This window comes from Atractosteus spatula, assembly GCF_055471065.1.
Source record: "Atractosteus spatula isolate fAtrSpa1 chromosome 24 unlocalized genomic scaffold, fAtrSpa1.hap1 SUPER_24_unloc_1, whole genome shotgun sequence".
Taxonomy (NCBI): domain Eukaryota; kingdom Metazoa; phylum Chordata; class Actinopteri; order Semionotiformes; family Lepisosteidae; genus Atractosteus; species Atractosteus spatula.
In genome coordinates, this window is record NW_028296641.1 from 571,422 (window position 1) to 693,317 (window position 121,896).

General features: G+C 60.3%; 12 protein-coding genes, 1 long non-coding RNA gene and 7 other non-coding genes across 29 annotated transcripts in view; 13 read left to right on the forward strand and 7 right to left on the reverse strand.

Moving 5' to 3' along the window:
• LOC148810732 (potassium channel subfamily K member 4-like) overlaps positions 1–2,716 on the reverse strand; it is a 10,433-nt gene extending 7,717 nt beyond the window's left edge. For both annotated transcript variants that reach the window (XM_088909046.1, XM_088909045.1), the window contains exon 1: positions 2,621–2,716. The gene's annotated coding sequence lies outside the window, so the exon portion shown is untranslated. The remainder of the gene's footprint in view (positions 1–2,620) is intronic.
• Positions 2,717–7,797: 5,081 nt separating this feature from the next.
• LOC148810733 (uncharacterized) lies at positions 7,798–24,076 on the reverse strand. Of its 4 annotated transcripts, none has more exons than XM_088909059.1 (15): positions 23,903–24,076; positions 21,630–21,825; positions 21,060–21,247; positions 20,492–20,607; positions 19,491–19,570; positions 18,843–19,152; positions 18,207–18,388; positions 17,995–18,120; positions 17,423–17,551; positions 15,836–15,958; positions 15,335–15,470; positions 11,724–14,005; positions 10,878–11,093; positions 9,269–10,367; positions 7,798–8,374 (listed from the first exon to the last, which is right to left on the reverse strand). In XM_088909059.1, exons 2-15 carry the CDS (start codon positions 21,789–21,791, stop codon positions 8,247–8,249), a joined length of 5,277 nt encoding a protein of 1,758 aa, XP_088765185.1. In that variant the 5' UTR covers positions 21,792–21,825; positions 23,903–24,076; the 3' UTR covers positions 7,798–8,246. The 4 variants fall into 4 exon arrangements, with proteins under 4 accessions (XP_088765185.1, XP_088765187.1, XP_088765188.1 ...); XM_088909061.1 differs by having other exon boundaries at positions 18,843–19,077; positions 23,903–24,075; XM_088909062.1 differs by lacking the exons at positions 20,492–20,607; positions 21,060–21,247 and having other exon boundaries at positions 19,491–19,598.
• A 6,542-nt stretch (positions 24,077–30,618) lies between these two features.
• LOC148810734 (protein RD3) lies at positions 30,619–32,911 on the forward strand. The gene is made up of 2 exons (XM_088909055.1): positions 30,619–30,914; positions 32,533–32,911. The coding sequence occupies exons 1-2, from the start codon at positions 30,619–30,621 to the stop codon at positions 32,855–32,857; spliced, it is 621 nt and encodes a 206-aa protein (XP_088765181.1). The 3' UTR covers positions 32,858–32,911.
• Positions 32,912–33,964: 1,053 nt separating this feature from the next.
• Positions 33,965–42,801, reverse strand: stx5a (syntaxin 5A). 2 transcript variants are annotated; one of them, XM_088908984.1, is made up of 11 exons: positions 42,697–42,801; positions 41,339–41,552; positions 40,682–40,752; positions 40,438–40,493; positions 40,275–40,345; positions 39,204–39,320; positions 38,250–38,306; positions 37,692–37,773; positions 36,931–37,031; positions 36,718–36,839; positions 33,965–36,078 (listed from the first exon to the last, which is right to left on the reverse strand). In XM_088908984.1, exons 2-11 carry the CDS (start codon positions 41,531–41,533, stop codon positions 35,919–35,921), a joined length of 1,032 nt encoding a protein of 343 aa, XP_088765110.1. In that variant the 5' UTR covers positions 41,534–41,552; positions 42,697–42,801; the 3' UTR covers positions 33,965–35,918. The 2 variants fall into 2 exon arrangements, with proteins under 2 accessions (XP_088765110.1, XP_088765111.1); XM_088908985.1 differs by having other exon boundaries at positions 42,662–42,728.
• Positions 42,802–44,507: 1,706 nt separating this feature from the next.
• LOC148810736 (vascular endothelial growth factor A-like) lies at positions 44,508–54,726 on the reverse strand. Its single transcript, XM_088908986.1, has 7 exons — positions 53,771–54,726; positions 50,537–50,561; positions 49,854–50,050; positions 49,512–49,585; positions 48,518–48,550; positions 47,523–47,645; positions 44,508–46,434 (listed from the first exon to the last, which is right to left on the reverse strand). Exons 1-7 carry the CDS (start codon positions 53,843–53,845, stop codon positions 46,413–46,415), a joined length of 549 nt encoding a protein of 182 aa, XP_088765112.1. The 5' UTR covers positions 53,846–54,726; the 3' UTR covers positions 44,508–46,412.
• A 1,120-nt stretch (positions 54,727–55,846) lies between these two features.
• Positions 55,847–63,428, reverse strand: dnajc4 (DnaJ heat shock protein family (Hsp40) member C4). The gene is made up of 7 exons (XM_088908987.1): positions 63,148–63,428; positions 61,610–61,743; positions 61,355–61,445; positions 58,248–58,432; positions 57,619–57,786; positions 56,104–56,190; positions 55,847–56,021 (listed from the first exon to the last, which is right to left on the reverse strand). Exons 2-7 carry the CDS (start codon positions 61,699–61,701, stop codon positions 55,871–55,873), a joined length of 774 nt encoding a protein of 257 aa, XP_088765113.1. The 5' UTR covers positions 61,702–61,743; positions 63,148–63,428; the 3' UTR covers positions 55,847–55,870.
• Positions 63,429–65,298: 1,870 nt separating this feature from the next.
• Positions 65,299–69,226, forward strand: nudt22 (nudix (nucleoside diphosphate linked moiety X)-type motif 22). 3 transcript variants are annotated; one of them, XM_088908989.1, is made up of 8 exons: positions 65,299–65,419; positions 66,288–66,455; positions 66,545–66,707; positions 67,417–67,822; positions 68,164–68,271; positions 68,478–68,575; positions 68,859–68,952; positions 69,045–69,226. In XM_088908989.1, exons 3-8 carry the CDS (start codon positions 66,622–66,624, stop codon positions 69,183–69,185), a joined length of 933 nt encoding a protein of 310 aa, XP_088765115.1. In that variant the 5' UTR covers positions 65,299–65,419; positions 66,288–66,455; positions 66,545–66,621; the 3' UTR covers positions 69,186–69,226. The 3 variants fall into 3 exon arrangements, with proteins under 3 accessions (XP_088765115.1, XP_088765114.1, XP_088765116.1); XM_088908988.1 differs by having other exon boundaries at positions 65,355–65,419; positions 66,283–66,455; XM_088908990.1 differs by lacking the exon at positions 66,288–66,455 and having other exon boundaries at positions 65,376–65,419.
• Positions 69,227–72,312: 3,086 nt separating this feature from the next.
• LOC148810739 (uncharacterized) lies at positions 72,313–76,266 on the forward strand. Of its 2 annotated transcripts, none has more exons than XM_088908991.1 (11): positions 72,313–72,341; positions 72,933–72,960; positions 73,580–73,623; positions 73,812–73,860; positions 74,068–74,112; positions 74,309–74,360; positions 74,634–74,661; positions 75,108–75,171; positions 75,367–75,409; positions 75,588–75,632; positions 75,923–76,266. In XM_088908991.1, exons 6-11 carry the CDS (start codon positions 74,330–74,332, stop codon positions 76,045–76,047), a joined length of 336 nt encoding a protein of 111 aa, XP_088765117.1. In that variant the 5' UTR covers positions 72,313–72,341; positions 72,933–72,960; positions 73,580–73,623; positions 73,812–73,860; positions 74,068–74,112; positions 74,309–74,329; the 3' UTR covers positions 76,048–76,266. The 2 variants fall into 2 exon arrangements, with proteins under 2 accessions (XP_088765117.1, XP_088765118.1); XM_088908992.1 differs by having other exon boundaries at positions 72,334–72,417.
• LOC148810740 (small nucleolar RNA SNORD26) lies at positions 73,154–73,225 on the forward strand. The gene has a single exon (XR_016086608.1). It is a non-coding gene; the product is annotated as a small nucleolar RNA SNORD26 (small nucleolar RNA).
• Positions 74,165–74,229, forward strand: LOC148810741 (small nucleolar RNA SNORD29). Its single transcript, XR_016086609.1, has one exon. It is a non-coding gene; the product is annotated as a small nucleolar RNA SNORD29 (small nucleolar RNA).
• On the forward strand, positions 74,465–74,536 carry LOC148810742 (small nucleolar RNA SNORD30). Its single transcript, XR_016086607.1, has one exon. It is a non-coding gene; the product is annotated as a small nucleolar RNA SNORD30 (small nucleolar RNA).
• LOC148810743 (small nucleolar RNA SNORD31) lies at positions 75,220–75,288 on the forward strand. Its single transcript, XR_016086611.1, has one exon. It is a non-coding gene; the product is annotated as a small nucleolar RNA SNORD31 (small nucleolar RNA).
• LOC148810744 (small nucleolar RNA SNORD31) lies at positions 75,455–75,523 on the forward strand. Its single transcript, XR_016086612.1, has one exon. It is a non-coding gene; the product is annotated as a small nucleolar RNA SNORD31 (small nucleolar RNA).
• On the forward strand, positions 75,693–75,820 carry LOC148810745 (small nucleolar RNA SNORD22). Its single transcript, XR_016086606.1, has one exon. It is a non-coding gene; the product is annotated as a small nucleolar RNA SNORD22 (small nucleolar RNA).
• Positions 76,267–77,299: 1,033 nt separating the features above from the next.
• LOC148810746 (uncharacterized) lies at positions 77,300–78,525 on the reverse strand. The gene is made up of 3 exons (XR_016086602.1): positions 78,416–78,525; positions 77,865–77,903; positions 77,300–77,436 (listed from the first exon to the last, which is right to left on the reverse strand). It is a non-coding gene; the product is annotated as an uncharacterized LOC148810746 (long non-coding RNA).
• On the reverse strand, positions 78,030–78,163 carry LOC148810747 (small nucleolar RNA SNORA57). Its single transcript, XR_016086610.1, has one exon. It is a non-coding gene; the product is annotated as a small nucleolar RNA SNORA57 (small nucleolar RNA).
• Positions 78,526–79,656: 1,131 nt separating the features above from the next.
• On the forward strand, positions 79,657–83,448 carry ints5 (integrator complex subunit 5). Its single transcript, XM_088908996.1, has 2 exons — positions 79,657–79,829; positions 80,511–83,448. The coding sequence occupies exons 1-2, from the start codon at positions 79,756–79,758 to the stop codon at positions 83,335–83,337; spliced, it is 2,901 nt and encodes a 966-aa protein (XP_088765122.1). The 5' UTR covers positions 79,657–79,755; the 3' UTR covers positions 83,338–83,448.
• A 684-nt stretch (positions 83,449–84,132) lies between these two features.
• Positions 84,133–97,109, forward strand: ganabb (glucosidase II alpha subunit b). Of its 2 annotated transcripts, XM_088908994.1 has the most exons (25): positions 84,133–84,272; positions 85,042–85,152; positions 85,323–85,431; positions 85,580–85,707; positions 86,474–86,653; positions 87,204–87,269; positions 88,386–88,458; positions 88,799–88,904; positions 88,983–89,079; positions 89,185–89,365; positions 89,672–89,825; positions 90,409–90,644; positions 90,938–91,064; positions 91,377–91,456; positions 91,674–91,814; positions 92,220–92,316; positions 92,410–92,511; positions 93,019–93,262; positions 94,213–94,277; positions 94,374–94,450; positions 94,607–94,681; positions 94,776–94,889; positions 95,056–95,168; positions 95,265–95,365; positions 95,766–97,109. In XM_088908994.1, the coding sequence occupies exons 1-25, from the start codon at positions 84,253–84,255 to the stop codon at positions 95,873–95,875; spliced, it is 2,907 nt and encodes a 968-aa protein (XP_088765120.1). In that variant the 5' UTR covers positions 84,133–84,252; the 3' UTR covers positions 95,876–97,109. The 2 variants fall into 2 exon arrangements, with proteins under 2 accessions (XP_088765120.1, XP_088765121.1); XM_088908995.1 differs by lacking the exon at positions 87,204–87,269.
• A 1,103-nt stretch (positions 97,110–98,212) lies between these two features.
• On the forward strand, positions 98,213–101,812 carry rom1b (retinal outer segment membrane protein 1b). Its single transcript, XM_088908997.1, has 3 exons — positions 98,213–98,928; positions 100,726–100,972; positions 101,492–101,812. The coding sequence occupies exons 1-3, from the start codon at positions 98,348–98,350 to the stop codon at positions 101,735–101,737; spliced, it is 1,074 nt and encodes a 357-aa protein (XP_088765123.1). The 5' UTR covers positions 98,213–98,347; the 3' UTR covers positions 101,738–101,812.
• Positions 101,813–103,935: 2,123 nt separating this feature from the next.
• ccdc88b (coiled-coil and HOOK domain protein 88B) lies at positions 103,936–120,857 on the forward strand. Its single transcript, XM_088909017.1, has 30 exons — positions 103,936–104,115; positions 105,371–105,510; positions 105,947–106,055; positions 108,638–108,707; positions 108,790–108,848; positions 109,195–109,278; positions 109,828–109,968; positions 110,329–110,480; positions 110,585–110,666; positions 110,745–110,903; positions 110,985–111,131; positions 111,506–111,650; positions 111,734–111,894; positions 112,006–112,107; positions 112,222–112,536; positions 112,617–112,796; positions 112,890–113,230; positions 113,311–113,437; positions 113,733–113,851; positions 114,474–115,044; positions 115,255–115,416; positions 115,507–115,784; positions 117,728–117,871; positions 118,235–118,421; positions 118,757–118,902; positions 119,219–119,323; positions 119,411–119,565; positions 119,961–120,230; positions 120,492–120,560; positions 120,654–120,857. Exons 1-30 carry the CDS (start codon positions 104,056–104,058, stop codon positions 120,707–120,709), a joined length of 4,836 nt encoding a protein of 1,611 aa, XP_088765143.1. The 5' UTR covers positions 103,936–104,055; the 3' UTR covers positions 120,710–120,857.
• The last annotated feature ends 1,039 nt before the right edge of the window (positions 120,858–121,896 follow it).

A 121,896-nucleotide genomic window follows, 5' to 3' on the forward strand; every position in this document is an offset into this window, starting at 1 on the left:
GATTACACTCAATGGGACAAACACCCCACAGAAACTCTGCACATGGACATCTGTAGAAACATCCTCTGTGTGCAGAGAAAAACACCTAACAACGGGTGCAGGGCCGAATTAGGCCAGTACCCACTATTGATAAACATACAGAAAAGAGTATTAAAGTATTGGCTACACCTAAAAAACAGCGACCAAAATTCCTACCATCACAAAGCCCTGCTGAGCCAAGAGCTGAGCCCAAAACAGAGCCCCCTGAGCCAGCTGGTCCTGAGGCTCACTGACCTGAGCCACACCGACACCAGCCAGCCTCAGGACAGCACTGCTAGAGCACCACAACCCAGACTCCACCACATCACAGCACAATACACACAACTCACAACCAGCCTCAGGACAGCACTGCTAGTGCATCACAACTCAGACTCCACCACATCACAGCACAGATCAGACAGCAATATCTCACACACTGGGACACACACACACAAACACAACATAAACTGGAATGCAACAGAACCCTAAACAGACAATACACACTAGCTGAATATTTAACCAAGATAAGAAACAGCAAAAAGAAACAGACCCTGATGAAGTACAGGCTCAGTGACCACAGCCTGGCCATATAAACTGGACACAGGCAGACCTGGCTGCCCAGAGAGGACAGGCTCAGTGACCACAGCCTGGACACAGACACTGGACACAGGCAGACCTGGCTGTCCAGAGAGGACAGGCTCAGTGACCACAGCCTGGACACAGACACTGGTCACAGGCAGACCTGGCTGTCCAGAGAGGACAGGCTCAGAGACCACAGACACTGGACACAGACACTGGACACAGGCAGACCTGTCTGTCCAGAGAGGACAGGCTGTGCTCCCACTGCCAGCGGGGAGAAACAGAGACAGAGGTGCACTTTCTGATGTACTGTGAGGAATACTCCGGGACTAGACAAACATTCTTTCCTAAAATAACAAACGTACTCCCAGAATTCCCACACCTGTCAGAACCAGAACAGCTCCTAATCCTACTGGGAGAGGGAGGAGGGAACTCAGCTGAACTGGCAGCACAGTATGTGATCTCCTGTCCCAGCCTGAGGAACAGCAACTGCCCCTCTCAGTAAATAATAGTCTCATGTGTTGTCTGTAAATATTTACCTCTGTGTTCTTACTGTAAATTTCTCTAAACATCTTGTTAATTGTTATCGCCTTGGCAACACTTTAATTCACTGTCATGCCAATAAAGCTCTTTGAACTGAGAATTGAGAGAGAGAGGGAGAGAGATACTGGGAGAGAGGGAGAGAGATACTGGGAGAGAGGGACAGAGAGACTGGGAGAGAGAGAGATAGTGGGAGAGAGAGAGATACTGGGAGCGAGAGAGATATGGGGAGAGAGGGAGAGATACTGGGAGAGAGGGACAGAGAGACTGGGAGAGAGGGACAGAGATACTGGGAGAGAGGGAGAGATACTGGGAGAGAGGGACAGAGGGACTGGGAGAGAGAGATACTTGGAGAGATACTGGGAGAGAGGGAGGGAGATACTGGGAGAGAAGGAGAGATACTGGGAGAGAGAGAGAGAGATACTGGGAGAGAGAGAGAGTAACTGGGAGAGAGGCAGAGTGATACTGGGAGATACTGTATCTCAGCTCCAGATACAGAAACAGCCAGCATCCTGTATACATCTGTGTGAGTGGAAGAACTGCTGGTTCTTTTTACTCCACAAAATCACCATTATTTGAAGAGTTTTTGAAATGTCTCCAGTTCTCTCATGACTGCTGTGTTCTCAGGGCTGAGAAATGGTCTTCCTTCCAAAACCGAATTCCCCTAATTCCACACACACGTTGTGTGAAGATTGCAACTTCATCTACTGCGTTTTTCTCTGGAAATTTACAGCACAATGAGATTGGACACCACTTACACACCTACTGCACGGTGATATGGCACTGTCAGACTGTGGGACAGTAACACTGTCAGACTGGGGGACAGCAACACTGTCAGACTGTGGGACAGTAACACTGTCAGACTGGGGGACAGCAACACTGTCAGACTGGGGGACAGTAACACTGTCAGACTGGGAGACAGCAACACTGTCAGACTGGGGGAGAGCAACACTGTCAGACTGTGGGACAGTAACACTGTCAGACTGTGGGACAGTAACACTGTCAGACTGGAGATACAGCTGTAAAGACACACTGTCAGACTGGAGATACAGCTGTAAAGACACACTGTCAGACTGGAGATACAGCTGTAAAGACACACTGTCAGACGGGAGATACAGCTGTAAAGACACACTGTCAGACTGGAGATACAGCTGTAAAGACACACTGTCAGACTGGAGACACCGCTGTAAAGACACACTGTCAGACTGGAGATACAGCTGTAAAGACACACTGTCAGACTGGAGATACCGCTGTAAAGACACACTGTCAGACTGGAGAAACCGCTGTAAAGACACACTGTCAGACTGGAGATACAGCTGTAAAGACACACTGTCAGACTGGAGATACAGCTGTAAAGACACACTGTCAGACTGGAGATACCGCTGTAAAGACACACTGTCAGACTGGAGATACAGCTGTAAAGACACACTGTCAGACTGGAGATACCGCTGTCAGACCCGCCAGCGGAAAGCCCTGCTCTTACCTCGGAGCTGTGGGCTGCTCTGCTGTCCCGCGCGGTCGGGGAGGCAGTAGGAGGATCGGCGTCTGTCTCTCAGCTCTCCTCTCTGCTGCCGGGTGTCTGGGAGCGCAGAGCGACACTGAGCCTGTGCTTTATCACGAGCCGTCTCTATCTCCCGGCCAGGGAGCAGGGAGCAGGGAGGAGGGAGGAGGGAGGGGCAGGTCTCCACTGCAGACAGGCAGGCCTGGGCAGCACTGAGAGACTCTCCCCTCTCTCCTCTCCCTCCTGCCTCTTCCCTGCCCCTGCTGGACGATCCCCAAGCCTCTCCAGATTTATTCCCTCTTTTCCATAGGAAACAGAGTCTTCTCCATCTGTGAGTGTGAGTGTGTGTGTGTGCACACTGGGGCACTGCAGTCTGGTCTGTGTGTGTCTGAGTGTGAGTGTGTGTGCACACTGGGGCACTGCAGTCTGGTCTGTGTGTGTCTGAGTGTGAGTGTGTGTGCACACTGGGGCACTGCAGTCTGGTCTGTGTGTGTCTGAGTGTGAGTGTGTGTGCACACTGGGGCACTGCAGTCTGGTCTGTGTGTGTCTGAGTGTGAGTGTGTGTGCACACTGGGGCACTGCAGTCCAGTCTGTGTGTGTCTGAGTGTGTGTGTGTGTGTGCACACTGGGGCACTGCAGTCCGGTCTGTGTGTGTCTGAGTGTGTGTGTGTGTGTGTGTGTGTGTGTGTGTGTGTGTGTGTGTGTGTGTGTGTGTGTGCGCGCGCACTGGGGCACTGCAGTCCGGTCTGTGTGTGAGTGTGAGAGTGTGAGTGAGTGTATCTGTGTGAGTGTGTGAGAGTGTGAGTGTGAGTGTGTGAGAGTGAGTGTGAGTTAATGTGTTAATGTGTGTGAGTGAGTGTGTGTGCACACTGGGGCGCTGCAGTCCGGTTTGTGTGTGTGTGAGTGAGTGTGTGAGAGTGTGTGTGCACACTCACTGGTCTGTGGGCCACAGTCTCCCAGCCTGTCCAGCTGTCCTGTTGCTCTTCCAGGGACGATGGCCCCAGCAGTGCTCTTTCCTGGCTCGGTCTCCTGCTGTGGCTCCCAGGGGTGTCAGGTTGAAAGCAGTGACCCCTCCGGAATGCCCATAAAGCACAGCGCTGACAGACGCCCCCCCCCCTGCCCCCCGGCACTGCGCCAGGCCCGTCCTGAACCGGGAGAGACCATCCGTCTGCCCGATGTTAAAGAGACACACCGTTTACTCTGCTAAGGTCGGGCCTGCTGTCCTCCCCTGTCTCCTCCTTCATGAACAAAGTGCCTATAAACTGTCTGAACAGACTGAGCCCCTGGTCCTCCCGGGCAGACTGGGACAACACAGAGACAACGTCACCCCAGGACACCGAACTGACCACATCAACACACCATCCTCATCCTCAGATCTGTAGAGTAACTGTAGACACTCAGCCCAGCTCCTCTGTATCTTCACATCAGCACTCCCTCCTCATCCTCAGACCTGTAGAGTAACTGTAGAGACACTCAGCCCAGCTCCTCTGTATCTTCACATTAACACTCCCTCCTCATCCTCAGATCTGTAGAGTAACTGTAGAGACACTCACTCCAGCTCCTCTGTATCTTCACATCAACACACCATTTGTTCTTGTGTGTCCGGACTGTGAGTAACTCTTGTATTGTATTGTATGTATTGTACTATTATTATATAATTCGTTACACTGTGGCTGTGTTGTGTGTGTTAAGCTGCTGTTGCACTGCAATTTCCCTCATGGGATCAATAAAGTATCTATCTATCATCCTCATCCTCAGATCTGTAGAGTAACTGTAGAGACACTCAGTCCAGCTCCTCTGTATCTTCACATCAACACACCATCCTCATCCTCAGACCTGTAGAGTAACTGTAGAGACACTCAGTCCAGCTCCTCTGTATCTTCACATCAACACTCCCTCCTCATCCTCAGATCTGTAGAGTAACTGTAGAGACACTCACTCCAGATACTGAATTTCTTCAGTACTCTGACAGATGTGATTAAATTATTTCTGCGGTCCAGTTTAATCAGATAGATAAATACATCTGGGCCCGTTTGAAATGAAACTGTGATATACCGTGGTAAAGGCAGGCCCTCCACCGAGAGCCCTGACGGTTCACAAATTAAAAGCCCTGTCCCGCGGCTGGGCTGTCCGGACAGGCGGGGAGCAGTAATGGACTGATGGCTCTCTCGCTGCTGCGCTGGGCTGTTTAAGCTGGGCTGGCTGCCAGCGCTGCCACAGCATGAAAAACGTTCAGCTCTCACAAATATTAAGAAGCGTGCCGTCGGCCCCGGGCCCCGGGCCCCGGTCCAGGAGGCTCTGATTCGCGAACCGACCCGCCGGTCAGTCAGCTGGCCAGCGACACGGGGCTGATGGGCCGCTGAGCGGAGCGCAACAGCAATGACCTTCCCCCGCTCGCCAGGGGCAGGGGAGGTGGTTCCACGGCTCCACCACCATGACATCGCCGGGGGCAGGCCTGGGGCTCTCCCGCCATCAGCGCCCCCTGCTGGACAAACTGCGCCTGCACTTCACCGAGACCGGTTTTACAAAGGCGGGGCAGCAGGGGTGTCCCGGCACAGGACAGACAAAATCGCTTCGTCTCCTCCCTCCCCCGCCAGCTCGGACCCGTGCCCTTGAGCCCCACGCCACCCCTCCAAACAAAACCGGCGAAGGTCCAAGCCGGTGGCGCCGAGAGGGCCCGTCTAGAACCTCCACAGCTGCTGTGAAAACACACGAGACGCCTCTCGCTGCTGTCGCTGTTTATGCCCATGGAGGAAGACACACAAGTGGCACCTGTCATGACACCTGCGGGTTCTGGTACGCGTGACAGGACGTGGCCTGGGAAGAGAAGAGCTCGACACCTGAGACACCAGGGCGCCTCTCCAGGCTGTTTCTGAGGGCAGGGACACGACAGCTGTGCGGACCTGATCTTCCATGACCTCGTTTCATCCTTTTTCATAAAACAGCACCGTGTCACGAACGCCTGGTGAAGTCCCATGTGCTCTCGTGTGAATTGTAAATATGACTGTTGTAGCAATAATAATTGAAAGCCGTCTTGTCTTACTGCTCCAGCAAAGCGTATCTGAACCCTCAAAAAAACCCCAGCCTGAGACCCAGACACACCCTGCGGCTCGGTCTCCCAGAGACACGCAGCACCACCCGACCGGACCCCAGAGCCGGGCCGCAGAACCTTGAACAGCATCTTCCTTTTACAGCAGCAAGTTGTAAGCTGATTCTACGTAGTGTTAAAATAGCTAGGTAAGGCTCCTAATAATAATAATAATAATAACAATAATAACAACAATAATAACACCCCCCCCCGGGTCGGCGCAGGCTCCAGGCTTACTTGTCTGCTTGCTCTCCACGCTGGTTCTGCTGTGACCCAGGTCACGCTGGCCAGACGGGTCAGACCGGACCGTACTGAGGGTTCAGCCGCTGAGACGGACTCCGCTCGTCTGGTCTGGACTGGGAGACTGAGCACCCTCTCAGAAGAGCCGGGGAGAGGAGGGAGGGAGACGGGGAGGGTGCAGTGGGGAGCCCAAGTTATAATCCACCTTCCATTCCCTTTACTTACTTATTTATTTACTTTATTGTGTCTTTTATTCTAAGTGCTTTTCAGTCTAAGCTCATGTTAAACCCCGAAAGTGGTGGCCGGATCACATTCTTGATGACGCGAGGATTCTGGCCGGGGAAATTGATTTTGAATCGAGTGAAGGAGGCTTACTGTGTCTGTTACTGAGGGGCGACAGGCCTGCAGACCCCAGACTGGACACACGCTGACCAGCCTGTCTGGACTGCACACACACACACACACTTACTGTGTCTGTTACTGAGGGGCAACAGGCCTGCAGACCCCAGACTGGACACACGCTGACCAGCCTGTCTGGATTGCACACACACACACACACATACACACACTTACTGTGTCTGTTACTGAGGGGCGACAGGCCTGCAGACCCCAGACTGGACACACGCTGACCAGCCTGTCTGGACTGCACACACACACACACACACACTTACTGTGTCTGTTACTGAGGGGCGACAGGCCTGCAGACCCCAGACTGGACACACGCTGACCGGCCTGTCTGGACTGCACACACACACACACACTGACGGGCCTGTCTGGACTGCACACACACACACTGACTGACTGACTGACGCCTGCTCCCCAGAGCTACAGGAGCGACAGGAGTCCATAACGCCAGCTCCAACCACTACCATCGCACTAGGGGTCCGTCCCCACGTCTCCCCCAAACAGCACACTGGAGACGAAGTGCGTCCCCACACCCCCAAGCAGACAGCATTAAGAGCAGGGCTGGGCAGGGCAGGGAGACAGCCAGACTTCGGTTTCACCCTAATCTAATTCCAACACTTCAGGAGGCTTTTAAAGAAGCTTTAGAGAGAGTGAAAGACGGTCAGAAAGAGGAGGAGACGGAGAGAGTGGGCTGAGAGTGAGCAGGGGGGTTCCTTCCTGCTTGAGGAGTGTTTCAGGTTAATGACATTAGTGCAGAGTGTGAGCGTGCCAGCCTCCGACTCCCACCCCCAGACACGGAGTCAGTCAGACTCCCAGTGCGCAGCACTTCGGTCCACTGCAGGTTGTCCAGGCTTGTCCAGCTCTGACTACCCTTAACTGCTCTTTAGACTGTTTCCCGGCCCCCCCAGCGCAGTGCTGCGCACTATACCCTGCTGTACCACAGTAAGCCCCTGTGAAGGGTGCAGCCGGCGCCCCCGCAGTGTCACCCCTGCAGCCCCGTCAACCCCCTCATCGCCGCGCTCCGGCGCAGGAGGGGTGGGGGGAGCGCTGAGCTGTCGCACTCTCCTCCTGCTGGATCCCTGCTGGGGGCGGGGGAGGGACAGAGTCCTATACTGCCGACTCTCTCCTGGATCAGCACCTCGGCATCGATCGGGACGGCGAGGGGAGTATATGAGCGAGAAACGCCGAGTGGCGTTTTGTGTTCGGGGGGAGAGGCGCGACAGACGTGACTCTTCCAGGAGACACGCTCGGCTGGCGTCCAGGCGCAGGGCTCCAGGTCCCAGGAGCAGCAGGCGGGATCGCTGACCTGGGGCTGCGGGAAGCCCATTCTGATGTCGCACCCCCCCCACAGACATACACGGACACCCGCAGACACAACCACCCCCACACCCTCCCACACACACAGATAAAGCAGCCAGCAGGCGGGTTCAGGCTCAGTGTTTTATTTACAGCAGTCTTTATTGCAACTGGACTGGCCGGCGATGAGCCCTGCACACAGAGAGAAAACCGTCCGCAGTTTCCCTCCCTGCTGCCTGGAGCGCCAGAGCACCAGGGCGCCCCCCGCGGGCCCACGTTAAAAACAGCGTCTACCTCCGTCTCGCAGGCGTACAAAGACAGAATGATAAATAAAGGGCAGCGCTCCACCCACCATCACCCCACCCTGTGAAAACACCTCAACGCTAAAAACGAGACGAGCCGACCCCTGTAGTGAGGGGCCCAGAGGAGGCCCAGGGGCATCGGCAAGGGGCCCGGAGCAGGCTGGGTGAGCCCGGGCTGCTGCTCGGCCCGAGACAGTCCCGGACTCCGCTGGGAGATGAAGACGAGGACCGAGCCAGCCGCCAGTCGGAGACGGAGACACACACCCCCCCTGACCTGTCAGTCAGTGGCGTCCTGCGGGCTCTCTCCTGCCTCCTCTCTCAGCGACGGGGGCAGCGCTGTGCTTCCCAGCAGGCCTCTCCTCAGGACGTAGGGGCAGGCCGGGCCGCTGGGGATGTCTGCGAAACCTGGGGGGGAGGGGGACAGGACAGACGGGGTCAGGGGGGTCGGACAGGCCGGGACGACAGGCCTACCCCAGATCCATCAAGCCGGGTCAGGATGCAGACTGTCGGTAACACACGTCTCAGACGCCTCGCCCAGTGGGGACGGGGGTAGTACTGATCGGGACGGCCTCTTCCAGAACGTGCCGATTAAAACAAGCGCAGGGTGACCAGGTATCACCCACGAATCGGGCAAGCGGACGTCCGACTTGAGCAGGAGTCCTGCTCGCAGAAATAAGTTCTCGTACTTGTGTCTCAGCCCGTCTGGTGCACAATAACTCTCCTGACACTGCCTGAGGCCACAGGACACCTCTCTTCACACACTCGGCTCAATCGAGTCAATCAATTCAGCAGTAGTGTACAGGATAAGCGAGACGGAGACAGGAGAAGTAATGATGTACTCTCTCTCCCTTTTCCCGATACTCTGACAGAAGAGGGAGAGAGAGAAAGAGAGAGAGAGATTTCTCCTCCTGAAACACTGACAGAGGAGAGAGAGAGAGAGAGAGAGAGATTTCTCCTCCTGACACACTGACAGAGGAGAGAGAGAGAGAGATTTCTCCTCCTGACACACTGACAGAGGAGAGAGAGAGAGAGAGATTTCTCCTCCTGACACACTGACAGAGAGAGAGAGATTTCTCCTCCTGACACACTGACAGAGAGAGAGAGATTTCTCCTCCTGACACACTGACAGAGAGAGAGAGATTTCTCCTCCTGACACACTGACAGAGGAGAGAGAGAGAGATTTCTCCTCCTGACACACTGACAGAGGAGAGAGAGAGAGATTTCTCCTCCTGACACACTGACAGAGGAGAGAGAGAAGGACAGCCGGGCAGGAGCGCAGGAGCACCGCGGGCGACTCACCCTTCATGACGACCTCCGGCAGGCCGTACGGCTCGTACTCCGTGTCGTCGAAGGCCACGGACATGCGAGCGCGGTTCCGCCGGATCCGCTCAGCGATCTGCGCCGGGTCGGCGGGGAGGGGGAAGGCCTGCGAGAAGAGCCGGCTGTCCCCGCCAACCCCCCCCGCTGCCTCGGTCTGCGTCCCTGTGCCGCACACCTCCCGCCCCAGGGGGGCGCTGCTGTCACCCCCAGGCTCGGTCTGGCTGCCCACCTCTCTCAGCTCTTTCCCGGGGAGGGAGCTGGAGCCCGGAGCCCGGCCCTCGCTCTCCGCCTCGGTCTGTGTCCCTGCTGTGCGGACCGACCCGGGACCGGGAGCAGACACGGCGCCGCCCGGTTCTGTCCGGGCCTGGGCCGCTGCCAAGTCTCTCTGAAGCGCCCCTGGAGCCCGAGCCCCACGTCCCGCGATTCCGACCTCCCCCCCATAGGGGGCGCCGTCCTCTGGGACCCGCCCCTCGTGCCCACTCCCCGTCCCGGCGCAGGGTGGCCTTCGCTCATGTCTGCACGCCGGCCCCGGCTCCTCCTCCTCTCCCGCCCCCCTGCCTGCAGCGCCGTCGTCCCGCCAGCTGGGGGCACTGGCGTGCCCGAGTGTCTCTGGTGCTGCTACACACATCCCCGCCCCCCGGGCGGCGCTCGCTCCTGCAGCTCCGGGCCCTTCGTCCTCGCCAGCGGCGTCGCGGTCTTGCAAGTCTTCTCCGGCCGCCGCAGCGCCGGTCTCCTGGGCGCACGTGGCGCTGCCGTCGGCTAGTTCTGCCTGCGCGGATTTGGTCTGATTGGCTGAGGCTCTGAAATCGGCTGCTGCGGTCTGGCTGGGCATCACCTGCTGAGAGCTGAAGGCTTCCTCCCGACTGTGCAGTCCGGCCCGCGGGTCCCTGTCCGCGATGCCGGCCGCGGCCGTCGGCTCGTCGCGGCCGGAGCCCTCGGCCCCTGCACGCCTGCAGCGGGCTGCTGTGGCCTCCTGCGCTCGGTTATCAGAAGGCGCTGCCTGACGATCTGTGGTCGGCCCAGCTCTGAAGTGCATTGCTCTGGCCTCCTGGGCTCCAGCGGCCGCCGCCAGCTGAACCTGCGCCGAGGGAATAAACACTTCACGGTCAAGCCTCACAGCTCAGCCCCAGCGACAGCTCTGGCTTCCGGACACCAGCCAGCCGTGACGAACGCTGCTGTCGAGGACGCCGAAGAGACCGAGGGAAGAAGGACACTCGTGAGGGATGAGGTTCCTCAGACCACCCGAGGGATTTTAACCCTTCAGGACTGAACAGTGAAACGCGGACCAGGGGGCGCAAGTGGAAACTGGCACCGACGGCAGGAGACACGTATTTACACAAAGGGCTGTGGGAGCGTGGAACAAGGGCGACACCCCGACTTCTGTCAAGGAACAGCCGGAGATTGGCCCCCTCCTGGGTCCAAGTCCCAGACGTTTCCTTTGCTCTGTGACGTGAACTGGCGGTTCTACGGGTAGCTGTGGTTTGAAAAGCGCTCAGCACACGCCGACTCAGCCCAGCCCTGGCGCCGCTCCTCTTGAAACGAGGAGAAAACTGACACAGACCCCCCACCCCACCGCCGCCTCTCTCACCTGCACGCTGACCGGCCCGCTCCACGAACGCAGAGAGCCGCGGCTCCTGCAGGGGAGGAGGATCGTGTCCTCGCGGACCACCAGCAGCGAGTCCCGGCCCGGCAGCACTCGGGCCTGCCCGCCGGCGCCGCCCCGGCTCCGCCACAGGTCCAGCTCCTCGCCCAGAGCGCGGTTCTCCTCCCGCAGGCCGGACACCAGTGCCTGCAGCTCCTCTAACTGGGGGGGGGGGGGCAGAGACGTTCAGAAAGAAAGGTTGTTACCCCCCCAACAAAGAAATGGAACAGTCCAGTTTTCCCACAACGCATCTAGTCCGGCGAGAGCCCTATCCGAGCCCGCCCGCCCACTGAGCTCTGGCCCGGTCTGGCAAGAGCCCGGTCCGAGCCCGCACGCCCACTGAGCTCTGGCCCGGCCCAGCCCAGGGAGAGCCCGGTCCGAACCCGCCCGCCCACTGAGCTCCGGCCCGGTCCGGCGAGAGCCCGGTCCGAGCCCGCTCGCCCACTGAGCTCCGGCCCGGCCCAGCCCAGGGAGAGCCCGGTCCGAACCCGCCCGCCCACTGAGCTCCGGCCCGGTCCGGCCAGAGCCCTATCCGAGCCCGCCCGCCCACTGAGCTCTGGCCCAGCCCAGCCCAGGGAGAGCCCGGTCCGAACCCGCCCGCCCACTGAGCTCCGGCCCGGTCCGGCGAGAGCCCGGTCCGGGCCCGCTCGCCCACTGAGCTCCGGTCCGGCCCAGCCCAGGGAGAGCCCGGTCCGAACCCGCCCGCCCACTGAGCTCCGGTCCGGCCCAACAGGCCCTTACCCACACCTCGCACAAGAGCCCGCAGGGCACGGGGGGGACCCTGAAACTCACCTGCTGCTGCAGGCTGGAGATGGGTGCTGGGGGGAGCCCTGCGGGGTCCTCTGTCCCCGAGCCCCCTCCTCGGTCCGCGGCTCCTGCCAGCTCCTCGGCCGGCTTCTGGGTGGCGCTGCCCTTCTCTGGGTCGCCAGCTGCACCGTTATCTGGGGGCGCCGAAGGCTCGTTCTTCGCATCCTGCAGTAGGCACAGCGGCGTCTGCGGGTCCTGGAGCGATTCGGACGAGCCCTGGGGGGCGCTGTGCCCCGCCCCGCCCTGAGTGTCCTGATTTCCTCCGCTGGCTGGCGCCCCCTTCCTGCCCGGAGGAGGAACCGCAGCCCGGTCAGACGCCGGCTCCTCCTCCTCCCGCGGGAGCCGGGCCAGCCTGCGCTCGGCGGCCTGCAGTGCCTCCGTGAGCCGCTGGGTGGCGCCGTCCCCCGCTGCTTCCAGCCTCCGCCTCAGCTCCTCGTTCTCCCTCCGAGCCGCTTGGAGCTGCTCCGCTAGGCCCGGTGGGTCTGGGGCGGGCCCCGGCTCTGGCCCCTCTCCTCCCGGACCCCTCCGAGAAGCTGCGGACTCTGCCAGCGTGCCCGTCTCTGCCCCGCCCTCCTCGCCGGGCGCAGCTGCGGCCCGTGGCGGCTCAAAGAGCTCGTCCTCGCCGCCTGTCTCGGAGAGCTGGCTCTGGGGCGCCTGCAGCCCCCCGGCAATCGCCCCTCCGCTCTGCTCCGGTCCCCCACCTCCGCTCACTAGCTCCCCCTGCGGGCTCGTCTTCAGTTGTTCGCCTAGCCCCTGGGGGGCGCTGTCACGGCTCGTATCCCCCGGTTCCCTCTCAGCTCTGCTGCCTGAGGGGCCTGGCTCCCCCTGCAGGTTGGGAGAAGGTACTGCACTCCGCTCGCCCGTCTCCGTTCGGGGGGGGCCCCCCTGGGGGGCGGCGCCCCCTCCGGCGGGAGGCGTGAGGGCGGCCGCGGCCCGTTCGGGGGCCTGCCCCCCCTCGGCCCGCGCCCTCAGCCCCTCGTTCTCGGCGCGCAGCTCCTGCAGGTCGGCCAGCAGGCCCTGGATGTGCAGGCTCTGGCTCTCGAAGGCCAGGGTGAGCTGGCGCGTCTGCGCGCCGACGTGGGCCTGCAGGGCCCCCAGCTGGGCCCGGGCGTCCCTGGCCTCGCCCTCCTGCCGCGCCCGCTCGCGGCTCAGGCCCTGGCACAGCGCTCGCAGGCGCTCCACCTCCAGCACCAGCAGGACGTGCTCGTCCTCGCCCCCCTGCGGCTCGTGCCCCCCCTGCAGCGCCGTGCTGTTGCTGTTGTTCGCGTTCCCGGGCCGAGGGGCGCCCTCCTGCGCCCCGATCCTCTCCTGCGGGCCCCCCCGGCCAGCCCCGGCTCTCTCCCCCTCGTGCCTCAGCTGGCTGGCCTCAGCTTCCAGGAAGGCCAGTGCCTCTCTTAACTGGGCGCCATCCTCCCTCTGCTCCTCCAGCGCCCCCTGCAGGCGGGCGGCCTCCTCCCTCTGCTCCTCCAGCGCCCCCTGCAGGCGGGAGGCCTCCTCCCTCTGCTCCTCCAGCGCCCCCTGCAGGCGGGAGGCCTCCTCCCTCTGCTCCTCCAGCGCCCCCTGCAGGCGGGAGGCCTCCTCCCTCTGCTCCTCCAGCGCCCCCTGCAGGCGGGAGGCCTCCTCCCCCTGCTCCTCCAGCGCCCCCTGCAGGCGGGAGGCCTCCTCCCTCTGCTCCTCCAGCGCCCCCTGCAGGCGGGAGGCCTCCTCCCGCAGCTCGGCCGCCTGCCTCCGCAGCGCCTCGGCCTCGGCGGCGTGCTTCTTGGCGGCCTGCCTCAGCTTGGCGCGGGCCTCGGCCTCGGCCCTCCGCTGGGCCTCCAGGTCCTCCAGCCTCAGCTCCAGCTCCCTGCGCGCCTCCCGCAGCTCGTCCTGCAGGAGCTCGTGGTCCAGCTGCAGGCGGGCGGCCTTGCCCCCCTCCTCCTCTTCCTCCGCCGCCGGCGCTGCTGGCGTCCCCTCCGCCGGCCCCGAGTCGCGGCCCTCCACCGGCGCTGCTGGCGGCCCCGAGTCGCGGCCCTCCGCCGGCGCTGCTGGCGGCCCCGAGTCGCGGCCCTCCGCCGGCGCTGCTGGCGGCCCCGAGTCGCGGCCCTCGGCGGGCTCCCTGCGGGGGGAGCTCCCCGCGCCGACCCGCTGTCCTGCTGGCCCGTCTCCGCGCCGGCCGGGCGCTGTCCTCTGGCTGGGGGCAGCGCGGCGGCGCGCGGCCAGCGCCCCCAAGCTCTCGCCGGCTGGGGTGACCCTCACCGGGACGTCCGGCGCCGGGACAGCCTGCTGGGCTGGAGGACAGGAAGGACTGAGACACCGAAGCAGGCACCACTCTGCCACAGGCTACACACTGTCCCCATTCCCAATGTCCCCCCTGTCCCACAACCTCCTGTCCCACATCCAGCCCCTGTCCCACTGTCATACACCCCCGTCCCACTGTCCCACACCCAGCCCCTGTCCCACTGTCTCACACCCCTGTCCCACTGATCCACGCACCAACACAAGGGTTCAAATGATTAGCAAACACTGGTCAGTTTGTCTGAACTCTAGAACGCGGCGAGACTGTACGGGAGACTGGGGAGACTGGGGAGACTGGCCCGTACGCCGAGGCTGGGGGTGGGGAGGAACGTGCTGCTACATGGCTGGCAATCCGAGAGACAGCCGGAGTAAAAATAGCACACAGCACAAGGACGGGAGCTTCCGAGGAGCTGTGGAGGAGGCAGACCCTTCCCGCGCGAGACGCCTGCTCTGCACAGTCAATAATTCAGGAGAGGCAGGAGCGCCTCGGGCCGCTCGGGAATGACTCACGGCTGGTTAGGGGCGCGGAAGAGGCCGTCAGCCCGGAGGGGGGGGGAGGCGGCGGCGGCTCACGACAGGAAGGGTCACACGGCGCGGGGCAGCCATGGACTGGAGGTGCCAGGCCTTCAGGCCCCGAGGTCGGATCCAGGGACCGATCGATCAGTCGATCGACACTCACGGGCCCGTCGGACTCAGGGGCTGGCAGAGGGCAGATCGACAGGGGGCCTCGGGGGGGGGGGGGGGCGATTTTGCCCACACCTCCCAGCTCCAGCGCAGCGAGGGGGGAGGGGGGAGGGTCTGCTGGCAAAACGCCTCGAGGACGAGACGAGCTGCAGGGTTTCCCTCAGGATGGAGAAGCCTGTCTGTTGAGTCTGTTCATGTTCCCCTCGTGGCCTCCGGGTGGCAGCAGACGCACCCCGGCGAGGCCGCGGCGCTCACGTGGCGACCCCAGACACGACGGGATGAGTCACGGGCGCAGAGAGAGCAGCGAGCACGAGCTCCCGCAGGATCCTGGGCCCTGGGAGCACAGAGGAAACAAGCCGCTTCTGCACATCCAGCCCTCAGGTGAGGCAGCCTCCCAGAAACCCTTCCTTCCCCACCGGAAGTGAAGGGGCCAGGTCCTCGGACCTCTGGGCTCCCGGGCTCGGAGGGGCCAGATCCTCGGACCTCTGGGCTCCCGGGCTCGGAGGGGCCAGATCCTCGGACCTCTGGGCTCCCGGCTCGGAGGGGCCAGATCCTCGGACCTCTGGGCTCCCAAGCAGGAAACGGCCCCCCCCTGCTAGCCCCCCCCCCCTCCCCGTGCTCCTCCCAGCGCCGCTCACCTTGCAGCTCGGCCAGGAGCTTCGTCACGGCGGCCAGCTCCTGCGCCAGCGCCCGCGCCTGCTCCTCCAGCACCCGCGCCTTCCTCCGGCTCTGCTCCAGGCCGGCCCCCGCGGCGTCCTTCTCCCGCAGCGCCTCCTGCAGGGCGGGGAGAGGGACACGCGCCGCTCTTGAGACACGCAGCAGGCCGCACGCCCCTCCCACCCCCCCGCCAGCGCCCCGACACGCTTCTCCACTCCTGGAGGAGGTGGCAAAGCCGCACAAGAACTCCTGCTCAGCTGCAGAGGCCCGCAGGCGCCCCGCCACGCAGGTCTCGCGTGTAGCTATACAGGAAGTGGATGTGAGTGCAGGTGTGGCGGGTGATGGCGTTTATATCGAGGTATATCTCGAGCACCGGGGGGTCAGCGCGCAGCGTTACTCTTCATCACTGCAGCGGCGAGCCCCCCCTCCTCACCGGGCCCGTCCCGTGACCCGACACGGGGGACAAGGGGAGACGGCCCTACCTCCAGCCGGGCCTGCAGCTCCCTCTCGTGCCGCTGGCTGGCCTGCAGCTCCCTGTCGGCCCACTGCGCCTTCCCCTGCGCCGCGGCCAGCTCCTTCTCCACGCACTGCTTCTGCAGAGCCACCTGCCAGGACACCGGGGGAGCGGTCAGTGCCCATCAGGAGCGGTCAGCACCACAGCGCCTCCTGCACGGCCGCTGAGAGAGTCACTACCGGGGCAGCCAGTCCACTGGGCCGGGGTTCACGTCTAGAGCTGTCTGTCCACTGGGCTGGGGGGTCACTTCTAGAGCTGTCTGTCCACTGGGCCGGGGGTCACGTCTAGAGCTGTCTGTCCACTGGGCCGGGGGTCACGTCAACAGCTGTCTGTCCACTGGGCTGGGGGGTCACTTCTAGAGCTGTTTGTCCACTGGGCCGGGGGTCACGTCAACAGCTGTCTGTCCACTGGGCTGGGGGGTCACTTCTAGAGCTGTCTGTCCACTGGGCCGGGGGTCACGTCTAGAGCTGTCTGTCCACTGGGCCGGGGGTCACGTCAACAGCTGTCTGTCCACTGGGCTGGGGGGTCACTTCTAGAGCTGTCTGTCCACTGGGCCGGGGGTCACGTCGTCAACAGCTGTCTGTCCACTGGGCCGGGGATATTCTGAATTGCAGAGCAGGGTCTCTAGACCTCCAGGGAAGGGGGTGCACCCCAGTGTCCCTGCCCGTCTCCCCATTCCTTCCTCCCCCTGCCTCATCCCGGCCCCCCCCCCCTCAGGGGTGCTCCAGAGACCGAGAGTGAGAGAGCAAACTCACACCACCCAGGCAGAGCGCGCACTGGGAAGCAACAGAGATAAACATCCCAGCAAGGTCAAAGTCTCTCCCTCTCGGGTTACAGGCGCAGGGGAGTCGCACCGCGATCGGGCCTGGACTCCCAGGGCACAGGCAGGGAGAGGAGGAGGAGGAGGAGGAGGAGGTGCTAGACGAGGCTCACAGGAGGCAGGAGAGAAAACGGGACACAGCCCGCCAGCGCAGAGGGAGGAATGGAAACATTTACGCTCCCTGGCTCTGCCCGGCTGTAAACAAGCCCCCCCCCCTCCCCTCCCTCGCCGAAGAGCCCGTTCAGCCACTCCTCCGGGGACTAGACTCAAAATGACACTGAGCCGTTATCGAACAGCCGAGCCCTCCCCAGGCGGCACGCGGCTCGGACCCGCGCAGCGCAGGCAGGAGTGGGAGTGGGAGCGGACCGTCCTGCGCAGACCCCTCTCTCGCGCGCGTGAGCCGCTGGAAACGAAGTGGGACAGTGACTCAGCCCGACGGCACAGGTTTCCGAGAAAGACGGCGAGGCGAGGCTGGGGAGATTCTCCACGCGGAGCAGGGGGGGGGGGGCGGAGTGTGCGTTCCAGCGCCAAACCGGACGGTTCGGTTTTCCCGCCCTTGGGAGCATATGTGCGATTCCTTTCCGGGCAGGCGGGGGGGGGGGGGGAACGCTAGCGAGAGGCCGAGGCCACCCGAGTGACTCAGAGTGTCGCTCCCTACGAGTCGCAGCACCCGGAGGAGGGACGGCGCTGCAGACAGGGGGCGCCGCAGGGCGGGACCCGGCGGGAGGCTCTCACCTTGTCGGCCTGCGCCTGCAGGGTGTGGTGCTGGGCTCGGGCCTGCTGCAGCTCCTGCCCCAGCTTGCTGCTCTCCTGCTGCCACTGGCTCTCCAGGCTGCGGCACAGACGCTGCTGCTCCGCCAGCTCCTGCAGCACAGAGCACAGGGCCGTCAGACAGCACAGAGCACAGAGCACAGGGCACAGGGCACAGGGCACAGGGGCGTCAGACAGCACAGAGCACAGAGCACAGGGCACAGGGGCGTCAGACAGCACAGAGCACAGAGCACAGGGCCGTCAGACAGCACAGAGCACAGAGCACACAGCACAGGGGCGTCAGACAGCACAGAGCACAGGGCACAGGGCACAGGGGCGTCAGGCAGCACAGGGCACAGGGCACAGGGCACAGCACACAGCACACAGCACACAGCACACAGCACACAGCACACAGCCGTCAGACAGCACAGGGCACAGAGCACAGAGCACAGGGCCGTCACACAGCACACAGCACGGGGGGGTGTGAGACAGCACACAGCACCCAGGGGTGTGAGAGCTCAGGGAGCGTCAGGCGGGCAGGCGGATGACTCCCAGACCTTCTGGTGCTCTCTCTCCAGCTCCCTGCGGCGCTGCTCGGCACTCCTCCGGGCGCTCTCGGCGTTCTGCCTCTGGCAGCTCAGCTCCTCCGCCAGCTGCCTCAGCCGCTGCTCTGCCTCCTGGCACTGCGGAGACCAGCAGGGGGCGCTACCACCTCGCTCTCCGACAGATCGACTCGGACACACTCGGACACACCGACGCGCGCACCGACCTTGCTGCGCCCCTGCTCTGCGCGGGCGGCGGAGCGGCTCAGCTCCTCCCTGCACCGGGCCAGGCTCTGCTCCCGGGCCTGCAGCTGGGACTCCGCCTCCCGGGCCCGGCCCGACTCGGCCCGCAGGTCCCGCTCCAGGGACTGGACCCAGGACTCCAGCTCCAGCACGGTGGTCTGCAGCACTGCGGGGACGACACGGGGGGCACAGTCACTCTCCAGGGGCACTACAGCCTACACTACAACACGACAGCCGGGCCGTGCACAGGGAGATCTCCGGGCTCGTCACCTGGAAGGCACAGAGAGGGCAGGAGCAGGGAGACGGGGTGGGGAGAGCGGGCAGCAGGGGAGGGCCGGGGTGCTGCTGCCTGCCGCTTCTCCAGGTTTGCATAACTCATTTGAATCTGTTCCTGCAGCCGGAGACGAGCTCTCAGCTCTCCCCAGTTCACCGACACCTGTACAGTCTGATCATCCCCTGCTCCACACCGACACCTGGGGATCTAGCCTACTGACCTACTGACACGTTCAGCGTAATAAATGCTTACAACGGTTTTAAACTGTGGATTTGGATTTTTGGGATAAACTGACCCCTGATGGGCTGAAGCAGTTAGGAGGAGGAGGTACGGATGAAGACCGTACCTTCATTCTCTTTCCGAAGGTCCTCCTCCGCCCCAGAATGCACCGCGCTGTCGCTGTCAGCGATGTCATCAGTGCGCCGGCGGGAGGGGGCGGGCTTCTCGGCCTGCGGTCTCCGGGGGGCGGGCGGGCTCCTCTCCCGTTCCCAGGGAAACACGGAGGAAGGGGAGGAGCAGGCCGCAGGTCGCCGGGGAGACGCCTCCGACGGGCGGCCCAGGCGGCGGGTGGGCGTGGCGTCCTGTTGCCAGGGAAACGGTGAGGAGTCCCCACCCTTGGCGGGTCTGGGGCTCCAGTCCTGACCGCCGAGCTGGGGCTGGGAGACCCAGCGATTTAAGAATTACCCCCAACATCAGCTCAACGTCAGAGAAGCTTACAATCATACAACACGCTGGCAAGACCTCATTTACGGTCACGTGCGCCGGTCAGGCCAGCGGGCTGCTGCACAACATTACAGGTCTGGAAACAGGTCTTGGACAGAGAAACCTGAACCCTGAACGCCGAACCCGGAGCCGGGCCCAGAGGCCTGTGCGTCCCCAAGAGCGAGGCGGGGGACCGGGGGCCGCAGCTCGGCCCTGGACTCCTGCACCCCCCAGAGACGGCCCCGGGTCACACGGCTACCGAGCGAGGAAACTCTGCCAGACTCTCACACACCTTGACGTGTCGGGCTTGGGGCTCAGGCTCGGCTCGGGCTCTCTCCGCGGGACTCCGCTCCTTCCCCTCCCCACGCGAGTCTGCGGGATCAGGACACAGGGTCAGACACTGAGGGAGAGGAGACACAGGAGGGCAGGGGGAGAGAGAGGGAGAGGAGAGACAGGAGAGCAGGGGGAGAGAGATGGAGAGGAGAGACAGGAGGGCAGGGGGAGAGAGAGGGAGAGGAGAGACAGGAGGGCAGGGGGAGAGAGAGGGAGAGGAGAGACAGGAGGGCAGGGGGAGAGAGAGGGAGAGGAGAGACAGGAGGGCTGGGGGAGAGAGAGGGAGAGGAGACAGGAGGGCAGGGGGAGAGAGAGGGAGAGGAGACACAGGAGGGCAGGGGGAGAGAGAGGGAGAGGAGACACAGGAGGGCAGGGGAAGAGAGAGGGAGAGGAGAGACAGGAGGAGGAGGAGGAGAGAGGGAGAGGAGAGACAGGAGGAGGAGAGGGAGAGGGAGAGGGGAGACAGGAGGAGGAGGAGGAGAGACAGGAGGACGAGAGAGAGGGAGAGGAGAGACAGGAGGAGGAGAGGGAGAGGGAGAGGGAGAGAAGAGACAGGAGGAGGAGGAGGAGAGAGGGAGAGGAGAGACAGGAGCAGGAGGAGGAGAGACGGGAGGAGGAGAGGAAGAGGGAGAGGAGAGACAGGAGGAGGAGGAGAGAGAGGAAGAGAATTAGAAGTCAGCAGAGACAGGGGGAGCCGGCGTGAAGCGAGATGGGAGTGAGGAGCAGAGGCAGGACGCAGGACAGCCGAGAGGAGCTCAGCAAGGTCAGGCCCCCACTGGACACCCCAGTGCAGTGCGACCCCCAGCCCTGACCCCACTGGACACCCCAGTGCAGTGTGACCCCCAGCCCCGACCCCGCTGGACACCGCAGGGCAGAGCCCGGGTTCAGACAGAGGACAGCGCCCGCCCCGAGGGAGCAGCGCGGTGAACCGATGAGAGCGGACACAGGAGCCAGACGTACCCCCGTGATCCCGGGACGGGGAGGAGAACCCCGAGAGGTTCCAGCTGTGAGCGGGGAAGAGCAGCGAGTCTCCGGAGTGCTGGGAATTCTGCAGCTTCTCCAGTTCCGCCTGGAGTCTGGGAGGGAAGAGAGGGCGTGAGGAGCAGCAGGGCTGACCGGCAGCTGTCCGCGAGAACGCAGACGGGGATGACCGTCACAGCGCCGCCTCACCTGTGTCTGCCCCAGTCTCTCTATCTGCCCCCATCTCGCTCTCTCTGCCCCCGCCCCCTCCTTCTGTCTCCCCCCATCTCTCTCACCCCCCTCTGCCCCAGTCTCTCTCTCTCTCTCTCTCTCTCTCTCCCCATCTGCCCCTCTGCCCCCGTCTCTCTCTCCATCTGCCCCTCTCTCTCTCTCTCCCCATCTGCCCCTCTGCCCCCGTCTCTCTCTCCATCTGCCTCTCTCTCTCTCTCTCTCTCTCTCTTTCTCTCTCTCTCCCCCCCCCCCATCTGCCCCTCTGCCCCCGTCTCTCTCTCCATCTGCCCCTGTCTCTCTCTCTATCTGCCCCCTGCCCCCTGCCCCAGGTACGCACCTCTTGACCTCCTGCTGCAGACTCTCCCCCTGTTTCCTGGCGGCTGCCAGCTGCCCCTCCAGCGCACACACCTGGGTGCTCTTCACCTGCAGCTCCTGCTCTCGCGCCCGCTCCCGCGCCTCCCCGGCCTCCGCCAGCGCCTTCAGCTCGCGGCGCAGCGCGGCGGCCTCCGAGCGCTCCTCCTCACCCTGGTGGGGCGAGACGCGGGCGGGAGAGGGGCCGTCAGGGGCCGGGAACAGCCCTCCCGCACTGCCACGCCCCTGTCCCCTGCACCCCCCCACACCCCTCTTTCACCCACAGTGTGTGCAGGATGACCTCTGCCCCCTGCGCCCCTCCTTCAGCCTCTGCTCGTGCAGGATGACCTCTGCCCCCTGCGCCCCTCCTTCAGCCTCTGCTCGTGCAGGATGACCTCTGCCCCCTGCGCCCCTCCTTCAGCCTCTGCTCGTGCAGGATGACCTCTGCCCCCTGCGCCCCTCCTCCAGCCTCTGCTCGTGCAGGATGACCTCTGCCCCCTGCGCCCCTCCTTCAGCCTCTGCTCGTGCAGGATGACCTCTGCCCCCTGCGCCTCACCTTCAGCCTCTGTTTCTGCAGCGCGGCCTCGGCTGCCTCCAGCTGCAGCTGCCTCTGCTGCCTCTCGTGCTGCAGCTTCTCCAGCTGGGCCTCCAGCTCGCGGATCTTCTGCTGGGCCCGGCCCGGCAGGCCCGCCGTCCAGTCCTCCAGGGTCCAGCTCATCTCGGACACGGGCGCAGGGCATCACCGGTCGGGTCTGGGGGTCAGAATGTCATATGCTGTTATCGGACAGACCCACCCCACACCCCCACTGCCCCCTTGTCTTTCCCCCCCTGCCCATCTGCCCCAGGTACACACCGCGTACAGGTACCGGAGCCCAGCCCGCCCCACACTCCCACTGCGCAGCAGTCTGACCCACTCCAGGCTTGACCAAACTCAGGAGGCCTTCATACAATCGTACTGATCAAACCGGTTCTTAACTGACTCCCCAAACTGGTCCATGCAAATAGTCTCTCAAAACAAGGTGAGAAAAATGCATCTGCTGTGGTATGTGCAAGTCCCGCGGACAGGTGGTAAAACCTGGAGCAGATCAGACTGCTGCGCACTGGGAGTCTGACTGACAGCACTGTCACACCTGGAGCGGATCAGACTGCAGCGCACTGGGAGTCTGACTGACAGCACTGTCACACCTGGAGCGGATCAGACTGCTGCGCACTGGGAGTGTGTCTGACAGCACTGTCACACCTGGAGCGGATCAGACTGCTGTGCACTGGGAGTCTGACAGCACTGTCACACCTGGAGCGGATCAGACTGCTGCGCACTGGGAGTCTGACAGCACTGTCACACCTGGAGCGGATCAGACTGCTGCGCACTGGGAGTCTGACTGACAGCACTGTCACACCTGGAGTGGATCAGGCTGCTGCGCACTGGGAGTCTGACTGACAGCACTGTCACACCTGGAGCAGATCAGACTGCTGCGCACTGGGGGTCTGACAGCACTGTCACACCTGGAGCGGATCAGACTGCTGTGGGAGTGTGTAGTGGGTCAGAGAGAGTCTGGGCCCAGAGCCCCCAGTCTCTGTGGACACGGCAGCAGCGGAGTTCGCCATCGTGCCCATGGCAACCGCAAGCTCGCTGCCACGGTGACTGCAGAGCCGCAGCAGTGTGGACTCCCACAAGGCAACGGGCCCGTCAGACATCACTTCCTGCCAGCGGGCGCGCAGTCACTGTGTACACCACACAACCGCACAGAGAGCAGGCCACAGGCCAGAGCCGGTGTCCAGCGGGGTCAGGGCTGGGGCTCACACTGCACCGGGGTGTCCAGTGGGGTCGGGGCTGGGGCTCACACTGCACCGGGGTGTCCAGTGGGGTCGGGGCTGGGGGTCACACTGCACTGGGGTGTCCAGTGGGGTCGGGGCTGGGGGCTCACACTGCACCGGGGTGTCCAGTGGGGTCAGTGCTGGGGCTCACACTGCACCGGGGTGTCCAGTGGGGTCCGTGCTGGGGCTCACACTGCACCGGGGTGTCCAGTGGGGTCGGGGCTGGGGGTCACACTGCACTGGGGTGTCCAGTGGGGTCGGGGCTGGGGGCTCACACTGCACCGGGGTGTCCAGTGGGGTCGGGGCTGGGGGCTCACACTGCACCGGGGTGTCCAGTGGGGTCAGTGCTGGGGCTCACACTGCACCGGGGTGTCCAGTGGGGTCAGGGCTGGGGGTCGCACTGCACCGGGGTGTCCAGTGGGGTCAGTGCTGGGGGTCGCACTGCACCGGGGTGTCCAGTGGGGTCAGTGCTGGGGGTCGCACTGCACCGGGGTGTCCAGTGGGGTCAGTGCTGGGGGTCACACTGCACTGGGGTGTCCAGTGGGGTCAGTGCTGGGGCTCACACTGCACCGGGGTGTCCAGTGGGGTCGGGGCTGGGGGTCACACTGCACCGGGGTGTCCAGTGGGGTCGGGGCTGGGGGTCACACTGCACCGGGGGTGTCCAGTGGGGTCAGGGCTGGGGGTCGCACTGCACTGGGGTGTCCAGTGGGGTCAGGGCTGATGTTTTCAATGGGGTCAGTGTGGGGGTCAGTGCCGTGGGGTCATTGTGGGGTCAGTGCCGTGGGCTGGACACAGTCCCCCACCAGCAGCAGTGAAGACCCCCAGAGCGAGTTACAGCCACAGCCCCCCTGCGCCCCAGCCTGGGGCTCCCGTGTCGGTCACTCGGGCTCCGGGTCTGCGAGCCGGACCCACTACCACCCCCTCCCCCCACCGGCGTGACCGGTTCACCCGAGACGCCGCGGGCAGCGCGGGAGCGGCGCCACGCCGCAGTTCCCACAAACTTTCTGAACTCACCGCCTCCACGCCGCGCTGCTCCGCTCGTCCGGCGGGGCGCCTGTGTTTCTGTCGCGGCTCGGGGTCCGGTCCGGTCTGGTCCGGCTCGGCTCGGCTCGGCTCGGTTCTGCGGCTCCTGTGAGGCGACGCGGCGCTCGCGACTCCACTCCGCCGGCTGTCCCCACCTGGGCTCGCGCCGCCCGCCGCCCCGCCTTTCTCCTGCGCGAGGCCACGCCGGGGCCTGACGTCACGCCGCGTCCCTCCGCGGAGCCCCGCCCGCGCCGAGAGCGAGAGCGAGGGGGAGGAGCGCCGCCTGGCGGCCGCGCCGGGGAAGGACTCGCCAGGAAATCCGTCCGCTGACTGCAGCTGAACCGCTCCCGGCAAGATCCGGAGTACATCCGGCCAGCCAGCCTCACAGGAGCACAGAGACACAGACACACACTCACACACAGATACACATGCTCACACACACACTCACAGACACACACACTCACACACAGACACACACGCTCACACACACACACGCACACACACACAGAAGACACACTCTCACACACACCACACCACACTCACTCACTCACACACACACACACCACACCACACTCACTCACTCACACACACACTCACAGACACACACACACACACACCACACCACACTCACTCACTCACTCACTCACTCACACACACTCACAGACACACACACACACACCACACTCACTCACACACACACACTCACAGACACACACACCACACCACACTCACTCACTCACACACACACACACCACACCACACTCACTCACTCACTCACACACACACACTCACAGACACACACACACAGAAGACACACTCTCACACACACCACACCACACTCACTCACTCACTCACACACACACACACCACACCACACTCACTCACTCACTCACACACACACACACACTCACAGACACACACACACACACCACACTCACTCACACACACACACACTCACAGACACACACACACACCACACCACACTCACACACACACACTCACAGACACACACACACACCACACTCACTCACACACACACACTCACAGACACACACACACACCACACCACACTCACTCACTCACACACACACACTCACAGACACACACACACACCACACTCACTCACTCACTCACTCACTCACACACACTCACAGACAGACACTCACACACACTCACACACAGACACACACTCACTCACTCCAGGGGCAGTGTTCCCAGAAGCCAATTAACCCAGCAGCATGTCTTCAGCCTGTGGGAGGAAACTGCAGCACCCGCAGGAACCCCACACCCACACAGGGACAGCACGCAGACTCCACACAGACAGAGCCCCAGGTCTGGGACTGACCCCAGAGCTGCCTCAGCACAATACAGACGCCAGCTCTGCTGATACAGTGGTGTCGACCCCCCAGGGGCCCACGCTGGACAGGGGGTGTCCGGGACCCCAGTGTTACAGGGCACCCCCTCTCCCTGTCCCTGGTGAGGTTGAGCTCTAGACCCCCAGCCCCTCGCTGACCCCTGCTCCCACACAACCTCCCGTTCCCCGTTCACCTGGGGTCAGAGGTCAGAGACGGCGCTGTGAGCTGCCCGTGTCACCTGGCTCTCACTGCTGTCCGCTGCTGTCGTGGGCGCAGGCCGGCTGTAATCGGATCCGGGATTAGGGAATCTTTCTGGGGTTGAATATAGATCCCTAATCCCGCTGAGTGCAGGGAAATCTCTCGGACTGAGCTGGGGGGGCCGATGGGGAAGAGGGGTGGGGTAGTGAGTGAGGGCGCGGGGTCGAGGGGTGTGTCACTCTGACCTGTGGCCCCCAGTGATGAGTCTTACAGCTGCACCCCACCGCTGTCAGGAGTCTCCCCCTGATCAGATCAGCAAGGGTAAGGCGCTCACTCATTCACTCATTCACTTATTCACTCATTCATGCTTCCATTCAGTAAGGAGTGCATGAGTCTGTGTTATGTCACCCCAGATACGAGCACAGACTCACACACACTAACTCATTCACACACACTCACAACCTCACACACACTCACAGCCTCACACACACACTCACAGCCTCACACTCACTCACAGACTCACACTCACTCACAGCCTCACACACACACTAACCCACTCACACACATTCACAGCCTCACACACACACTAATTCACTCACACACACTCACAGCCTCACACTCACTCACAGCCTCACACACACACTAACCCACTCACACACATTCACAGCCTCACACACACTAACTCACTCACACACACTCACAGCCTCACACTCACTCACAGGCTCACACACACATTCTCAGACTCTCACACACACCCTCACAGACTCACACTCACTCACAGCCTCACACACACTAACCCACTCACACACATTCACAGCCTCACAGACTCACACACAAACTAACTCACTCACACACACTCACACTCACACTCACACTCACACTCACTCACAGACACACACACACTCTCAGACTCTCACGCTCACTCACACACTCACAGACTCACACTCACTCACAGACACACTCTCACACACACTCTCACACTCACTCACAGACTCACACTCACAGACACACACTCACTCACACTCACTCTCACACTCACAGACTCACACTCACTCACTCTCACACTCACAGACTCACACTCACTCACTCACTCACTCACACTCACTCTCACACTCACAGATTCACACTCACTCACTCTCACACTCACAGACTCACACTCACTCACACACTCACACTCACTCTCACACTCACAGATTCACACTCACTCACTCTCACACTCACAGACTCACACTCACTCACACACTCACACTCACTCTCACACTCACAGATTCACACTCACTCACTCTCACACTCACAGACTCACACTCACTCTCACACTTACAGACTCACACACACTCTCAGACTCTCACACACGTTGGCCAGCCTGTGCCAGTGGAAGTGCTGACAGGAGAGAAGTTGGTGCCTCAGTATTAATACCCGATTACAGTCCCGGGACTCTCTCACACCGACAGCCGCAGCCGGACCGCACACAGCTCCGCAGCCGGACCGCACACAGCTCCACGACCGGACCGCACACAGCTCCGCAGCCGGACCGCACACAGCTCCACGACCGGACCGCACACAGCTCCACGACCGGACCGCACACAGCTCCGCAGCCGGACCGCACACAGCTCCGCAGCCGGACCGCACGCCAGCCTCCTGCCTCGGCACTGCCACACAACTGCTCACCGCCACACTGTGGGCACAGCCAGGCTGCGAGGTAAGACACTGTACCTCGCCGGGGAAACCACAGTAAAACACAGTACAGCCCAGGGAGATCAGGGTAAAAGCACAGTACAGCACAGTAAAGCCCAGTGAGATCAGGGTAAAAGCACAGTACAGCGCAGTAGAGCCCAGTGAGATCAGGGTAAAAGCACAGTACAGCGCAGTAGAGCCCAGTGAGATCAGGGTAAAAGCGCAGTACAGCGCAGTAGAGCCCAGTGAGATCAGGGTAAAAGCATAGTACAGCGCAGTAGAGCCCAGTGAGATTGGGGTAAAAGCCACTGGAAGAGCAGTCCAACAGTATGACGCAGGGAGGGTCCCGGGGCGTCTGTGCGTGTGGGAGTCACGGCGCAGGGCGTGTGTGCAGCAGGTGTCCAGATGGAGCTGTGTCGCAGTGCTAAGCCATATTATTTTAGATAAAGCTGTATATAATCTGAGCCCCAGGATCATACCCATACACTCTCATCAGAAAGAGTGTGTGCGTGGGGCAGAGAGCACAGTGCCCACAGGTGCTCGTGTAGCAGGTTGACACACAGGGGATCTGTGTATATTCACAGCGGATGAGCAGTAAGACCATGCGCAGAGGTACTGTACGTACTGTGTATATATATACAGGGGTGTAGCGTGCAGCCATCAGGGTGATGGGGGTTTCCAGTCTAGGTGTAGGTGTGCAATGTATACTGTGCAGATATAGATATCTTTCAAGACTACATCTTCCTGTCTCTCCCTGCTTGATCAGTCTGTCAGTTCCAGAGCAGCCCCTCTCCTCCTCTCTCTCGGTTCTAGATCGGTCCTTCTCCTTGTCTCTCTCAGTTCCAGATCAGTCCCTCTCCTGTCTCTCAGTACCGGGTCAGTCCCGGGTCTCCTCGTCTCACTTAGTACTGGCTGTCCTCCTCTCTCTCAGTGCCGGGTCGGTGCTGGCTCTGCTCCTCTCTCTCAGTGTCTGGTCTGTGCTGGCTCTGCTCCTCTCTCTCAGTGTCTGGTCAGTCCCGGCTCTCCTCCTCTCTCTCAGTGTCTGGTCGGTGCTGGCTCTGCTCCTCTCTCTCAGTGTCTGGTCAGTCCCGGCTCTGCTCCTCTCTCTCAGTGCCGGGTCAGGGGTGGCCCTGCTCCTCTCTCTCAGTGTCTGGTCAGTGCTGGCTCTGCTCCTCTCTCTCAGTGCCGGGTCAGGGGTGGCCCTGCTCCTCTCTCTCAGTGTCTGGTCAGTGCTGGCTCTGCTCCTCTCTCTCAGTGTCTGGTCGGTGCTGGCTCTGCTCCTCTCTCTCAGTGTCTGGTCGGTGCTGGCTCTGCTCCTCTCTCTCAGTGTCTGGTCGGTGCTGGCTCTGCTCCTCTCTCTCAGTGTCTGGTCAGTCCTGGCCCTGCTCCTCTCTCTCAGTGCCGGGTCAGGGGTGGCCCTGCTCCTCTCTCTCAGTGTCTGGTCGGTGCTGGCTCTGCTCCTCTCTCTCAGTGTTGGGTCAGTCCCGGCTCTGCTCCTCTCTCTCAGTGCCTGGTCGGTGCTGGCTCTGCTCCTCTCTCTCAGTGTTGGGTCAGTCCCGGCTCTGCTCCTCTCTCTCAGTGCCGGGTCAGGGGTGGCCCTGCTCCTCTCTCTCAGTGTCTGGTCGGTGCTGGCTCTGCTCCTCTCTCTCAGTGTCTGGTCAGTCCTGGCTCTGCTCCTCTCTCTCAGTGTCTGGTCGGTGCTGGCTCTGCTCCTCTCTCTCAGTGTCTGGTCGGTGCTGGCTCTGCTCCTCTCTCTCAGTGTCTGGTCGGTGCTGGCTCTGCTCCTCTCTCTCAGTGTTGGGTCAGTCCCGGCTCTGCTCCTCTCTCTCAGTGCCGGGTCAGTCCCGGCTCTCCTCCTCTCTCTCAGTGTCTGGTCGGTGCTGGCCCTGCTCCTCTCTCTCAGTGTCTGGTCGGTGCTGGCTCTGCTCCTCTCTCTCAGTGTCTGGTCGGTGCTGGCTCTGCTCCTCTCTCTCAGTGTCTGGTCGGTGCTGGCTCTGCTCCTCTCTCTCAGTGTCTGGTCAGTCCTGGCTCTGCTCCTCTCTCTCAGTGTCTGGTCGGTGCTGGCTCTGCTCCTCTCTCTCAGTGTCTGGTCAGTGCTGGCTCTGCTCCTCTCTCTCAGTGTCTGGTCGGTGCTGGCTCTGCTCCTCTCTCTCAGTGTCTGGTCGGTGCTGGCTCTGCTCCTCTCTCTCAGTGTTGGGTCAGTCCCGGCTCTGCTCCTCTCTCTCAGTGCCGGGTCAGGGGTGGCCCTGCTCCTCTCTCTCAGTGTCTGGTCAGTGCTGGCTCTGCTCCTCTCTCTCAGTGTCTGGTCGGTGCTGGCTCTGCTCCTCTCTCTCAGTGTCTGGTCGGTGCTGGCTCTGCTCCTCTCTCTCAGTGTCTGGTCAGTGCTGGCTCTGCTCCTCTCTCTCAGTGTCTGGTCGGTGCTGGCTCTGCTCCTCTCTCTCAGTGTCTGGTCAGTGCTGGCTCTGCTCCTCTCTCTCAGTGTCTGGTCAGTCCTGGCTCTGCTCCTCTCTCTCAGTGTTGGGTCAGTCCCGGCTCTGCTCCTCTCTCTCAGTGCCGGGTCAGGGGTGGCCCTGCTCCTCTCTCTCAGTGTCTGGTCGGTGCTGGCTCTGCTCCTCTCTCTCAGTGTCTGGTCGGTGCTGGCTCTGCTCCTCTCTCTCAGTGTCTGGTCAGTGCTGGCTCTGCTCCTCTCTCTCAGTGTCTGGTTAGTCCTGGCTCTGCTCCTCTCTCTCAGTGTCTGGTCGGTGCTGGCTCTGCTCCTCTCTCTCAGTGTTGGGTCAGTCCCGGCTCTGCTCCTCTCTCTCAGTGTCTGGTCAGTCCTGGCTCTGCTCCTCTCTCTCAGTGTCTGGTCGGTGCTGGCTCTGCTCCTCTCTCTCAGTGTCTGGTCAGTCCTGGCTCTGCTCCTCTCTCTCAGTGTCTGGTCAGTCCTGGCTCTGCTCCTCTCTCTCAGTGTCTGGTCGGTGCTGGCTCTGCTCCTCTCTCTCAGTGTCTGGTCGGTGCTGGCTCTGCTCCTCTCTCTCAGTGTTGGGTCAGTCCCGGCTCTGCTCCTCTCTCTCAGTGCCGGGTCAGGGGTGGCCCTGCTCCTCTCTCTCAGTGTCTGGTCGGTGCTGGCTCTGCTCCTCTCTCTCAGTGTCTGGTCGGTGCTGGCTCTGCTCCTCTCTCTCAGTGTCTGGTCAGTCCTGGCTCTGCTCCTCTCTCTCAGTGTCTGGTCAGTGCTGGCTCTGCTCCTCTCTCTCAGTGTCTGGTCGGTGCTGGCTCTGCTCCTCTCTCTCAGTGTCTGGTCAGTCCTGGCTCTGCTCCTCTCTCTCAGTGCCGGGTCAGGGGTGGCCCTGCTCCTCTCTCTCAGTGTCTGGTCGGTGCTGGCTCTGCTCCTCTCTCTCAGTGTCTGGTCGGTGCTGGCTCTGCTCCTCTCTCTCAGTGTCTGGTCGGTGCTGGCTCTGCTCCTCTCTCTCAGTACTGGCTCTCCTCCTCTCTCTCCCCCAGATGTTTCCCTGGACGATCTTCTCCTCCCTGTCGGCGCAGCAGCTGCCCAGCCCGCGCTCGCCGGAGGACCTGGTGACAGAGACCCTGATGCTGGAGCTGGGCTCCCTGCTCAAGCGCTGCGAGCGGCTGCACCAGGAGAGGGCGCTGGAGGGCCGGCGGCGGCGCTCCAGTGTGGATTACTCCTGGCTGGCCACGCCGCCGAGGCTGGGCTTCCAGCTGACGCCCGGGGAGCTGCTGGAGCTGCAGGAGCTGTGCGGCAAGATCCCCCCCTCGCAGTGCGGGCCCGTCATACTGCGGTGAGTGGCGCACCGCGGAGCGGCGGGATGCTCTGGAACACCTGCAGTACCGCTGTTCTCACGTTGTCATCAGCTCACCAGCACTGTTAGAACACTGCACACCGCGGTGACGAGCAGCAATGACACGCTGTAGCGCTGCAGTGATAAGCAGTAATAACACTACGGCAATGTGATAATAAACAGTAATGACACTCTGTAGCGCTGCAGTAATAAGCAGTAATGACACTCTGTAGCGCTGCAGTAATAAGCAGTAATAACACTCTGTAGCGCTGCAGTAATAAGCAGTAATGACACTACGGCAATGTGATAATAAACAGTAATGACACTCTGTAGCACTGCAGTAATAAGCAGTAATGACACTCTGTAGCACTGCAGTAATAAGCAGTAATGACACTACGGCAATGTGATAATAAACAGTAACGACACTCTGTAGCACTGCAGTAATAAGCAGTAATAACACTCTGTAGCACTGCAGTAATAAGCAGTAATAACACTACGGCAATGTGATAATAAACAGTAATGACACTCTGTAGCACTGCAGTAATAAGCAGTAATAACACTACGGCAATGTGATAATAAACAGTAATGACACTCTGTAGCGCTGCAGTGATAAGCAGTAATAACACTCTGTAGCACTGCAGTAATAAGCAGTAATAACACTACGGCAATGTGATAATAAACAGTAATGACACTCTGTAGCGCTGCAGTGATAAGCAGTAATAACACTCTGTAGCACTGCAGTAATAAGCAGTAATAACACTACGGCAATGTGATAATAAACAGTAATGACACTCTGTAGCACTGCAGTAATAAGCAGTAATAATACTACGGCAATGTGATAATAAACAGTAATGACACTCTGTAGCGCTGCAGTGATAAGCAGTAATAACACTCTGTAGCACTGCAGTAATAAGCAGTAATAACACTACGGCAATGTGATAATAAACAGTAATGACACTCTGTAGCACTGCAGTAATAAGCAGTAATAACACTACGGCAATGTGATAATAAACAGTAATGACACTCTGTAGCGCTGCAGTGATAAGCAGTAATAACACTCTGTAGCACTGCAGTAATAAGCAGTAATAACACTACGGCAATGTGATAATAAACAGTAATGACACTCTGTAGCGCTGCAGTGATAAGCAGTAATAACACTCTGTAGCACTGCAGTAATAAGCAGTAATAACACTACGGCAATGTGATAATAAACAGTAATGACACTCTGTAGCACTGCAGTAATAAGCAGTAATAATACTACGGCAATGTGATAATAAACAGTAATGACACTCTGTAGCGCTGCAGTGATAAGCAGTAATAACACTCTGTAGCACTGCAGTAATAAGCAGTAATAATACTACGGCAATGTGATAATAAACAGTAATGACACTCTGTAGCGCTGCAGTGATAAGCAGTAATAACACTCTGTAGCACTGCAGTAATAAGCAGTAATAACACTACGACAATGTGATAATAAACAGTAATGACACTCTGTAGCACTGCAGTAATAAGCAGTAATAACACTACGGCAATGTGATAATAAACAGTAATGACACTCTGTAGCACTGCAGTAATACGCAGTAATGACACTTCCCGGTCCTCTGCCCACCTTGCCCAGGGTCCGGAAGCTGGTCACGGAGTTTGAGCCGGACGTGCACGAGGTGTCCCGGATCTTTCGCTCGGTGCTGCGGGACTCCCTGGAGGAGGAGGAGGAGAGGGAGGAGCGCCGCCTGCAGAGCCGCTGGGAGAAGCGGCGGAGCAAGAGCCTGTCGCTGGTCTCCTTCAAGTCCCGCCTGCGCGTCAACCCCTTCCGGGGCGCGGGCTCCGTGCTGCCCGAGGACGAGCTGTGGCGCGGCGAGGAGGAGGCGGGACTGGGCCTGGCGCGCAGGGTGCGGAGCATGCCCGAGATCACGCCCATCGAGGAGAGGGCAGCGCAGTCCTGAAGGCACTGGCGACGCTCTCGCTGGGGGTCGGGGGTTAGGGGTCAGAGGTCGGGGGGTTGGGGGGCGGGACCTCCTCTCCAGCTGGCTGCACGGTCCGCGTGCAGCAGGGAGGGGAAGTCCCGCCCCTGCAGGTGTCTCAGGTGTTTTCCAATTAGCAGCTGACGGGGCCCGGAAAGCAGCCGCTCTGACTTTTCATTCCGGCGGTCTGTCGAGTCGCCATGAACGGTCCTGCGCGTGCTGCAGCCCCTTCTTCCCCAGCGTGAGCCCCTGGGTTAACTGCTCAACGGGTTAATCGACGGTCGCTCCAGACACCAGCGATGGAAACGATCGCAGGAGGCTGTAGAGGACCCCCCCCACACCCCAGACACAGTAACACAAGACTGTGAGCAGGCTGGCAGGTGGCTTCTATGGAAGAGCTCGTTAAGGGCTGATTGACCCCCCGTCCCCGAGACCGAGCCTGCACTGACTCCCCTCAGGGCTGGGGATCGAGGGCACCCCCTGCTCCTCTCTGCGCAAGGGGTGGGAATTTTACAGATGTAAATAACGAGATGCTGTTGAAAATAAAGGAAATAGTTGAAATAAATGTATTTACTGAGCTCCGAGTCCTTTGTCCTGCCTCATGCTCCCAGCAGCTGGATCTTAGCGTCTGCTCCTGTAAGCAGGCCGCTGGCCCAGCAGGACTCCTCCACTGGTCACTGGGCTGGAGCCACTCGCCCCGCTGACCCCAGACAGCCACAGGGGGGAGCTGTGGTTCAGCAAACCCATACTGGGCTACCGACCCAACCGAGACTGAGCTCGGCAATCTCTGAATACAAACCCTACTGGACACTGTGACCCAGACTGGACCGGCATTCTCCGGACTGTAGGGGTACAGTGTGACCCAGACTGGACCGGCGATCTCTGGACTGTAGGGCTACAGTGTGACCCAGACTGGACCAGTGATCTCTGGACTGTAGGGCTACAGTGTGACCCAGACTGGACAGTGATCTCTGGACTGTAGGGCTACAGTGTGACCCAGGTAAGCCAATCGCAGTCCTGACTGCTGTCCGGTGACTGATCTGCCCCTCCCTCCCTTCAATCACTGAAGAGTCAGAAAAGAACCACAAGAACTGTCTTCAGGGTTTTAATCAGGTCTTTCTATGTACAACACAAAATCTTTGTTTAAGCTGTTAATAGAAAAAAAGTCACAGTTAATTGAGAAAGATAGGTCTTAGATTTCAAAAGCAAAGGTTTAGATTTCTAAATGCACTTTTACTTAAAAATTGCATTACACTATGAATTGCACTATTGTCGAAAGAACCATCTTCACCTTCTTAAATATAATTCAGAGATCAGGGAAAAAAGAGTCTGGACTGGACTGGCTGGACTGGGAGCTGGATTAGTTCTTCACTGGGATTATAATCAGACTCCACTGACACTGACAGAGCAGTCTGACACACTGCAGGCTGGACTGGACTGACTGGACTGGGAGGCTGGGTTATCATATTCACAGTAAAGCCACTCCAGTCAAGTCTCAACGAGAGTCTGAATAAAAATCAGCCAACGTCCGTATGTCTGGGACAGTCCAGAGATGCATCAAATATTGTCAAAGGAAAAAAAGAAAATTTCCAGGCCTGCTCCCAGGAAGGGTGGCTGGGCCATTCCCATGGTTAACAAGCCATTCCTGAATTGCAATCCCACCCTACACATTCCCATTGTATTCCCTGATCGCTGAATTGCACTCAGAACTTGCTTATTTGACCTCTGGCTCCGGCTTGTACATCGGCACCGGACCTGCAGGGGTGACCCCAGACCCGACGCCCAGCGGACCGACCGGCGCCCGTCAGCACAGGGGTTGGAGGTCAGGTGGAACTCCTGTGGGGCAGGTCGGCTGTCCAGACCGCAGGGGGCAGCAGGACGCAGGCAGGCTCACTGGACTCCAGCACGGTCACCCCTGGGCTGCTGGCCCGCCCTGGAGCGGATCAGAACCTGCCTCCTCTCTCTCTGTGTGTGTGTGTGTGTGTGTGTGTGTGTGTGGGGAGACAGGAAGTCTTCCTTCATGACACCACTTCCCCAGGTACAAGAGCAGGGGGATTGTGGGAGACTGTGTGTGTGTGGGGGGGGGGCTCCCCAAGATAGTCCTGGACACCCACACACCTGCTGGGGTTCAGTATCGTTCCGCTGCCCACAGGCAAGGGCAGGTCTCTGACAAGGAATGTGGGGCTCTCTCAGCTGGGAAAAAACAGTGTGAACTCCTACAGACCCAAGCGAGCTGCACCCAGTCCCCACATTCACCCTTCAACCCCGTGATCAGGGCGGTGAGGGGTTCGACTGCGTGACTGAGAGCTGGGGTGATTGTGTGGAGACTCAGAGACTGCGCCCCCCCCCCCCCCCCTCGCAGGACCAGGACTGGGGCCCACTGAATTAAAGCACTGCCCCACCCCTCCCACCTCCTGCCCGCTCCTCCGGAAACACATTAAAACACCGACGAAAGAGCTACAGGAAATAAATACAAACGTCTCCCGGGAGGAGAGAGGGCTGTGGAGTCACGGCGGAGCCTCCCTCCCCAGCGATCTCTCCAGCTCCCCTCAGACCCTCGCTGACGAGTCTCGCCCCCAGGCCACGTAACCACCCCTCCACTTCTGAATTGGTCCTTTATTGACTAATTGAATCTCACAGATTAGACCCTGCAGGACAGGCAGGGCAGCGATGAGCTGAGGTCGCGCCCGTCCCTGGCCAGCCTGTCGAGATTTCCCACTGTCATGCCAGGCTGACCTCTGACCCCTGACCCCTGGCACTGCGCGGGGGGGGTACTCGGGAGTCGACACTTTCTATTTCAGGGAGAACTGCGCTTCGGCCGTGAGTCAGTAAAAACAGGAACGGGTGCCCGGAAAGTCCCGGAGCCCTGCGCCCCTCATACTCCTCTTCGGGGTCAGGCGGCGGAGAGGAAGAGGGGGGGGGGTCACGTGGCAGGATGTCGTGACGGGTCCCCCGCTATCGCGATGCTCGAGTCCCCACGGGATCCAGGTCAGGACCGCGCCGGCGCGACGCCCCCCTCTCTCGCCCGCCTCCCCCGCCGCCCTCAGGCCAGGAAGACGACGAAGACGACGAAGAAGATGATGAGGATGAGGAAGATCTTCACCATCAGCCAGCGGTTGGAGGTGACGGACTGGAAGTACTTGAGGATCTCGCCGTGCGCCGCCTCCACGTTCAGCTGCGTGTCCTCCACGTTGGCGTCGATCCTGAGAGACGGGGACGCAGGGAGAGAGGGGTGAGTCCCGCCGCCTCCCTCTCCCCTCCCGTCCCTCTCCTCCCCCCGTCCCTCTCCCCTCTCGTCCCTCTCCCCTCTCTCTCTCCCCCCTCTCCCTCTCCCGTTCCTCTCCCTCTCCCGTCCCTCTCCCCCCTCTCCCCTCCCGTCCCGTCCCTCTCCCCTCTCTCTCTCCCCCCTCTCCCCTCCCGTCCCTCTCCCCTCTCTCTCTCCCGTCCCTCTCCCCTCTCTCTCTCCCCCCTCTCCCCTCCCGTCCCTCTCCCCTCTCTCTCTCCCGTCCCTCTCCCCTCTCTCTCTCCCCCCTCTCCCCTCCCGTCCCTCTCCCCTCTCTCTCTCCCGTCCCTCTCCCCTCTCTCTCTCCCCCCTCTCCCCTCCCGTCCCTCTCCCCTCTCTCTCTCCCGTCCCTCTCCCCTCTCGTCCCTCTCCCCTCTCTCTCTCCCGTCCCTCTCCCCTCTCCCCTCTCTCTCTCCCCTCTCCCCCCTCCCGTCCCGTCCCTCCCCCCTCTCTCTCCTCCCCCCGTCCCTCTCCCCTCTCCCCTCCCGTCCCGTCCCTCCCCCCTCTCTCTCCTCCCCCCGTCCCTCTCCCCTCTCCCCCTGTCCCTCTCCCCTCTCACCTCTGGATGGTCTCCTCCTGCTCCTTCACCATGTGAGCCAGCTGCTGGAAGATGGAGCCCAGCTCCACGATGGTGGACTCGATGTTCTGCATGGTGTCGGCCCGGCTCTGAATGTACGAGTCCTGGGGAGAGCAGACGGAGCGCTCACGGGTCCGGCCCTCACACAGGCCCGGCTGGAGCAGCCTTCCTCCCCCTGCCCCTCCTCCCCCTCACCTGCTCGTCGAGGAGCTGCAGCTGCTGGCTGGCCCTGGCGTCCATGTCGATGGAGACGTCTGCCGAGCGCGGAGAGTCGTCCCGCAGGAGGACCGAACTGCCTGGAGAGACGGAGAGAGATAAGACTTGTCCAGTGAAAGCATGGAGGCGTTGTGCTGACTGTCTGGGACAAGGGAGAGTCGGACACATGCAGCGAGAGACAAGCAGAGAGAGGAGGGAGAGAGAGAAACAGGGGCAGAGAGAGAGGAGACAGTGAGACAGGCAGAGAGGAGGCAGTGACAGGAGACGGCGAGGCAGAGAGAGAGAGGAGGCAGAGACAGGAGACAGCGAGAGAGAGAGGAGGCAGTGAGACAGAGAGAGCAGGCAGTGCCAGGAGACGGGCAGAGACAGGAGACGGGGACGCGCGAGAGAGAGGAGGCAGTGACGGGAGACGGGCAGTGACGGGAGACGGTGAGGCAGAGAGACAGAGAGAGCAGGCAGTGACAGGAGACGGGCAGAGACAGAGAGAGAGAGGAGGCAGTGACGGGAGACTGGCAGTGACAGGAGACGGGCAGAGACAGAGAGAGAGAGGAGGCAGTGACGGGAGACGGGCAGTGACGGGAGACGGTGAGGCAGAGAGACAGAGAGAGCAGGCAGTGACAGGAGACGGGCAGAGACAGAGAGAGAGAGGAGGCAGTGACGGGAGACGGCGAGGCAGAGAGAGAGGAGGCAGTGAAGGGAGACGGGCAGTGACAGGAGAGTGACAGGGCCGTGGCTCTCACCGAAGTTGTTGGCGTGCAGCGGGGAGGAGGAGACAGGCGCCTGAGAGAAGTGCTCACGGCGGCTGCGCTGCTGCTTCAGGTTCTGCGTCAACAAGCAGACAGGAAGTCAGACCCTCTCGCACCGGCGGCCTGGGACACCGCTGTCCTGACTCCTGCAAGATCCCCGGACTGGTGCCCTGGAGAAGCCCCACTCCGGGACGGAACAGTCCGTCTCCCTACAGCTGCCCCATAACCCCCCTGGGGGGCAGCAGCCAGAGCTGATCACCGAGTCCTCCAGACTCTCACACATCCCCAGTCCTGGGCTTCACCAGTGACACCAACCACACCTGTACCAGGTGTGCAAGCACGTGCTGTCGCTCATCTGCGCAACCCCGCCCACTCGAGAACGGATGTGATGTCACAGACTCCTCCCACCTCCCCCTCGCTGAGCTGACAGCACAGCAGCTCCAAGCCCACTGTCCAGCACGGTGCGGAAACAGGGGTTGCTTTCCCAGTACAGCCCCCTGAAAGCTTCGCTGTGGACTCGGACCCGAGCCCTCTCTCCAGGACAACACTCACCTCTGTTCTCACCTCCAGGACCGACTTGAAGTCGTTGGACATCGTGGCCAGCTTGGACTGCAGGAGAGAGAGCGAGAGAAGAGTGAGCATCGGTCCCGAGCCGCGCTCTCCCGCCGTGTCCCAGCATCCTCGCCCGCTGGGGTTCAGGGCGTCCCGTTTCTAACCTGCGTTTCACCGGGGGGCTCACGAGCGCCCCCACGCGCCCAGCGGACTGGGCTGAAGGGAATCACCCCCTTCTCCTCGCGGAGTTTTACAACTCCTCAGATTTGACTTCCATTGGTCTGTACGAGGCCGCTTCAGATCCAGTGGAGGCACAAAACGTTGACATAAAGCTTTTCTGTCATCGCCTCATTCTGACTCCTGAATATCCGCCGACAGGCGGTGTGTTTTGTACGCTGAGAGACGCGAGTACTAAGTACTCAGTATTCAACAGTGCAAAGCTCTCATGTACTGCCAAGTTTACCTTACTTAACCGATTTTGACCATTTTGGAACAAACCTGGTCATGTGAATCCCGTGAATAGAGGCGTTACCTTCCTGCTACTGTCGTTTTTGTGCTGGGACAGACGAGATGAAACGGATTTAGCGGCGCAAGACTCTGATTAAGCAATCTGTTGCCAAGTTTTCCTCAGCCGAAGGAACTCAGCGTGAAGGAACATGCTGCGTCACCGCTTGTGCGCAGGGACAGACCAGACGACACTCAGTGGCCCTTTAAAATAATTCCCTGCAGACGTGCACTGAGCCACTGGAGAGGAGGCAGTAACAGCAGATGGCATTCAGACCCGGAGACGTGGGACCAGCGAGTGACGTCACACGAGGGAGCCCCTCGAACCCTCGCCCGCGCAGACCCGCAGGCAGGGCGGGGAGCGCAGCGCGGCGGGTGGGACACGGCCTCTCTCTCTGCCCGTGGGGCTGCGTCTCGCGGCGGACCTGTGGGACGGGGGGCCGGACTGACCTGCAGCGACACCACGATGGTGTTGGAATGTGTCTGGATGTGCCGGCCGGACTGCCCGCCCCGCGACCGGACCAGGTCCTGCAGCTGGGCAATCTGCTTGTTCAGGCTGTTGATGTCCTGCACAAGGAAACAGAGACCATGACAGTCAGCTCCGAGCCCATTCCAGACACCGCAGCCCCCGACCCAGTCAGCTCCGAGCCCATTCCAGACACCGCAGCCCCCGACCCAGTCAGCTCCGAGCCCATTCCAGATACGGTATCCCCCGACCCAGTCAGCTCCGAGCCCATTCCAGATACCGTATCCCCTGACCCAGTCAGCTCCGAGCCCATTCCAGACACCACAGCCCCCGACCCAGTCAGCTCCGAGTCCATTTTAGATACGGTATCCCCCGACCCAGTCAGCTCCGAGCCCATTCCAGATATGGTATCCCCCGACCCAGTCAGCTCCGAGCCCATTCCAGACACCGCAGCCCCCGACCCAGTCAGCTCCGAGCCCATTCCAGACACCGCAGCCCCCGACCCAGTCAGCTCCGAGTCCATTTTAGATACCGTATCCCCCGACCCAGTCAGCTCCGAGCCCATTCCAGATACCGTATCCCCCGACCCAGTCAGCTCCAAGCCCATTCCAGACACCGTATCCCCCGACCCAGTCAGCTCCGAGCCCATTCCAGACACCGTATCCCCCGACCCAGTCAGCTCTGAGCCCATTCCAGATACCGTATCCTCTGACCCAGTCAGCTCCGAGCCCATTCCAGACACCGCACCCCCCGACCAAGTCAGCTCCGAGCCCATTCCAGATACGGTATCCCCCGACCCAGTCAGCTCTGAGCCCATTCCTGACACCGCAGCCCCCGACCCAGTCAACTCCGAGCCCATTCCAGATACCGTATCCCCTGACCCAGTCAGCTCCGAGCCCATTCCAGATACGGTATCCCCCGACCCAGTCAGCTCCGAGCCCATTCCAGATACCGTATTCCCTGACCCAGTCAGCTCCGAGCCCATTCCAGATACCGTATCCCCTGACCCAGTCAGCTCCGAGCTCAGTAAGTAATACATCTGCTCAGCCACTTGCCTGCTTGATGATGTAGGTGAGCTCCTCGATCTCCACGGCCTTGTCATCGAACAGCGACTTCCTCTTGGCAACTGCAAAACCCCAGAGACGCGTCACATGACCGGCACACACCACCGCCCACGCAAGCTCACCCACCACAGCACAGCGGGGAAAGTGTGCTTACGTATCGTCAGTTTCTCCAGTTTGGCAAAAGTGTTACTCAAGTCCTTCCCAATCCTCCTGTGGGCAAGAGACAAAGAACAGGGAGCAGAGGTCAGAGGTCAGCGTTCAGCCCTGTGTGTCCAGCCTGTCACTGACGCCTGGGTTTACAGTGACTGGATGGCTGAGATCCGCGTGACAAGGTGGAGACGTGTGAAACGCGGCGGTCAGGGCCTTGCGGGCAGCGTGCCGGAGAGCAGGGGACTCACTTGGCCATGATGGTGAAGTCGCTGCGTTGCTTGACCGCGCTGAGAGCCGGCTTGTGGACTTGGACTCCATTCTGGCAGAGCAGAGACACAGAATGAGCCGCCGCCTCCGCCTCCGCCTCCGCCTCCTCCTCTCCCTCACCCCACTGATCAACCCTCTATACCTCTCCTATTGCCCTCTCTCCCTCCTCCATCCTCCTCCTCAACCCTCACATCTTCACCCCTTCCTCTCCCCCCTCCTCCTCCTCCTCCTCCTCCTCTCCCTCACCCCACTGATCAACCCTCTATACCTCTCCTATTGCCCTCTCTCCCTCCTCCATCCTCAACCCTCACATCTTCACCCCTTCCTCTCCCCCCTCCTCCTCCTCCTCCTCTCCCTCACCCCACTGATCAACCCTCTATACCTCTCTTATTGCCCTCTCTCCCTCCTCCATCCTCCTCCTCAACCCTCACATCTTCACCCCTTCCTCTCCCCCCTCCTCCTCCTCCTCCTCCTCCTCCTCCTCCTCCTCCTCTCCCTCACCCCACTGATCAACCCTCTATACCTCTCCTATTGCCCTCTCTCCCTCCTCCATCCTCCTCCTCAACCCTCACATCTTCACCCCTTCCTCTCCCTCTTCCTCCTCCTCCTCCCTCCCGCCTCCTGCCTCTCTCCAGTACCTGTCTTCCCTGCAGCGACTTGCAGGCGGAGAGGAACTCCTGGGTGCGGTCCCGGCCGGACATGGCGTCGTCGGTGGCGACGGGGTGGGGAGGGGGCCCGGCAGGGGGGGGGCAGTCCTGCGCTTGCGTCTGGGAGGGTCCGAGATACACGCCCTGCTCTGTGCTTCTAGAACCGTGACGACGTCTCGTATACATTGAGGCTCCGAAGCATCACCTGCCGGACAGGAGGACAACTGGGGGTCAGTGGCCTGGACAGGACTGGACAGGACAGGCCCCACACCGCGCACCGGACAGCGGGACCGGTCCCCTCTGCGCTGGGAGGAGGCTGTCGCTAGCAGCCGCTACCTCAGCCCTGCTGCAGCAACGCAGGAACAGTCCCCAACAAGACTGAAGGACACCTGGACAGACAAGCCCTCCCACTATAACTAGAACACTGTCCTACTGGACCGGGACCAGAGCCCCCAGTGTAACAGGACTGTCCTACTGGACTGGAGCCCCAGTGTAACAGGACTGTCCTACTGGACTGTATGAACCAGTTGCTGAACAGCTGTTTCACTTAGGCTTTGAAATAAATAAAATAAGCATTTTTAAACAAAAAGGTTTAAGAGAATAAAATGTACAAAGAATCACAATTGATCTTTCTGCGTTATCAGCTCGATAAGCGTGAAGATTTAGATTTCACGAGCTGAGGGGTTGTGATCTTGTATCAGGATCGACTCCAAAATTTTCGGTTTCTGTTGAAATGAGAGGATCGACTCAGTCAGCACAACCAGCGCACCGCCTCTTCCCACGGCGGATTGGCCCACCAACACGCTCATCACCGCCCCCTGAGGACATCTCTCTACGCTATTGGTTCAGCGAACGGGCCACTACGCCCTCGCAATCACGCCGGGACCCCTATTGGCTGCTCCCGCTGCCACTCCCCGCTGACCAGCTGTAACCTCAGCGAGCGGCGGTTGGCAGCGACTCGCGTCAATCAAACTACCCGGGGGCCCTCATTGGCTGCCTGAGACGTCAACAACAACTTCAGATGTCTCCGACAGCAGCTTCAAGCGGTCTTTAAGGCTACTATTAAAATAAAACCCCACACCACACACTCCAGTCTGCACTAAAACAGGTCGCGCATTATAACCGAGAAAACACCAGCCCCCCCGAACCGCCGACAGCGACAGACAGGGCAACTGCGGGTCACTTTCAGACTGTTAAAAGCCCCATCTACCCTTCCCGGATAAATAACTCGACATTTTAAAAACACGAAAGAACGGGTGTCGGGGAAACCCGACCTCCCCCGGCACCCGTGCCCCCAGCTGGGGAGGTGCGCACCGGCGGTTCGCCACAGGCCTCCTCTCTCTCCTCACCGGTATGTCCGCGTCTCTCTCCGGTTCCGCCGCCGCGCCGCTCCGTCTCCCTCCGCCGCTGCGTTTCAATCCGGGTCACTCCCCGGCCGCCGACGTCACAGCGCCACGTCTACCAGCGAGCGTGCCCCTCCTCCCGGCCTGACGTCATCGCGCCGGGGGGCGCGGCCAGGACAGGTGCGGCGTCGTGGCGTCACGGTTCCTGTTTCAATGTTAGAGCAGTTTCAGACCATTCACTTTCGTGGATTGAGTGTGGAGACTGGTTTGGTAACCTTGATGCTCGCAATAAAAACGGACTGAGCGAGAAGGTGCAGGTAGCCAGCACAATGACGGGTGCACAACAGCTACAGCTGTCGGACATCACGCTCGATCACACAGTATGATCCCTGACTGTCATGATCACCCGTCGCACGGTGATCCGAGCTCTTCCATCTCCTTCCAAGACTCAAGAGCAGTAGGACTGAGTCGTCGTTCATTCCCCCAGCTCCTGACCTGCTCAGTGTGGACAGCTGGCTGGATGTGTGCTCTGTTTATATACAGTATCCGTGTTTGTTTTCTCTCTCACCACGCAGGTGCCCTTGTTTGTTAAGGAGCTCGTGTTGTTGAATTTGTTGTGGCCTTTCCCTGCCCGCGGAGCCCCTGGACGAGAAAGTGGAGTGCAGTAAGAGGAAGGCGAAGGGTCGGTCCAGTCCAGTTTGTCATTTGTGCAATGAGATGGTGTCAGTAAGCGCTGATGTGCAGAGTGACACTGGCTGGGGAGACAGGACCCCCAGACTCACCGGTGAAGGCACACACACACAAACACACAGACACACAACCAACGTGTAGTTTCTCGAAAGGTGTGAACAGACCTGCTCCGAAAGAATCCACCAGATGGCGCTGTCGGACTGCATTAGAAGAGGCTGCTCAGAGGATCAGGGAGGTCAGACAAGAGCCACCCGGTCTCTCCCTGTCCCTTCATCTGTCTCTCTCCCTGTTCCTTTATCGCACAGTACATGACTCACAGTACATGACACACACCACACCCGTTGTGCAGATCGCCCCTGCAGACTCTGGAGTCCCCTCTGTCCCTGTGGCCAGGCGCCTTGGACAGTGCAGTGCTGGCGGCGAGCAGCAGGGGGCAGTGCAGCCAGAACCGCGCCTGCAGTTACGGACTCTCAGCTTCCTCATCACGTCCGGGCTTTGTGGCAGCTTGTGGACGAGGGGCGTGTCCCCACGAGGAGTGAGTGTCTCCTGACCCGGGACAGGTGTGTCCTCAGGAGGGCTTATTGCCCTGTAGCAGGAGCAGGAGGGGAGCACATGACCCTTGACCTTTCAGCTCCCTGCTCCAAGTTCATGTTAAATTAAAACACAACACGACCGCCGGACCCCCGTGTCTGAAAACCGCAGGGGAGGGAGTGAAAGGAACCTGGCCCTGACCTCTGCCCTGTCTCCCCCTGCTGCTGCGGATCAGACTGTAACTCCCAGCTGCCTCTCCCCTCGTCAGGACTCTCTGCTCCCAGGACAGCGAGTCTGTAAATATTATTGTCTCCCAGCGGCAATCAGGCTCCCCCCACCGTCCAGCCCCCCCAACGCACTGTTTTTCTTTCATTAGTGCAGGAAGTGCTGAGGTTTCTGATTATGACAAACACACAGCTGTCTGCTGCAGGGCTCAGGTGACAGACCAGGAGGACAGCCGGTCCGGTGGTTCAGGTCCAGTCTTGTTAGATATTTTAACATTTAAAAAATTAATCAATATGCAAATAGAATAAATTAATCCAGAAACAAGCCAAAATATACAGGATAAACATGAAAGACCACTCGGAAACGCATCATTTAAAAAATAAGATTTCCTTTAATAGCTTATATGTGACATGTATTGTTAACATTGTTGTAGTACTATCTTTAGCAGAATATATATATATACTTTCATCAATATTGAGAGCTTTACTATACACACAGCACAGAGAGACGTGGGAACTCACAGCTGGACAGGAGGCACAGCAACAGGCAGATACAGGCTGGGGCAAGTCTGAACTGTCACCCCAGGGGTCTGGAGTCAGGAGTCTGACCGCTAACATGGCAAAAACCAGCAGTCTGATCCACTCCAGGTGGGCAGGGGCTATCCCCAGCACCTGAGCTGTATCCTAGTTTGGGGGCACCCTGGGAGACAGGTGAAGCAGTCCGTGATTCCCAGGAATGGCACGTGATTTAGGCCCAATTAAGCTGTGTGTGTGTGTGTGTGTGTGTGTGTGTGTGTGTGTGTGCCTGTGCCTCCCAGCACAGGGAATCAGAGCTGCTCTGGAGAAATCCCACTTCTCATCCCAAACTTTCCCTTCGGCCTGCTTGGCATCGTCACAGTTGCACAACAATTTTCGGTAAATAAAGAGCTAATTCCGCTCTGTTCATGAAATCACTCTGGGGAGCACCGGCGCCCCCAGCATTGGGAAACAATAACAAATAAGAAGAAAAATGTAGACAATTCTAATAGTATTAAGATACACATATTGCACTCAGTCCTAGTGTGACAGAACAGTTTCTGCTCTTCCTCTGTCCCCGAGATCAAGGTGACTCTGACACTGGACCGGTGATCTCCGGACTGTAGGGGTACAGTGTGACCCAGACTGGACTGTAGGGGTACAGGGTGACCCAGACTGGACCAGTGATCTCTGGACTGTAGGGGTACAGTGTGACCCAGACTGGACTGTAGGGCTACAGTGTGACCCAGACTGGACTGTAGGGGTACAGGGTGACCCAGACTGGACCAGTGATCTCTGGACTGTAGGGGTACAGTGTGACCCAGACTGGACTGTAGGGCTACAGTGTGACCCAGACTGGACCAGTGATCTCCGGACTGTAGGGGTACAGTATGACCCAGACTGGACCAGCGATCTCTGGACAGTAGGGGTACAGGGTGACCCAGATTGGACCGGTGATCTCTGGACTGTAGGGGTACAGTGTGACCCAGACTGGACTGTCGGGGTACAGTGTGACCCAGACTGATGGATAAAACACGATAAGCCCAACATAGATTAAAATAAAACAAATAAGAAATAAATATGTCCATATTTTATTTTCACATAAATAAACGTTTCAGTGCATATTTCATGATAATAAGGACTTCTCTGCCTTCTTTACTGAGTCTATATACATGTGCTGGCATCACGCGAGCTGTACTTCTGCAGTCCGCAGGTCCGAGCCGGGCAGAGCCTGGGCACTGTCGAGCCCGTCTCCGAGACTCGAGGGTCACCAGAAGGCACGTTAAGAAAGCAGCATGCCGAGCGCTGCCTGAGCTGTCCCCCACTCGTTTCGGGGGCACCGCTGCCTGTGTGGGGGGACTGGACAGCCCCGCCCTCAGCCCAGGTGCGCAGGCACGACGCTGGGCGGCTACAGTCTCCTTGAGGGGCAGATAAAGGCCAAACAGAGACACTGCAGTACAAAGACACTGATGATGATGGACACATTTATAGATAGATATACATACATATATATTCATTTCCTTAGGAAAAAAAGAAGCTTATTTTTTGTTTGTTCTGTTCATTGACATCTTTTAAATGTGTCTTTCCGGTCCTTAGCTGGTCTGAAGTGCACAAGTGTGTGTTGTGTGTGTAGTGTGGTGTGTGTGTCCCCTCTCTGGCTGTAGAAGCAGGGGGGCTTGTTTCTCTGTGTGTACTGTAGTGTAGCAGGAGGCAGCGAAGGGCTCCAGGAGAGCAGATGGAGAGGAGGGCTGTCGCCGGGCATCACCGCCTCCGGGGCTCACATCTGGAACACAGACAGCACGTGGACGTCAGGACGGCGCAGGCACGAGGAGCGACACGCATTCTCACAGGGAGGCCGAGTCCCCGCAGAGCGACAGAGCGACAGGCAGCAGGGAGAAGAAGTCCTGCCCCTGTTCAGCAGGAGCGCGGGGGTCTGGAGGGGTCAGGGCTGGAGGGGTCTGCGGGGGTCGGGAAGGGTCTGGAGGGGTCTGGAGGGCTCAGGGCTGGAACGGGCCTGGAGGGGTCTGTGGGGGTCTGGAGGGGACTGCAGGGTCTGAGGAGATCTGGAGGGGTCAGGGCCGGAGGGGTCTGGCGGGGTCTGGCGGGGTCAGGGCTGGAAGGGTCTGGAGGGGTCTGGAGGGGTCTGGAGGGGTCTGTGGGGGTCTGTGGGGGTCTGTGGGGGTCTGCAGGGTCTGAGGAGGTCTGGAGGGGTCAGGGCCGGAGGGGTCTGGCGGGGTCTGGAGGAGGTCTGGCGGGGTCTGGCGGGGTCAGGGCTGGAAGGGTCTGGAGGGGTCTGGAGGGGTCTGGAGGGGTCTGGAGGGGTCTGTGGGGGTCTGTGGGGGTCTGTGGGGGTCTGCAGGGTCTGAGGAGGTCTGGAGGGGTCAGGGCCGGAGGGGTCTGGCGGGGTCTGGAGGAGGTCTGGCGGGGTCTGGCGGGGTCAGGGCTGGAAGGGTCTGGAGGGGTCTGGAGGGGTCTGGAGGGGTCTGTGGGGGTCTGTGGGGGTCTGTGGGGGTCTGCAGGGTCTGATGAGATCTGGAGGGGTCAGGGCCGGAGGGGTCTGGCGGGGTCTGGCGGGGTCAGGGCTGGAAGGGTCTGGAGGGGTCTGGAGGGGTCTGGAGGGGTCTGGAGGGGTCTGTGGGGGTCTGTGGGGGTCTGTGGGGGTCTGCAGGGTCTGAGGAGGTCTGGAGGGGTCAGGGCCGGAGGGGTCTGGCGGGGTCTGGCGGGGTCAGGGCTGGAAGGGTCTGGAGGGGACTCCGGGGCTGGAGCGAATGGGCGCAGTCTGAGCCCCGAGAATGAGAATGCGAAGGCGACCCACACAGGCTGACCGCGCTGCTGCGGTTCCCCTCTGTCACAGCAGGCGGAGCCACTCACCTGCAGGTGTGTCGGTTCAGGGTCCTGCCCTTCAGCTGGCAGCTCCGGGCCGTGGCGCTGCAGCGGCACTCACAGGTGCCCGGGTCCAGTGCCCTGCGGCGGCCCACGCAGGGCTGGCACTGCCTGCAGGGCAGAGAGGTCACTGCTTCACACAGAGTGACAGACTCCCGTCTAGCAACTGCAGCCTTCAGGGGAACTGATCAGACTCCCAGTGCGCAGCAGTCTGATCCGCTCCAGGATTTACAGTGCTGGTACTCAGACTGAGGCTGTCTGAGCAGACAGGACTGGAGTGTTAAATTTCATTTCATTTGTTAGAATAACATTTTCTATTCATAGGTCCTCTTTGTGCAAGAGCTAGTACAAGCTGAGCACTGGGAGCCTGGTGGCCTGTCCTGGTGCCTGCCTTCAACATTCTTAACAGATACTTTTCTGAATTACAGCACTAAGATCAGCCCCTGTTTGGCAGGGGTAAGGGGTTACAGAGCTTTCAGGCTATCAGAGATGAAGGATCTGGACCTCTGATTCAACCACAGATGGTACTGTAAATTCCCAGCCTGCTTTGCTCCTTGATAAGATGTTTCCACTCAATTCCAGAGCAGCAGGACTCTGGGAAGCTGTCCTGGAAATTTGGGAGAGCCTGATGGGTCACACCGGACTGATGTACAACCAGGCCTCACTGCCGGAGAGAAGAGGAATTTAAGCTGCTGCTGTCTGTTGGAAAAAACAACCAGGACTCCAACTGATACCATTTCCTAGGTGCCACAGCTCCGGTGAACCTTTAAAAGGCACCATGCAGGGAGGAGGGCGCCCAGAGAGCGACAGACAGGCCTGTCACAGGGCCCAGGAGAGAACAGAGCTCACTTCACCTGTCCATCCTCATCCTCTGATCTGTAGAACAGCTACAGAGAAGCTGTAGAGTCTACAGACTGCTTCTATGCTCTATGAGCAGTGTAAGTGACAAGACTGTAAGACGATAGTGTGGATCAGACACGTACCTCAGTGGGACTAAATGCACGTCTTTTTTCAGTCTGTAATGGAAACAGAGAAGAAGACACAGCATGAGCAGCTGTTTGACAATGAACTGTATTTCTGCTGACAGCTCAGTGACTGCTGCACCACCAGGAGGACAACAAGCACAGCTCATGTGGACAGCATGGCAAGCTCAGAGGTGACCCAGACTGGACTGTTGGGGTACAGTGTGATCCAGACTGAACAGTGATCTCCGGACTGTAGGGGTACAGTGTGACCCAGACTGGACTATAGGGGTACAGTGTGACCCAGACTGGACTATAGGGGTACAGTGTGACCCAGATTGGACTGTAGGGGTACAGGGTGACCCAGACTGGACAGTGATCTCTGGACTACAGAGTGAATGCCTGCTCTTCAGCCCCTGACTGTACAAACTTTACAGCTAACATATGGCACCTTCTCTGCAATAACTGCCTTTTTGGAAAAGCAAATAAAGCCTGTAGGTGAGGTTTTGTGTTCATTTACACAGAAACAATATGTGCTGAGACAGTTTATAATTATACAGTGTTATATGAAATTCCATAACTTTCATAAAGGGTTACATAAAGGCCTACATGCACACGGTCTATATTTGTGCAGATTCTGTTTTTAAAAAAATGAAACAAAACCCCTTTTTGAAGGAATTGTGAATATTATTAGGACACCCTCTGCGTTTCATCTGTGGGCTCTCTGGCTTTTTAAAATAAAATGAAAATGAACTGTTCACGCTCAGCGGATCATCTCATTCAATTCTGTATCTGCTGAGGCTACAGTGTGTGCGCACAGTGACTGAGCCAGTCTGTGTGTGAGATTCACAGTGTGAGTCTGTGTGACTGTCTAGGAGTATGAGTGTGTAAGCAGCTGTGAGTCAGTGTGAGTGTGAGTGTAGGAGTGTGTCAGTGTGGATCAGAGTGTGTGTGTGTAGGAGTGTGTCACTGTGAGTGTGTACGCAGGCCCCTATGCCTGAGGCCTTCAGCTCACCTGCACTCACACTGGCTGTGCTCTGTGAAAGGCATCTGGACCAGCTCGTGTTTCATGTATGTGGTCTTCATCAGCTGGGAAAGAGAGGAAATGTACGAATTAAAACAACAGCAATCAGCTGACAGAACACAGTTCCACTGCTGTGGTACCCCTCCCCATTGCTGAACCCCGCCCCTCAGTTCCATAACCCCGCCTCTGATAGCATGGCCCCTCCCCCTGTCCTCTGCTGATGCCCCGTCATATCTGACCACGCCCACAGCACGTGACTCCACCCCCTTCTTTCGGACCTGTGCTTGTCCCAGCTCTCCCGGTGCCCCGCAGGGGCCCCCTCCGGCCCCTCACCTCCACTCGCAGCGTGTGGCTCTGCAGGGGCACGCACTCCGTGGCCTCGTCCGCACAGCAGCCCCCACAGCGCCGCAGCGGCACGCAGGACGGCAGGAACAGGTGCTCCACCTCCTGGGGGAACTCAGCCGACACGTCCACCAGGGTCTCCCGGGGCTGGCAGAGCGTCCGGTTGTACACGTCCAGCCACTTCAGCACTGGGGGGAGGCAGAGCAGTGAGGGGGACCAGCGCTCTGGCCAGACAGCCGGACTGCGCTTGTACTGCAGCCTCTCTGGGCTCTACTGCACTGTACTGTGTTTTTACCCTGATCTCACTGGGCTTTACTGTGCTGTACTGTGCTGTGCTTTTACCCTGATCTCACTGGGCTCGACTGCTCTGTACTGTGCTTTACCCTGATCTCACTGGGCTCTACTGCTCTGTACTGTGCTTTTACCCTGATCTCACTGGGCTCTACTGCACTGTACTGTGCTTTTACCCTGATCTCACTGGGTTCTGCTGTACTGTGCTTTTACCCCAATCTCGCTGGGCTTTACTGCGCTGTACTGTGCTTTTACCTTGATCTTGCTGGGCTGTACTGCGCTGTACTGTGCTTTTACCCTGATCTTGCTGGACTGTACTGCGCTGTACTGTCCGACATGCATGCGAGACACACAGGTGCAGACAGAGGAGCAGTGGGGCTTACCTTCTCTGTTCTGCCCGGCTGCCAGCTGGAAGAAAAAGACAAAGAGGTGAGACAGAAGTCACACAGCCGCTCGCCCTCCTCTGAGCCCCCAGCTGTGACTGGAGTGCTGTGTGTGTAACACACCCGGCCTGGCAATAAGACACAGAAGTCTGTCCCACTCCAGGTTTGGAGCAGTGGTTCTGTGGTTCAGGATCTGCGCCTGTGGCTGGAAGGTTGCTGGTTCAAATCCCGCAGCTGGCAGAGGAATCCTACTCCATTGGGCCCCTGAGCAAGGCCCTTAACCCCAGCTGTTCCGGGGGTGCTGTACAATGGCTGACCCTGCGCTCTGACCCCCAGCTTCTCTCCCTGTCCGTGTGTCTCATGGAGAGCGAGCTGGGGTCTGTGAAAAGACACATTCCTAATGTGAGAAGTTGTATCTGTCCAATAAAGAGATCTTATCTCTTATCTTATCTTATTCGCCCCAGTCAGCTAACTGACCAGAAGCGCCTCGGCTCAAAGCCCTCCAGCCCTCACACACAGTCGTCTCGTGTTTGAAGTGCGCTGGCTGGGTTTTCTCCTGACTGCAGCCCTGTGTAGCGCTGAAGGGCAGGACGCTGGAGATACCCCCCCGCCACGCGCCCAGCGCAGCCTCTGCCACACCGCCACTCCCCCGCCCCCCAGGAGAGGCCCCTGCGCTCGGCCCAGCTCGTGGCCGCAGCCCCTGCCAGGGAATTCGGACTTTGGCCCGTGCCTCTGCCTCCTCTTCCCAGCCTGTCCGGCGCGGTGTGTGTGTGTGTGTGTGTGTGAGTGTGTGAGTGCACAAGCATGGCCTCCGCAGTGCCCTCTCTGGAACAGTTTATTAAAGCGAATCATGCTGTTAAAAGAGTGTCCCTCGATAGTGAGATCTGGGTAAAAGCGCAGTACAGCGCAGTAGAGCCCAGTGAGATCAGGGTAAAAGCGCAGTACAGCACAGTAGAGCCCAGTGAGATCAGGGTAAAAGCACAGTACAGCGCAGTAGAGCCCAGTGAGATCAGGGTAAAAGCGCAGTACAGCACAGTAGAGCCCAGTGAGATCAGGTCCTTTACTGTCAGACACGCAGTACAGGTCCATCACAGCCCAGCGTCCTTCACCGTCAGACACAGAGCCTGCTGCCCTCAGGGCCAGTGCGCACTGCAGCAGGACTCTGGGCTCCGGTGTGTGTGTGTGTGTGTCTCGGAGCGTCAGCAGGTCTGAGGAAAGCAGGTCAAGGATCTGTTGTTTTCCTGTGAAACAAGTCTGCTTTTCCACTTCCGCCCCCCTCGAGCACCAAGTCCACCCATGCGGAGGCAGAGGAGCCCAGAGCCCTGCCATCTGCCCAGGTGCCTGCTTCTGTGCTTTTCATTTCTTTTTCTTTTCATTTTCGCGCTGTACCCTGCTCTTACCCTGATCTCAGCCAGAGCTTCTGGAAAGGCAGGCTGCAGGGACAATGCTGTGAACTGGTGGCCAGTGGATGAGCTGTTACTGCCCCAGCCTCGTGCTGCCCTGTCTGGGAGAGGGTGTGATGGGAGTCCTCAATCAGAGAGGAAGAGGGTGTCGCAGTCGGACAGCTGGCTGGGGGGACTCTGGGCTCTGTGCAGTCACCCGTCGCCTGCGTGCTGTCTCAGTGTGGTCTCTGACAGCAGAGCGGCAGCTCGTCACGAGCCACAGGGATCCAGTTCAGGCAGAGCCGACGACTTCACACTGACTGACACACAGCAAGAAACTTAACATCACCAGCACCTGCTGTGCACTGGGAGTCTGACTGACAGCACTGTCACACCTGGAGCGGATCAGACTGCTGCGCACTGGGAGTCTGACAGCACTGTCACACCTGGAGCGGATCAGACTGCTGCGCACTGGGAGTCTGACTGACAGCACTGTCACACCTGGAGTGGATCAGACTGCTGCACACTGGGAGTCTGACTGACAGCACTGTCACACCTGGAGTGGATCAGACTGCTGCGCACTGGGAGTCTGACTGACAGCACTGTCACACCTGGAGCGGATCAGACTGCTGCACACTGGGAGTCTGACTGACAGCACTGTCACACCTGGAGCGGATCAGACTGTTGCGCACTGGGAGTCTGACAGCACTGTCACACCTGGAGCGGATCAGACTGCTGCGCACTGGGAGTCTGACAGCACTGTCACACCTGGAGCGGATCAGACTGCTGCGCACTGGGAGTCTGACTGACAGCACTGTCACACCTGGAGCGGATCAGACTGCTGCGCACTGGGAGTCTGACTGACAGCACTGTCACACCTGGAGCGGATCAGACTGCTGCGCACTGGGAGTCTGACAGCACTGTCACACCTGGAGCGGATCAGACTGCTGCGCACTGGGAGTCTGACAGCACTGTCACACCTGGAGCGGATCAGACTGCTGCGCACTGGGAGTCTGACTGACAGCACTGTCACACCTGGAGCGGATCAGACTGCTGCACACTGGGAGTCTGACTGACAGCACTGTCACACCTGGAGCGGATCAGACTGCTGCGCACTGGGAGTCTGACTGACAGCACTGTCACACCTGGAGCGGATCAGACTGCTGCACACTGGGAGTCTGACAGCACTGTCACACCTGGAGCGGATCAGACTGCTGCGCACTGGGAGTCTGACTGACAGCACTGTCACACCTGGAGCGGATCAGACTGCTGCGCACTGGGAGTCTGACTGACAGCACTGTCACACCTGGAGCGGATCAGACTGCTGCGCACTGGGAGTCTGACTGACAGCACTGTCACACCTGGAGCGGATCAGACTGCTGCGCACTGGGAGTCTGACAGCACTGTCACACCTGGAGCGGATCAGACTGCTGCGCACTGGGAGTCTGTCCTGCCTCCTCTCATCAGCAGGATATCTGATGTTCCATGTTGGTGGTTTGCACTGCCACTGCAGTCTCATTACTCCACAGCAGGCTGCTCCGGGAGGTGCAGAAGCGCTATTAATACGCCACTGTCCTGCCCGCTGGCGCAGTGGGCACCTCTTCTCCTTGAGCATGGCCTTGAAGGAGACCCCCAGCCAGCCTCTCACCCGCTCAGAAGCCACGTCCCCCCACCCTGCCAGAGCCAGGGTAAACAGGGCGGGCTCCGCTGGCAGACAGCCTTGAGGCCGGCCCTGCCCGCCTGCGCTCCGTGTCAATGCCCGCTCGGCCGGGCGGGGAGGAGGCGGGGGAGAAGGAGAACCGCTCGGCTCGGTTCGGCCCGGCCCGGCCCGGCTCGGCTCCCACACACTCACCTTCGCGACGGTCGCCAGGGCTCGCAGCGCCAGCAGCACGCGCAGCATTCCGACGAGCGCCCCTCGCGCCGCCATGGCGGGGGGTCTCGCGCGCGGGGAGACAGGTGTCTCGCGCCTCCCTCCCTCCCTCCGCTCCGTCAGTGAGTGAGGGTCTCGCGGGGCAGCTGCCGGCTCTTACTCCCTGTCACTGCCCCTCCCGCCGAGACGCTGCAGGCCGCTCCGAGCCCGGGCCCGGCATCCCGCATCCTGGAAACCGGGGCCGGCGGTCGGGTCGCTGGGCACGGACACCAGCGGGGGGGTTCGCCTCGGGCTTCCGCCGGCTGCTGCTCAGGACGCAAAACCAACCGCTCCCCCGGATCTCTGGATCAGAAACCGCCCTCCGTCGGCACCGAGATGACGAGGACAGAGCGGGCTGGGAGCAGTGGCCGGAGCGGGGGTGTCCGTCCCCAGACCCCACAAGGGCGGGCGAGCTGGATGGAGCCCCGCGGGGCACAGTTATCTCTGCCTCTCCCCGCGGTGTTTAACGTTTAATCCCCGGACAGAGCCTGAGCCCCGATCTGAAACAGAAACTCTCGCCGGTCCCCGCCGTCCACAAAGGCGTCAAAGCCCCCGGAGCCGGGCTGGACAGAGGATGTCCTGCGGCGCGTCCAGCGGCTTCACCGAGACGCGTCTCCCGCCGCGGAGGCGGACGGATTCGCCCCCTGCGCCGGCACGCGACCCGGCCGTTACGATTTGAACTTTTCGAATGTCCTCTTTTTCCTCGCGGCGGTCGCCCCGGAGAGCCTCGCGCACAGGTGTATAAATGCCGGTCGGCGGCGGTTGCTCAGTCAGTCCGCCAGCCGGTCACCGTCACAGCCTCCCCTCGCCTTCTGCCTCCCTGCTCTCCTCTGCCTTGTCCCCTAATTCCCCGGCCTGGGCGGGGGGGCGTGCGGACTGGTTAAATACCACGTCCGTGTGAGGCGAATCTCTCTCGCTTTCTCTCTCTCTCTCCTTCTCTCCGGCTCCGACACAGTCCCCACCCACTACCTTAAAGAGGTAGGCGCTCTCTCCGCCGGCTCTCCCCGGCCCGCGGTACCGGTGGGCGCCGAGCCGAGACAAGCACCGTGGCCAAGGGCTGTGCCCCGCCCGGCCGGGACTCGAACCCTCAACCCCCCACCCCTCCCTGCGGCGAGTCCGGAGCCCCGGACTCTGGTCCTCACAGCTGCTCCTGCAAGAGGGAAGCGATCCCGCTGTACGGGGGCGCTGTAGACGGTCTCCGATCAAACGCATCGATTAGGTGATCAGCCCCTCGTCTTATTAACTACAGGGCTACGGGGTTTCTGGCTGGGATTGTCTAACTTTACAGCCGCCCTCACAGCGCTCTTTCCTCGCCCTGGGGACCTGCTATTGGGAAATAAACGTGGCCTTTCATCAGATTAATCCTCATTGTCCTGTGGCGACGGAACTCCCGTCCGAACCGGACCTGCGCCGTGGGTCAGGAGTGTGCCCTGGACGGACACGAGCAGGGGCTGGGAAAAACTCGAGCTTGGCGTTGGGACTGCTGCTCTCGATGATAACGGGAGAAGAATTTTATTTTTGTATTGTTCTGTTTACTCTGTGTCAGAGCTTCCCAGCTGCCGCCCCCCCATTCCCGGCTGCCCGTGAGGATTAAAACAAATATTGACAGAGAAACTGGACAGCTGTCGGAATAAGGCAGCGCAATCGCAATCGCGTTAGTCCTTTTTTTACTCCGGTTCGGAAGACACAACCGCCACCCCAGTGACACCAGTAACAGCAGTAACACGATAGCCAGCTGGTCCAGTGGTTCAGGTCTGGTCCTGTCAGACCGAGAGGACAGCTGGTCCGGTGGTTCAGGTCCGGTCTCATCAGACCAGGAGGACAGCTGGTCCGGTGGTTCAGGTCCGGTCTTGTTAGACCAGGAGGACAGCTGGTCCGGTGGTTCAGGTCCGGTCTTGTTAGACCAGGAGGACAGCTGGTCCGGTGGTTCAGGTCTGGTCTTGTTAGACCAGGAGGACAGCTGGTCCGGTGGTTCAGGTCCGGTCTTGTCAGACCGGGAGGACACATATGGAGGCTGACTGTTTCAGAAACCATTTAATCGAATTATTTTACAGAGCGAGAGTCGCCCTCCCTCGTGCTCGCCGTCTCCCCCCGCTGGCTGCCCTCCGCCCCCCGGCTGCGCAGGCGGTACTTCTCCACGAACTCCGCGTGCCTCTGCCGCAGGATCTCCGTCTGCTTCTGGAAGCCGTTGGCCCTGCGGGACACGCAGCCTCGTTAGCTCGGCGTGCGGACGAGGGAGGGGCGGTCAGCAGCAGCCGGCGTGGCCAGTGGCTCACCTGGCTCTGCCCTTCGACTCGTTGTAGATCTCGGTGATGACGCGGTCCTTCTCGTCCATGAAGCTGTTGTGCAGCTCCTCCAGCTTCCTGCGCCGACAGACAGACAGACGGACAGAGAGACAGGCGGGCGGACGGGAGGGAGGGTCAGTCAGCACAGACAGACCTCAGCTCTGTCTCCCTCAAAGTCAAAGTCAAACAGCTTTATTGACATGACCGGTCACTACAACATCTACAGACATTTCTAATAGAAATCCATCACAGGACATCCACTGTACATACAACATACAACACCTGGAGCATTACTGGGAGACAGGCTCACTGTTCCTCAGGCTGGGACAGGAGGTCACACACTGGGCTACCAGTTTAACTGAGTTCCCTCCTCCCTCTCCCAGTAGGATTGGGACCTGTTGTGATTCTGGCAGGTGTGGGAACTCTGGGATTAGCTGTGTAGATTTGGGGAAGAATGTTTCTCTTATCCCAGAGTATCTGTCACAGTGCAGTAGGAAGTGCATCTCTGTCTCTATGTCTCCCTGCTGGCAGTGAGAGCACAGCCTGTCCTCTCTGGACAGACAGGTCTGCCTGTGTCCAGTGTCTGTGTCCAGGCTGTGGTCACTGAGCCTGTCCTCTCTGGGCAGCCAGGTCTGCCTGTGTCCAGTGTCTGTGGTCACTGAGTCTGTCCTCTCTGGTCAGCCAGGTGTGTCTCAAGCCTGAAGAAGGCTTCACAGCCGAAACGTTGTGTTTTCAGCCTGGAATAAACCTGTTACGTGTTCCTTTGCAGCCTACGCATGCTGACGCCACTCCCCACCTGAGCTACTTTAAAACATTTATCATCTCGTCAGAAAAGGTCTCTCCAGCGCTGACTGGATCATGGACAGCTGATATTTCGCACAGGCTGGCTCTAGTACTCACTGTCCCTGGCAGAATGCTGTCAATCCTCTCCTGATTGAGGGTCTCGTTAGGAAGCAGCGTCTCGTTAAGATGTGTCCTGGGATTATTACAGGTATAACGGTCAGTAAGGAGCAGATCTCGCCCCTGCTGGTGCTGTGCTCTGTGACGCTGCTGTCGTGATCTGTGTGCTGTGTGTCCTGGGACAGGGGGGCTCAGGCACTGGGCACCGGACATGGGGGGGATTAAGGGGATAATCCCTTTTAACCCCTACCCCCTCCTCGGAGCACATACACAACACACACACACTCAAACATGCTCACACATACAGACACACACACACACTCAAACATGCTCGCACATATAGACACACACACACACTCAAACACGCTCGCACATACAGACACACACACACTCAAACATGCTCGCACATACAGACACACACACACTCAAACACGCTCGCACATACAGACACACATTCGAACACATTGACACTTACATCACTCAAAACCCGGTTCAGGAGACAGGACCAGTGGTAATACCAGAGTCCCAGACCCGGTTCAGGAGTCGGGACCAGTGGTAATACCAGAGTCCCAGACCCGGTTCAGGAGTCGGGACCAGTGGTAATACCTGAACCCGAAGTAGTGGGTGGTCAGACTGCCCATCATCACCAGCACACAGTACAGCACCAGGCGCCGGTTCCGTCTCCTCTTGCGGTCCGACTGCTCGGCGGAGAAATTCTGAGGTCCAGCGTAGCGGAACTGCTCCCAGTACCGCACGTGCTCGGAGCGGTCCGGTCTGTCCGGGGAGGAAGGGGAACCAGTGAGTCCTTCCCATCCCTATCCCTCTCCCCCCCCTCTGACTCACCTGGAGGTGTGTGTGTACTGTGGTGTCCCAGAGACCTGTCTCTCTCTCTGACTCACCTGGAGGTGTGTGTGTACTGCTGTGTCCCAGAGACCTGTCTCTCTCTCTGACTCACCTGGAGGTGTGTGTGTACTGCTGTGTCCCAGAGACCTGTCTCTCTCTCTGACTCACCTGGAGGTGTGTGTGTACTGCTGTGTCCCAGAGACCTGTCTCTCTCTCTGACTCACCTGGAGGTGTGTGTGTACTGCTGTGTCCCAGAGACCTGTCTCTGTCTCTGACTCACCTGGAGGTGTGTGTGTACTGCTGTGTCCCAGAGACCTGTCTCTCTCTCTGACTCACCTGGAGGTGTGTGTGTACTGCTGTGTCCCAGAGACCTGTCTCTCTCTCTGACTCACCTGGAGGTGTGTGTGTACTGCTGTGTCCCTGAGAAGGCCTGTCTCTCTCTCAGCCTGTCTCTGTCCCTCAGGCTGCTGTCGTACTCTCGGCGGGTGCTCTCCTGCCTCAGGACCTTGTAGGCTTTGCTCAGGGCCACAAACTGAGTGTGTAGCCCCGGGTTCGAGGGGTCGCTGTCTGGGTGCAGCTGTCAAAGTGCGCCACAGGGGGGCAGTAGAGAGAACAACTCTTAGTTATTACTCCACTGCAGGACCCGAGTGTTCAACTGAAGGAATTCAGTCTCCACTGGTCCAGACGATGGTGATGAAACTCTCAAACAAGGCCAGGAGAGGAGGGGAGTCAAGCTGGTCTCAGGTCGGCCTCCACCGGACCATCTTTGCCAGCAGCTGTGTGAGCCTGGCCAGCACCTGGAGGGGAGACTCCTGGCAAAGACTGAGGCTGCTGCTGGAGGAGGTGTGGGTGGGGCCAGTAGGGGGCGCTCACCCTGCGGTCTGTGTCCTAATGCTCCACTAAACTGTAAAAAAGGCACCATTCTGTAGTGGTGCTGTCACACGACAGGCCAGCGTGGCCCCCTGCCCCTCTGTCCCGCCATGAGGGCCTGATCTCTGCCCCTGCGTCTGGGGGAGCCTCTGGGAACAGTGAGCCCCTATCCCGACACAACGACTCCTTCTTCCGGAGAGCGATTGCACAACTCGGCACGGCCCGGCTCACAGCTGCTCGTGAGCGCCATGGCGCCCTGCACCACACGGCTCCCCCTGCTGGCCAAACCGGAACCTCGGCCAGCGCACCTGGTCACCACTGAGCAGCTCCAGACACAGGCAGCCGGGAGAGGAGACACAGCAGGGCGTCACTGTGCAGAGTGAGCTACAGCTCCTCAAGGAAAATCTATGAGAAGCTCCATTCGGCTCCACAGCATTGGAGGACAGCTGGTCCGGCGGTTCAGCTCCGGTCCAATTAGACCAGGAGGACAGCTGGTCCAGTGGTTCAGCTCCGGTCCAATTAGACCAGGAGGACAGCTGGTCCAGTGGTTCAGGTCTGGTCCTGTTAGACCAGGAGGACAGCTGGCCCGGTGGGTCAGGTCTGGTCGAACCTGAGATGTTAGCTTGTGGTCCTACCGCTGGAGACTCTGCTGGAGATCACTGAACCCCAGGGATTCCTCTGATAAGAGCGTCTGCTACAGCACTGATCCTTATTTAAACAAACGCACAGTGAGTCTGAAAGCATGTTTTACAAGCCCTGTGCATTCAGACCCTTGGCTCCCTCTCAACAATCACGCAGGGAAAATTTCCCTGACCTGTTCCCGCATAACCAGTCAGGAAACGTACGATAATTTATAACAGCTCACAATCTTCACAAGTGAAAAGTTAACGACCACTTCTAAACAGCTGGCATACTCTCAGAAAGTGCATTAATCTTTAATCGTAAACAGCTGACTCATTGTAGAGACACTTAAATAACATGAAAAACTGGAGTTCAAGGCAGTGAGCAGTGACAGAGACTGTGGCCCAGGCAAGTCTCCAGGCTGGTTCTCACTGTGGTTCCTGCCTGCGCAGGTGAGACAGAGGGGCTGTGGTTCCTGCGAAGGTGAGACAGAGGGGCTGTGGTTCTGCGCAGGTGAGACAGAGGGGTTGTGATTCTGCGCAGGTGAGACAGAGGGGTTGTGACTCTGCGCAGGTGAGACAGAGGGGCTTTGGTTCCTGCGAAGGTGAGACAGAGGGGCTGTGGTTCTGCGCAGGTGAGACAGAGGGGCTGTGATTCTGTGCAGGTTAGACACAGGGGCTGTGATTCTGCGCAGGTGAGACAGAGGGGTTGTGATTCTGCGCAGGTGAGACAGAGGGGTTGTGATTCTGTGCAGGTGAGACAGAGGGGTTGTGATTCTGCGCAGGTGAGACAGAGGGGTTGTGACTCTGTGCAGGTGAGACAGAGGGGTTGTGATTCTGTGCAGGTTAGACAGAGGGGTTGTGATTCCGCGCAGGTGAGACAGAGGGGCTGTGGTTCCTGCCTGCGCAGATAGGGGTTGTGACTCTGTGCAGGTGAGACAGAGGGGTTGTGATTCTGCGCAGGTGAGACAGAGGGGTTGTGACTCTGTGCAGGTTAGACAGAGGGGTTGTGATTCCGCGCAGGTGAGACAGAGGGGCTGTGGTTCCTGCCTGCGCAGATGAGACAGAGGGGTTGTGATTCTGTGCAGGTTAGACAGAGGGGTTGTGATTCTGCGCAGGTGAGACAGAGGGGTTGTGATTCCTGCCTGCGCAGGTGAGACAGAGGGGCTGTGATTCTGCGCAGGTGAGACAGAGGGGTTGTGATTCTGTGCAGGTTAGACAGAGGGGTTGTGATTCTGCGCAGGTGAGACAGAGGGGCTGTGATTCCTGCCTGTGCAGGTGAGACAGAGGGGCTGTGATTCCACACAGGTGAGACAGAGGGGTCGGTACCGCCCTTGGACCGGCCTGGCACCACGCAGCTCTGCAGTTTCCTCCTTTAAGACATCAGACGCAGAAGCGACTCTTACCTCAGTGGTGTGCAATCAAGTTGTATAACAACTGACTTCAGAGTTCATTAAATTTTCTTTGTTTTCTTTGGAGACACGTGGGCTGGCTCACTATTGTGTCTCTCTCAGTTCAACACCACCCCCATGTGGTCACAGGAGATACAGCAGCTGGGACACATCAGCGTGTCTTGTTGACTTCTGTTCCACACGAGTAAATACAGTTTCAAGAATTGTGTCCTCCTGGTCTAACAAGACTGGACCTGAACCACTGACCAGCTGTCCTCCTGGTCTGACAGGACTGGACCTGAACCATCGGACCAGCTATCCTCCTGGTCTAACAAGACTGGACCTGAACCACCGGACCAGCTGTCCTCCTGGTCTGACAGGACTGGACCTGAACCATCGGACCAGCTGTCCTCCCGATCTAACAAGACCGGACCTGAACCACCGGACCAGTTGTCCTCCCGGTCTAACAAGACCGGACCTGAACCACCGGACCAGCTGTCCTCCTGGTCTAACAAGACCGGACCTGAACCACCGGACCAGCTGTCCTGCTGGTCTGACAGGGTGTGGAGCTCCATTATCAGCACACACACGTTGTCCCACACAGAGTGTTTCTGGTACCTGTTTGGACCTGTGGAAGAAAGCCGCCTTGATCTCCTCCAGCGAGGCGTCCGGTTTGACTCCCAGGAGGTCGTAGTGGCTCCTCGTGTCCCTGCAGCGCAAAGACCACAGCGTCAGTGTCGCACTCAGCCACAGGGGGCGCCGCCGCTGCTGAACGCACCCTTCCTGACCCCAGCCCACGCCGAGCTGGTCCGGAGATCCCAGGCTCCCTGAGAAGCCGTCTGGGCACTGCGGAGAAGCGGCGAGCTGTCTCACCTGAGGGCGGCGCTGAGACACAGGGAGCGCAGGGGGCTGTGGCGGCACCACAGACAGCGCTGGCACAGGAGCAGATGGGCCTCCAGCTGCATGATGGGATACTGGAGACAGCACCCACAACCCGGGGGTGGGACCTGTAACACAGACACACCTGAGGAAGACCAAAGTGAAGAGGGAGGACAGAGAGGATAGGAGCAAAGAGGGGAAGGACAGTGAGAGACAGGAGAGGAGGAGAGTTAAGAGACAGAGACAGGAGTTGAAGGACAGTGAGAGACAGGAGAGGAGGAGAGAGGGAAAGGAGAAAGAGGAGGAAGGGACAGGAGCACGCCACAGGGCAGGAAAGGAAGACAGATTCAGACACAGACAGAGAGACGTCTTCCCAGACGGCTCAGACACCCAGCGCGTAGAACAAACTCTCCCACAACAAAGCTGCCCTTTACTTAAAACACTTTCCAGTCCGGGTGAAGCTCCTCTCCCCACTCCCAGCTCCCAGCGTGTCCCTTCAGCCCAGCGTCTGTCTGCGGTCAGAGCTGAGAACAGGCCAGATCTGACCAGCCCCAGCCACGGGCTGCTCTCTGCTAGACCAATTCCAGCTTATCCTGCTCCCTGTCCCAGTCCGGAATTTCCGCCCCCCGGCTCCTCCGCACACTGCTTACACCCCAACACACACTCACACAGACACACACCCCAACACACACTCACAGATGCAGACACACACCCCAACACACACTCACACACAGACACACACCCAAATACACACTCACAGACACAGACACACAACCAAATACACACTCACACACACAGACACACACCCCAACACACACTCACATTCACACCAGGGACAACTTTCCCAGAAGCCAATTAACCCACCAGCAGGACTGTGGACTGTGGGAGGCAGCCCACACAAACCCAGGCAGAACATGCGAACTCCACACAGACAGCAGTCCAGGTCTGGAACTGAACCCAGCGCTTTGAGGCAGCAGTGCTAACCACTGCGCCACCGTGACACCTCGGACCCAAGTTAAAGATCTGTATTTCTGCGGTGTACCAGGTATATAGAGGATCTCTGCTGGAAACTGCGGACTGTGGGTGAGCGGGTGGATTCGACAGGCGTTAACAGGGTTTAGGGTCCTCGGAGTGTTGCATAACGGCAGTTTCATAACAGAAAAGTAAACACTTTCAAAGAAATTAAAAGTAAAAAAAAAACATCTACACCTGCCACGCACTGCGTTTTTTAAAACCCGTGTCTACAATTACTCTCATTCAGGAACAAAGCCAGGGCGAATCTCCCCTTGGCCGGTACGAACGCGAACACGGTGCCGATCGGGGAGACCGCACGGCCGGTGTAGCTCAGCCAGGAAAACCGCCGGCTTGATGGCCGAGTCACCTTACAAAAAACTTAACTCGCCAACATCGATTACTTCACACAAACCAATAACTGAAAAAGAAACAGCTTTTTCCCTGTACTCTTCGTAGAGTAGGCACTGTTATTTATTCGTTTCCTAAGAGTGAAGATATTAAATTCGTGTTTTACTCACTTCTCTACGCTAAGTGCAAGGGGCGATGCTGACACTAGGAGGGCACAGGGAGACTGTGATCAGGTTTCCGGGAGAAAGTCTCCCTCCACAGCCGCTGGTTCAGTGGTAGACGCCCCCGGGAGCTGTTCGTGTGAACCGGGGCTCTGAGTTACGGAGTTTCCGGGCTGTTGCGGTGTGTCTGTCGCCCAGAACCGATCGGAACCGCCCGGCGAGTCAGTCCCGGCCTCTGCAGACCCGTGACGCGGAGCCACACAACCGGTCCGGTGGGAAGAGCCGACTGCGAGCGGCGACAAAGAGAGCCCTCCTACGAAATCTCTACAACAGAAAAAAAACTACAACATAGTTTTGCTGAACAACAGTTTTATTCAATAGCTTTCTGAGACGATGCAGGCTGGATTGGATTGACTGTACTATGAGCTGGATTAGTTATTAACTGGGATTATAATCAGACTCCACTGACAGTGACAGAGCAGTCTGAGACTCTGCAGGCTGGACTGGACTGTCTGGACTGGGAGCTGGATTAGTTCTTCACTGGGATTATAATCAGACTCACTGACACTGACAGAGCAGTCTGAGACACTGCAGGCTGGACTGGACTGTCTGGACTGGGAGCTGGATTAGTTCTTCACTGGGATTATAATCAGACTCACTGACACTGACAGAGCAGTCTGAGACTCTGCAGGCTGGACTGGACTGTCTGGACTGGGAGCTGGATTAGTTCTTCACTGGGATTATAATCAGACTCCACTGACACTGACAGAGGTACAATACTGAATAATACAGTCGTCCATCATAACTCGACTTGTGACACAATGCCAAGCACAAAATGGAGCGGGCACTAACACAGGGGTGCAGCCGAGACCCCTGGCAGGGCTGTGTGTGCTGTCTGGAGAGGGGGATGGGGACGTGGGGGCAGCCGGGCGATTGTCGGTTCCAGATTGCCCCCCAGCCCCGGCCGTGTGAAGAGAAGAGGGGGTGGGGGGCGGCCATCGCCGTACTCATTCGCCGGCGGAGCCGATGGCGTGATGCCCCCTCCCCCAGCCCAGCACCCCCTCCTGTCCCAGGAGGAGAAGGAGAATCCGGGAGCAGAGAGAGCGATTAAGGGAGTGAAAGAGGGAGTCGGGGCGGGGGGGGGGGGGGGGCGTACCCTCATGGACAATTCTCCTTTGTCGGAGAAGCCTGGGAAAGTTGGCGCAGGGCCAGGCCGGGCGGATTGGGGATCTCGGGGGGCTGTGTCCCTGTTCTCCCTCGCACAATGGAGTCATTTTTATCAGACACATCCTGTCTCCCAGAGCAGGGTGGGAGTGTGTCTGTGCGTGTGTGCGTGTGCTATGAGTCAGTGTGTGAGCATGTGTGACGTGAGTCAGTGTGTGTGTGTGTATGTGTGTGTGTGTGTGTGTGTGTGTCTCCTCACTCCCTCATCTGAAAGCGGAGACAATCTCTCTGTCCTCCTGTCTGACTTGTGTTTACAAAGCAACACTCCCCCCCCAACCACGTTCCTGTCCTCGTTGCCGTGGAAGTGACGTTGTCACGAGCTGAGCTGGTAAAATGGGGGGGGGGTCACTGCAGGTCAGCCGGTCTCCAACGGCAACAGCAGAACCCCGCGCGGGGAGTGAGTGGAGGCGAAGGCCGGGGGGGGACACAGACCCCGGCACAAGAGCGCCCCGAGACCTATCATGGTAAATGTCATTCTCACGTTAGCAAACTTTTCCATACATACGTGTAGAGTTAAAAATACTCCTATGTGCTTTAAAGAATTTTCTAACTCATTTAAGTTAGACTCAAATTAACTAAAAATATTTTAAAATAAGCTGAGGTGAGTTGGTCTACAAACATCTTTTGGCATATAAACCTATTTAATGTGAACCCTAACACCACATAACCTCTGTACTGTGGACATTGTTTTTTTTTTCATTCACTTGATGTTACCTCTGTTCTGTCATGTTGTGACATTTGTATGTACATACACCTGTTTGTTGTACTTTCCGTTTTTGTAGTAGTGCGAAGCCTTGACTTACTCCTGCGGCCACATTTCCGGGAAGGGGCTGGCCAGCCCACAGACAGGCACTTGTTTTCACCAATCAAAATGGCCCCTGTAGGCAGAGTGACCAATCACCGTCTCGATTTCACCTCCTGCTCGGTTTCAGAATAACCAATAGAAAAGTAGGTCTTTAGGGAGACCACCAGCAACAGCCAATCAGCGACAGCCAACGTGCGTCCGCACTCCTTCCTTCTTCCGTGTTTACAGAAGCTCGCAGGGTCAACAAGCCAGGTAGGCTCCGCCAGACTTGATCCGGCGTGGAAATTGTAAATTATTGACTCTGTTTTGCTTAGAATAGATCCTTACAAGAACAGGAATTTGTATTCCGTGACTCACGATATATATACATAAACGTCAATTATCAGACATTCTTCAAATGCTACAGTAGCCACCGGTGCGTCTTCATTTCCTGAAGATTTAAACTGATTAAATCCTCGCGGCTTCATTTTTTTTAATAAGAGGATATTCGGGTCTCAGTTCAGTCCTGTCGGTCGAGCTGTAAGAGATGTTTGTGTTGTACACAGGGTTGAAGTCAGGGCTGTGGCTAGAACAGGGCTGTCCAGTCCAGTCCTGGGGGGTCAGTGTGTCCAGAACAGGGCTGTCCAGTCCAGTCCAGTCCTGGGGTGTCAGTGTGTCCAGAACAGGGCTGTCCAGTCCAGTCCTGGAGGGTCAGTGTGTCTAGAACAGAGTTGTCCAGTCCAGTCCTGGGGGGTCAGTGTGTCCAGAACAGGGCTGTCCAGTCCAGTCTTGGGGGTCAGTGTGTCTAGAACAGGGCTGTCCAGTCCAGTCCTGGGGGGTCAGTGTGTCTAGAACAGAGCTGTCTAGTCCAGTCTTGGGGGTCAGTGTGTCTAGAACAGGGCTGTCCAGTCCAGTCCTGGGGGTCAGTGTGTCTAGAACAGGGCTGTCCAGTCCAGGTCCTGGAGGGTCAGTGTGTCCAGGACAGAGCTGTCCAGTCCTGGTCCTGGAGGGTCAGTGTGTCCAGGACAGAGCTGTCCAGTCCAGTCCTGGAGTGTCTGCCAGGTTTTCATTCGACCCAGCTCTTCCCCTGCTGGGCTGGGGAAGCATTCCTCGCTGAAATCCTCCCGTGAATCCAGTCCAGGTCTTACCCGTCGCCCTGCGTCTCGTGCCGCAGTGCCCAGAGGAAATGCCAGTCCTGTTACCTGTCCTGGGCATGTCTGACGTGGAGAACCCACAGACCACTGGCGCTGTCACCCAGGCCTGAGGCCAGCCCCGCAGCTCCGCACCCAGCCCAGAAACCCACCCGCAGGTGAGGCTCAGGTGGCCTCGTTAGTCTTTTGTGTCTGTCTGTAGACCTGAAAGAAATCAGCGCTTTGCTCTTCTTGTTTGTCTCGTTAGGAGAAAATACTGCCTCTGAGCCCTGACGAACTGGGGGGGAGGGGAAGGAGGTGGAAGAGGAGGGAGGAGCTGAAGAAATGGACCCTGAAGTGTCAATCTTGCTCCACTGCGCCCCCTGCAGGGGCCTGAGGGAGGGGCAGGTGCAAGTGGAGCTGTCCCCCAGGTACACTGTGTGCAGACTCCCAGTGCGCAGCAGTCTGATCCGCTCCAGGTGTGACAGTGCTGTCAGTCAGACTCCCAGTGCGCAGCAGTCTGATCCACTCCAGGTGTGACAGTGCTGTCAGACTCCCAGTGCGCAGCAGTCTGATCCGCTCCAGGTGTGACAGTGCTGTCAGTCAGACTCCCAGTGCGCAGCAGTCTGATCCGCTCCAGGTGTGACAGTGCTGTCAGTCAGACTCCCAGTGCGCAGCAGTCTGATCCGCTCCAGGTGTGACAGTGCTGTCAGACTCCCAGTGCGCAGCAGTGTGATCCGCTCCAGGTGTGACAGTGCTGTCAGATTCCCAGTGCGCAGCAGTCTGATCCGCTCCAGGTGTGACAGTGCTGTCAGACTCCCAGTGCACAGCAGTCTGATCCGCTCCAGGTGTGACAGTGCTGTCAGTCAGACTCCCAGTGCGCAGCAGTCTGATCCGCTCCAGGTGTGACAGTGCTGTCAGTCAGACTCCCAGTGTGCAGCAGTCTGATCCGCTCCAGGTGTGACAGTGCTGTCAGTCAGACTCCCAGTGCGCAGCAGTCTGATCCGCTCCAGGTGGAGGAAAGTTCAGGCTCCCCCTGTGCAGGCAGATGCCCCCCAATTAAATTCTTTGCTTTTCACTCCGCTGGTGCTGTTTGTGTGGGGAGCTGCAGGCTGTGAGCCTCCTCTGTCTGCCTCTCAGGTACAACCGGCAGAGTTTCCCGGCGCTGGAGGTCCGGATCGGGGAGCTGTGGTCGCAGCGCGTGGCCCGCGAGCCCTGGCTCTTTAACGGGGCCAAGTTCCGGCTCCACGCGGCCTCTCTGCGGGACCAGGGCGGCCCGGGGCAGGCGGCACCCGCGCTGAGCCTGCTGCTGGGCCTCACCTGCTACCGCGACTTCCTGGGCACGAACTGGTCCGCGGAGGCGCAGGCCCTGCGGAGCCGGGGCGCGGCCGAGCTGGGGGACCCCCTGGCGTTCCTGGCGCAGCCGCTGGGCGTGGGCGGCGTGGTCGTCACGGCCGACGGCCACGTGGTCTTCCTGCGGCGCAGCCTGAAGGTGGGGGAGGCGCCGGGGCTGATCGACATCCCGGGAGGCCACCCCGAGCCCAAGGTGCGAGTCTGAGGCTGGTGTCTCCCTCTCCCTCTCCCTATGTCTGTCTCTCTCTCAGTGCCGTCTCCCTCTCTCTCCCTCTCTCTCCCTCTCTCTGTCTCTCTCAGTGCCTGTCTCCCTCTCCCCCCCCTCTCCCTCTCCCTATGTCTCCCTCCCTCTCTCTCTCTCTTTGCCTGTCTCCCTCCCTCTCCCTATGTCTCTCTCTCTCCCTGTGTCTGCCTCTCTCTCAGTGCCTGTCTCACTCTCTCTGTGTCTCCCTCTCTCCCTGTGTCTCATCTCTCTGTGCCTGTCTCCCTCTCTCCCTCTCTCTCAGTGCCTGTCTCCCTCTCTCTGTGTCTCAGGCAGTGGCCCCGGGGGTGTCGGAGGACAGTATCACAGTGGAACAGCTGTGTGGGCGCGGGGTGGTGAGAGAGCTCTTCTCCTCCATTCTCACGGAGATCCGGGACGAGGTGAGACCCCAGAGCTGTCTGTGAAACCTGTCTGTCTCTCTCAGGACCCCAGAGTCAGCTCCCGCTGGCTGTCCGTGACACCTGTCTGTCTCTCTCAGGACCCCAGAGTCAGCTCCCGCTGGCTGTCCGTGAAACCTGTCTGTCTCTCTCAGGACCCCAGAGTCAGCTCCCGCTGGCTGTCCGTGAAACCTGTCTGTCTCTCTCAGGTGAATGTCCCGCTGGCCTGTCTGAGTGAACCGGTTCTGCTGGGAATCGCTCTGAACCACACCAGTGCCGGCCGGCCCAGCGCAGAGTTCTACATCAGGTACTGCTGGACGCGCTGACACTGACTGACGCCCTCAGTGACACACTGACACTGACTGACACACTGAGACTGACTGACACGCTTTGACACACACTGACTGACTGACGCCCTCACTGACACCGACACTGACTGACACACTGAGACTGACTGACACGCTTTGACACACACTGACTGACTGACGCCCTCACTGACACCGACACTGACTGACACACTGAGACTGACTGACACGCTTTGACACACACTGACTGACACACGCCCTCACTGGCTGGCTTGTCACCTCCAGGTGCACTTTGACCTCTGCGGCCGTGAGAGAGCTCTACTGGCAGGGAGGCCCAGAGGCCCAGGAGTCGACGAACATCGTCTTCATCAGCAGGGGGGTGAGATGGCCGCTCCAAGGCACAGACAGGAACTTCAGAGGAGACACGTCTGTAGAAGGCCTCAGTGCCGTCTGCTCTCTGTTTTGCTGCAGGAGGTCCTGCGGTTGGACACGAGCGCCCCCCTGTGGTCAGAGTTGTGCCCGTCAGCCAAGGGAGCTGTCCTCCTGTACCAAGCGGTTCTCCGGACGGGAAGTGATGAAGACCTCCGCGCTCCGGACTGCGTCCACACCTGACACCAGACACCCCCTCGTTAATAAACCCCACATGAAGGACACCTGTCTGTGTGTCACTGCTCTTCACAACAGGATATGACATCATGATGAGTTCCTGAGTGAAACTCAGAGCACAAGACCAGAGGTGGACACACAGCACTGACGAGTGAGACAGGTCCTCACACAACACTGACAAGTGAGACAGGTCCTGACACACACAGGGGAGAGGAGTGAGACAGGTCCCGACACACACAAGGGAGAGGAGTGGGACATGTCTTCACACTAGCCTGAGGAGTGAGACAGGTCCTGACACACACAGGGGAGAGGACTGGGACAGGTCCTGACACACACAGGGGAGAGGAGTGGGACATGTCTTCACACTAGCCTGAGGAGTGAGACAGGTCCTGACACACACAGGGGAGAGGAGTGAGACAGGTCCAGACACACACAGGGGAGAGGAGTGGGACATGTCTTCACACTAGCCTGAGGAGTGAGACAGGTCCTGACACACACAGGGGAGAGGAGTGGGACATGTCTTCACACTAGCCTGAGGAGTGAGACAGGTCCTGACACACACAGGGGAGAGGAGTGAGACAGGTCCTGACACACACAGGGGAGAGGAGTGGGACATGTCTTCACACTAGCCTGAGGAGTGAGACAGGTCCTGACACACACAGGGGAGAGGAGTGAGACAGGTCCTGACACACACAGGGGAGAGGAGTGGGACATGTCTTCACACAACACTGACAAGTGAGACAGGTCCTGACACACACAGGGGAGAGGAGTGAGACAGGTCCCGACACACACAAGGGAGAGGAGTGGGACATGTCTTCACACTAGCCTGAGGAGTGAGACAGGTCCTGACACACACAGGGGAGAGGAGTGAGACAGGTCCTGACACACACAGGGGAGAGGAGTGGGACATGTCTTCACACTAGCCTGAGGAGTGAGACAGGTCCTGACACACACAGGGGAGAGGAGTGAGACAGGTCCTGACACACACAGGGGAGAGGAGTGGGACATGTCTTCACACTAGCCTGAGGAGTGAGACAGGTCCTGACACACACAGGGGAGAGGAGTGAGACAGGTCCTGACACACACAGGGGAGAGGAGTGGGACATGTCTTCACACAACACTGACAAGTGAGACAGGTCCTGACACACACAGGGGAGAGGAGTGAGACAGGTCCTGACACACACAGGGGAGAGGAGTGGGACATGTCTTCACACAACACTGACAAGTGAGACAGGTCCTGACACACACAGGGGAGAGGAGTGAGACAGGTCCTGACACACACAGGGGAGAGGACTGGGACACGTCTTCACACTAGCCTGAGGAGTGAGACAGGTCCTGACACACACAGGGGAGAGGAGTGAGACAGGTCCCGACAAACACAAGGGAGAGGAGTGGGACATGTCTTCACACTAGCCTGAGGAGTGAGACAGGTCCTGACACACACAGGGGAGAGGAGTGGGACATGTCTTCACACTAGCCTGAGGAGTGAGACAGGTCCTGACACACACAGGGGAGAGGAGTGAGACAGGTCCTGACACACACAGGGGAGAGGAGTGGGACATGTCTTCACACTAGCCTGAGGAGTGAGACAGGTCCTGACACACACAGGGGAGAGGAGTGAGACAGGTCCTGACACACACAGGGGAGAGGAGTGTTGATGGGAGGTGGGTTTGTCAAGCGCTCTGTGTTTCTGGTCATATGTACCTGAGTGCGATGAAATGCTTACTTGCGTGTTTCCTCACATAAAAAACACAGCAAATGGCAACAAAATTGTTGGAGAAGAGAACAGCATGTGAACGGAAAAAGTTAACGGTAGCAACACAAAACGTGCCAGAGTACAACTGCGCGGAGTTACACACAGCACACTGGGGAGTCCGGGGGCACCAGCAGGCTGGCTTCGGGTCGGTCCGTGTGCAGTCGCAGCAGAGCGCAGGAAATGAAAGCCTACAGAGCATTAAAACAGCTTCTTGAGAAAACACAGGCAGGCACACGAGGCCGCGCTCGGGAAATCACATCAGAACCGGCAGGAAGAGGCCCAAGGCGCTATATGATGAACCGCTGGCCTGCAGCAGTAACTCCCAGACGCTCCGGACTCTCTGGAGATCTGCACCTCCTGGATTGTCTGTGGGAGTCAGAAGGGCCCTGGGGGGTGGTCCAGTGTCCAGTAATAGCCCTGGGGGTTGGGCCAGTGTCCAGTGCTGGTCCTGGGGGGAGGTTCAGTGTCCAGTGCTGGTCCTGGGGGGCAGGTCCAGTGTCCAGTCCTGAGGAGGTTCCAGCTTGCTCTTCTACATGTGACTCAGGCCTATCTAACTCACAGCCACTCCCTCCTCCAGCTCTGCTGCAGGCTCCCCAGGAGAAACTCCACATCCACTCATCTCCGTGTACGTGCAGACTGGTCACTCCCTCCTGCGTGTAACCCTGCAGCAGCAGGTCAGAGCCTGTGATCCGGCTCCCTGCTCCAACCCCAGCTCATACAGAGCCGCAGGCAGGAGGCTGCTGGGACAGCCGGGGCCTCCATCGCTCAGCGGAGGAGCCTGAGGACACCAGGGGAAACTACAGTGTAATGTGTCAGACCCTGAGAACACAAAGAGTGGTGGGTGTCTGGAACAAGCTGCCCAACCTCGATTTTAGAACTTATACCTGTTTCTTTTTTCAAGAAAGAACTGGATGAAATCTTGAAATCAATTAGCTATCTGGGTACACAAACGTGTGACCTTTCCACTGTCCTGAGGAACATATTTCACTGTGAGAACACAGCTGCTACCCCCTCTCCTCTGACCTACGCTGCAGTGAAGCAGCTAAAACATTAAGGAATAAATTAAATTTTAAACGATCCTGTTCCTTCTCTCATCCAAACCAGCTACTACAGAGGCGAGCCGCCGCCGCAGGAAGTGACGTCCCCCACAGAGCCCGCCGTCCACAAGTTTAAAAAAACGGATTATTTTTGAATTTTCTAAAACGTCTTAGATTTTCGTCTTTCGTCAAATGGCCCGCAGTCTAATCTGGAGAGCGCGGCAGTGGTCTTTTTTAGGAGCCGACTTCTTCTTTTGTTTTTTTGGGCGATTCCAAGGCGGGAAGAGCTTCCGGTTTCCGGTGGCGACCCGGAGGATAAAAGGCGGCGCACAGGGCGGCTCGGCCATTTGCATCGGGCTGCCGCGGCAGGTGAGCTGGGCTCTGGCTTCTCTCCGTCTCCTACAAATCCTTCTTCGCTCCTGCGCCGCCGCCAGTACAGCTTGAGGTGGGGAATGGCGAGGCGCTTGCGGAGCTGATCTAGCGTGTCCGCACGCTGCTGTGCAGTTCTGGGGTTGGTTCAGAGTCTCGGCTCTGCACGCCGGAGGGGAGGGGAGCCATGCTGGCTCGGTCGGGCCCGGACTCGGGGTGCGGGGGCACTGGGGGGGCGCGCAGCTTCTCCGTGATGATCCTCCACAGACCTGTCCTGACGGCGCAGTGATTGCACTTTCTGATCTGACGAGAGACTGGCGCCCCGCCGGGAGCCGGCCCCGCGCCCACGTGGTCGCCCCGAAGGCCCTCAGCCGGTGGCGTTATATAGCGCCTTGCAGCGCACGGCCTAGCTCCCCGGGGCCACGGGGGTAGACTCCCTGGCTGGAGAAGGGCGGCGGTCAGTGTAGTTTGAGGGCCGTGGAGCAGCTGTGGGTCTCGGGTGTGTCCGGACTCGTGATCGGGGGTCGGGCCTGGAGCACGTGTCGGTCCCGGGTCCGAGGACTGACCTCTCTGTCTCTCTGTCTCTTCCAGCGCCTCCTGGTCAGTGTGCGGCCTGCAGGTAAGACTGCCCGTCGTGTCCCGCACCGATAGGCCCAGGGCCGAGGGCTACTCGGAGAGTACCCTGCTGGGACACGAGCACGGCCTGAAGGGGCTGTGGTCTGGTCTGGCCCGGGGGGTCCGGGCTGTGGGCTGGTTCGACCTGGGGTTCTGGTGCGGTGCAAGGGGCGCTGGCCCCTCTGTGTGCCTCAGTGCTGCGGTGATGTGGATGAATTCTCTCTTCCTGACTGATCGTGGAGAAAATCCTTTACCAGATTCTGAGCAGCGCCGGGGCCTGCAGGGCTCCGGTTGAGTCCGGGCCGGGTTTTACCGCAGAGCGCTCTGAAACCGGGGGCTGTTCTGGGCTGGGCTGGGGGGTTGCAGTCAGTTCAACTCACGGTGCTTTATAAGCATGACCGATGGGTACAATCAGTGTTGCCAAAGCAAATAAAAATAATGAAATTCACATAAAATAAAACCTCCAGACATTTACAACAAAGACATCATAAAATATTGACATACTGTAGACAGATGTAGTGGTCTCTCAGGCCTGGTGGGGGCGCTGTCTGAGCTGGAATAGAAGCCTGTGCTCTCCAGGTGGGGTCAGGCTGTACTGATCCTCATCTCCTCCTCTCTTCCAGATGTGCTCGAACCCACAGTTCCTTGGGGTACTGCTGGCTCTCAGGTAAGCTCGTGTGCGGTCCAGGAGCCGGGTCTGGGGGGGTTCTGTCCGGGTGATGATCCAACTCGTAGACAAGCATATATCTGATCTGCAGCTGATGCATGTGTGTGGACTGACGGCGGCGTGCCTGCGCGCGTGTGTCTGCGTGCACAGCGCCCCCCAGTGGCCTGACCTCTCTCCTTTGTCCACAGGCAGGATGGGCAGCCCCCCTCCCCTCCCCCGCCGGAGCCACCGGTCCAGGTGAGTCCGGCCAGCTGCAGGGCCCGGTCCCGGGTCTGAGATGATGAGCCGGGCCTCTGGCCCAAACCTGTGGACGACTGCGGTCTCATGGCATCGTTCTTAGTCACCAAAGCCCTGATCAGACTCGGGGCGACAGTGGGGTGCTGGTGTAGTGGGGCCGGCCAGCTCCTCTCCTCTCGATGTCTGACCGCTCTCTCTCCTGTGCAGGTGCGCTGAGGGGTGACTCCCTGCCCAGGAGCTGAGCTGCGATGGGTGAGTCCGGGGGTCTGGGGGTGTCGGGGGTCCCGCAGGGGTAGTCTCGCAGTCTCGGTGATGATGCTAACTAGCTCACTTTGAGTCCGTGTGAAAAGACCTGATCATCTGAGTGACTGTGAGGTTCCGTGTGGGGGGGGTACAGGGGCTGGGCGCCCCCTCTGACCTGGCTGATCACCCTCCTTCTGCTCCGCAGGCTGCTGCCGCCCTGCTGGACATGACCGGAACTGTGGTGCTCCTGGCTAGTGGTGAGTGTTGGGGCTGAGAGGAAGGCGGATACTGTCTGTGTTGGGGGGGGTAATGGATTGATGGGGTCCCCAGGGAGGCCAGGGGTGTGACCCCTCACTGCCCTGCATGTGATGATATTCTACTTGGAATCTCGTTCGTCTGAACCCCACTGTTGAGAAGTGGAATACTGATGCTGGGGGTGGTCAGTCTGGGGGTCCCCCGTGCTGCCCGCAGGTGTGGAGTGGCACAGGCTGACCCGTGCTCTGTCTCTCTCTCTCTCTCTCTGTCCACAGGCTGCTGGACGGAGCCTCTCGGCTGCAGGTACGAGCCGCCCGCGGTCGCAGTCTCAGGGCAGCCGGGCCCGTCCTGGACAGTTGGCTGTGCGCTGGTGGTCAGCCCGGCTCTCTCGACCCAAGTGCCCTTCTCCCCCCTGTGGCTCCGGTTCTGGTTCTGCTGGTCCTCACTCCAGCCTGCCTTCACCCTTAAATTAGTTGCGGGTTTGAGTGTAACCGAGGGCTCAGCTGGAGAACAGTCACCAGAACCGGGCCTGGATTGGGTCGGGCCGCACTCCAGCCCTTGGGTCCAGGACGGGTCGGCCAGCCCTGGTGTGGCGCTCCGGTCTGGGATGATGTGTCCAATACCGCCCCAGACTGAATGATCGGTGACTGACGGTACCCTCTGACCCGGCCAGGCCCGTGGGCCTGCTCTGGGTCCATCAGCACCCCGTGTGTCTCTGGGGTCCTGCTGACTCTCGTCTTCTCCTGCAGGCGTCTCGTGGTGTCCCAGCATGCCCTGCGGCTCCCCTGCCGAGAGGCTCTGGAGAGGAGGCAGGTGAGGCGGGAATCGGGGTGCAGGGAAACTGGGGGGGGGGGGGGGGCTCTCTGGGATGATGTGTCTGATACCGCCCCAGACTGAGCTTCTGTGACTGATGGTACCCTCTGACCAGCCGGGCCCTGAGAAGAACCGGCCCGCCGGGCTTGCGGACCAGCACACCCCTGACCCTGACTCTCGTCTGTCCCCTTGCAGGTCAGCTGTCCTGGGCCGTACCCCTGCGCCCCGCTCTCTCTCGGTAAGCTCCCACCCGGCTCTCGGCTCCAGTCCTGGGGGTGGGGTGTCTGTGGGTGATGATCCGATACCGCCCCAGTCTGACTGATCGGTGACTGACGGTTCTCTCTGACCCGACACCACCACCCCCACCGAACCCGCCTTCCGCCCGAATCACCAGTAACCCGTCTCCTCTTCCGCAGGCTGGAGTCGCCAGAGCCGAGCCCCAGCCGAGCTGTGCCACGCCGGTGAGTGTCCCGAGTGTGTGTCTGTGTGCTGCCGGGGGTCGCTGTCGCCCGAGCTCTCCGGCTCGCTGATGAAACCCGCACGCGTCTTACGCCCCGGGCCGGTGCCAGAACCTGCGAAGGTTGAACCCACTGGTACCGCCGGGGCTGCAGGGGGACGACTTGTTGGGGTGTCCAACTGTCTGAGGGCCGGGAGAGCAGCCGGGCTAGGGGTTCTGGTTGGGCTGGGGTCCAGTTGGGGTGCCTGCAGCCCTCCTGTCTGCCTCTTTAACACATCTCCTTTTTCTGGGCAGGTGCAGAGCCCGGTCCGATCGCGGGGGACGGAGGGAGCCCCTTTCTTGCACCCCCAGGGGTCTGTGTCCTCACCCAGCCGTCTCAAACGGGCCTGAACAGCACTGGTGTCCGACGGTGGCGCTGAACCGTCTCCTTGCAGGATGTTGACTACAGCTGCACAGCAACGTGGGTTTCTAATCTGGTATTGATAAGGGTGGCGACTATCTCAACCACAGAACTCTGCTCCAGTAGTACTGTAGATGAGGCAAGAAGATGAATTAGTGACTTCAGTTTTGCTTGCGGTTACCTTTGTCAACTGTGTTTTGTTATGAATATTAAAATAAATTATTTTTATTTAATAAAACTTGTGAAAGAGGATGTGTGCTCCTGGTCCATGCTGAGCAGGGAAGTCCTTATTCTCTTGTGTGGCTGAGCTCAGTGCAGTGGCTCGTGGATCAGTACTCTACCCCTCCCCAGGGGCTGGGAGATATTGACAGTGCCTTTGAAGAGGAGACAGGAGATGAAGGTACTGAATGCAATAAGAGCAGGAATGATCTGCCTGGGGAGGGACCTGATCTCTGCCCAGCCTGTCTCTTACCTAGTGCCTCCCCTATGGGCCCAGGCAGAAGCCCAATGGGGCAGCAGGGGCCCCTCCTGTGGTCAGGCCAGACTCCCAGTGCAGCAAGATGCTGTCCTGCCTCAACACCCCTGATGGCTCCTGTTCCTGTGATCAGAATTAAACCAGTCTCCCTTTCCTGGTGCAGTCCCCCACAACTGGCCCTCTGAAGATAACTCATCTACAAGCCCAGGTTCGAGTTACTCTGGGGCAACGGTTCCCAGCTTCGGAAACAGTGCGACAAGGCTCAGGCCAGTAATATTTAACCATGTGAGAAGCAGACAGTCTTGCCGTAGCATTCAGTGAGAAGCTTTATTCACTCAAGAGCTCCAGGCGGAACATGAGGCAAAGAATGGAGGACGAAGGGGTTCAGCTGCCCGAACCGGTCAGAATACCCTGGGCTGGAGTGGGGCAACTCAGTGCCAGCGTCTGTTCCAATTCACCCCTCCCTGGGCAGGCTCCTTACCAACACCCTTCAGTTCAAACCTTGTCTCCTGGGGCGAATGTGTCTTACAGCACAAACACCATCCCACCTCAACCTCACCCCCACAGGAAGAGAGGAGTTACAGGTCTTCACTCTCCCTTGTTGAAGAGTAACTGCAGCGCGGATGAGAGACTGCCCCCGTCTGTGTTGTAGCCCTGGGCCACAGACGCACAGTGAGAGGGTGGAGGGGAGGGGAGAGGAGACACTCCCTGATGCTTCTGGCTTTCTGTTCCCCCCTTGCTCTGTGGAAACACCCCTCCAGCCCCCACTCCCCAGTGAAGAGACACACACAAGCACTTTACAAGAATAACTTTTTATTGAAAACGAGCTGGGCGCTGCCACTCAGGGCCCGTCTCCACACAGCTGCAGGGAGCCGATGACAGCGGGCTGTTCGACCTCCCCGGGCCGGGCTGGGACCGTCCCGTCCGGAGAACCTGCAGCCCAGAACCGCAAGAGCCAGGGTTAAGAGCGCACCCTGCCTGCAGCCGCCGGGCAGAAAGCACTGTGCCAGAGGCGGGGGAGCTGGCCAGGCCACCGGTCAGCGCCCGCCTGAGCCCCCCTCACTGACCACCGCTGCTGTCCCTCCGTAGATTACACTGCCGGCCACTGCAGGCGCCGCAGAGCCAATATGCTGGAGGTCAAGGGGCTCATGCACCCAACACCCAGACCCCCCCCCACTGGACAGCAGAGCGCTCCGCTCCGGGCCTTGAGGCCAGTCGCGCTCCTCCGGCACCGCGGCCCGATCCGCTCCGGGCTCCTCCGGCACCGCTCGAGCAGGACGGCTCTGGGTAAAGCCTGGAGCGGATCAGGCCGCTCTGGAGCGGGACCCGGCTGTCCTCTCCCCCCCCCCCCCGGCCCTTACCTGTGGCGTCCTCGGGGTCCTCCCAGCTGCGGGACAGTCCTGCAACGGGACCAATAGAGACTGATCAGGACAGGACGGAGCAGAGCAGAGCTGAGCGCCGCCTCGCCACACCCCGGGCCGGCCCTGGGCTCCGCCCGGACAGCGGACTCGGGCCGGTTCCGGCGGCTGTGTGCCGGTGATTGAGGATAGGACCGGCCCACGGACGGAGCCGGTACCGAAGACACTGCACCGGGCTTACTGTACCTCCGTACATTACACACGCGAGTACGGCCAACTGCGCGTGTGCCAAGAACTGGAGGAACCCCCCCACCTCCCCGCACCCCGGAACCCCAGAACCCCAGAACAGGCTCTCTCCCTGCCCAGGCCCGACCCGCTCTCAGGGCGCCTGGACAGGACCAGGGCCGGATAGCCCGAGGAGGAAGACACGATTACAGCGAGGAGCTCCGATCACTAAGAGCAGCCGGTAAAATGCAAGGGCACGCTGGCGAGGCGTGAAAACAGATCCGTGATAAAACGTCTACCTGCGGCACAGAAATAACCCGATCACTCACCCCGCACCGTCCTGACCCGACCGGACCGGACCCTACGCCACGAGAGAGAGAGGAGCGGGGCAGCCGCGTGCTGCTCTTTATACCGCCCGGCGCGTCACCGCTGCACCACAGACACGCCGAGCAAGCGGCTAGAGCGGACCTGCTGGGCGCCACCACGGCCGCGCTCCTGGGGCGGCAGCGCCACCTCTGCGCTGGAGGAGTGAACATGCGCGGGGGGACCCCCCGTCACCCCGACGGTAATGCCTCTCTCTGGGATGAGGGTTCTCGGCCACAGACATCGCTTCCGGCCTCTTGGTGTTTCTGTCCTTCTCAGTCTAATACCTGGGCTCGGTATGAGCTGGGTTCTGGAGCAGGGAGCTGGATCAGAGCCGGCTGCTCCAGCCCGGGGGGTTTCTCCCGGCACCAGGACCTCAGTGGAGCACAGCGGCTGTGCTTTCAGAACTGCTTTCATGCTCAGATCCTCCGGCTTGTGTGGCGCTGTTGCACTGAAGACAGCAGGACCAGGAATAAGGAGACCCCCCTGTCAGTGAGGGTATCTGCTGAAGACCAGGCCAGGCTCCCCTCTCCAGACCAGCGCCAGAGCAGCAGTGTGCAAGACTGTTTTGTGATTTTCGTGTGTTTTGAGGGTTTGTGTGTTTTGTATTGGGCGTTTAATAAAAAAAAGCACCCAGCTGTTACAATTATTTTAAATCACAATTTTAAATGACTTTCTGACTGTGTTTACTCTCCTGCTTTGTGATCAGAAAGGAAATGTCTACATTTTCTCACGCACCAACTTAAATTCTTCAAAGATGTGATCTATTGACACGCCACACACAGGAAAAAGACCAGGAAACTTTGAATAGCAAAGCGTACTTGACATAATATTTTTAAGTAAAATTTTGGATGCTTGATATCTGTGTTATTTGTATACAAATAAAAATCAGTATTGTTTGTGTTTGTGTATCTGTAGTTTTCACGTAGCACATGTGTGTTGTCTTATATACAAAGCCGATTACGCCTGGAGAGAGTCTGACTACGTCGGGCTGTGCTGCTGGGTTCGTGTCAGATTCAATCAGTTTCAATCAATCGCTTTAAAGAGTCCTGCCACTCGGGGCAAAATGTCTGGGAACCTTCAAGCCCGGCCTATGTTGCCTGGAGGGAACCATTTCCATGTTGCGCCCGTCCGTCCTGCCGGGCTCTGAAGAAATTTTCCAAGTCCCGTGAAATCGAGTACTTAAAACACCCCAGCAGGCGCCGTGGGTTTGTTTAGAAGAGTGGAAAGTCCACGCAGAGTACCCGACTTGCTACTCGGGGAATATCTCCTGTTTTTTAATGTCTTTTTTGCTGAAAAATATTGAATGATACCAGGCGTGAGCGAGAGTCGCCCCCTGCCAGCGATGCAGTCCGCGCAGCACAGCACCAGGACGGCCAGGTATTGTTGGGACCTTTTCATTCCTTTGAGCTTCGCCTTGAAAGGGAAGTAAGTTTTCGGAAAAGTGCGCTTTAAGCCTCGGGAAGCGCAGCCGGGTCGGTCCAGGGTCCGGCTCTGGGACAGACCCGTCCGCCCGGGAGCTGAACTCTCGCTCCGTGAAATTCGTGTTCAGACCGCTTCTTTAAGGTTGATGAGGTGCCGGTCCGGCTCCCAGAAGGAGGAAACCGTTACGTTCTTATACTTATACAGCGCTTTCCTGGACACTCTGCTCAAAGCTTTCCAGGTCATGGGGATCCCCTCCACACCAGCGGTGTGTACCCCCACCCGGATGAGGCGCCAGTCCGCTCTCCACACCCCAGCTCTCAGTGGGGAGGAGAGCGGAGTGATGGAGCCAGTTCAGAGAGGGGGGTTATTAGGAGGCCATGACTGGTCAGGACCTCAGTTTTACGTCTCATCTGAAGGGTGGGGTCATTTTCACTGTCTAGTGTCACTATACTGGGGCATTAGGACCCACACATGGGCCGCAGGGTGAGCGCCCCCTGCTGGCCCCACTAACACCTCTTCCAGCAGCAGCCTCAGTCTTTCCCAGGAGTCTCCCCTCCCGGAGCCGCAGGGCGGCGTGGCTGCGGGCCGGCACCGAGGGGGCCGAGAGACTGACCGCCGGTGTCCTCTGTCCTGCAGCCCCCAGGAGCTGGCCCTGGAGATCAAGGCCTTCATCAGCGGGGTGGACCAGGCGCAGGGGCGCAAGCTGAGCGTGCGCGACCACGCCAAGTGCGCCATCCTGCTGCTGCGCAGCGTGCCGGCCTGCCGCGGCGCCGTGCTGGACCACCTGCGCGGCGTCTTCGACGAGTACGTGGCCTGCTACCTGCAGGAGCGCGAGGGCGAGCGCGAGGGCCGCGGGGCGGCCGCGGGCCTGGAGGACGTGCTGCAGGAGATCCACGGCGTGCTGTCCGACTTCATCCGCCTCAACCCCAAGGCCTGGGCGCCGCTGGTGTCGGCCTGGGCCATCGAGCTCATGGGCCAGCTGAGCAGCAAGTACGCGGGCCGGCACGGCGTGCCGCCCTCCGCCAGCCTGAACGAGCTGCTGCAGCTCTGGATGTCCTGCGCCGCCACGCGCTCGCTCATGGAGTGCTACAGCCAGTGCCTGGCCGCCATGATCGGCTCCTGCCCCGACGCCTGCGTCGCCGCCCTGCTGGACACCTCCGTGCAGCACTCGCCCCACTTCGACTGGGTGGTGGCCCACATCGGCTCCTCCTTCCCCAGCACCATCATCAGCCGCGTGCTGGCCTGCGGGCTGCAGGACTTCTGCGCCCACGCCCCCCCCGCCGCCGCCGCCGCCGACCCCGCGCCCGAGAAGCCGGGCCGCGTGCCCAAAATCGGCTCCGTGGTGGGCATCCTGGGCCACCTGGCCTCGCGCCACGCCGACTCCATCAAGCAGGAGCTGCTGCGCATGTTCCACGCCAGCCTGGCCGCGCCCCGCGAGCCCCAGCAGCGCGCCGCCGTGCCCTTCCTGCTGCAGCTGGCCGCGCTGTCGCCCGCGCTGCTGGGCGCCGTGTCGGCCGAGCTGGTGGACTCGCTGCGGCCGCCCGTGCTCAACCAGCTGCACGCGCTGCTGGGTGGCCTGCCGCGCGACGAGCTGGACAACATGGCCAGCCTGGTGGTGCACCTGGTGTGCCAGAGCGCGGCCGGCGCGCACCGCGTGCTGCTCTTCCTGGTCGGCACCGCCATGCCGGCCTCCGTCATCATGGCCGCGCCGGGCCCGGCGGTGCAGGACGGCGTGCGCGAGGCCTGCGACCGCGTGGTGCAGCTGCTGCTGCTGCACCTGCAGAAGCTGGTGTACAGCCGCGCGCCGGACGACGAGCTGGCCGCCGCCGCCCCGCCGCCGCGCGCCGTGCCCTTCCTGGACGGGCTGCGCGGCCACGTGCGCGAGCTGTGCGCCGACACGCTGCGGCTGGAGCGCAAGCGCCACCTGTGGCTGCACCAGCTGCTCTGCCTGCTGTCCGTGTACAGCGGCCCTGGCTGCGCCGCCGAGGCGCTGTGCCACCTGCTGGCGCTGGCGCGCGGCCCCGAGGAGCTGGCGCTGGCCGCCCAGCTGCACGCCCCGCTGGCCGCCTCCATGCCCGGCCTGCTGCCGGCCGCCGTGGCGCGCTGCGCGGCGCAGGTGCACACGCAGGGCCTGGGCGCCGCCGAGCTGGCGCAGCTGCTGCACAACCTGGCGGCCGTGCTGCGCGGCCAGGAGGAGGAGCCGGGGCCGGCGGGCATGGCGGCGCAGCTGGGCGCGGCCGTGGCGCAGCACCTGCCCGACTTCGGGCCCCTGCTGCTGCACGAGGACGCGGCCGTGTCGCTGGCCGCCGCCCGCCTGCTGGCCGCCTGCGCGCTGCCCCGCGCGCTGCGGCCCGCCCACCTGCTGGGCGCGGCGCGGGCCGCCGTGGCGCACTTCTTCCTGGCGCTGCGGCGGCGCGGGCGGGGCCGCGGGGCGGGCGCGGGCGAGGAGGCGGCCCGCTGCTCGGTGCGCCTGCTGGCCCGCCTGGCCGCCCACTCGCCGCTGGCGCTCAAGGCCGTGCTGCAGCAGCTGGTGGAGGGGGCGCTGCACCGCGGCAACGCCCCTCTCTTCGGGGGGCCGGAGGGCGGCCCCCCGTCCCCGCCGGACGCCCTGCGCGCCTCCCTGCTGGACACCAACTGCACCTTCGGCACCGCGGCCCACTTCTCGGGCGGCGTGTGGTCGGTGTTCCACGCCGGCGTGGTGGGCGGGGGGCTGAGGCCGGCCCCGGCGCCGGCGCCGCCCGACCCGGAGCAGGCCCGGCGCAACCTGGACACGCTGCTGGGCCTGGCGGCGCGGTGCTGCGGCGGCGGGCGCTACCAGCAGGCCGAGCCGGGCCAGGAGCCGCCGCCCGTCAACCCGGAGGCCGCCAAGGTGGTGGCCGTGGCGCTGGTGGAGGCCGTGTGCCCCGACGTGGCCAACAGCGAGCTGGCCTGGCCGCCCGAGGAGCACGCCCGCGGCACGGTGGAGCGGGACATCCAGATCCGGCGCGGGTTCGAGGCGCACCCCCTGCTCTTCCCGCTGCTGCGGCTGGTGGCGGCCGGCCGGCCGGCGCTGTGCTACTGCTCCGTGCTGCTGCGCGGCCTGCTGGCCACCCTGCTGGCCCACTGGGAGGCCTCGCGCCACCCGGCCGCCGGCGACTCGCCCTGGCACCTGCACGCCTCCTGCCAGCTGGTGGCCTGCATGGCCGAGGGCCAGCTGCTGCCCCCCGTGCTGGGCAACATGCACGAGATCTTCCCCCACCTGGCGCCCTTCGAGGTGCGCCTCCTGCTGGCCAGCGTGTGGGACTACGTGCGGGGCAGCGGCCCCCTGCCCCAGAAGTTCTCCTTCAGCGCCGAGAAGGGGCTCTTCTACCGCGACTTCTCGCGGGACGGAGACCTGACCCGCTACCTGGCGCCGCTCTACAGCGTCCTGCACAAGAAGGTGGACCAGCTGGGGCACCTGTGCTGGCGCTTCCAGCAGCCCTGAGCGCGGCGGGGCCCTGGGGGGTCCTGGGGGGCCCCCTCACTGACTCTGGACACGCGGGACCTGGACTTGAGCTCCGCTGCGCTGTTCCGTCGCTGTGCTGTTTTCTTACACTGGGGATCAGTAAAAGATGGAGTTTGTCCACTCAGGGGGTCTGTGTGTCTTTAATGGGGGCAGTTTGTCCACTCAGTGGCTCTGTGTGTCTTTATTCAGGGCAGTTTGTCCACTCAGGGGGTCTGTGTGTCTTTAATGGGGGCAGTTTGTCCACTCAGTGGCTCTGTGTGTCTTTATTCAGGGCAGTTTGTTCACTCAGTGGCTCTGTGTGTCTTTAATGGGGGCAGTTTGTCCACTCGGTGGCTCTGTGTGTCTTTATTCAGGGCAGTTTGTCCACTCATGGGGTCTGTGTGTCTTTATTGTGTAACAGACTTATAAAATAAACAGGACAGTCTTTTCACTCACAGACACCTGTGGATGTCAGTACTATTCCCTGCACCTCAAACAGTTCTTCACTGAGGTGTCCAGTGGGGTCTGTACTCGGGGCTAAACTGGACTGCTGCGCACTTGGAATCTAGAAATCAACAGCCTACAGAGTGAAGTTTTAACGCAGTGAAACTGAAAAACGAGCTGGAATTTCGACACTTCCTCGCCACGCTTCCGGCCCGTCCTACACTGCCGCCCTGCGCCCTGAGGCAGCTTCGCTCTGGCACCAGTTCAGACGGAGATCCGTCTGGAGCACAAACACCTGTACGCGCTGCCCCGCCCACCCCTCGGCCGTGCTCATGCATATTCATGAGCCGAGGCGGCGAGCCGGCCAATCCGGGGAGGCTGACGTGTCCTCGCGAGGAGCCGGGATGCGGAAGAGGAGGCGAGCGGGGTGGGGGGGGTAGTCGGGAGAGCAAAGGTCAGCGCTGAGTCAAGATGGCGGCTCTCTCTGAGAGGTACGGTGCGGTGGCGTCCTCTTTTCAATGGGATAAGCGGCGCCGGCGGCTCGTTTTGCTACCTCCTGCGCTGGATTAGACGAGGCGGCGCCGGCTGCTGGGGGTCTGCCTGCCCGCGGAGTGGGCAGGGATGCGGGCGGTGATGCTCTCTGTCCTCCGGGGTCCCCGGGCTCCCCGAGTCGGCGCGGCCGTGTGGAGGGGCTCCCGGGCGCCGAGCGCTGGGCGCCGGGTCTGGGGGGGATGGAGGGGACGGGTAGATCAGGGGCCGCAGATCAGGGGGTTAGTTTCTGTGTTTAAAACGTTGCGTTGGTCTCCGGCAGGCTGGGAATCGCGGCGGCGGCGGCGGCCCGGCCCGCCCGGCCGGTGTTATGCGACGCCTGTCATGCCGGGGGGTGAGGGTCGGTGTCGGTGTGCTGCTGTCAGCGAGGGGCAGGTCGGGGTGCGCTGGCGGTTGCGCCTGGTTGCATCACGCAGCCCGGGGTCCCGGCGGGCTTCCCGGCTCTGAAAATAAGCGCACAGCGCCCGTCTCCCGGTGACACGCAGGGCCGATCCTCCAGCTGCGCTGTGCTTTAATCCCAGATTAAAATACAGAGCCGTCTCCTCTCTGTGTTTCTGCAGTCGCCTGTCTGTCTCTCTCCGTGTGGCTCTGGAACTGTGTGGTCTGTCGCCTCTGTGGCTCTGGGACCGTGTGGTCAGTCCCCTGTCTCTCTCTCTCTATGTGGCTCTGGGACTGTGTGGTCAGTCCCCTGTCTCTCTCCCTGTGTTCCAGGATGCTGCGTCTCTGTCTGGCAGGACTGACTCTCTCAGCCCTCTGCCTCCAGCTGGTACAGGCTGTGGATCGCAGTAACTTCAAGACCTGCGAGCAGAGCTCCTTCTGCAAGTGAGTGTGAGCTCGTCCATTCTCCTGCCTCTGCTGAGATCCTCACAGCAGTCTGAGCTGGTCAGCAGAAAGAGCCCCAGTGTCGTCTCTGCGACCACCCAGTGAGGCTCTCTGGTGTGTGTGTGTGTGTGTGTACGTACGCCTGCTCTCACACTGTCCCTCTGTCCCAGGCGCCAGCGGGCCGTCCAGCCTGGCCAGTCTCCCTACAGAGCCCTGCTGGACACCCTGCAGCTCAGCGATTCCAGACTCTCCCTGCAGCTGCTCAACGAGCACAACAAGGTGAGGAGCAGGTCACCCCAGTCAGGCGGGAGAGCTGGTCAGTGTCGGGGGGCAGAGGTCACTGAGGAGGAACTGACCAGCGAGGCAGGTGACCATTTCAGTGTTGTGGACGGAGGTTGCTGCGGTTGACCCCTGCTGTGTCTCCCAGGTGAAGCTGCTGCTGGAGCTGTACGGGCTGCAGGGCAACATGACCCGGATCAAGATCAACGAGCTGAAGCCACTGAGGCCCCGGTTCGAGGTTCCTGATGTTCTGATCCGCGACCCACCTGCTTACCCGTGAGTATAGACCCGCACACAGCAGTCTGATCCGCTCCAGGTGTGACAGTGCTGTCAGTCAGACTCCCAGTGCGCAGCAGTCTGATCCGCTCCAGGTGTGACAGTGCTGTCAGTCAGACTCCCAGTGCGCAGCAGTCTGATCCACTCCAGGTGTGACAGTGCTGTCAGTCAGACTCCCAGTGCGCAGCAGTCTGATCCGCTCCAGGTGTGACAGTGCTGTCAGTCAGGCTCCCAGTGCACAGCAGTCTGATCCGCTCCAGGTGTGACAGTGCTGTCAGTCAGACTCCCAGTGCGCAGCAGTCTGATCCGCTCCAGGTGTGACAGTGCTGTCAGTCAGGCTCCCAGTGCGCAGCAGTCTGATCCGCTCCAGGTGTGACAGTGCTGTCAGTCAGACTCCCAGTGCGCAGCAGTCTGATCCGCTCCAGGTGTGACAGTGCTGTCAGTCAGACTCCCAGTGCGCAGCAGTCTGATCCGCTCCAGGTGTGACAGTGCTGTCAGACTCCCAGTGCACAGCAGTCTGATCCGCTCCAGGTGTGACAGTGCTGTCAGACTCCCAGTGCGCAGCAGTCTGATCCGCTCCAGGTGTGACAGTGCTGTCAGACTCCCAGTGCGCAGCAGTCTGATCCGCTCCAGGTGTGACAGTGCTGTCAGTCAGACTCCCAGTGCGCAGCAGTCTGATCCGCTCCAGGTGTGACAGTGCTGTCAGTGTTTTGGCCCAGGCCTGCGGCTGGCGGCTCTAGCGGGGTCTCTCCCTGTCGCCCCCCAGGCTGACCGTCGTGTCCCGCGATGACCACGGGCTGGTGCTGTCCCTGGGCGGGCCGGACCAGCGGCTCATCCTGAGCGCTCACCCCTTCCGGCTGGACATCATGGAGGGTCCCCAGCTGCTGCTGAGCGTCAACTCGCGCGGCCTGCTGGTGTTCGAGCACCTGCGCCAGCGCAAGGACACGTGAGTGCGGCGGGGGACTGGGGGCGCGGCGGGGGGCCGTGGGCAGCTGGTGTGCTGGTCTCGCACAGCACTGAACAGCTCACTTTACTGCAGTGAGGGGGCAGTAGGGGGTGACGGTGAGGGGTGTAGTAGGGCCTACAGGACACTAGGGGGCGACGGTGAGGGGGGCAGCAGGGCCCACGGGACACTAGGGGGGGCAGTAGGGCCCACAGGACACGAGGGGGCAGCAGTGAGGGGGGAGTTGGGGGTCCACAGGACACGAGGGGGCGAGAGAGCTGTCCTGCTGCCCTAGTGGGCAGTGGCGAGGGGGCGACAGGCTGTGCGCTTGCTGTGATTGGTCCACTGCGCCCTGGCCTTAATGCTCCCGCTGCGCTCCGGGGCGCCCCCCTGCTGGGGCACCGCCTCAGGTGTGCCCATGCTCAATGAGCGTGCCGCAGTGGGGGGGTGGGGTTCCCCGCGACGGCTCTGCTCTCTCCGAGGCGCCCCGGCTGAAATCTCACGTTGTTTCTCTCTGTTTCTCTCCTGTCTGTGTGCGTCTGCGGCGCCCCAGTCTCTCGCATAAGATCAGTAGCACAGTGGGTGGCTTGTGGGATAGCCTCAGGAGTGCGTTCTCTAGGTAATGCCCTGGGACGCCCTCTCCGCTCGGGGTTGCGTGCCTGCGTGCGTGTGTGTTTGTGTGCGCTGCCGGTCAGTGCTCAGAGTCCAGCCTGAGCCGCCGCATGACCTGTGTGTGCGGGGGGGGGAGGTGGGGCGCAGGCAGGACCCCAGTTCGGATCCTCACGGACCCTCAGAAGGCATCGGATCTTCTCGTCCCTTCCTGCATGTGGGACTCGCCAGCACCTCTGACCCGGGACAGAGAGGGGTGGGGGGGGGTATCTGTTCTGCTTGGCTGCCCTGCTCTCCCTCCTGCGAAGCCTCTCGCCGTGGAAACCGCCTCCTTCCCCCCCCCCCCCCACCTGCATGGGTTTGCTCTGCCGGGGATCGGTTCTGTACCCAGGCGCCGGTACCGAGGGGCTTGGTACCGGAGCGAAGAGGTGCAGGTCACCCGCCTGCGCTGTAGGGGGCGCCCTGTGTGTTCATAGCGCTCGTTCACACCCCCCCCCCCCGAATCGTAGCGTCCGCGCTGGCTGGAATCCCACCCATATCCCCTGGTCCTGCACAGGGTAACCATAGCGCCGCCCAGAGGCCAGGGCAGCTCCTCTCGGGCCCAGGTGGCAAGTGTGAGTGGTGCCCCCTGCTGGCGCGGGTGTGCCTGGCTGTGCTCTTGTAATCATCCGCCGCTGTTCTAAAAGCCAGCACCGGGCATGGGGCTCGGGGGGGGGTGTAGAGCTTGGGGCCGGGACCCCCTGGGCCCTCCGCCAGGTGCTGCTCTGAGCCCCTCTGCCTGCCCTTGGCACGGGTGTCGCTGCCCTAAAGCGGAGTCTCTTAGTGCCAGACTGGGCCTGACGAATGCGGAGCTCTGTGCAACAGCGCCGCCCCTGTGGCTGAGCCCGGGAGGGCGCCTCGGATCCTGCTGCGCCGCTGGGGAGAGCCTCCTGTGTGGGGGGGGGCCCTCCGGTGGACACGAGGCGGATGGGCCTGCCTGGGGGCCCAGCTGGGGCTTGGGGTGCAGGAGGTGTGGGGGAGGGGATGTCATCAGATGCCAGGAGAAATGGGGGCTCCCTCCCGGGCTGTGTGGGGACCCGATCCTCGCAGACCCGTCTCTCAGCTCTCCTCCGTCTCGTTGCTGCAGTGACACGAGGAAGGAGGAGGAAGAGGAGGGAGCGGAGAGCCAGGACGCCGGAGCGCAGCCTGCGGGAGAGAAGGCAAGTATCCCACGATGCACTGGAGTCCGTCCCGGCAGCGGCACGCGCTCGAGCGTTGTCTAACGAGGGCGTAAACAAAAGCGATGTGTTTTACGTTCTGTTTTTACTTTGGTTGTGACTTTCTGGTTAACTTCCGGGTGAGTTTAATTTCTGAGGGATACAGAAGAGCCCGATCAGAGGGCGAGGAGTGACAGAAACGTGATCGGCCTCCTGTAAGCTCGATTGGTCCGGATCCTGCTGGATCCTGGGATTGGGTGTCCCGGGTTCCGGTGCCCTGGGGCTCCTCCGTCAGTGACGCCCCAATATCGCTCTGCCCCCCCCCCCCCCCCCCCCCCTGCAGGCCGCGGACGGAGAGGTGGAGACGAAGCAGCAGCAGCAGGAGGAGGAGGACCAGCTGGGAATGTGGGAGGAGACCTTCAAGACCCACAGCGACAGCAAGCCCCACGGTAGGCAGACCCTCCTTCCTGCGCTCTGATGGGGCCGCTGACCCCTGACCCCTGACCCCTCCGCCTTCCCGCCCGCAGGCCCGTCCTCCATCAGCCTGGACTTCTCCCTGCCCGGCGTGGAGCACGTGTACGGCATCCCGGAGCACGGCGACTCGCTCAGGCTGAAGAACACGGAGTGAGTGACCCCGCCCGCCCGCCGGCCCCCCTCCGCCTCCCCCGTCTGCCCGGGGCTCGGGGCTCAGGGCTCACCCCGGCTGCTCTCTCTCTGCCCCTGTCCCAGCGGGGGGGACCCCTACCGCCTCTACAACCTGGACGTGTTCCAGTACGAGCTGCACAACCCCATGGCGCTGTACGGCTCCGTGCCCGTGCTGCTGGCTCACAGCGCCCGCCGCACCCTCGGCCTGTTCTGGCTCAACGCGGCCGAGACCTGGGTGGACATCGGCTCCAACACCGCCGGCAAGGTGGGTGTGGGCGTGTGAGTGTGGGGGTGCATGCATGCATGTGCGTGGGGGGGGGGCGGGAGTGTGTGTGTGTCGTGGGTGAAGGGGTGTGTTGGTGTGGCGGGGGGGTGTGTGTGTGTGTCGTGGGTGAGGGGATGTGTGCGTGTGTTGGTGTGGCGGGGGGGTGTGTGTGTGTGTCGTGGGTGAAGGGGTGTGTTGGTGTGGCGGGGGGGGTGTGTGCGGGTGTTGGTGTTGGGGAGGGGTGGGGAGCAGCGGCCGGTCGGACTCGGGGCTCCTCCCTCACTCACGCAGTCCCCCCCCCTGCAGACGGTGTTTGGGAAGATGCTGGACTACGTGCAGGGCGCCAGCGAGACGCCCCAGACCGAGGTGCGCTGGATCTCGGAGAGCGGCATCATCGACGCCTTCGTCATGCTGGGGCCCCGGCCCACCGACGTCTTCGCCCAGTACGCCTCGCTCACAGGTAGGGGGCGCCGCGCTGGGGCTCCTGCCCTGAGACTGGGTTTCTTATAGTGATCCCCATCCTCATCCTCGCACTTCTGTAGCGCTTTTCTGGGCCCTCCACTCGGAGCTCTTTCAAGATAATGGGGATCCCCTCCACCCCCACCAGTGTGTTCCCCCACCTGGATGATGCTCCAGTCTGCTCCCCACAAACCAGCTCCCAGTGGGGAGGAGAGCAGAGTGATGGAGCCAGTTCAGAGAGGGGGGTTATTAGGAGGCCATGATGGGTGGAGACCAGGGGGGAGTTGGGCCAGGAAACCGGGACACCCCAGGATTTTTAATGACCACAGACAGTCAGGACCTCGGTTTTTACGTCTCATCCGAAGGATGGCGCCTGTTTACAGTACGGTGTCGGAGACGGTTGGGTGTAACTCTTCCCGAAACTCGGAGACTCGCGGTTTTCAGACAGGGGTTCGAGCAGGCGTGGGGTAAGAGCTGGCCAGCTGTGAGATGGGACCGATCCTGGCAGTGGGGGGGGGGCGCTCGTACCCCTGCGTCCGTGCGGCAGGCTCACGAGAGGCGTGTCTCCCCTCCCGCCCCCCCAGGCACGCAGGCCCTGCCCCCCCTCTTCGCGCTGGCCTACCACCAGTGCCGCTGGAACTACAACGACCAGGAGGACGTGGCCGCGGTGGACGCCGGCTTCGACGAGCACGACATCCCCTACGACTTCATCTGGCTGGACATCGAGCACACGGACGGCAAGCGCTACTTCACCTGGGACCCCAACAAGTTCCCCGCGCCCAAGGACATGCTGCAGGCCCTGCAGGCCAAGAAACGCAAGGTGTCCCAGGACGTCCCGGGGCGCTCCCCCCCCCTGTCTGCCCCGCCCTCCGTACTGACCCCGCCCATTCCGGCAAACTTGCCACACCCACCCCACACACTCCCTGCCCTCTTCCCTTGCCACGCCCCTTTCCCCACCCCCTTCGCTCGCCACGCCCCCTCAGTCCTGTCCTGTGTCAGAAGCCTCGGCTTTGCCGCCTCTGCCCCGTCTGGGTCCAGTTCCTCCAGTACAATTGATCTCCTCTCTCTCTCTTCCCCCCCCTTCTCCACACGCTCCCTGTCCCCCCCCCCCAGATGGTAGCGATAGTGGACCCCCACATCAAGGTGGACAGCGGCTACAAGATCCACAATGAGATCCGCTCCAAGGGCTTCTACACCAAGAACAAGGACGGCGGGGACTACGAGGGCTGGTGCTGGCCAGGTGGGTCCGCCGGGTCGGGCCGGGCCAGGCGGGTCCGCCGGGGAGGAGAGGAGCTTGCTTGGCTCCGATACTGGGGTTCTCCGTGGTGGAGAGTAATGGGCGGATGACGAAGCGAGGGGGGTCCCTAGTCCGTGTCCCGGAACACCCCGATTGATATCTGTGGTCAGGCTGGAGCCGCCTGGTTCTCTAGACTGGGGGGCTGCTCGTCTGTCACTGGTCAGGGACCCTGCGGGGTTTGGGGGTGTTAAATCCCGACCGCGGCGCCCCGTTTCCCCCGCCCCTGCTCTTCACACCCCCTCTCCCTCCCCACAGGCAATGCGGGATACCCCGACTTCACCAACCCCGAGATGCGCTCCTGGTGGGCCGGCATGTTTGCCTACGACCAGTACGAGGTGAGAACGGCCCCCCTGCTCTTCCTGGGGGGGTAGGGGTGACCCCGAGGGGGGAGTTTTAAAGGGGCTTGAAGGTCAGGCAGCTGCAGAGGCTGTGTAGTTCATTAACCCTTAATGAGCAGCTCAGGGAGGTTAGTGCCTCCTTTCAGGGGCTGGAGGTTAGAGGTCAGAGGTCAGCGTCTCGGGCCGACCCCTGTAACGGACCTGCCCCCCCCAGGGCTCGATGGAGAACCTGTACACCTGGAACGACATGAACGAGCCGTCGGTGTTCAACGGGCCGGAGGTCACCATGCACAAGGACGCGCTGCACGGCGCCTGGGAGCACCGCGACCTGCACAACCTCTATGGCCTCTACGTGGTGAGGGCTGCCTCTGCCCTGCTCCTGTGTCTCTCACGTCTCTGCCCTTCTCCTCTCTCCTGCTCCTGTCTCCCTGCCCTGCTCCTCTCTCCTGTCTCCTGCTCTCTTCCCTGTACCTGTTCCCCTGTGCCGGGAGGCTGTCATGAACACACACGCATACTTGCTGCTCCGGGTGACGACTCTCCTCTCTCCTGCTCCTGTCTCCCTGCCCTGCTCCTCTCTCCTGCTCCTGTGTCGCTCCTGTCTCCCTGCCCTGCTCCTGTGTCGCTCCTGTGTCTCTCCTGCTCTCTTCCCCGTACCTGTTCCCCTGTGCCGGGAGGCTGTCATGAACACAGACACACAGACACACACACACACACAATCGCTGCTCCGGGTGACGACTCTCCTCTCTCCCCGCCTCCTCAGCAAATGGCCACGGCAGAGGGACAGATCCGGAGGTCGGGGGGTGTGGAGCGCCCCTTCGTCCTGACGCGCGCCTTCTTCGCGGGCTCGCAGCGCCTGGGTGAGTCTCGCGGGGGTCCGGGAGGGAGTGCGGGGCGGGGCGGGTCCGGATCGCCCCCGAGCTAAGCCCCTCTCTCCCTGTGGGCCCGCGCAGGTGCGGTGTGGACCGGGGACAACGCTGCCGAGTGGGACCACCTCAGGATATCCATCCCCATGTGCCTCAGCCTGGGCCTCGTCGGGATCTCCTTCTGCGGAGGTGAGCAGCGCGTCGGCCGGACTCCCGCACCTGTAACCCTCTGGACTGTAGGGGTACGGCGTGACCTTGACTGGACCGGTACCCCTCTGGACTCTAGGGGTACAGTGTGACCTTGACTGGACCAGTACCCCTCTGGACTGTAGGGGTACAGTGTGACCTTGACTGGACCAGTACCCCTCTGGACTGTAGGGGTACGGCGTGACCTTGACTGGACCAGTACCCCTCTGGACTGTAGGGGTACGGGGTGACCCAGGCTGGACCAGTACCCCTCTGGACTGTAGGGGTACAAGGTGACCCGGACTGGACTGTAGGGGTATGGGGTGACCCAGGCTGGACTGTAGCGGTACAGTCTGACCCAGACTGGACCGGTGTGTCTCTGGACTGTAGGGGTACAGGGTGACCCAGACTGGACCGGCGATCTCTGGACTGTAGGGGTACAGTGTGACCCGGACTGGACTGTAGGGGTACAGGGTGACCCAGGCTGGACCGGCGTGTCTCTCTCCACAGCGGATGTGGGCGGCTTCTTCAAGGCTCCCAGCTCGGAGCTGCTGGTCAGGTGGTACCAGACCGGGGCGTACCAGCCCTTCTTCCGGGCCCACGCCCACCTGGACACGCCCCGCCGTGAGCCCTGGCTGTTCGGGGACGAGAACATGCGCCTGATCCGCGAGGCCGTGCGGCAGAGATACACTCTGCTGCCCTACTGGTACACCCTGTTCTACAGCGCCTACCGCACTGGGCAGCCAGCCATGAGGTCAGTGTGTCCCCGATTCTCCCCCTGGGCCAGTCTGTGGGCAGTGTGGTGGGCAGTGTGTCCCCCTGGGCCAGTCTGTGGGCAGTGTGGTGGGCAGTGTGTCCCCCTGGGCCAGTCTGTGGGCAGTGTGGTGGGCAGTGTGCCCCTCTGGGCCAGTCTGTGGGCAGTGTGGTGGGCAGTGTGTCCTTTGGGGTTGGTCAGCGGGCAGTGTGGTGGGCAGTGTGTCCTTTGGGGTTGGTCAGCGGGCAGTGTGGTGGGCAGTGTGCCCCTCTCGGCCAGTCTGTGGGCAGTGTGGTGGACAGTGTGTCCTTTGGGGTTGGTCAGCGGGCAGTGTGGTGGGCAGTGTGCCCCTCTGGGCCAGTCTGTGGGCAGTGTGGTGGGCAGTGTGTCCTTTGGGGTTGGTCAGCGGGCAGTGTGGTGGGCAGTGTGTCCTTTGGGGTTGGTCAGCGGGCAGTGTGGTGGGCAGTGTGCCCCTCTGGGCCAGTCTGTGGGCAGTGTGGTGGGCAGTGTGCCCCTCTGGGCCAGTCTGTGGGCAGTGTGGTGGTCAGTGTGTCCTTTGGGGTTGGTCAGCGGGCAGTGTGGTGGGCAGTGTGTCCTTTGGGGTTGGTCAGCGGGCAGTGTGGTGGGCAGTATGCCCCTCTGGGCCAGTCTGTGGGCAGTGTGGTGGGCAGTGTGTCCTTTGGGGTTGGTCAGCGGGCAGTGTGGTGGGCAGTGTGCCCCTCTGGGCCAGTCTGTGGGCAGTGTGGTGGGCAGTGTGTCCTTTGGGGTTGGTCAGCGGGCAGTGTGGTGGGCAGTGTGGTGGGCAGTGTGTCCTTTGGGGTTGGTCAGCGGGCAGTGTGGTGGGCAGTGTGCCCCTCTGGGCCAGTCTGTGGGCAGTGTGCCCCTCTGGACTTTTCGGGGGCGGTGTGGTGGTCAGTGTGTCCCTGGCTCAGCCTGGCTGTCGGTTACAGGCCGCTGTGGGTGGAGTATCCGGATGACGTCGCCACCTTTGCCATGGATGACCAGTTCCTGCTGGGTGAGTAGTGGGGGACGAGGGGCAAGGGGTGGGGGTGAGTGGAGACCTCTGTGTGGAGCTCAGGTGTGAACGTCTTGTCTCTGCTGCTGCTGACAGGGCGGGATCTGCTGGTCCACCCCGTCACCGACGAGGGCGCCCGGGGAGTGACCGCCTACCTGCCGGGCAAGGGACAGGTGAGTGTGGCCTGCAGGCCCCGCCCCCTCTGCAGAGGGCCCCGCCCCCTCTGCAGAGGGCCCCGCCTTGGCTGGAGAGGATGCCCTGCCCTGTGTGGGAGGGGCTACCTCTGCCCGCCCCCTGTGTGTGACGCGTCTCTCTCCCTGTCTCCGCAGGTCTGGTACGATGTCCACACCTTCCAGAAGCACAGCGGTGGTCAGCACCTCTACATCCCCGTCTCCCTGAGCTCGGTAAGTCCAGACCCGACCCGGTTCCTCTCCGGACCTTGGCGCGAGTGTCCCGGGAGGCTCCGGCAGAGTCCTAACATCCTGTCCCTGACTGCAGATCCCGGTGTTCCAGAGGGGCGGCTCCATCGTCCCCAGGAAGAACAGGGTGCGGAGGTCATCGTCCTGCATGACCAGTGACCCCTACACCCTCTACGTCGCCCTCAGCCCTGAGGTACCCTTGGGGGGGCGGGGTAGGGTTCTCTCTCGAGGCTGGGGGGGTGTCGCTTCGGTGTTTCGCCTCTTCACTTGTGTGGGGGTGTGTGGGGTCCCCTGCGGGGGGTGTCAGGTGTGTGGGGGCGGGCCACAGTGCCCTGACCGGTCCTCTCGCTGTCTGGCAGGGGGAGGCGGAGGGAGAGCTGTTTGTGGACGACGAGCACACCTTCCGGTTCGAGAGCGAGCACCAGTTCATCCACCGGCGCTTCGTCTTCGCCAGCGGCGCCCTGAGCTCCCAGTACGTGTCCCTCCTCTTCACAGCCCCCTCTTTCTCCCTTCACCCTGCTGCCCTGAGCGCCGGGCACTCACTCCCCCCCTCTCTCTCTCCCCGCAGCAACGCTGACCCCAGCGGTCACTTCTCCTCGGACTCCTGGGTGGAGAGGGTGGTGATTCTGGGGGCCAGCCGCCCCAGCGCTGCTCTGCTGCAGACCTCAGGTCAGTGTGACCCCCATGTCTCTTTCCTCCTCCTCCAGGGGTCAATGTGACCCCCTCCCCTGCTTCAGGGGTTGGTGTGCCTCGGGGGCTCCAGTGTGACTCCCCCTCTCCTCCGGGGGTCGGTGTGCCTCGGGGGCTCCAGTGTGACCCCCCCTGTCCTCCGGGGGTCGGTGTGTCTCGGGGGCTCCAGTGTGACCCCCCCTGTCCTCCGGGGGTCGGTGTGTCTTGGGGGGCTCCAGTGTGACCCCCCTCTCCTCCGGGGGTCGGTGTGTCTTGGGGGGCTCCAGTGTGACCCCCTCTCCTCCGGGGGTTGGTGTGTCTCAGGGGGCCCCAGTGTGACCCCCTCTCCGGGGGTCATGGCTGTGGACTGCTGCACTCTGATCCCCTCCTCTCCTCCCAGACGGCAGCCAGTCCCCCCTGGAGTTCGATTTCGAGGAGAGGGCCTCGGTACTCACCCTGCGCAAGCCGGCCGTCAACGTGGCCGCAGACTGGACCATCCTGCTCCGGTAATACCGGGCCGGAGCCGGGGGGGCGAGAGACTGGACCAGCCCGAGGGACGCTTCATCGCTGACCAGACCCGGACCTCCGGCCCCCCAGCCTGCAGGGGCGCGGGGAGCGAGGGGGTGTGTGGGGTCACTGGTGGGGTCACTGGGTTAATTGAGTGCTGTGGGGTCACTGACTGGGCGAAGGCGTCCCCCTCGCTCCCCCCTCCCCCCCGGCAGTGCGCCCCTGCCCTCGGGACCAGACGCCAGAACCACACGGACGATGCGACGATGAGTTGTTCGGGGTTTTTTGTTGTTCGTTTTTTTTATATAAATGGTTGGGAAACGAAGAGGTCATCATGGTTGAGTTTCTTAATTTCAAGATGATTTAAGATGATAACTGTGAAACACACACACACACACACACACCGCTCGCGTCCCTGTCCCTGTCCCTGTCCCTGTCCCTGTCCCTGTCCCTGTCCCTGTCCCTGTGCAATGCTGGCACTGACTGACTGGCTGGACTGGAGTGTGAAGGCTCATGGGAGGTCACGTCAGAGGGTGGGAAGGTCACCTGTAGGTCATGGGGCTCGGTGGGCTGGCGTCTGACTCTGGGCCACCAGACTGGGGGCACGGCAGGGGGCAGACTGGCCTCTGGGTGCAGGGGAAGGGGCAGACTGGGACAGCGGAACTGGAAGTGGGCGAGGCCCCTGGGTCATCGGGTTTCCCGTTTCTCGGAAGCTGCTGCCTGTGGGCGCTCTCCCTCTCCCGGCCCCCCAGCCCTGCTGCTCTCCCATGTCTTCGCCTGGTTGGCTGAGCAGCGACGCCCTGGGAGCTCCAGGCTCTCTGACATCTGACATCTCCGGCCGCTGCTGGAGTCTCGGCCCCCGGTTCGAGCTTGATCTCGACCAGGCGGCCTGGCGCAGCGCCCCCTGCAGGGCTGCGTTCCACCTGCGCCTTCACCCGCGCAGCTGATCCCTGCACTGAGCCGCCCGTCGGCGTCGCCACACCCCTGCCCCTCCCCCCCCCCGACCGGACCTGTCCTGTACTTGATTGAGAAGCTGCACTAGATGTGAGAGTTTACAATTGTGAAAATAAACGGCACTTCTGACGCCCCGATCGCGAGAGAGGCTCGAGTTTGTCCTGGTCGATCGGAGAAAGTGAAGGTCAGGGTCTGGAGGTGATGCTGGGGTGTGCGGTTCAGCTCCAGAGCCTGTATGGATCTGTTTCACTGAGAGGTGGCAATAAACCGAACTACATTCCCATCCTGTGTCTGTCTTCATTTACAAACCTCCCATACCAGCTACTGCTGTCACAGTACACAGCTGGGGGACACACCCCTGGGGTACGGGCTCTCACTGGACCCTCTGTACAGACACCCCTGGGCAACAGACTCTCACTGGACCCTCTGTACAGACTTCCCTGGGGTACAGACTCTCACCGGACCTTCTGTACAGACGCCCCTGGGGTACAGACTCTCACCGGACACTCTGTACAGACACCCCTGGGTCCAGACTGTTTGCAGTGTAATGACAGATGTCTCCACTTCTCAAAGCCTTGATGCTCTAATTCCAGGATAAGCCTGTAAGTGTCTGAAGTGCGTCGGTAATCTCTCGTGGGCTGGAGAGAGGTGGACAGTCCAGCAGGGTGTCTGGGCCTCTCCCCCTCTCCACTCCCCTCTCTCTCCTCTCTCCTCGTCTAAACTCCTCTCTCTCCCCCCATCTCCACTCCTCTCTCTCTCCTCTCTCCTCATCTACACTCTCTCTCCCCATCTCCACTCCCCTCTCTCTCCTCTCTCCCCATCTTCACTCCCCTCTCTCTCCTCTCTCCTCGTCTAAACTCCTCTCTCTCCCTGTTTACACTCCTCTCTCTCCTTTCTCTCCCCCCATCTCCACTCCTCTCTCCTCATCTACACTCTCCTCTCTCTCCCCCCCCATCTTCACTCCTCTCCTCTCCTCTCTCCCCATCTTCACTCCTCTCCTCTCTCCACTCCTCTTCCCCCCTCCCTCCTGCGGATCATGCCCGCGGTGTCTCTAACGAGCCAGTAATTAGCCTGTGTAAGGGGCTTAGCTCCCTCTCGCTGTCACCTTCTCTTGCCCCCTCGGTGAGGCGCGGGCTGCTGACCACACACTGGCCTGCTTTCCTATTGGCTGGGGGCCGGGGGGCTGTAATGGGATCGGGCAGCTCCTAGTGGGATTAGCGGTAAGGAGCTCGGGGCGCTGGCCGAGGGGTGGGCAAAGACTTCGCCCGGGCACAGGGGCTCACACACCGCGCCGCTCGGAAGACGTACGCTCGTTGTAACCGGCCCGTGAGGTTTCTGGGGTACAGAACCCCCCCCCCCCCCCTCCCGCTGCACACCCCCTCAGCGTACCCGGACCACGAAGGGTGAGCTCGGGCAGGACCGAGGAGCTGCAGCAGAGGACCGGAGCGCTCGTCTCCACCAGGTTTACAGATCGGAGCTCCGCGCCGCCCTCTGCCTCCCTCTCTCGGCCCCGCGTCCGCCATGGTGCTGATGAAGGTGAAGTTCCCGTTCCAGCGCCGCGTGCGCCTGGCGCAGGGGCTGTGGCTGCTGTCCTGGCTGGCCACCATGGCCGGCGCCTTCACCTTCGCGCTGGGCGTCTTCCTCAAGACCGAGCTGCGCCGCCGCAGCGAGGTCATGGACAACGCCGAGATCCACGCCGTGCCCAACACGCTCATGGTGGTGGGCCTGGCCTCGCTGGGCATCAACTTCTTCTCCGGCCGCATCTGCCAGGACTCGCTGGACGCCGCCCGCTTCCCGCGCTGGAAGGCCCTGCTGCCGCCCTTCTTCGCCACGGCCCTGCTCTTCACACTCCTCATGCTGGTGGCCGTCATCATGAGCTACGCCATGAAGGGCAACCTGGAGGAGTCGCTCAAGATCGGCCTGAAGAACGGCATCCGCTTCTACAAGGACACCGACACGCCCGGCCGCTGCTTCCAGAAGCAGACCATCGACCGGCTGCAGATGGAGTTCCAGTGCTGCGGCAACTCCAACTTCAAGGACTGGTTCGAGGTGCAGTGGATCAGCAACCGCTACCTGGACTTCAGCTCCAAGGAGGTCAAGGAGTGAGTACCGCCCTGGCGAAACACGGTACAGCACAGTACAGCCCAGGGAGATCAGGGTAAAAGCGCAGTACAGCGCAGTACAGCCCAGGAAGATCGGGGTAAAAGCATAGTACACCGCAGTACAGCCCAGGGAGATCAGGGTAAAAGCACAGTACAGCGCAGTACAGCTCAGGGAGATCGGGGTAAAAGCACAGTACACCGCAGTAGAGCCCAGGGAGATCAGGTAAAAGCGCAGTACAGCGCAGTACAGCCCAGGGAGATCGGGGTAAAAGCATAGTACACCGCAGTACAGCCCAGGGAGATCAGGGTAAAAGCACAGTACAGCGCAGTACAGCTCAGGGAGATCGGGGTAAAAGCACAGTACACCGCAGTAGAGCCCAGGGAGATCAGGTAAAAGCGCAGTACAGCGCAGTACAGCCCAGGGAGATCGGGGTAAAAGCGCAGTACAGCGCAGTAGAGCCCAGTGAGATCGGGGTAAAAGCGCAGTACAGCGCAGTACAGCCCAGGGAGATCGGGGTAAAAGCACAGTACAGCGCAGTAGAGCCCAGGGAGATCGGGGTAAAAGCACAGTACAGCGCAGTAGAGCCCAGGGAGATCGGGGTAAAAGCGCAGTACAGCGCAGTACAGCCCAGGGAGATCGGGGTAAAAGCACAGTACAGAGCAGTAGAGCCCAGGGAGATCAGGTAAAAGCACAGTACAGCGCAGTAGAGCCCAGGGAGATCGGGGTAAAAGCACAGTACAGCGCAGTACTGCCCAGTGAGATCGGGGTAAAAGCACAGTACAGCACAGTAGAGCCCAGTAAGATCGGGGTAAAAGCACAGTAATAATAATAATTGCTTACACTTATAGAGTGCTTTTCTGGACACTCCACTCAAAGCACTTTACAGGTAATGGGGATCCCCTCCACCCCCAGTGTGTACCCCCACCTGGATGATGCACCAGTACTCTCCCCACACACCAGCTCTCGGTGGGGAGGAGAGCAGAGTGATGGAGCCAGTTCATAGATGGGGGTTATTAGGAGGCCATGACTGATAAGGGCCAATGGGAAATTTGGCCAGGACGCCGGGGTAACACCCCTACTCTTTTCAAGAAACACCACAGGATTTTTAATGACCACAGAGAGTCAGGCCCTTGGTTTTACGTCTCATCCGAAGACGGCGCCTGTTTTACAGTATAGTGTCCCCGTCACTATAGTGGGGCATTAGGACCCATATGGACCGCAGGGTGAGCGCCCCCTGCTGGCCCCACTAACACCTCTTCCAGCAGCAACCTTAGCTTTCCCAGGAGTCTCCCCTCCAGGTACTGACCAGGCTCACACCTGCTGAGCTTCACTGGGCTGCCAGTTGTAAGTTGCAGAGTGATATGGCTGCTGGCCATAACAGTGCAGTACAGTGCAGTAGAGCTCAGTGAGATCAGGGTAAAAGCACAGTACAGCGCAGTAATGCCCAGTGAGATCAGGGAAATAATGGTAAAAACAAGGCAATAGCTCTAGAAATATTATGGATATTTACCATGGTAAACTCAAGGCATTGTGTCCAGTCACACAGCTGTGTAGTACTGTCCAGTCACAGAGCTCTGTCTCAGTGTCCAGTCTCAGACCCCTGACACAGTGTCCAGTCACAGAGCTCTGTCTCAGTGTCCAGTCTCAGACCCCTGACACAGTGTCCAGTCACAGAGCTCTGTCTCAGTGTCCAGTCTCAGACCCTTGATTCTCTCCTCTCTCTCCTCTCTCTCCTTCCATCTCCCCTCTCTCTCCCCTCTCTTTCCCCTCTCTCTCTCCCCTCACACCCTCTCCAGTCGCGTTAAGAGTAACGTCGATGGCCGGTATCTGGTGGATGGGGTTCCCTTCAGCTGCTGTAACCCCAGCTCCCCTCGGCCCTGCATCCAGTACCGCCTGACCAACAACTCTGCTCACTACAACTACGAGTTCCAGACGGAGGACCTCAACATCTTCACGCGAGGCTGCAGGGAGGCGCTGGTCAACTACTACATGGGCCTGATGAACACCATTGGGGCCGGCGTGCTGTCCGTCTTCCTGCTGCAGGTACGGATACCTGGCTGGTGCTGTGAGCCCTGACGCCCACGGCCCCTCCGGCACCCTTATATACCGAACCCTGACTCCTCCCACTGTGCCCCTGACATGCCCACATACTGGGATCTGACTCCTCCCACAGCATCATGCCACGCCCACATACCACACCCTGACACCTCCCACAGCCTCATGACATGCTCACATGCTGGAGCCTGACCCCTCCCACACTTTAATGACACACCCACTTCTCAGTGTCTGACTCCTCCCATAAACTTTTGAAACACCCATATGACAAACCCTGACTCCTCCCCCCACACGCCCCTACAACGCCCACACACCAGATTCTGACTCCTCCCACAGTTTAATGACACACCCACCTGTCAGTGTCTAACTCCTCCACCAGCCCTCTGACACGCCCATGTACTGGAGCCTGACCCCTCCCGCTGTAGCTCCGACAGACTCCCATGATCCCTTGTCCAGAAGCTGAGTGGTCTCCCTGGCTGCGCCCCACCCTCTCTGTCTCCCCCTCAGATGTCCGTGCTGGTGAGCCTGCGCTACCTGCAGACGGCCATGGAGGGCATGGTGGGCAAGGAGAACACGGAGTGCGAGACCGAGGGGTACCTGCTGGAGAAGGGGGTGAAGGAGACCCTGAAGGGCTTCATGGACGCCTTCCTCAAACTCTTCCAGACCAACCAGGTCACCATGGGCCCGGAGGGGGGCGCGCCCAAGGAAGGGGCGCCCAAGGAGGGCGAGAAGCCGGCCACCTCTGGAAAATAAACGAACCCAGGCAGAGCTGTGACCCCTGACCCCCGAACTGCCACCCCCCCAGTCTCCTTTCCACCCCAGCACCACCCCCTTGCCCCTGGCCCCCAGCCCCCACCACATGACTGGGCACCTCTCCCCCTGGCACACAATGACCTGCCTAACCCAGACCCCACACCCTGACCTCTGACCCCCTGCTTCTTAACTGGCCATGACCTCCCTGATCTCTGACCTCTCAGTTTTGCCCTCTGGACTTTTGATCGAAAGGCAATAATAATCTCCTGACTCCTCGCCCTTCACCTTTGACCTCCTTGATTCTTAACTGGACCATGCGTCAGCCCTGACCTTTCACCTTTGACCTCCCGAAGGTGAATGTCGACCTCTTAGACTAGGGAAAGCAGCCTGTCTCGTAGGGCCTGGGTGTCCGGACGCCCTGAGTGTCCAGCCCTGAGGCGTCAGCGATCCGGCCAGTGTCCTGCGGCGCGCTGAGTGGGGGGCAGGGGGCAGTGTGTCTGCCCGCGCACTGCCTGCTGTAGGAGCTGCTGTGTGTCTCTCTCCCAGCGGTTATCTGACTGTAACCCCACCACGGCGAGAGAACATTAAAGTTTAACGTTTTTAACTGCTTTGTAGCGTCTTGTCATTCTGTCGTCTTCTGTGTCTCTGGTCTTCTCCCCCTTCTCTCACTCCTCTCTCTCTGCTCCTGCTCCTCTCTCTACTCCTCTCGCCTCTCTCTTCTCTCCTCTCTCCTCTCTCTGTCTTCTCCTCTCTCCTCTCTCTACTCCTGCTCCTCTCTCTCTACTTTCTCCTCTCTCTACTCCTGCTCCTCTCCCCTCTCTCTCTGGGCCTGCTGAAGCCTGGCTCCAGTGGTCCTGGTTCTGTCTGGGGCCCAGCGGGCCGCAGTGCAGTGGTGTCACAGGTGAGCCCTCGCTGTCCTCTGCCCCAGCCTGCTGCCCCGATCCGCTGCTGCAAGAGGGACAGGAGGGACGGGAGAGGGCAAGAGGGGCAGGAGGCGCAGGAGGGACAGGAGAAGACAGGAGAGGACAGGAGGGGACAGGAGGGGACAGGAGAGGACAGTAGTGACAGGAGGGGAAGGAGGGACAGGAGGGGACAGTAGGTACAGGAGAGGACAGTAGTGACAGGAGGGGAAGGAGGGACAGGAGGCGACAGGAGAGGACAGGAGGGACAGGAGGCTGAGTCACAGGAGAGGAGAGAGTGTCGGCTCGACTTGACTGGATTAGCTTTGTTGATTAATCCCACCGGCTCAGCAGCTGCAGCTCTCTTCTAATCCTCTAATTAGTTTGACTGGAGTAACGAGAATACTGCAGCGCAGGTCTGTGTGTGAGTGTGTGTATCTCCAGGTATAAGTGTGTGTATCCAGGCGGTGTGGTGGCTCTGTGGCTGGAAGGCTGCCGGTTCGAATCCCGCGGCCGGCAGAGGAATCCTACTCTGTTGGGCCCCTGAGCAAGGCCCTTCACCCCAGCTGCTCCGGGGGTGCTGTACAATGGCTGACCCTGCGCTCTGACCCCCAGCTTCTCTCCCTGTCTGTGTCTCATGGAGAGCGAGCTGGGGTCTGTGGAAAGACACATTCCTAATGTGAGAAACTGTATCTGGCCAATAAAGAGATCTGTTCTTAAATATGTGTGTGTGTGTACATACGCGTGCTTCAGCTCTGCAGTGAACGACGCTCATCGTGTAAATCCACAGGGCTGTTCTCCGCAGTGTCGCCAGAGGGCGCCCCAGAGCACCCATCGCCTCTTCGGCACGTCAGTCGCCTCCGGGACGCTGTTTCTCCCTGTTCTTGAGCTTTTAACACCCTCAGGTTTCATTTCAGCGAGCTTCCCCTCCACCCCACCCCCCCGCCGCCCGGGCAGGGCCACTCCCGGCGTCCCCCGCGCGGCTCGCGGCCGGCTGTGTGGCAATTTCCTCCCCCGCGCTGGAGCCGCGCAATATTATCATCAATAACAATAAACATGTGGGCTCTCGCCCTGCCCAGAAACACACTCCAGCCACACTGCGCCCTGTGCGCCCGAGGTCCCGCGCCTGGCGCCCCGGGTTCGAGTCTGGCCCCGCAGCGTGCGGCACAGCTGCTGGCCCGCGGGGCGCGGAAGGGACGTCCTGTTTCGGCTTTGCCTGGCCTGCTCCTGCCCTACCCCGGGGCCCTGCGGGCGGCAGGGGGAGCGCCTGAGCCGCCGGCGTGACGTCACGCCCCGGTTCCTGCGCTGGTGACCTTTAAGTGAGGCGCGCGGAGAGGGAGGGGGGGGCCGAGCGTCTCAGCGCGCGGCTCGTTAATTAACACGGCTAATTGAGCGGGCGGAGCGGCTCGGCGGGCGGCCATGGAGGGGTCTTTCTCCCAGAGCCTGGAGGAGTTCCTGTCCGGCGCGCTCGTCACCTGGGTGAGTCGATGGTTTCTGCTGACTGGGGCTGCGATCTGTAATGGTGCTGCGCCGCGAGAGCAACAGAGAGGAGCGACTTCCCCCGAGCCGCAGCGCCGCGGCTCCACGGAACAGCGTCGGAACTTCTGCTTTTCCCTCGCCACCTGCTCCGAGCGCCGCCGCCGCCGCTGCCCCGGGTCCGAGCCGTGCTCGTGGGCGCTGTGCCCCGCGTGGAAGCGCTGCCCACGCGAGCCTCTCCACGGACAGCCCCGCGCGCGCCGCCTTCTCTCTTGCGCACCGTGGGCTGTGACTGAGAGCGAGAGCAGAGCTGTCACCCGCTGTGGATCGCTCCCCACTCCACTGGAGAGCTGTCACCCGCTGTGGATCGCTCCCCACTCCACTGGAGAGCTGTCTCCACTGTGGATCAGTCCCCACTCCACTGGAGAGCTGTCTCCACTGGGGATCACCCCTGCTCCACTGGAGAGCTGTCCTCACTGTGGATCAGTCCCCACTCCACTGGAGAGCTGTCACCCACTGTGGATCAGTCCCCACTCCACTGGAGAGCTGTCTCCACTGGGGATCAGTCCCCACTCCACTGGAGAGCTGTCCCCACTGTGGATCAGTCCCCACTCCACTGGAGAGCTGTGGAAGTAGGGAATTCTGTCTCTTTGGAGGTTCAGACTGACCCATGAAAACTGTCTTTGTGTCTGTCTGCCTGTGTCTTCTGTCTGTCTCTCCATGTGCCTGACCTGCCCATCTGTGTCTCTGCCTGTGTCCTCTGTCCGTCTCTCCATGTGCCTGACCTGCCCATCTGTGTCTCTGCCTGTGTCCTCTGTCTGTCTCTCCATGTGCCTGACCTGCCCATCTGTGTCACTGTCTGTGTGTCTGTCCTGTCTGTGTGTGTGTCTGCGTGTCTGTGTGCCTGTCCTGTCTGCGTGTCTGTCTCTGTTTCTGTCCTGTCTGCGTGTCTGCGTGTCTGTCTCTGTCTCTGTCCTGTCTGCGTGTCTGTGTGCCTGTCCTGTCTGCGTGTCTGTCTCTGTCTCTGTCCTGTCTGCGTGTCTGTGTCTCTGTCCTGTCTGCGTGTCTGTGTGCCTGTCCTGTCTGCGTGTCTGTCTCTGTCCTGTCTGCGTGTCTGTGTCTCTGTCCTGTCTGCGTGTCTGTGTGCCTGTCCTGTCTGTGTGTCTGTCTCTGTCTCTGTCCTGTCTGCGTGTCTGTGTCCCTGTCTGTGTCTCTGTCCTGTCTGCGTGTGTCCTGTCCCCCTGTCCATCTGCTCCAGGTGAGGACGTTTGAGCCCCTCCTGGAAGAGGAAGAGCTCTCCACACAGTACCTGGAGGTCACCTCCAAGTTTCAGGATGCCCAGGGGCAGTATCTTCGCCTGGTGGACGGGGTCTTCCTCAACAGGGTCATGCGCCTGATGTGAGTACCTGACTCTGCTTGTTTGTGCTCCAGGTGCCATAGAAGCAGCTGGTAGTGCCATGGCAACGGTGGTCCACGTGAAGTGTTGCCGTGGCGATGTAGTGATGTCTTGTGCAGCGGTGTGTGGACAGGAGGCAGTGCTTCCTGTTTGTGAGTTTCCATAGCGACACCCGTCACGGTGACAGCGGCGCCCTCAGTGCCTGGCAGGGTGCCCGGGGTTACAGAGTGGGGCCTGTCCTATGCCAGCTCCCAGCAGTGCAGCACTGGGCCTCTGGGCCCCACAGTAAGAGAGAGGGACCCGGGTTCGAGTCTTCAGTGTAGGCATGGCCACTCTGGCCTCGGTCCCTCCTCAGTTGTGTCAGGGGGTTCCTGGGGAGAAATGGGTTTATATCTGGGACCCCTGTCTAACCGGATACTGACTGGGTGACCCGCTCAGAGACCCGAACCCCAGAGTGGAGCAGATCTACCGGAACCAGATGAACGACCAGATCCTGAGGGTCCAGAACTTCTCCATCCTCACTCGCCACCTGCGCTCCTTCTACCAGGTGAGAGGGAGGAGAGAGAGGACACTGCCTCCCTGTCTCCCTGTGCCTGTGTGTCTCCCTGCCTCCCTGCCTCCCTGCCTCCCTGTGTCTCCCTGCCTCCCTGCCTCCCTGTCTCTCCCTGTCTCTCCCTGTCTCTCCCTGCCTCCCTGTGCCTCCCTGTGCCTCCCTGTGCCTCCCTGTGTCTCCCTGCCTCCCTGTGCCTCCCTGTCTCTCTCTGTCTCTCTCTGTGCCTCCCTGTGTCTCCCTGCCTCCCTGTGTCTCCCTGCCTCTCTGTCTCTCTGTTCCTGTCCTTCTGTATTTCTTTCTGTCATCACTTCCTTCTGTGTATGACACAATCTCCATAGCAACCCACCTCAGAACCTGCCACCCATCACTTCCTGCCGTTGTCTTACCTAAACTTCCTCTTCTGGCCACGGGAGAGAGAGGGAGAGCAGAGCAGGGGCATGTTCTCATTACAGAGCCAGCTGCAGACACAACACGGAGCACAGAACGGAGCAGGCTCTAACACTGTGGGGGGACGGAGACCTGTGGCTTTTCTCTGAGAGGCAGGCGAGAGCGAGAGCTGTCTTCACGTCAAGCTATTTCTGTCAGCGACAAGCGCAGCTGCTGCCCACAGGCTCGCCTGCGCTGATGTGGCCACAGCATTGCCATAGCAACAGCCCACAGCCCACAGCCCCCTGCCCCGCCCCGCGCCCCCTCCCCCCCAGCTCCACCTCGCAGCACTGAGGTCACGCGCTCACACAAGCACTTCCTGGAGTCACGCACACGCCTCCTGCCGGCGATCGTTATCTGTCTGTCTCTCTGTCTGTCTTTCTCACACTTTATTACTGTCTGTCTCCTGCGATCTCTCTCTCTGTCTGTCTCTCAGTTCAATTCAAGACGCTTTATTGTCGTGATCAGTGAATACATCGGTGTTGCCAAAGCAGATAAAATTAATATAAAATCTATAGCTATTTACAATATAGACACATCATAATACAGTTACATACAAACACATGGAGCTTTACTGAGAGACAGGAGATCACACACTGTATTATTATTATTATTATTATTATTATTATTATTATTATTGAGAGACAAGCTCACTGTTCCTCAGGCTGGGACAGGAGGTCACACACTGTATTATTATTGAGAGACAGGCTCACTGTTCCTCAGGCTGGGACAGGAGATCACACACTGTATTATTATTATTGAGAGACAGGCTCACTGTCTGTTCCTCGGGCTGGGACAGGAGATCACACACTGTATTATTATTATTGAGAGACAGGCTCACTGTCTGTTCCTCGGGCTGGGACAGGAGATCACACACTGTATTATTATTATTGAGAGACAGGCTCACTGTCTGTTCCTCGGGCTGGGACAGGAGATCACACACTGTATTATTATTATTGAGAGACAGGCTCACTGTCTGTTCCTCGGGCTGGGACAGGAGATCACACACTGTATTATTACTACTGAGAGACAGGCTCACTGTCTGTTCCTCGGGCTGGGACAGGAGATCACACACTGTATTATTATTATTGAGAGACAGGCTCACTGTCTGTTCCTCGGGCTGGGACAGGAGATCACACACTGTATTATTATTATTGAGAGACAGGCTCACTGTCTGTTCCTCAGGCTGGGACAGGAGATCACACACTGTATTATTATTATTGAGAGACAGGCTCACTGTTCCTCAGGCTGTGACAGGAGATCACACACTGTATTATTATTGAGAGACAGGCTCACTGTCTGTTCCTCAGGCTGGGACAGGAGATCACACACTGTATTATTATTATTGAGAGACAGGCTCACTGTCTGTTCCTCAGGCTGGGACAGGAGATCACACACTGTATTATTATTATTGAGAGACGGGCTCACTGTCTGTTCCTCAGGCTGGGACAGGAGATCACACACTGTATTATTATTATTGAGAGACAGGCTCACTGTCTGTTCCTCAGGCTAGGACAGGAGATCGCACACTGTATTATTATTATTGAGAGACAGGCTCACTGTCTGTTCCTCAGGCTGGGACAGGAGATCGCACACTGTATTATTATTATTGAGAGACAGGCTCACTGTCTGTTTCTCAGGCTGGGACAGGAGCTCACACACTGTATTATTATTATTGAGAGACAGGCTCGCTGTCTGTTCCTCAGGCTGGGACAGGAGATCACACACTGTATTATTATTATTGAGAGACAGGCTCACTGTCTGTTCCTCAGGCTGGGACAGGAGATCACACACTGTATTATTATTATTGAGAGACGGGCTCACTGTCTGTTCCTCAGGCTGGGACAGGAGCTCACACACTGTATTATTATTATTGAGAGACAGGCTCGCTGTCTGTTCCTCAGGCTGGGACAGGAGATCACACACTGTATTATTATTATTGAGAGACAGGCTCACTGTCTGTTCCTCAGGCTGGGACAGGAGATCACACACTGTATTATTATTATTGAGAGACAGGCTCACTGTCTGTTTCTCAGGCTGGGGCAGGAGATCACATACTGGGCTGTTGTCTGTCTGTCTGTCTGTCTGTCTGTCTGTCTGTCTCTGTCTCTCTGTCTGTCTCTCACTGTCGCTGGATCTCTGACTGACAGGAGGACCTTCAGCAGCTCATCCTGATGCCCCTCCCCAATGTGGCAGTTCTGGGACGTGATCCTCTGACAGGTAACCCTCCTGTCCCGCTGCCTGGCTCTCTCTCTTTCTGTCTGACCACCTGTCTGTCTGACCGCCTGTCTGTCTTCATCAGAGGCCGCTGTGGAGGAACTGAGGAGACTCCTGCTCCTGTTACTGGGCTGTGCTGTACAGGTCAGGCGCTGTGTTTACTGACTCATTCATACTGATACTGACTCACTGATACCGATATTCTAATACTGACACTGATATTGACACAGATATGATAATACTGACGCACTGATAGCAATCCTGACACACTGATATTGACACAGATATTGACTCTGACACTCCAGTACAGACAGAGGGGTTTCTGATACCAGTACGTTGGTTCTGACACACTGCTTCCGACAGTGAAATTGGCTCCGATCCCCCGATTCCAGCGCCGCAGTGCTAACGCTGCCACTGCGAGGCTGGGACACACTGGAGGCCTGCGGTCGCAGTGCCTGGTGTGTGACAGCTGTGCCCCTTGTGTTGCCAGTGCGAGAGGAAGGAGGAGTTTGTCGAGCAGATCCAGCGTCTGGACCTTGAGACGCAGGCAGCTCTCGCCGGCTGTATCCAGGAGGTAGGGACTGCGGCGACCGTCTGCGGACGACTTTGAGCAGCGTTTCGTCGGTGCTCTGCAAGGGGAGCGCGTTAGCAGAGGTGGAGAGGTAGTGGAGGAGGTTATTGGCATGTGGACACCTACACTCAGCGCCCAGTGTAGGCAGTACATGACACACATCAGGAATGACAACAGCAGGGACAGCGGGTGTGCTGTGGGACAGCGGGTGTGTAGCAGTGAGAGACCCGAGGCCCTGCAGTAGCTGTTGCAGATGGGCACTGCAGGGGGGCAGCAGCTGTTCTTGAGTCTGGTGGTCCGTGCTCTGACAGGCCATCGCGCAGGGGGGAGAGCAGTCTGGCTGGGATCCTGAAGGATGGATCGGGCTTGATCGCGAGAGTGGATGGTGAAATTAGTTCGTTAATATTGGGTCTCCTGACATGTTGGTCCTGCGTTCAGGTGGGCAGCCCAGCAGAGTCAGCCAGGACCCTGCTGCACTGCGGCCCCTTGGCACCCCCACGACACACAGTGCCCTGCGCCCCAAACCCCTGAATCTCTGTCCCTTCCCCACAGGTGACCCAGGACCCCCGCAACGTGCTGCCCCTCCAGTGGGGGGAGCTGTCCGGACTGGGGTGTGCTGAGATGCAGGACCTGTTCACCAGCATGGCCCAGCACATCCAGGGGCTGCTGGCACAGAGGGACTCGTACCTGGAGGTACCTGTAGGCCCGAACCCCAGGCACAGTGGGGGGCGGTCCGTCTGTCTCCAGCAGTGCCAGCGTCTGCATCAGGCCCTGCGCAGCAGGCACGGGCTTCCTGCCATGCCTGGTGCACTGTAGCAGTACTGCTGTGTTTGTGTGTGCTCTGTTTTGGGCTTGGTGTTATTCTGTTTGAGAGATCTCTATGCTGTGGGGCCACTCTCTTCAGCTTTGGAGGGCATTGCAGTGGTAATATAATTTACTGTTGCTAGGAAACGCTCCTAACTGATCTAGTAATAGCACTGCTGCTGCCAGCAATTAACATCCTCGTGGTGATATCCTTAGGGAGTGCCCCAGCTTTCTCTCTCCTTTTCCCAGAGGATTGCCGAGTTGTGTCAGGAGCAGGAGTCTCTCCAGGCCCAGACGGGGCTCCTGCCCCCCTCGCTGGCCAGGCTGGACGACGCCTCGCAGGGCCTCAGCGTCCAGCTGGCAGACAGCAAGGCCAAACTGCGCCGCCTGAGGCAGGAGCTGTGAGTGACCGCGGCGGCGGGCGGCGGGCGGCGGGGGGGGACCGTGCAGGGCGGCGACCCCCTGGAACTCAAGTGGCAACGTTTTCACTTCCCTCTTCCTGCAGGGAAGACAAAGGCGAGCAGCTATTGGATTACAAGCAGGAAGTCCAGGCCATGGAGGCGGAGCTGAAGAAGCTACGGCAGGAGGTAAGGGTCAGACAGCGCCGGGCGCTGCCCGCTGGCGGGGCCGGCGCGGTCTGAGCCGTGGGTCTGTCTGGCTGGCAGAACCGGGCGCTGGAGAGCGAGGCGCGGCTGGCGCGGAGCTGCCGGGACGAGCTGGACTGCCTGCGGGAGCGCGCCGCCCGGGCCGAGAGGCTGCAGGGGGAGCTCAAGGGCTACCGGGACCGGCTGCACAACCTGGAGCTGTACCGCGCCAAGCTGGAGGTGAGGGGGGGCGGGGCGGGGGGGGGGAGGAGGGGGAGAGGGGCAGGCAGTCTGACTGAGACTCTCTGTTGCCCCCTGCAGGAGGAGCGCCAGTACTCCCAGACGCTGCAGGAGACGAAGGCTCTGCTGGAGGAGCAGCTGGTGGAGGCCCGGTCTCGCTGTGCGCGGGTTCGAGAGCTGGAGAGAGAGAACCTGCTCATTCGGCAGAGGGTCATGGATCTGGAGGGGGTAATGGAGAGCCCACACTGTGCACACAGCACAGAGCCCACGCTGTACATGTGACACAGAGCCCACGCTGTACATGTGACACAGAGCCCACGCTGTACACACAGCACAGAGCCCACGCTGTACACGTGACACAGAGCCCACGCTGTGCACACAGCACAGAGCCCACACTGTACACGTGACACAGAGCCCACACTGTGCACACAGCACAGAGCCCACGCTGTACACGTGACACAGAGCCCACGCTGTGCACACAGCACAGAGCCCACACTGTACACGTGACACAGAGCCCACACTGTGCACACAGCACAGAGCCCTAGATGTACATATAGCACAGAGCACTTGCTGTATGCTGCTCAGTCACAGTGCTGTTCCAGGAGAGAGACGCCGAGAGACAGAGAGCTGACGAGCTGCTGGAGGAGAATATGAATTTGGAAGTGGAGCTGAAGCACAGCCTGGGCATGCCCCCGAACTTCCAGAGCTGGGAGACGGAGTCGGACGAGGAGCTGGGCCCTGAGAGAGGTACCCCACTCTGCCCCTCTGCCTGTCCGGGCTGGCTCTGTCTTCTGTCCAGCTGAGCCCCTGTGTGCTGTCTCGCCTGTCAGAGCCGGAGCTCAAGCCCCTGAGCGTGGAGGTGAGCGAGGCCTCGACCTGGCAGCTGCTGGGGGCGGAGCAGGAGAAAGCAGAGCTGCGCAGACGACTGGAGGAGCTGCAGGGCATGCGGGAGGGCTGCGCAGACAGAGAGGCAGCTGCGCAGACGGAGCTGGTACGTGTGGCCACTGCGGAATCACAGTTCAGCCCCGTGTCGTATGCTGCACCTGCAGCTGAGACGATGCTAAATCATTTCTGAAGAATAATACACATGTCCTGTCTTCAGGCTGAGCTGCTGCAGCAGAGAGACACTCTGAAAGCAGAGCTACAGAGAGAGACAGACAAAAGGACAAAACTGGAGACTGAGCACCAGGGCACTCTGATAGAGGTGAGACAGACAGGTCTGGGGACTGAGCACAGAGCACTCTGACAGAGGTGAGACAGACAGACAGACAGACAAGTCTGGAGACTCCTGCTGGAATAACTGCTCCTGTCCCCCCAGCTGCAGACTCTGCGCGCTGAGACTGCCTCCCTGCGAGACAGCCTCGGCTCCCTGAGGCGGCCAGGCAGGGAGGAGGAGGAGGAGGAGGAGGCAGACCCGGCCGGCGGCGCTGAGCCCCTCCTGCTGTCGCAGCTCCAGGAGGCGAGGCAGGAGGCGGAGAGGCAGGCGGGCCTGGCGCAGGGCCTGCGGGCCAAGCTGGCGGAGCAGGGCAGGGCGGCGCGCGAGGCGGAGCAGAGGCTGTGCGTGCTGCAGGCGGAGAGCAGCCGGCTGCGCAGGGCCGCCGAGAGCCTGGCCGAGGCGCGCGGGCAGATAGAGGTAGGCCAGCGGCGGCCCCCGCCCCGTCCTCCTCCTCCCCTGGAGGCGTGCTCTCACCCCCTCTCTGCCGCCCTGCGCAGGCCCTGCAGCTGGAGAGCGCGCAGGCGGACGAGGAGCTGTTCCGGCTGCGCAGCCAGCTGGAGCTGCAGCGCCTGCAGGAGGCGGAGCTCGGGCGCGTGGAGGCGGAGAGGAGCCAGCTGGAGAGGGAGAGGGAGACGCTGCGCGGCACCGTGGAGACCCTGAGGGCCGCGGCGCGCAAGGTCAGCCGCCGCGCCCCTGTCCGCCTTCCGGTCCAACCGTCCGCAATCGTCCTCCCACACTTACCCAGCAGCCTGCTGCCTGCCCGTTTCCAGGGAGACCAGCTGGAGCTGTCCAATCAGGGCCTGAGGGCGGAGTGCGAGCGGCTGGGGCGGAGCCTGGAGGCGGCGCGGCGGCGGGGGGAGGAGCTGGAGGCGGAGCTGCGGGAGGTGGGGCTGGAGGCGGAGGCACTGAGCCGCGCGCGGGCCCAGGCGGCGCTGGAGGCGCAGAGGCTGGGGCAGGAGAAGGAGGCCCTGCGGAGCCAGCTGGACGGGCAGGAGAGGGAGCAGAGGCAGAGGGAGCGCGAGGCGGCCCGGCTGAGGCAGCAGCTGGAGAGCACGGCCTCGGCCCTGGAGCACAGCCACCACCGCTGCGGCAGCCTGGAGGCGGAGGGCAGGTCGCGCACGCGCCCGCCGTGCCCGCCGCGCCCCCCCCCCCGCCGGCGCGCCTGCGTCCTGACGCCCTCTGTGCCCGCAGGCGGCTGTCCCAGGAGCTGTCCCGCCTGCAGGAGCGGTGCGCCCAGCTGGGGGAGCTGGAGAAGGAGCACAGGGAGCTGAGCAAGGCCAGCGCGCAGGACCGGACGGGCCTGGCCCAGCTCTCCGAGGTCAGTGCCGCCCCCCGCGCCCCGCCGGCTTCGGGGACTCAGACCTCTTCAGGATCGGGGAACCTGCAGGGACACAGGAGGCACAAAGGGTGGAGGGAGGGTGGAACAAGCTTCTATCACGATCCTGGGGTCAACAAGCTGCTGAGCCACCAAACGAGTAGAATGGGGTCGCATGGCCAGCCCCTGTTTGTGACCTTTCTGAAGTACTTCCGTGTGAAACATCAGAACGTCCTGCACGGGTGCAAGCCGAGCTCAGACTCACAGTCCCCGCCCCTTTGCCCCTGTCCTCCAATAGGAGCTGGTGAGCGAGAAGGTGCGGTCGCAGGAGCTGGCCAGTCAGGTGGAGCGACTGACCCGGGAGCTGGAGAAGGCGGGGCTGAGCCAGGAGCCGCGCGCGGAGAGGGGCGGAGCCAGGTGCTCTGTAACTGAGAGTGATGAAAGTCTCTGGACTCGGGAGAGCGTGGCCACCAGAGACACCAGGCTGGGCTCTACTGTACTGGGCCAGGCTGAGCTGAACTGTACCTGTACTGGGCCAGGCTGAGCTGTACTGGACCTGTACTGTCCTGTACTGGGCCAGGCTGAGCTGAACTGTACCTGTACTGGGCCAGGCTGAGCTGAACTGTACCTGTACTGTCCTGTACTGGGCCAGGCTGAGCTGAACTGTACCTGTACTGGGCCAGGCTGAGCTGTACTGGACCTGTACTGTCCTGTACTGGGCCAGGCTGAGCTGAACTGTACCTGTACTGGGCCAGGCTGAGCTGTACTGTACCTGTACTGTCCTGTACTGGGCCAGGCTGAGCTGAACTGTACCTGTACTGGGCCAGGCTGAGCTGTACTGTCCTGTACTGGGCCAGTCTGCTTGGTACTATATGATCCACACAGAGCTATAATGACAGATCCAGACTGAGCCCAGGCAGAAGACTTGACTCACTGAGGTGTATCAGAAATGTAACACGCTGAGCATTTCAAGCCAAGATAACTGGAGTTTTTAGTCTCTTGGTAAATTGCTTTTCTGAACTTTGTTTTCTGTTTTTAGGGGTGAGATTCTGGCTCAGACCACTCTTCAGTTGTCAGAGGGGTCATCAGCTTGTCAAGGACACCCCCAAAATGCCAGTACAGACCTGGCTACCAGCTCCAAACTCCAGCAACACGAAGTGCCCCAGAACCAGAGTGTGCTCCCGAGTGACCCCCAGTTACAATACAGTGAAGCTACAACCCCCCAGAATGACGCTGTGATTGTCGTCACCCCATGTACCACAGGAGGACCCCAAACCCATAACCTCTCTGACTACTCAGACCACCCTGGAGTGCCCCAAAACAAGAAAGGACCCTCACAGGGCACAGAAGCCCAGAATACAACTCACCCCCCTGAGACACCCCTACCCACAATCACGGGAGAGACCAAAGACAACAGCACTGCACCTGCACCCCAAAATCCTGAGGGTGCCCAGAGGGAGCCGGTCCCCAACCGCCTGCAATCGTCCTGTGCTGAGACCCCCGAAAGCCCTGCCGATCTGCAGAAAATGGGCCCAGCGCCCCCCACAGCCCCCAGCAGCCAGGAGAAGAGGGAAGCCCGGAGTGCCAGGCTGATTGAGGTGGAGAGGAAGGTACGTCACTCAAACTGTTCCCCCTGGGGCCCTCGTCTCCTCACTTGTGTTCCTCCTCACGGAGCCACTTCCTTCCCGGTGCTCCTACGATGTGAACAGGTGTGATCGCAGTCGCCGTGGTGTCGTTGCTTCAATCCAAACGGTCAGTTTATTTTTTTTTTACCCCCGTCTGTCCCCGCTCTTGACATCCTGTGACCCCCGCCCCCCCAGAACGCAAGGCTGCAGGCGGAGCGCGACGCCCTGGCCGCACAGCTGGAGCAGTCTCAGCGCCTGTGCGCCCGGCTGCAGGAGCAGGCGGACACGCTGCAGAGGCAATCCCTGGCCCTGCAGGAGAACAGCGCCGCCCTGCAGGCTCTCAACACCGCGCTGCAGGTCAGGCAGCCGCGCCGCCCCCTCTCCGCCGTTCCCCCTGCGCGCCCCTCGTCACGAAGGTCCAACCGCCCGCTTCCCCCGTTCCCCCAGGTGGAGCAGGCCGCCCTGAGCTCCCAGCATGCCGCCGCCGTGGCGCGCTGCGCGGAGAGCGAGGCCCGCGTGGCCGCCCTGGAGGGAGAGTGCCGGGCCGCGGCGAGGGAGCGGGAGGAAGTGAGGTCGCAGTGGGAGGGGCTGCGGCGCGATCACGAGAGGCTCAGCGTGCTGCACCAGCGGCAGGAGGCCGAGCTGGAGGCCCTGATACAGCGACACTCGGAGCTGAAGGGCGCACACCGCGCACTGGAGTCCCAGCACCGGGAGCTGGAGGGACGGTAATTACTGCAACACTCACTGTAGTCCCAGCACAGGGAGCTGGAGGGACGGTAATTACTGCAACACTCACTGTAGTCCCAGCACAGGGAGCTGGAGGGACGGTAATTACTGCGACACACACTGTAGTCCCAGCACAGGGACCTGGAGGGACAGTACTTACTGTGTCACACACTGTAGTCCCAGCACAGAGACCTGGAGGGACAGTAATTACTGTGTCACACACTGTAGTCCCAGCACAGAGACCTGGAGGGACAGTAATTACTGTGACACATACTGGAATCCCTGTACAGGAAGCTTTGAGGAGCTGTAATAACTGTGTCACACACTGAAGTCCCTGTACAGGAAGCTTGAGGAGCTGTAATTACTGTGAGACACACTGTAGTCCCAGCACAGGAAGCTGGGGGAGCTGTAATTACTGCGACACACACTGTAGTTTCTGTACAGGAAGCTGGAGGAGCTGTAATAACTGCGACACACACTGTAGTCCCAGCACAGGAAGTTGGAGGAGCTGTAATTACTGTGAGACACACTGTAGTCCCAGCACAGGAAGCTGGAGGAGCTGTAATAACTGCGACACACACTGTAGTTTCTGTACAGGAAGCTGGAGGAGCTGTAATAACTGTGGCACGCATTGTAGTCCCTGAACAGGAAGCTGGAGGAACAGTAATAATTGTGACACGCACTGTAGTCCCAGCACAGGAAGCTGGAGGGACAGTACTTACTGTGTCACACACTGTAGTCCCAGCACAGGGACCTGGAGGGACAGTAATTACTGTGACACATACTGGAATCCCTGTACAGGAAGCTTTGAGGAGCTGTAATAACTGTGTCACACACTGAAGTCCCTGTACAGGAAGCTGGGGGAGCTGTAATTACTGCGACACACACTGTAGTTTCTGTACAGGAAGCTGGAGGAGCTGTAATAACTGTGGCACGCATTGTAGTCCCAGCACAGGAAGCTGGAGGGACAGTAATAACTATGACTCACATATTTTCTAAGACTCTCTGCCTGTGCTATATGTCTGTCCATACTGAGACCCTCTATCCAGCTGTCCGTTCAGACCCTGTGTTTGACTGTCTATCTGTGCTGACCTGTGCCTGACTGTATTGACCTGTGTCCAGCTGTCTCTCCCAACTCTGTCTGTCTGCACTGACCCTGTGTCCAGCTGTCTGTGCTGACCCGCGCTGACCTTGTGTCTAGCTGTCCGTGCTGACCCTGTGTCCAGCTGTCCGTGCTGACCCGTGCTGACCTTGTGTCCAGCTGTCCGTGCTGACCCGTGCTGACCTTGTGTCCAGCTGACCCGTACTGACCTATGCTGACCCTGTGTCCAGCTGTCCGTGCTGAGTCACGCTGACCCTTGTCCAGCTGTCCGTGCTGACCCTTGTCCAGCTGTCCATGCTGACCCTGTGTCCAGCTGACCCGTGCTGACCTGTGTCCAGCTGTTTGTGCTGACCTGTATTGACCCTGTGTCCAGCTGACCCGTGCTGACCCTGTGTCCGGCTGTCTGTGCTGACCTGTAATGACCCTGTGTCCAGCTGTCCATGCTGACCCTGTGCCCAGCTGACCCGTGCTGACCCTGTTTCTAGCTGTCTGTGCTGACCTGTGCTGACCCTGTGTCCAGCTGTCCGTGCTGACCCTGTGTCTAGCTGTTTGTGCTGACCTGTGCTGACCCTGTGTCCAGTTGTCCGTGCTGACCTGTGCTGACCCTGTGTCCAGCTGTCATTGCTGACCTGTGTCCAGCTGTATGTGCTGACCTGTGTCCAGCTGTCCGTGCTGACCCACGCTGATCCGCGCTGACCAGCGTTGACCTGCGCTGACCCGTGCTGACCAGTGTCCAGCTGTCTGTGCTGACCTGTGCTGACCCTGTGTCCAGCTGTATGTGCTGACCCTGTGTCCAGCTGTCCGCGCTGACCCACGCTGACCCGCGCCGCTGTGCTCCAGGTTCGGCCAGCTGTCGGACCGCTGGGCCCAGCTGGAGGAGGCCGAGTTGGGGCTGTGGGCGGAGAAGGAGCGTCTGGACAGCGAGGTCCAGCGGCGGGTGGACAGGGAGCGGGAGCTGGACAGGCTGAGGGAGGAGAACGAGAGGTGAGGCGGGTCCGAGTGTCCAGCGTCCCTCCTGCCCGGCCTGTAATGTGTCTGCGAACGTCTCGGCCCCTGAGGATCACAGACCCCCGTCTTGCGGGAGAGGAGCTGCTCTCCTCCTTGCGGACAGTTTTCCATCAATCCCGAGGTTAGGCAGGCGGAAAACCTCCAGCCCGTCCTGTTCACATTCTTCATCCTGAAAACTGGCTTCTTCCCTCTGGCCAGCAGTGGGGTTCCCAAATACTCGCTTGTCCATTCCTGCGTCTGTGAAAGCGGTTGACACAGGTAACACAGGTAGATGCAGTTGTCAGTCCAAACCGATTATGCTGTAATAAACTGCGCGTGTGTATTATGCTGTCCCTCCAGGCTCTGTGCCCTGCAGCAGGAGTCCACGCGGGTCCAGTCGGAGCTGTTGGCCCAGGGCTCGGTTCTGCGGGGCGAGCTCAGCGCCGTGCAGCTGGAGCGGACCCGGCTGGAGGGAGAGGTCAGCACGCTGAGGGAGCAGAACCAGAACCTGGACATCACCGCGGCCCGGCTCACCAGCCAGTACCAGGTCAGTCGAGTCGAGGAGCCCCTGGACACGGACGCCCTCCTGGCCCGCCCCGCACTGCGCTGCCCTGTGCTGGGGTTCGAGTCGCTGCCTTTGGGGGTCAGTTCTCTGGATGCAGGATTCTGATTTCCCAGGAATGTGTCCCCTCCTGTAAGCGCCAGGTCAGGGATGTTCGATCTCGTAAATGCCCCATAGATAAATATCACCCCCTCTTCTAGTGAGCATGATGGGCTGTTGAGCACTGAGACAGATGCGGTACCTGGCTCGGCCACAAGGTGGCGGCAGTGTGATGGCGTGTGCTTGCCGGTGTGAGTAACTGTGCGTGTCTCCGGGCTCAGCTGCTGACCCAGCTGAAAGCCAACCTGGAGGAGGAGAACCGGCACCTGGTGGACCAGAACCAGACCCTGAGCCAGGAGAACCGGGCCCTGCTGGAGAAGAGCTTGCAGAGCCGAGACCAGCACCATCAGCAGCAGAGGGAGTACATGTGAGCACTGAGCACCCCCTGACACACTGAGCACACACTGAGCACACACTGAGCACCCCCTGACACACTGAGCACCCCCTGAGCACACACTGAGCACCCCCTGAGCACACACTGAGTACCCCTTGAGCTCTCTGAGCACACACTGATCACTCCCTGAGTACCCCTAACACACTGAGCACCCCCTGACACACTGAGCACCCTCTGAACACCCCCTGAGCCCCCCCTGACAGACACAGCCCCCCTGAGCCCCCCTGAGCACACACTGAGCCGCCCCTGAGCACACACTGAGCACTGAGAGTCTGTCCCCTGTCTGCAGGGACAAGCTGAATGAGCTGCGCAGGGAGAAGCAGAAGCTGGTGGAGAAGATCATGGATCAGTACCGGGTCCTGGAGCCCACCATGCCCCTCCCCAGCAAGGCCAAGTGAGTCCTCGGCCCGGCCCGGCCCACTGAGCCCGGTCCCCCCACTGGGGCTGACCGGCGCCGGACGCTCTCTGTCGCCCCCTGCAGGAAGACCAGCTGGATCGCGGACAGGATGAAGAAGCTGATCAAGCCGCGCGGGCGAGAGGGCCGGGAGCCGTTCCGCGCCCAGTTCATCGCCGCGGGCAGCGTGGAGAACCTGGCCGACGCCACGGAGACGCCCGAGAGCAGCGCCCACATGCAGGGTGAGGCCAGCAGGGGGCGGCGCTGAGACTGAGACACACCGACGGCCCTGGAGCAGTGAGACAGGAGAGTGAGACACACTGACTGCCCCAGAGGAGTGAGACTGGGAGAGTGAGACACACCGACTGCCCCAGAGGAGTGAGACAGGGAGAGTGAGACACAGAGACAGGGAGAGTGAGACACACTGACTCCCCTGGAGGAGTGAGACAGGGAGAGTGAGACACACCGACTGCCCCAGAGGAGTGAGACAGGGAGCGTGATTCAGGGAGTGAGACGCCGTGATGCTGAGACACACACTTCCTTCATTTTGCCCATCTTTTCTGTTGACTCTCTGACCCGCTGCTGTGGGACCTGTGGATCTCATCCGGCCCCTCTCTCTCTGTCTCTCTGGCTCCAGACCCCCGCAGTGCCCCCGTCTCGCCCTCGCCCTTGCGCAAGGCTCCCAGCTCTCAGAGCATGCTGGAGGAGCGCCGTGTGATCCTGCGCTCCGGCCGCCGGAAGCTCAGCTCCCGCTACGGCATCTCGGAGTCCTTCAGCCCCGGGGACAACCGGGCCACGCCCCGGGATCGCTTCCGGCAGAGAGTCGGCACCATCCTCTGGGAGCCCGCCGCGCCCCCCAGCCGGGACAGCCTGAGCTCCTGCAGCGAGGCGGGCGAGGAGAGCACCGGTGAGGAGTGTGCGGGGTCAGGGGTCGGGGGGCAGGGGGCAGGGGCCAGACACCTGATCAAGACGGCTGCTGGTGTTAGACGTCAGGGATCAGAGCGAGTGAGTGGGCTAGGGTCAGAGGTCAGATGGAAGGGAACAAAGTAGGTATTGGGGTCAGAGGTCAGAGTTAGGGCTGGGTTCACAGTTGTGATTGAGAAAAAAGCTCGCCATCGCATCATCTGCCTGTACTGAACAGCTCTGCTGCTGCAATTTCACCCCGCAGCTCTGGCTGAGGACAGGGAGGCGACTGAGCTCAGCCTGGGTGACCCCCGCGTCTCGTCCGCGACTGAAGGTCAGTGTGTGCAGGGACTGGGGGAGACAGGGGCAGGTGGGGTTCAGGTGTGTGTGTGTGTGTGTGTGACGTGTGCATTCTGTTTCCTGACAGACTGCCAATCCATCAGCACCTACCAGGCTCCACTGACCAAGAAAAACAGCCTGTAGCCTCTCTGAAGGAGCGCCTGGGTGCACCTCACTGTGCTGAGAGACTGCCTCACTGTGCTGAGAAAACTGTACCTCACTGTGCCTCACTGTGCTGAGAGACTGTGCCTCACTGTGCTGAGAGACTGTGCCTCACTGGACTGAGAGATTGTGCCTCACTGGACTGAGAGACTGTGCCTCACTGTGCTGAGAGACTGTGCCTCACTGTGCTGAGAGACTGTGCCTCACTGGACTGAGAGACTGTGCCTCACTGGACTGAGAGACTGTGCCTCACTGTGCTGAGAGACTGTGCCTCACTGGACTGAGAGACTGTGCCTCACTGGACTGAGAGACTGTGCCTCACTGTGCTGAGAGACTGTGCCTCACTGTGCTGAGAGACTGTGCCTCACTGTGCTGAGAGACTGTGTCTCACTGGACTGAGAGACTGTGCCTCACTGTGCTGAGAGACTGTCTCACTGTGCTGAGAGACTGTGCCTCACTGGACTGAGAGACTGTGCCTCACTGTGCTGAGAGACTGTGCCTCACTGTGCTGAGAGACTGCGCCTCACTGTGCTGAGAGACTGCGCCTCACTGGACTGAGAGACTGTCTCACTGGACTGAGAGACTGTGCCTCACTGTGCTGAGAGACTGTGCCTCACTGTGCTGAGAGACTGCGCCTCACTGTGCTGAGAGACTGCGCCTCACTGTGCTGAGAGACTGTGCCTCACTGGGCTGAGAGACTGTGCCTCACTGTGCTGAGAGACTGCGCCTCACTGTGCTGAGAGACTGCGCCTCACTGTGCTGAGAGACTGCGCCTCACTGGGCTGAGAGACTGTGCCTCACTGGACTGAGAGACTGTGCCTCACTGTGCTGAGAGACTGTGCCTCACTGGACTGAGAGACTGTCTCACTGGACTGAGAGACTGTGCCTCACTGTGCTGAGAGACTGCGCCTCACTGTGCTGAGAGACTGCGCCTCACTGGACTGAGAGACTGTCTCACTGGACTGAGAGACTGTGCCTCACTGTGCTGAGAGATTGTGCCTCACTGTGCTGAGAGACTGCGCCTCACTGTGCTGAGAGACTGCGCCTCACTGGACTGAGAGACTGCGCCTCACTGGACTGAGAGACTGTGCCTCACTGTGCTGAGAGACTGTGCCTCACTGTGCTGAGAGACTGCGCCTCACTGGGCTGAGAGACTGTCTCACTGGACT

Bases quoted from the DNA above. Each gene is read 5' to 3' on its own strand.
- LOC148810733 (XM_088909059.1), bottom strand. From the start codon at position 21,791: ATGAGCTGGACCCTGGAGGACTGGACGGCGGGCCTGCCGGGCCGGGCC. The intron at 19,153-19,490 runs GTGTGTGAGAGT...TGGGTCTCCCAG, and splicing joins CCCAAGCCCGACACGTCAAG to CCCCAGCTCGGCGGTCAGGA. The intron at 10,368-10,877 runs GTGAGAGAGGCG...CCCTCGGCGCAG, and splicing joins GCGGGCCGGTCAGCGTGCAG to GTTCAGCTGGCGGCGGCCGC.
- LOC148810734 (XM_088909055.1), top strand. From the start codon at position 30,619: ATGTTTCCCTGGACGATCTTCTCCTCCCTGTCGGCGCAGCAGCTGCCC. The intron at 30,915-32,532 runs GTGAGTGGCGCA...CACCTTGCCCAG, and splicing joins TGCGGGCCCGTCATACTGCG to GGTCCGGAAGCTGGTCACGG.
- stx5a (XM_088908984.1), bottom strand. From the start codon at position 41,533: ATGTATACGAGACGTCGTCACGGTTCTAGAAGCACAGAGCAGGGCGTG. The intron at 38,307-39,203 runs GTCAGTCCGGCC...TCTCTCCTGCAG, and splicing joins CCATCGTGGTGTCGCTGCAG to TCCAAGCTGGCCACGATGTC. The intron at 37,774-38,249 runs GTGAGTGTTGTC...TTGTTGACGCAG, and splicing joins TCCTGGAGGTGAGAACAGAG to AACCTGAAGCAGCAGCGCAG.
- LOC148810736 (XM_088908986.1), bottom strand. From the start codon at position 53,845: ATGGCGGCGCGAGGGGCGCTCGTCGGAATGCTGCGCGTGCTGCTGGCG. The intron at 49,586-49,853 runs GTGAGGGGCCGG...TCTCTTTCCCAG, and splicing joins GCCACACGCTGCGAGTGGAG to CTGATGAAGACCACATACAT. The intron at 48,551-49,511 runs GTGAGCTGAAGG...TTTCCATTACAG, and splicing joins CACAGCCAGTGTGAGTGCAG to ACTGAAAAAAGACGTGCATT.
- dnajc4 (XM_088908987.1), bottom strand. From the start codon at position 61,701: ATGCAGCTGGAGGCCCATCTGCTCCTGTGCCAGCGCTGTCTGTGGTGC. The intron at 58,433-61,354 runs GTACCAGAAACA...GCACTTTGACAG, and splicing joins TCTTCCACAGGTCCAAACAG to CTGCACCCAGACAGCGACCC. The intron at 56,191-57,618 runs GTATTACCACTG...CTGTCGGCGCAG, and splicing joins ACCCACTACTTCGGGTTCAG to GAAGCTGGAGGAGCTGCACA.
- nudt22 (XM_088908989.1), top strand. From the start codon at position 66,622: ATGGACCCTGAAGTGTCAATCTTGCTCCACTGCGCCCCCTGCAGGGGC. The intron at 68,576-68,858 runs GTACTGCTGGAC...TGTCACCTCCAG, and splicing joins AGCGCAGAGTTCTACATCAG to GTGCACTTTGACCTCTGCGG. The intron at 68,953-69,044 runs GTGAGATGGCCG...GTTTTGCTGCAG, and splicing joins TCGTCTTCATCAGCAGGGGG to GAGGTCCTGCGGTTGGACAC.
- LOC148810739 (XM_088908991.1), top strand. From the start codon at position 74,330: ATGACCGGAACTGTGGTGCTCCTGGCTAGTG. The intron at 74,361-74,633 runs GTGAGTGTTGGG...CTCTGTCCACAG, and splicing joins TGTGGTGCTCCTGGCTAGTG to GCTGCTGGACGGAGCCTCTC. The intron at 75,410-75,587 runs GTAAGCTCCCAC...CCTCTTCCGCAG, and splicing joins CTGCGCCCCGCTCTCTCTCG to GCTGGAGTCGCCAGAGCCGA.
- ints5 (XM_088908996.1), top strand. From the start codon at position 79,756: ATGATACCAGGCGTGAGCGAGAGTCGCCCCCTGCCAGCGATGCAGTCC. The intron at 79,830-80,510 runs GTATTGTTGGGA...TCTGTCCTGCAG, and splicing joins CACAGCACCAGGACGGCCAG to CCCCCAGGAGCTGGCCCTGG.
- ganabb (XM_088908994.1), top strand. From the start codon at position 84,253: ATGGCGGCTCTCTCTGAGAG. The intron at 94,682-94,775 runs GTAAGTCCAGAC...CCCTGACTGCAG, and splicing joins TCCCCGTCTCCCTGAGCTCG to ATCCCGGTGTTCCAGAGGGG. The intron at 95,366-95,765 runs GTCAGTGTGACC...CTCTCCTCCCAG, and splicing joins TGCTCTGCTGCAGACCTCAG to ACGGCAGCCAGTCCCCCCTG.
- rom1b (XM_088908997.1), top strand. From the start codon at position 98,348: ATGGTGCTGATGAAGGTGAAGTTCCCGTTCCAGCGCCGCGTGCGCCTG. The intron at 98,929-100,725 runs GTGAGTACCGCC...CACCCTCTCCAG, and splicing joins AGCTCCAAGGAGGTCAAGGA to TCGCGTTAAGAGTAACGTCG. The intron at 100,973-101,491 runs GTACGGATACCT...TCTCCCCCTCAG, and splicing joins TGTCCGTCTTCCTGCTGCAG to ATGTCCGTGCTGGTGAGCCT.
- ccdc88b (XM_088909017.1), top strand. From the start codon at position 104,056: ATGGAGGGGTCTTTCTCCCAGAGCCTGGAGGAGTTCCTGTCCGGCGCG. The intron at 112,797-112,889 runs GTCAGCCGCCGC...GCCCGTTTCCAG, and splicing joins TGAGGGCCGCGGCGCGCAAG to GGAGACCAGCTGGAGCTGTC. The intron at 120,561-120,653 runs GTCAGTGTGTGC...GTTTCCTGACAG, and splicing joins CGTCTCGTCCGCGACTGAAG to ACTGCCAATCCATCAGCACC.